This window comes from Ambystoma mexicanum, chromosome 2q (genome assembly GCF_040938575.1).
Source record: "Ambystoma mexicanum isolate Mex_15411 chromosome 2q, UKY_AmexF1_1, whole genome shotgun sequence".
In the NCBI taxonomy this organism is placed as follows: domain Eukaryota; kingdom Metazoa; phylum Chordata; class Amphibia; order Caudata; family Ambystomatidae; genus Ambystoma; species Ambystoma mexicanum.
This window is the reverse complement of record NC_090924.1, coordinates 449,047,310-449,191,488: the sequence shown is the minus strand read 5'-3', so window position 1 is coordinate 449,191,488 and position 144,179 is coordinate 449,047,310. Positions and strand designations below refer to the sequence as shown.

General features: G+C 44.6%; 1 pseudogene; it reads right to left on the bottom strand.

Annotated features, from left to right (window-relative positions):
• Positions 1–67,773: 67,773 nt before the first annotated feature.
• Positions 67,774–138,592, bottom strand: LOC138569499 (myosin-1B-like; annotated as a pseudogene).
• Positions 138,593–144,179: the final 5,587 nt, after the last annotated feature.

Sequence of the window (144,179 nt, the reverse complement as noted above, 5' to 3'; positions counted from 1 at the left end):
GCGCACGGGTTTTGTGCATTGACCCTACGATACCAATGGAAAATGTCTCAGATGAGGAGTTGTTTGAGAACCGAGAAAAGGAGGGAGAAATAATATCGGAAGTGTGTGTTCCCTGTGAAATTGTGATACAATACAGACATCTGGTGTGTCCCATGCTGCTAGTAGGGACTGCTCCTTCATTTACCTCAGCAGATTTGGCCAAAGTTCCAAACGAATTGTGGCTGAACCATACATATGATGATGGACTTCTAAAAAGTGTGACGCCGATACGTATCAACTTAAACCCTGGCGCTATGTTGCCACGAGTAAAATAGCATCCATTATCAAAGGCAGTAGAGGAGTGGTTTTATGATACAATTATGGCCCTTCTACATCACAGCGCTATAGTACCCTCAAACTCACCCTGTAACACAACTATTTATCCGGTGTAGAAATCAAAAGGTGCTAGTTGGAGAATGATTCAGGATTTACTTCTTCGTAATGACGTTGTACAGGCAGAGTTCCCAGTAGTCTCTAATCCTGCTATGATATTGTGCAATATACCTGTGGAGGCCACCCATTTTACTATAGTGGATTATAAGAATCCTTTTTTCTCAGTGCCCTTGCATCCTGACTCGCAGTATCTTACCGTGTTTAAATTTGCCGGGAGCCAATTTGAACATACTAGGCTTCCTCAAGGGTATTCTGAGTCCCAGAGTATTTTTAATAGAGTGTTCCACAAAGATTTAGGCAACATCTCCATTCCTAGCATAACAATCCAGTATGTGGATGATTTGCTGGTGTGCAGCAGCATGGAATATCAATTCAGGGAACTCTCTATAGCGTTGCTGCAATTATTGGCTGACAAATGGTATACGGTGGATCGAGCAAAATTGCAATATTGTCAGCAGGAAGTGTTGTACTTGGGACAGGTTATTTCTGTAAATGGCAAAAGAGTAACCCCAAAGAGAGCAGCAGCAGTGGGTGCAACACCCCGGCCAGTGACAGTTAAGGACATGCAAATATTTTAGGCCTCTGTAATTATTGGAGAGCATGGAATTTCAATTGCATATGATACACTAAATCATTGCTGCAGGCCCTCAAGGAGTTGTACAAAAAACATGATTATTTGGATTGATAAGATGGTCACTAAGTTTCAGGAGCTTAAAGATGTTATTTCTACTGCCTCATTATTGACTACCCCTAATTATATGCAAGAGTTTTATCTTTTTTCACACTCTGATGGTCAAATTATGGCTACGATAGTAACACAACACTGTACAATGGGACGCAAACCTTTGGTCTACTACAGTGGCATGTTAGATTCTGTAATGCAAGGACAGTTTCCATGCGAACAAGCATTGACTGCTGCTGCCTTTGTCATTGAGATGTCTGCAACAATTGTGATGGGTTGTTTGCTAACACTGTATGTTGGACATGCAATTTTTGCGATACTAGAAAGATCCAAATCCACTTTGACCACACTAAGGGCATCTGCATATGAAATAATATTGTCTAGTCCGTCCATTCATATTGTCCATTGTAAAACAGTGATCCCAGCTACCCTTTACTGAGCCCATTACTGATGATGACCAGGTACAATACTGTGTAAGCTATAAAGGTCCAGAAGATGGTGTTCCCAAGGCACGCGACTATGCCCTTGATGAAGGAGAAGTGTATTTTGTTGACGGGTCATCAACTATTGACCAGGACACAGGTCAGAGACATACTGGAGTGGCACTGGTGAGTCTGGTGGAGGGAGAGGTTGTGTTACGCTCACCTGGTATCCACGGGGACGCCACCCAGCCCTAGTTGGATGTTTTGCACTATCGAACCCTCCTCCGGTCCCTTGGTAAGGCCTCTGGTTAAAGATGTGTCTGCAATATAGGAGAACTGGATTCAATACCAGATTGTCTTTATGTTTTCCCACCTCCCTTGGCCTCAACTCCTTCCACCTCCTTGGGCCCTCTCCTCATCTTAATATTGTAGAAGGTGGATTATTCGTCCTGCTCCTCGTGGCAGGGGCACGTAAATATGGGGCGCGAGCAGTGACCAAGTTACTTCACTGGTGCAAGCCCCCCTGTGGGAATCCAGGCCTACTGCGACTCCGTAGGTTTGCTGCTTTACAGTCTTTATATGCAGTTCTATGTTCCTCTTAGTACGAATAATAATGTCTTGCTTCTTTCCTTTTAGGTATGGAAAGGTATTTGGGAGTTGTCATGCAGTTTGAAGATGAGCATGGGCCGGTAGGCGAAAGCGCGGTGTGCGCGATGCTGTCCGGTGAGTAATGCGCGATGCCCAGCGCTGTTTCGCCTTTTAAATTGCTAACCTGTGTCTTTTCTCTCCTTGCAGGTTGCTATGTTCCTCGCCGAGCGCTGTAATGTTCCAGCAATAATACTGACCAGGAGATGACTACCCAGGTAAGAATTGTGTGGCTTTCTTCATTCGGAAGGAAACGTGAGTAAGCGCTTACTAATGCTGTCTTTCTTTCTCCTCTTTCCAGGTTATGGTATTCCAGGATGCATGCAGTGCCGGATGATGGAGTTCGTACCTTCAGGTGAGTGGAACTGAAGTCGGCGATGGATTGAAGACAGGATACTGTTCCAGGTAAGTTTCGTAGTGTTCTTTCTCTCTCTGCAGGTCCTTGGTTTCAGGTAAGCTGGCATCAAAGAACTGGACACGGTGAGCGTTACGCTGCCCACAGCAGAATAACGCAAAGCATTTTCTGCTGTTTGGGTGTGGTTTAAATAGTCTCAGGTAAAGTAGTCCAGGTAAAATAGTCCCAGGCCTGCCACACCCAAAGTAGTCCAGGTAAAGTAGTAGCAGGCGTGCCACACCCAAAAGACTAGACCGCATAGCTCAGTTCCTTGTAACTGAGCTATGTGTGTGCCTCCATGTGAGCTGAACCCCCCCCCCAAGTTAAATAGTCCCAAGTAAATAGTCCCATTCTAATGTTGGTCTTCATGATGGTTATGAGCCTGGCGCCAAAGGCGCCAGGACTGAGTCCAAGAGAGTCTTGGATGAGGTTTTAAGGCCTTTGACCTGGCTCTAACTGGAAGGCTGACTTGCCAGTGAGGGCCTTGCTCCAAGGGTCATGACAGGTTGAGGTTGGTTTGCCGCAGAGGCTGCCAGGTCATTATTCAGCACAAGCAGCAGAACTGATCGCTCTCATTGAAACACTTGAGGTAGCGCATGGATGCCGAGTAATGATATATTCAGACTCAGCGTGTGTCACAACATCTGTGCACTCAGGATTGTCGAGATGGATGAGGAGATGGTTACGCAGAGCGGAAGGGTCTCCCGTACAGCATGCAGTATTGTTAGACAGATTGATTGCCGCACTTGCACAATACACACTTGCTGCAATGGTGAAGTGTGCCACCCACACAAGCAGTATCGATTTTGTCTCCCCCGGGAACGAGGCGGCAGAAACTGTGGTAAAACAGGCTGCTTACTTGCCAGTCCCAGAAATACCTGAACATCCAGCATTTGTGAATATGTAGCTCCAGTTGCAAGAGCCTTATACAGCCCTCCCCGGTACAGAAATTATTGAGATGCAAGGCCAGGCTTCACAAAGTAAAAAGTTAGTGTGGTAGAAGAGTGTGTGCGCAATCCCCAACAGGCCTAGTGTGAAGACGATTGAGTACAGGGAAGGTTGTGATGCCTCAAGCTTTGGCGTTGGTGGCCTTTGACCTGTTCCACTATCCCTCCCACGTATCTAAACAACATATTGCAGTAGATATTCATTAAGATTGGTATATGCCTAATATCCAGGAATTGTTATCCTTATTTACATCCAACTGTGTGTTGTGTCAGACATATAGCACAGGACAAACTTTGAAAAAATCTAAAAGGCACGTTGCCATGCCCTGTAGGTCCATTCCTGGATTTACACATAGATGCCGCTGATATGGGAGGGATGTAACTGTTTTCGGTACTTGATAGTGGTTGTTTGTCCTTTCTCCCATTGGATTGAGGCTGGTCCATGTGCACATTCTGATGCCCAATCGTCCGCCAGGTTTTTGGTGAGAGAAGTGTTTCCCCGATGGGGAGTGTGCGATACTCTCAGAAGCGACAATGGCACCCACTTCTTCAATGAGCTGTTTAAGGAGATTGCAGCTCTTTTAGGAATAAAGCACAAGATGTGTTCCATCTATCACCTGCCAGTCAACTGGGTTTTGGAGAGGATAAACTGCTGAAAACAAAGGGCCTCATTACACGGTAGGCGGTAAGGGTTTACCGGTACCAGTATTTTACCGGTACCGGTAAACCCTTACCGCCTTACTACGAGGTCCCTTTGCGGGTTGGAGAATTTAACACCTGCTTTTTTGCAGGCGTTAAAAACCAACCCGCAAAGGGACCAGGGAGCTAATCACGGTACTGCAATTTGCGGTGCCGTAATTAGCACCTTCCCCATTCCCATTATGCCCTATGGGGCAAAAATGGGAATGGGGAAGGGCAATGGAGGAAGGGGGAATTACCGCCCCACCAACCTTGGAATAGGGCGGTAATTCCCCTTTCCACCAAGGCGCTGCCGGTATTTTACCGGCATGGACCAAGGTGCTAGTAGCACCTTGGTCCACCGCCGTCCGTGTAATGAGGCCGAAAGTTATCTAAATTGTGTGCAACACTAAAGAGGAATTGGGTGCACTGTCTCCCTTTAGCCTTGTTCAGTTTAAGGACTCAGCCCTGCAAGGATCATTACATCTCTCCTCATGAGATTGTGACGGGGAGACGTATGAACACACCGCCATTAACTCCTATGCAGTGTGCTTCAGATGCTCACAGGGCTGCGTCGATCCTGGGGGATGAGTTTCATTCATATTTGACTCAGTTAACGAAGTGTATTATATACCTTTCTCAACAGATTGCTCAATGCAAGGCAGAAGATATCGATAGCAGCTCTGCACCGGAATAAGCGAGCTCGCCACCTTTACAATTGTTTCCTATAAAAAAGTTTGTGTGAAGGTGGAGTGAGCCCTGTAATAATGGCCCACACACTGTAGTTTATGCCACTCCGCTGGCTGATAAAGTAAAGTAATTGCATTATTGGGTACATTTGTCTGATGTTCACAAAGCACCACAGATTGAGACCCCACCTGTTACTATCTTGGCCAAATGTTTCTAAATTACTGTGGATATATGAAAAATGAGTTTTTTCTTCACAGCAGTTTCCACTACATTGTTTGTATTCTCGCTTCATTTTTGTATTTTTTTTTTAACTTGCTAAGGTAACCTTTTATAAGGATAGTTTTTGTTTTTTGGTTTAACAGAACACTTTAGGCCATTTTTCTATACTATGATTAGTAACATGTCTAGATTGTAGTATACGATTAAAAATATGTTTTTTTATAGTACTTGCAGTGCTATGCTCGATACAATTATGTGTGGGGTTGCCTTTGGATTATTTATATACATATTTAGTGTTGTTATATGGGTAGGTCATATAAAAAGGGGGTGGGAATGTAGTAGTAACACCGCAAAGGAATGTACATATGTTCATGCTTTGGATACATTTTTTGAAGCTACAACAACAAATGATGAACATTTCACCACAGTGCTACATTTTAAGTGCATAAAGATATGGAATACCTTAGTATGGGATTTAAATGTACAACTAAAAAGAGGTTTATAGGAATAAAAAGAATATGTACAGTACAAGGGGATAATGTTTGATACATTGTCCAATGTGCACATCCCGGAGTTTAATAATAGTTGGTATAGGTATATGAACTCGATGGGAAAAAAGAGGTACAACGGGAGTTGTTATGTCTGCTCCCTCATCCCCCACGTGTCGGGAGCACCTAAAATGTTAGTAACCCAAAAAATATCACCCATAGAGGCACAGTGTTTGGTACATATAGAGCTGTGTCGGGTCTGAAGTTTGTTCCAGTGGCACAAAGTACAAGTTGTACTAATGGACAAACATGAACAGAAGTGTCCAAAAGATGATAGTGCCCCTCAATGTAAGCCTCGGCCTATGCTGACAGACATTGGATGGAGTATTGTTTATATTGAACCGATGGGAGAAGGCAGTGGTAAGCTTTGCAGTCGGAGGGTTGGCCGGGTTTGCAGAAGAAGTTTTATGGAATGTCAATAAGAACTGTTTCAAGATATGGGGCCTCATTAGGACCCAGGCGGTAAGGGGTTTACGGCGGCGTAAACAGCGCCGACCCTTACCGCCTGATTCCGAGGTCCCTTAGCGCCATGGAGGTTTTAACACCTGCTTTTAGCAGGTGTTAAAATCCATGGCGCTAAGGGACCTTGTTGTTAATTACGCCACCGTAATTTACGGTGGCGTAATTAACGCCTTCCCCACTCCCATTATGCCCTATGGGGCAAAAATGGGAATGGGGAAGGGTAAATGGGTTAATGGGGATTTACCGCCCCACTCACCTCGGAATGGGGCGGTAAGTCCGCCAACCACCATGGCGTAAACATAGTTTACGCCATGGTGGTAAAGGTACGACCCAGGCAGTAACTTACCGCCTGGGTCGTAATGAGGCCCATGGTCTGCACACATATCTAAACTGACATGGATTGAAGCACATCAAACACCAGTAAAAGTACAAATGAGTGGGACTGTTCCAGTAGGCACTAAAACTAAGTGCAATAAGACATTGTTCATTCAAGATCTTGTCAGAGGAACAGCAGCATTGATGGCTATTATAGCCAACAAGCATATCTGCACCTTCCAGCCTTTTGGTGAGCCACCTGTGCATTGACAACCCTACACTCAGCTATTTTAGTGGGGCCAGAAGCGCACTTGACGATAGCATCCAAACGAGAAGTGGTGCAGTCAATTTTACCGCCTATCCAACCTCCCCAGGTGAAGAGGACCAGGCAGTCGGTGAGGTTGAGAAAGAAGAGATCGAACTATCTGTCGGAAGAGTCGTCCAAACTGCTTAAGGCAATTCCAGACAAGTACCTGCTAGGTACTAAAACAGAAGTATTCTTCGCCTCCCTCCTGACTCCAGGTATCCAGACTGTAGCAAATGCCAAGTAGCTGCAGATTGTTCAGTGGGAAGTGATCCAGTTGAATGACACCGAACAAGGCCTCAATGCTATCAAAAGTGAACTGAGGGCGAGCCGGCTGATGGCGCTTCAGAATACATACGTCCTAGATCGCCTAACAGCGATGGAAGGGCCGTGTTTAAGAAGATCGGGTTGTCATGTTGCACATACATACCCCCAAACGATGCAGAGAATGGGTCCCTAACACATATCATAGGGGCCCTATATAAGCTGAAGACCGGAATGGAAAACGAAGCAGGAGTGCAGCCTGAAGATTGGTTCGACACATTGTTCTCAGGGGCGCCATCTTGGCAGGGGCACTGGTGAAGCTGCTGGTCCTGATTGTGGTGTTCCTGTTAGTGGTGTATTACACGTGCCAGATGATGCTTCAATACTGTGCCAAGAGTATCCCGAGCAGTGCAAAAATTATGGTTACTTTTGGGGCAAGAGTGACTCTATCAGGCATAAATGAGGAGCAGGTACAAACCGAGGATTTGAATAAACCATGTATGGTTAGGGTTGAAGAGTCCCTTACTCCTCCGTCCTGTTCCCTTTCCTCCATACTGTAGGGGTCATCCACTCGCAAGGGACAGAAACCAAAAAATGTTCACCAAAAAAACTTTTTTTACCCCCTTAAATGTAGTTGTGCATGGAGGTGTGGCCCCGGGACCATGTGCTCCCTTGACTCTGCCAACCAGCACAACACCCAAGTCTGATTTTCAACGGTGACCGGAGCAGACCTGCTTCACTTGCACTGTGGTTGAGCCCTAATATTTCCCTCCAAATTCCAGGTGTTTTCAAGTCTTCCCCTGGAACTTTGTCCCTTTGTTTCTTTGGGGGTTTTTGGTTTCATTTTTTTGTAATCTTCCAAAATCTAAAAAATGTTAAGTTACACCAGCCTCCGGTGCTTCTCCCCTCCCCGGGCACATGTTGGCCATGGCAGGCTTCAGCAGGTGTCCGTTGTTCGACTGATTCTTTCTGGCATCGAACCTGCACGCTCTCTGCCTCCGCTGCCTCAGCAAAGACCACGGCTGGGAGAGCTTTTTGGCGTGCAAAGCCCTTACTCCCTGGTCAGTCAAGAACCGGTTCACGAGGTGGAGGGAGCTGTTCTCCAGATCTCCACAAGAAGAAGTAAAGGAGTACGTGCATAGGAAAACGAAGGCCAAGGTAAGTGTTCTGTTCTCCAAAGTACCTTGCAAGGGTGATTCATTTCCCTGGAAGCAGTCAGGTGGGAGGGGCCACTCAAGCCATTTCACCAGCCAAGGTACAGAGGCTCACCGAGCTACCGACTTAATGGCTGAGGGATCCACGGATCCCGGTCGATGTGCTCAGGGGCCAGTCGGCTCCTGTACCGAGAAATCTCCTGAGGGGCTCCGCCCTAGTACCGTGCCTATGTCCGAGGGTGATCAACCTACCAGGTCCACTCCTTAGATGCAGGGAAGGTCCTAGTCTTTATGCACAAGGAAACAGGCAGAGGCCAGAACCAGCTCGACGACAGACACACTAACAAAGCGTGTCAGTCCAGGACAAAATGGTGGTGCAGATGGTCAAAATGGCGGCACTTGCCAACATGTGTCAACCCACCGAACCACAGAGGCTAGACTCCACTCCCAGGGTGGAATGACTCCCATGATCATTCCACATGCAACATGGTGTACGTCCTACCCGGTACCTCTGGGCAGTACAAATTACTCTCAAGGCTGGCACGGCAAGAGCACAGACCTTCATGACGGTCATGCAGTCGGTGCCTCTGCAAAAGCAAACATCTCCAGCATGCGAGGAATGATTTTCTGAAAAGTTCCTCACTCTAATGAAGTCTCCTCAAATGGGTGGCATCCTGAGGGGAATTATAAAAGACTTGCTGACACCTACCCCTATAAAACCTTCGGCTCCAGTCCAGCTGCAGTCATCTCCAATTGTCTCAGTGGCCTCACAGTCCACACAGACACTGGATCCCATGCAGCCTACGGTCACAGCCCTGTCCCCTCCTCCTGCAACCCCTCAGGACATGCCGGCTCCAGCCACACCACCCTCGGATCCTGTGAACCACCAGGACGCCGCTGATCAGGATGACACATAGGAAGAGGAAGATCCGGACACTTCACCCTCAGCTAGGGCCTTCCACGACCGGATTGGCTGAGTACCTGGGCATCCCTCAACCTCAGAAGGAACAGCCAGAAGCAGGGGTTCTAGCGAAAGTCCTAACAATCAGGTCGGCCACCAGGTCCGGCATCCCACTCCTAAAGGACATTGACACCCAGGCAAAAAAGGGCCGGTTCAAGCCACATTCCACACAGCCCACAAACAAATGGCTTGACGCTAAATACAGGCAGACAGAAGGGGATACGCTGCTCTTATCAGTTTACCCTCAGCCTCATTCATTAGTAATAGCGGCGGCTTCCATGTACGCCAAACCGCAGTCATCAACATCCTCATCTACCTATGCCGTATTAGTCAAGGAAGAGTAAGTTCTGGAGGCCCACGGGGAAAAGGTATATTCCAACGCCTGCCTCCACCTGGGGCAGTGTAACGATGATGCGATGTTGGTTGCGAGAAACCACAGGCTATGGAGGGAAATTGCAGAGTTCCTTCCCGATCTCCCAGTGCACAGGCAAGCAGCCTTCAAAGCGGGACTGGCTGAAGCCAAACTATGGGACAGGACCTAATGGAGTCCTCTGTTGCGCATATTGACACAGCCGGCAGGGCCATTTGCGTGGCCAAAGATATGAGGCAGATGACGTGGTTAAAAGCCATCAGGTTTAACCTGGATGTGCAAGACCGCATCCTGGATCTTCCCTTTGAAGGGGGGGATTTGTTCCATTTGTCCATGGACGATGAGTTGGACAAGAAAAAGAACATTTCCCAGACAGCCAAGTCCCTGGCGATACTGGCAAAACCCACATCCAAGCCGTTCTGCCAGGGTCAAGCCTGATCAGACAGAGGAAGATCATTTGGAGGATTCAGGGACTTCCAGGACAGGAAAGCTAGGCAGCCTGACAGGACTGCCAGCCACCACAGTCGCAAGTAACAAAAGACCTCACACAAAGGCTTCTTCCAGTTCCTCTCCCATGCACCAGCCTCAGTGGGAAAGAAACAAGGACAAACTCATCAAGGTCCACAATTCTCCAGTGGGGGGCAGGCATGCTCCTCACATTCAGTCCATTGAGTCCTGACGGACTCTCTTCGCGGATCCATGGATCCTATCGGTGGTCTGCCATGGCTTCCACCTTCCCCTCCCTCCTATCCCCCTGTTCTCTTCGCCACTCTTTCAGAATGGGACACCAGCTCTCCTTCCGGATATCCGCTCACTGGTTGTGAGTGGGGTGGTAGAAGTAGTCCCCCTCTCGCAGAGAGGCTTGGGGTTCTACTTTGGGTTCTACTCGTGGATTTCTGCAATACAGAAGAAGAACCAGGCAGTCCTGTGAGTGGTTCTTGATCTATCCTTCTTAAATCCCTATCCCTCCAAAGGTTCAAGATGATTATGCCAGCTCTGATAGCGAAGTCTCTGTGTGGGGGAAACTGGACATGCTCCCTGGACCTGAAGAATGCATACCTACCTGTTCCAATATGGCAGCCTCACTGATCGTTCCTCCGGTTCAGAGTCATGGGCTCAAACATCCAATAGAAGGTCCTTCCATTCGGGCTCAATGCAGCCCCATGAGTTTTCACCAGGCTCATGAATGCAGTGGTGGTGCTGCTCAGGTCAGAGGGCCACCACGTATACCCATAACTCGACGACTGGTTGCTCCGGGCCGAATCCCCGGTGAGGGTTCAGTATACGGCCTCCAGAGTAATGGATATACATTTTGAATTGGGGTTCTCCATCAACCATGGAAAGTCTTAGCTTCAGCCTACACAAACCTTGGTCTTCCTGGGCCTCGTGAGACACCAGTGGGCAATTAATGTTCCTGTCAGTTAAAATACAGCCACAGAATGTCCAAAAAAGAGAGGCCAGGCCATACGAGGAGAGCAAAGCTGGCTTGTGCAACACCCATTGGAATATGCAGGCCAGTCCAAAGCACTTCTTTTTCAACATGAGGCCTAGTGAATGAGCGAGAATGGGCCTCCCTCCATTTTGTTAGAATGTACAGGAACTCAGCTGAAGAAGATTGCAACTCAGAACTGTAATATTACTAACATTGTCCAATGGGATTCAAAAAGACATGTGGCATTTCAGATGCTGACTTTGTGTAAAGGCGCATGTGACAGACATTTTAAACACTGGGCATTTGGAAGCTAAAAAGGAGGAATGATGCCTTACATTTAAAAAATAAAGTCTAATGACAGACTGCGTTTTCAGGAATAAAGAGACTTAATTTCAGCATATAAAATGATAACATTTATAGGGAAAGGCCTATTTAGATTTGTGTAACAGTGAACACTTATTTTAATGAAACTATGGCCTATCTGTGTGACTAATATCCAGAGGGAACTTATTTCTGTTCAAACATGATATCAAGAAATAGTTTATTTCTTGCCAGCAAGCCCAGATGCAATACATGTGTCCCCACATTGTCCATTTAAAATGTTATTGTTTCAGAATTGTGAACTGCAACTTATTTTTCTCTCTGAGCTGAAACTTCGACCCCAACACCTTTAGGGCTGGGCCCACTAAAGGAAACAGGTCTGATTTTCAGTACAAATGTTAAAAATACAGAGAGAGAGATTGGAACTACGGTGATACAGACAACATGACCAACAGAAAGGACCCTTATGGTCAGGTCGCCCATTATGTGTGCATTAACTCTGAGTCAAGACGCTTTGAAGCTCTGGAGAAGAGGGTGAATAAACATTGGCCCGAGCATATGTCCAGATCACATGTTTAGGGAGAAATGGAAAAGGTGGGGGCCAGAAATGAAACTACCTCTAATATAATCCATTGCCATATGTTTAACATTGAACACATTTTACTAAATAAAAAGAGCATTGTGTGTCCCAGTGAGCCCAGCCCAGTTTCAGTTATGAAGGGTATAAAGAGCCAGCCAGGACCATGTAAAAATATAATATCTGCGATGTGCATAACTTAAGTTAATATCAAAATTATGATTCTGTCATTTTCATACATCTGATGAACTGGAAATATTGATAGAGTGATGGACGGGGAAATTAATGTTGGAAGTATGTAGTGTCAGAGTTGTAACTATTATGCGCAGGCACAAAGCACAAAAAACTATGGCTCTGCCCATGTAGGGCATGCCGAAATAAAATTCGTATTGAATAAAATATAGAATCCAAAAATAAATAGATTCATGTAGTTATCTGCAAAATTAGCATAGCAGCCATGTTGTTAGATTTTCAGAACTCAAAAAGGTAAAATCCACCTGTCATTTTGAGGTGACAAATCTTTCCCCTCCCTCAGCCTACATCATACATAACTCCCAACTCCTAACAGCAGCCAGTGGGCGTCTTGGTGGGAGGTGAAGGGAGAGTGCTAGCCAATCCTTACCGTGGGAATTATGATGATGTAGGAGTGTCATCAGCCCTATAAGAGGTCAATTTTGCATCACAACAGGGTTTTTCCACGTTATTCCTAGAGGTAGTCTACTGCCGGACACTTGAGAGGAACAACTAGCAGAGAGGCCTCAATCCTTGCACTGGAGACAGTGACCGGGAAATCTAGAAGCTAGGTGGGACTCCATCAGAGGAGCGAGAGGAAGTCTGGGTGCAGGAGAAAATCCTTGACTCAAGCCCTTGTCCAGATCTGTGCTGTCCTCAGAGGAGCCCTGCTGTTTCCCTCATTGCCCCATAATCAAGGCCTCCCATGTAAGTAGATTAATCCAAAAGTCATCAATTGTGTGGGGAGCTACCTGACTTTATCCCTTTCCATTAGTGGGTATGGGGAGGGGAGGTGAAACTGGGTATGCCCTTGACACATTGAATCAAATCCAAATTAATTCCACTATAGAAAATCACCCCTATCCATTTAAATTGAATTTGTGCTGGGAACTGCATGCCTTAGTCCTTTCCATTAAATGTGGGGAGGGAGGGGGGAAGCTGTGTAGATCCTTAGCACATTGAATTGAAGTTAAATCAATGAATTCCCATATAGAAAATCACGGGATGAGTGTTGTTAGAGTTTGAAACTAACAAAGTTCATGCCCAGTGTGTTAGAGCCGATATAGACAATAAAGACTTGGGTGACTGTCCTTCTGAAACCCCTGACTTCTGTCCAGAAGGTGGGGTCCTGAATCCCCAAAGAAGTAATCCTAAAATGCTACCTTTCAAGCAAATGGTCAGGGGGTAAAACAACATTTCCCATTGATTCCCTTGGAACCAAACCCAGAATCTTCAAACCCTGCATTTCCTTGGAGAACAAATTGTGCAAAACGAAATTTCCCATCATTTATTCCCAGTCAGTACCAAACCAGAATTTCAAAGCACTGCATGTCCTTTGAATGTGTGTTAAAAAACGATATTCCCATTAAGTTTATTTCTCAAACATTGGGACTCATTACGAGTTTGGAGGTAGCCATGCCCTTAATAAGGGCATGGCAATCCCCAAACCTGGGTCCGGGTTCCCTGAATGGGGAAATACCAGGCCATTCCGACCTTGGAGAGCCCGGTATTTTCCCATTCAGGGAAACCGGACCCAGTCCATCTCCTTTCCCATTTGAGCCCCCATAGGGCTCAATAGGAATGGGGAGCATGCTAACAACGGGCCCGTTAGTGACGGGCCCGTTGTTAGCATGCTGGGCTGCTCGCGGGACCCGCTAAGGACATCTGGTAAAACCAGGCGTCCTGAGCGGTCCCACGAGCAGACCTCCTATGGGGCTGTAAGGGGTTAACGGCTCGGCTCCTTTACCGGTGCCTTTAGCTCCTTACCGCCTGCCTCGTAATGAGGCCCATTGTCTTTCTCAAAATAAAGCCAAAAAGATTTTTCTATTGTATTGTGAATGTTTTCCATTGGTTAATTTGCAATTAAATCTGATGTAAATTGTGACTGCATATTTCAGAATGGTATCTGTGTGTTGTAATCTCTGTCAGTTCATTCGAAATATAAGTAGTCAATTGGTGCAAGAAATCTGAATTTGTGATATTGTGTAGTGCCAGAGCATTGGTGGTTGATGTTGGCTGCTAGTCTTCTTTGTCAAACCTTAAATAAATATATATGTTTTTACTATTCAACGGCCTAGTACCTAGTCCACTGGTGCCATAGAGGATATTTGTCAGGGTGGTGCGAGACGGGTTGAAGGCCTCACTAAAGTTGAATCTGTATAAGCGATTTGGGTGCGCGCCACCTTGCTTCGGGGGGAAAGGAACTCCCTGAGTTGAGTGTGACCACCTAATATGACGTGACATTCCACACCAGGGAAAAGGTGGCAGCTCTAAAGGCGGGTACTCAGCATTTTCTCAGCAGGTCGGAAACTTCGGCCTGGTGGTACCAACACCTGTTGGGGATTATGGGAGCATGCCTCCTAGCAGTTCCAGATATAAGGCTCAAAATGAGGAGGGTGCAGTTACACTTTGCAGCCTCCTGGAACCAATAAACTGGCTCTTAAGCAGCCTCAGTGACCATCCCGGCGCAACTCCACCAGAATTTGAGTTGGTGGAGGCAAGACAGAAATCTTATGGTGGGCAGACCATTCAGACAGCCCCTGCCGACTTATACCATCACGACAGACTCCTCCCCGTAGGAGGTGCCACGCTGGGTGACCACAATATACATGGTCTGTGGACAAAGGAAGACCAGATGAGACACATCAACTGGCTCGAACTGGCAGCCATACAGCTGGCCCTCAAAGCCTTCCTACCGGTCATCAAAAGCGGGACAGCTCCACTTGCATGTACTACCTCAACAAACAGGGGGGCACCAGATTGCCCTTCCTGTGCAGGCTCACCATCGAGATATGGGGATCGGTTATAGCCCTCAATATATGGCTTTCTGCAATCCGCCTTCCGGAAGAGTGCAACCTGGAGGCGGACAGGCTTAGCAGACTGGGTGTAGACAACTACGAGTGGCAGTTGAGTCAAACATGTCCTGCTGGAGATATTCAAAAGGTGGGGCCAGCCCCAAATAGATCTATTCGCCACAGAGCAGAGGCAGTGATGCCAGCAGTTTGCCTCTTGGCTGGGGCAGGGCAGAGGCTAGCTGGGGATGCATTGCAAATTCAATGGAGCGGGATGTCAGTGTACGCATTCCCTGCGACACCACTCATCCACAAAGTCACACGCAAGATCAGAGAAGCTCATTGCTTACAATACAAGAGCAAATGGGCCAGATTTTGCTTCTGGTCCTAGGGAAAAGGTATAGACCCCTTGACCTGCCCACTTGATCAGGTGCTATCGTTCTTGCCACATCTGCCAGAGTCAGGGGTACAGGTCGACACATGCTGCACCTACCTGGCACCCATAGGTGCTTACAAAAATTAAGACAGCAATTAATTCTCCACTTCCAACCCTGTGGTCAAGAGACATCTAACGGGGCTGATGAGGCTCTACCCCCCCTATCAAATGTCTGCACCCGATCTGGGGCCTCAACATAGTTCTGGGCGCCATGGCTCATAAACCATTCGAGCCTATGGCATCCATAGACATCAGTTTGGTCACAATGAAGACAGAAATGCCGGTGGGCCTTACTTCTGCTCGGAGGATCAGTGAGATTCAAGCCTTCGTGGCCTCAGAACCCTGTACCACAGTCCATCGTGATAAGGTGGTGCTACACACCCACCCTTTGTTTCTCCCAAAGGTGGTGTCATCATTTCATCTAAACTAAGAGATAGTTCTGTCAACTTTCTTTCCTAACCCATAGGATGACGCAGAAAAGGTATTACACTGTCTTGATATCAGGAGAACCCGGAAGTTCTATCTGGACAGGACACAAGGCGTCCGCAAGTCAGATACATTGTACATCACCTTCCGTAGGCCAAAGCCAGGTTATCAGGCCTCAAAGGGCTCTATAGCTAGGTGGATGGTCAAGGCAATCCACGAGGCATACAAACGTCAGCATAAGGAAGTTCCAGCAAATCTTCACGCTCATGCATTCAGGGCCAAAGAAATGGCAGTCGCCTTCCAGAGGCATGTGACATGGCAAACAATCATCAGGGCGTCTACTTGGGCTACCCCCTCAGCATTCTGCAAGCATGATTGTCTAGATGGCGGCGCATGGCCAGACGCAGTCTTCGGCCAAGCGGCCCTCAGGAACCTGTTCTCTTAGGGTCTTTAATGTCTCACCTCCCTGGGGTTTCAATCAGTGGTAATCACCAATGTAGTATGGAGGAAGGGGGACGGGACGTTGGAGTAATTATAAGTTACTCACTGTAGTGACTAGCTTACTCCTAGTCCATAGTCCCCTTTCATTCATACATCCCACCATCCTTCCCCCCTTAAAATAAATAACATAGTTAGGCAGTTTAATCTAGCCGGGGCGTCAAAGGGGACTAAGGTGTGGTGCTGGTGGGCGGAATGAAGGGAGCCCATGCTCCCGGGGCCATGCCCCCACGTGCAACTACATTTAAAGGGGTAAAGAAATGTTTTCTGGTGAAAAAAGGTTCTGTTCCTGTCCCTAGTGAGGGACTCCCCATGCAGTACGGAGGAAAGGGGACAATGGACTAGGAGTACATTAGTCACTACAGTGAATAATTTATAATGTACCCCTGTGAGCACTAACATCGCCACCACCAGACCATGAGAATTACACTGAACATTGGGTAGATTTAGTGGGTGATGGGGGCGGTATATATCTGACATGTACCCCAGAAAAATAAGTGCAGGATGGGGGTAGTTTGAGTCATCTGTGTATGGCATGGGTTCCCAAGGATGAAGCAGATCAACAAAGAGAAAGAGATAGATTAGGTAATGAAGGATTAACTAAAGTGGGGAATGTTGGGAAGCATGTCCAGACCACTGCCCCTCCTAAACGTTTCAGATTGCAGAAAATGTATTGAACTACGTAAATAAACACGGGATGGTGTAGGGGGGACAGTTGTGTGTTATGGGTAAGGTTAAGTGGTGGGAGTAGAAATACATGAAGGGGAAGTCAATCAGCAAATGTTGCAGTTTACTCATGTAGGATACAGTACGCTCATATACACGACAGTCAAAGCATGAAATAACATCGTAGTTATGAGTAGGTCTGAATCCTCTCAAGCCTTGTACTCCCAAATAATACAGAACACCATGGTCTTCCTTTTCATCTTATTAGTGTTTCCTGATTCCCAGACCTGGTCAAAGAACACACATATGCCCTCACATTAGATATATCTTTGAACTAAATAGGTAGGAATGTGTGTAGCCGAAGACATGAAGGGCTGCTGCCTAGCACCAGGGTTGTATTCTTGGGAGCGAAGGCAGAGCTCTCGAGATGCCAAAACATGAATTAAGATTTAGGGCACTAATGCTCCCCAGAATGATGGCCATTCCATTTGAACTACCAGACGTGCAGAGAAATAGGGTCTACATCCTTTGTGAACTGGATTAATTAGTGGGACACTAAGTTTACTCTTGGGGAGGGGGAACTGATAAAAGGGAAAACAGAGAATGACATGATCTACGTTTTGTGCCAGGAAGAGCTAAGAATGATGCCCATGCAGTGGGGAGGGCATGATGGGGGCGCCAGCGTGTCTGACATGAGAAAATGGCTGCTTTGTCCACAAGGACCAGGCTGACTTTGAAGAGTCCCACCGAGTTCATGTTGATAACCAAGTTTACGTCACGTGGCTAGGATAAAACGTAAGGTGGTGCCAATTGATGTTAACCAATTGCCTTAAAGTATTCCATGATGGACGAGGACGATACACATGTGTGGTGAAGATGAGCGAAAAGACAACGGGACCAATGGGCTTGGGGATGTAAATAGGCGGCAGCCAATGAGGGTGGGGGATCAACACCGATATTGATGGCATCATGAGAGATGATTTGTCTTTTTAAAACTTGAAAAGCGCGTGATCCCGTACACGAGAACAGAGCTCATTTCACTTCAATAGGGCACCTTCATCAACCACGACAGCTCACGTGAGCCTGTGAAAGACTCCCCCAAGCCGGCATGGCAAGAGGGCTAGTGTGGTGCCCCAGGGGACTGTCCAGTCGCCCGGCACTGGACACGACTCTGTGCCTGCTGGCTTTTCAGAGGCACTAGCATGTCCTTGCAGTGTTCGGAAGAGATTTGCTGGTGCTCTGCATGGGAGGCTGAGGGGAGAGGATGGAGGAGTGGAAATGATCTCTACTTTTTGACCTATGGTGCTTCTCCTACCGCTGCAGTGATAATGATGTGCAGGCTCATGTAATGCTGGTGCAGTGACTCTTGTCTTCTATAATGGGAATACCTGAAAGACATGTGGACATGTTGGATTGGGGTTAAGAAAGTCAAGGACCAATACAATGACTCCGCATGATCCTAAAATAGTGGCAACATATTCACAAAATGTTTATTGTGCTTTTCCAAAGATATACTGGATCATAAGCACTGCTGCCAAAAGTATCACTTAAGACTATCTTCTTCTTGGCACACGGCAAAATGCACCATTTGTAAAAAATAAAACAAATAAACAAAAAGAAAATACCTCTGGCTCTTCTTCCTGATCCACCAGCTTCTTTCGCCCCTCCAAACCTTCTCCAACTCCAATTTTGAAATGTTTCAGGGTGCTTTTTAAATAGCACTTCAGTTTTCATAGGTGATTCAGTGTCATATGCCCTTCCATACGTACCAGCTGTGTTCAGCTTAGGAAGACAAAAGAAGACCTCAAACCATTGGAAACAGAGCTCAGTCTCAGATAGTTACCAAAGTGAGAGAAATAATTCACGAGAAACTCTGTATTCTTGGTGACATAGCACAATCCCAGAAAGTTGGGAGACAAAGCACAATCCCAAAGAGTTGCCAGAGCCAGAGAATAAATCCCGAGAAACGCTGCACTGTGGGAGACAGAGTACACCCCAACACGTGACCAAAACAGAGATTTGCATCAAGTGAGAGGCTTTGAATGGAGAAGTGGGAAATTGTCCCAAAACTGAATATGATATGATACATGATATGATATGATATGACATTCATAATGCAACAAGTGTTTCTAGGCGCGACAAGACAAGGGAGGGAAGACAGAGGGAGGACAAGACAAAACAATCTTACTAGGCCTTGTGTCATTCAGATCATGCAAGTGTGAGAGCAAGAAGTGCAAGGGGATAGGGAGGGAGGAAGTGCAAAGGCGAGGGAAGGAGAAAACAGGGCAGCAATGCTAAGAGTAAGTGCAGCCAGGGCAGCGCGGCTCTGGGTGGTGCAAGGAGAGAGGGAATATAGGGTTACAGTTACAGCCCTTAAGTGCGTGGTACGCCCGGAGGAAGCACGAGGGTGACTGTTCAAGAAGAGCCTGGTACCCATTGAGACTCTGAGGGTAGCCAAGCAGCCAGTTGAAACAGCAGTCAGGTCGGTGAGGTAGGCCAGCAGGGTCGGGAGAGAGAGAATGCAGAGGAGAAGAGGAAAGCTTTGAGCTGCTTCCGGAACTTCAGGTGGTCTGGCTGAAGTTTGAGAGGGGCAGGGAGGCATTCCAGAGGGAGGCACCTTCAGAGGAGAGAGATCTACCCCCCGCTCTCTGCCTGGAGAAGCGTCTGACCCTTAGAGAATTGGAGGTAGCTGAGCGAAGGGCTTGAGAAGGAAGGTATTTTGGAAGAGAGCGTCGGATGTAGTGCGGGCCAAGGCACCAGAAAGCCTTGTGGACAATGCAAAGGGTCTTGAACCTGATCCTTGCAGCCATTGGGAGCCAGTGGAGAGATTTCAGGGCTAAGAGATACGGTTCCTGAGTTTGAGGCAAAGGATAAGTCTTGCAGTGCCGTTCTGGATTAGTTGCAGAGGAGAGAAAGGGAGAGTGAAGTCGAAGATGACACCAAGGATGGAACATTTCAGAGACCCCAGCCCCATCCTGGAAACTTTCCATTTTCCTTTAACAAACCTTTCAAACTTAATTATGTTGGGATACCTCACCACATAATATTTTAAGCAAACAGCGCTTTTAAAATTGTCATTTGTGCCCAGACTCTAGATGCCCCTTACCTTCCTGTTCCAGTTTCCAATTCCAACCTCCTTCCCGCAAATTTGCCATACCTTTTTCACTCGTATGTCCCTTTCCGTGCCCTCCCAAATTTCCGATATCCATACAGTCACCATCCCAATTATCCATGCTTTGTACCTTCCCTGCAATGTACCATGCCCACTCCACCCATCCCCAGGTTTCTATAGTAAACAACCTCTCTTCCTCATATTTCCATAAGTGCTAACTTTTCACAGTGGTCTCGAGGGTCAATTATGCATTGGTCACATTCTCATTGCCCACACTGCAAAAATGTGCACAGCCCTACCCACCTCTGTGAAAGTACAAAATGCGCTGTGAACCCTCAACATTGATGACAGTAACATTACAATTGGAAACATGCATAGTTTCCTTTTATATACCTTTGTGTTATAGTATTTAATAGAATATATAATTGTATTTGCCACAATAGCAGTGACGGTTGTGATTCTTGATTAGTTTGGAAGACAAGCACTTAAATCTTATTTGCATCACGCAGCTAAAGTGTGCTCTGTGTTGTACATTTGAGTTACCCATCCCCAGGTTTCTATAGTAAACAACCTCTCTTCCTCATATTTCCATAAGTGCTAACTTTTCACAGTGGTCTCGAGGGTCAATTATGCATTGGTCACATTCTCATTGCCCACACTGCAAAAATGTGCACAGCCCTACCCACCTCTGTGAAAGTACAAAATGCGCTGTGAACCCTCAACATTGATGACAGTAACATTACAATTGGAAACATGCATAGTTTCCTTTTATATACCTTTGTGTTATAGTATTTAATAGAATATATAATTGTATTTGCCACAATAGCAGTGACGGTTGTGATTCTTGATTAGTTTGGAAGACAAGCACTTACATCTTATTTGCATCACGCAGCTAAAGTGTGCTCTGTGTTGTACATTTGAGTTACCCTTTAGTAGATAGTATAGTGATGGAATTGCACTGGAGTGTGTGTTCTGAGAACATGTGTTCACTGGCAGTGACTTTCTTGACCAAGTGAAATATCAGTAATTAATATATGTAGTGATGGGGCAAACACAATTATCTGGACTTAAAATGAACCCATTTGTAAACACTTGTCTAGCAGTCCATGATTCATTTTTAGAAATCAGTAATAAATATGATGTTTCAAGACAGCCCCCCCCCCAATAACTTGTATGTCTGATCCAAAGCATGTTATCTAAAAACAGGTTGTCACACGAGCTCAAAGTTCTTCCTGGTTAGAACGGAGATAAAAGACTTGCTTTGCATGTAAAAAGGTCATCATTTAAGTAAGTGATGACATTTATTTTTCAGCCTGCTCTGCTCAAGGGTTTCTTGACACTGTTGGCTGCTTCAAGGGTTTGTTGTTTTTTTGCAGGTCAAACTGCGAGTCGCAGGCCAGTAGACAGCTCTGTATTTCTGCGCCTGTGCTCACACTGCCTTTGACTTTCTGCTCCCCTTGTTAGGGAGAATTCTCAAAATGTGCTAATTTCCCTTACCTTTTGAGACCCCCAGCAACTTTGCTGGATTTCTAGGATTTGATTTTTTACCTGGAAAGAGTGTGAGCCTTTTTTCCCCCACTCTTTCATGTATTTTGATGTGTTTTACTTTTGTGTTCTTTGGTTATGGAGTTTTAACTCAACTCCATAGGCATCATCTTTTTCTGTGTGTCACACAGCACCTTCAGGGCAGTGGCACAGGGTTGTCTTTCAGACTTCCCAAGGTTTAAATACCTTCTCTGGGACTGACTACCGTCTCCCAGAGCAAGTAAAGTTAAATTGACTTTACTAGTCTCTTTAAATTTGCTGACCCAGCACACACTATCTTCCTATAGAGTGCTGGAGGGGTTGCCTAGCTTCCCCTGAGTCAAAACAGTCATGTAACAGTAAAATGTTACCCTTTCCTACTTTAAATGGCTGGTGGCAGAGGTTTTAGATCAAACTACCATGATTTTTCCCGGCCGCTAACAACGGTAGCTAAAAATCGGGTGAGCCATGTTTTTCAATATGGTGCCCCCAGCCCTATCTGTAAAAACAGACACTGGTCATCTTTTTTCGCTATTTCTTTTAGGAAAGGTCCTTCTTGTGTTTTTCTCTGCGCGCCAAACCAGGTTTGGTCCTTTTGTTCGTAGGCCTTTGGCGGGCTTCAGTGCTGAAGCCCTCCTCTGGCGCCTGAGTGTCTGGGGTGGACAGGATGTGAGTGAGGTGCCCAAAACTCCCTGTGCTTAGTCTCCTAGGAGACCAGAATGCACTCTGGCGTGATTGGCCAGATGGCTGTCTGGCAAGGACAGCCACCCTGCTGTCTGAGTGACGGCGAGGCTGGAATGAATGGGGGAAAACTGTTTAAAAGCAGGTCTCTGGGACTTGGAAAGCAGAGACGACCACTGGAACGAAAGAACCGAAGAGGAGAGGAAGGAAGAGGACTGCTGCAACTCCTGGACGACCAGTGAAGCCCTGCTGCAGGTCCGAATTGCCTGAAACTCTGATGACAGAAAAGCCCTTCAAGGTTAACTTCTTCCCTTGAGTTTGGTGGGAACAACCAACTCGCAAGCCACCTGGACACCGTCCCCATCTGGTCGAATTTTCATCAGAGTGCTGTTGAAAACTGGATAGCCAGAGGTAAGGAAACCAGCTTGTGGACTTTAAGGCACTCACACCTTAAACCGACATCTTGCTACAGCTTTTGGCCTCTTCCCTGGGCGGTGCAGGAACCTCCCGACGTCCTCCTTCTTGTCCCCACAACTGAAGCTCAGGAACAGCGAGATCTGCTCGAACTGCCAGGAACAACTGCCTCAGCTGCAGCTTGCTTCATTGACAAGGTACTGTGCAAACGCGGTCCGTAAATGTTTTCAGCCATCAAGAAAGTGCGTGAAACTTTTCTCAACGACGAAGGCTTGACTTAATATTCGTCAAACATTTCGCCTAGCCAAATCCTTTAAAAATCTGTGTCAAAGACTTAACCGTTATATACCAGAACTGTGCTATCCTATACAAAAGACTCTGAACCATTGACTTTGGCCCAGGCCTATTGAGAAGAATTGCTGGTTGTATTTAACTGAAACCCTTTGGCCTGCCTATGAATGTATTTGGGCTGTATATTCTTATAACCTTGTCTTTTCCCTCCTTTAGTATCTGAAGTGCCATTTTGCTCACAATTAATTTTGGAGCAAACTTGTTCGTTTACTTACCGGTTGGATTTTTGTGGTGTATTAGTGTGTGATATTGAGCTGTTTATGCTAGTGTAATGTGTTCTAACTGACTGAGTAAATAAATGTATATTCTTTTACCAAGAAACCTTGAATCAGTGTCTGTTTGAATCACTGTAATTGTTGGTCCTTTGTGTAACTTGTTCTACTGCTCACTTTAAACTCTTGAGATAAGTCTGGCTGCTCAGCCATCGCTAACACTTTACTGTGTATTACAGGCTTGTACCAAAGGTGAAATTGTGCTTACAATTGTCGTCCTAATTACCTGTAGTGTTCCCAAAGGGTACTGCAGGTGATTTTGCCTAACATCCCTCCATTCTCGCGCTCGCTATAATAGGTGCAATTTTATTTGCATGACGACTGGTTTGGAAAGTGATAGACAATGCTTTTGTGCAACAAATTATTTGGAAAATAAAAATCTTTGGAAATAAATTATTCGGTTAGATATCACTGTTGAAGGTGTTCCAGTGAACTTTCACCTGCGGTTTACTGCAGATGATATACCAAAGAAATATCTGTTTACAGTTTGTCCAACATCTGCTGAGTAAAAGAGCAATTTCTTGATAATTAACATGCACATAAACCATTAAGTTAAATGTTTACACTGTTTGCATTATGTTCGATGATTCTATCAGAATCTAGAAGAGACAGGCACATTAAAGGAAGGCAGTTTAAAAGTGATAGAAGTGCTACAATAATCATAGCAAGTGATGCTTGAACAAATGTTCAATTTCAGACATAACAACGAGGACATAAATAACAGAGGCCACTAGATGTGTTTGTGGAGATTATAGGCTGCAGGTTTACATACATTTTTACAACAGTGTAAAAATTGAGAGAACATTTCATTTACATTTGACTACAAGCGACCAGAGAATTGAAGTTTCACTGACTCTTTGTTGCTCCAGTTGCTCTGACTCCCCCTTTTCCATGATTGTCCTTATTAGGCTTCAACCTCCAAAACATTTTTGTTTGGCGAAGTGACCCTGCACGACTACAGAGGCGGGGGCCCCTGGCTTGTGCTGCAAAAATCTGCCCTTCCGCTTTATCATGGAGGGATGTATAATTTCTTATCTGTAATGTACTCCTGCCATTCGGGATAAAGAGGGTAACTTAAGGGGGGGGGGTTGTACATCCCACTACTTAATTACTTCATGCTTCTTACGCCCCGATCTTGGTAGCATGTGTGACCGCTGTTTGTGTGACAGAAGAAAAGACAGTAAATTTATCATACATTCATCTTGCATATTGTGATGCTGGAAATGTTTTTGGAGGGACGGGGGCTCCTCGTCCTTGCCCTACCACTTCTCTGTTGGTGTTTTCAGTGTGTTTTTCTGCACAGGAGTCCAGTTTGGATCCCTGGAAGCGCAGCTCTTCATTTTTACCTTTTGGGGAGCAGTACCCATGGCACACCCTTAGGGCACCCATGGGTAGGGTTACACCCTTGTACCCCTAGTGTATGTTTTTGGGCACCTGTGTGTTGCCCACAGAGCAGGGTGTGGGCTGATGGCAGCTACATGCTGACTTGACAGCAGCTCTGGGTATCCAGTGGCCGCTGCTGAACTTTTAAACTGGGGTGATGCCAATGTATGTTTCATGTTGGCACTAGTGAGCGTCTGAGCGCAGCGAGCGAGTCTGACTTAGCAAAGCGTGTTCCGGTGGGGGTTCTCCCCCCTCAGGAAATGTTTGGGAAATGAGGAGCGGAAATGGTGCATTTCCCAGCACAATTCTTAAGAAAAGTTGTAGAAAAAGACCTAAGATACAAGTAGTTCTCAGAGGAGACCTAGACAATATTCTACTACCAGAGATATCAAATTGCCGACATTACACAGGGCCGTGAACTATGTCTTGGTGAAAGCAAGGACATCCAGGTCAAGTTCTTCGAGGAGGTGGCATATGTCATAGGAGTGTTTGACAGCAGAGCAGAGTTTAGGATAGAGATGTGGAGCAGGTTGCCACATTTGAAAGACTTCAATGGTGGGGTACAAGCTAGAGGTAAGCCCTGCGAAAGTGGTAGAGGGGCCAGAGAATGGGCAGAGGTGGTAGAAGGAGGTGGCATAGTAGCCAGAGAGGAGGAGGAGGGTGCCAGAGAGGGGGTGGAAGGAGGTGGTGGAGTAGGATTAGCAGAAGAGGGAAGGAAGTTGATAAGATGTGGGAGACGCCTATCGAAAAGCAGGAGATTGGGCTGAGGGCCCGGGACCAAGATGGTGCCATTCAGATAGACATTAATTATGGTCTTGGAGGAGTGGAAGGAGGCCAAGAGGACCTCCCACCGGGTGCCACCATTAATGAGAGAGGAGGAGAAAGAAGAGAGAACAGAGAACATATGAGGGGTCGATAGGTCATTAGAGGGAACGACAAAGAGGATGTTGTGAGAGTCTGTCTGGAGGAAGCACTGACTTAGGTATCAGCAATAGGGAGGCCTGTGTTGGAGACCAGGATGTCCCTCTTGAACTTCTTCCTTTCCGACTCAGTGAGAGGGATAGGATAGGAGATAGAGTAGCCGTCAGAGAAGATGGGGGAGATGGAAAGCACCATAGAGGGTGCAAGGCTGAAGTAGGAGGAGGTAGCGAAGAGAGAGGCGGGATGCACAGCCGAGCGCCCACAGCACAGGATGCGCAGGGGGGGGGGGGCAATCACACAATTGGGCAGACAGGTACACTAAACAGTACAAGGTACTCCAAGCAGGGTGGGGATCTAGAGTGTGAGAGAGAGCCTAATGAGACACAATTAACAGAACCACAGTTACCACAGTGCAAAACACCCAGATTCAATTTTAATAAAAGAGGGAAAAAAGGCCTTGTTTTTAACACACCACCAATGGAAAACACCCAGATGCAACATTCATAAAAGAGGGGAAAGGGCCTAGTTTTTAAACACAGCATAAATGCAAAACACCCAGATTCAACTTTCCTAATAAGAGGGAAAAGGCCTCGTTTTTTACCAAGTTGCAATGCAAAACAACCAGCTTCAGCTTTCCTAAAAAAAGGTAAAAAGGCCTCGTTTTCAACACACTAGCAATGCAAAACGCTCAGGTTCAATGTTCCTAAAAAGAGGGAAACAGGCCTAATTTTTAATACAGCGGCAATGCAAAACACCCAGATTCAACTTTCCTAAAAATTGGGAAAAAAGCCTAGTTTTTAATAAAGAAGCAAAGCAAAACAACCAGGTTCAACTTTCGTAAAAATAGGGAAACAGGCCTTGTTTTTAACACAGAAGCAATGCAAAACACCCAGGTTTAACTTTCCTAAGAAGAGGGAAACAGGCCTAGTTTTTAATACAGCAGCAATGCAAAACACCCAGATTCAACTTTCCTACAAGAGGGAAAACGCTTAGTTTTTAACACAGCAGTGATAAATATTGTTACTTGTTTATTATTTATTGTTTTCATTTGTCCGCTGTTTAAGAGTACTTTCAGGGCGCATATAGTTAGTTATCCGTGAGTTTATAATTTCTTGTTTCAATGAAATACAAACACGCAAAGTTGCATTTTTTACCTTTATAGGGCTATATATCCTCAAAACAAAGGGTCATGTTAGTATGTACAACACACAATACAAATACCCTGAGCTTGTGGAGACATACCTATACTACACAAAGAACAAATCTCTGCTTATCAATGAATCCCCATCCCTCATGCCAACAGCTTGTTCAAAAGCTCTGTTCAGCTGAAAATGGCTTCCCTCTCCTCACCTCCCTGATTGAGCATTGAGTGTCGAGGCCTACAGTAGTTTTAGGTTCATAAGTGGGACTTGGCGCTGCAGCCAGAATGTGACTTAGTGCGCTGAAGGTGAACATCTGCTTTAGCATGGCAGTACTTCAAAAAAGAAAAAAATAAGTCATTTACATGACATATCTTTTGATGGTGTAAAAATGGTCTGTGCGACTCTCAAAAATGAGGTAGAGGTCATCAAGGACTCCTTGCTTCTGATAATTTCTGAACACAGTATTTGCCAAGACCTAGATAGATCGGATGGCACCGATCTCTAAATGTTTAGCAACATGGCGCACCATGTAGCTCAAAGAAATGCTTTCACCAATAACCAAATTTTGGGATGTTTGAAGCCTACCATTACATGGAATACACCCCAGAAGTTGAAGTAGACTGTGACGCCAAATTGCACAGAAAATCAGAGTGCCTAACGTGAATAACAAGGTCCTATTCGTCAAAACGTGTAAGCCGCTGCTGTTTGTAAATGTAAACTACTGTATTACTTTTCTCTTTCTTATTGCCATTGGGTTTGAAACTGCATGGTGGTAAAGTACTGTAATTCCCCCATTACAGCCCGTTCTATTACAAGTGCATCATTCACTCTCTTTTTGCATCTAACGGGCATAATACTATGAAGGCATTTAGTGCTCTTGGCTGTGTTCTTCCCATTAATGGCAGAGCTCTTTTTCACTACAATGGCCTCATTCATTATCTTATGTCATTGGAAGGATGATACTCTACTGTTGTATTCTTCACATTTGTGAGAGCCCACGATATTAAAATGTTGTATGTTAGTTTCTTTACTGCCAACACCTCTGTCAGTGCTGGACATCATCTTTGATGAACTATTGCCTCTGAACAAACCATTCTGCGGGAGAAAAGTCAGGGGCCTGACAACCATGCAAATGACACTGTGGAGTGGGAGAAGGAGCAGGGATCAGAACTTAAGTTTGGGGTGGAGGTGCAAAGAGTGGATAGTGATGATGTAGCTGGTGGACATTTGAGTGCCCGCAAAAGGACAAAAACAGCACCTCCAAGGCAACCCATCCCCCCTCTTCTCCTGGATGAAGACCAGATACTCAAACGTAGACACAGAAGCAGAATTTGATTCTAAGTAACAATGTGTACCTGCTAATAGGGAAAGTGCAAAAGGAGCATATTTCAATGATAGACTTACACTACATCTTCAAGGAATAGGCACAACCTAAAAATCCCACACACTTGACTTTGGCATTTTAACACTCACAATTCAGCACGCTCTAGCAGCACTGCCAGCCATCGTGGTACTGCCACACTCTCCTCTCCTTTACCAATCACCACAGTACCCGATCTCTAATCAACACCCTGCCCACACAAGCTGATTGTTGCTCATCGCCAACCTCGCAACTCCTACCCAATTGGAATTATCATCATGATAGCTGCACTGACACCATGACAAACTTAACTACTAAAGGTTAGCACCATAGCATCCCCCATTCCTCCTTAAAACCCCTTGCCTTGGTTGACCCTTTTGGTAGCAGAGATCTCCGACCCCCACCAAATGGTTAAAAGGATGAGCAGCACTAATGCCCCCTTTCCTTATTACCCATCGCGAGCCATTAAACCGGAGGTTGAGCAGGCCATTGTTAGCATGTGCAGGTATTTCTCTTGTGAAATATTATGGATAGTGTTCAAACACCTGGCGTTGGTTGAACAGTATCAAGAATGATATAAGAAAGTCAACTTTGATTGCTTGGACAAGAGTTGTTCTGAGGAACAAAATACTGAACTGCATGCATGGATCATTCACAGGGGATCACACCCTGAAAGTAAATGACAAGGTTAACAGATTCTTGCAAATCATCTGCTTACATCCCTGGTAACATTTGCACCCACCCCCTTACTCCTACATTCACCTGTATCCCTCCTTGCCTCTTTTGTTAGGAAAGTGTCTCTCACATCCACCTCAGGCCAACACACACCGACTCTCCAAGATACTCCAAAATCACCTGCCCAGTCAGAACTCCCCTCCCCGGACCCCTCCTCTCTGCCAAATGAGGGCGTATTATGTCAGCATATGCCTTTTTTTTATTTATATAGACTATATTAATGAAACAATATCTGCAAATATAGAACTCAAAAACAAACTCTTCATTTCTGTCTATGCATGTTGATTAACTGTAGTGTGAGATATTTCGACCCATGCCAATGCACCCTACTACACCCCTTTGCCAATGCCAATGGGGGAAAGAAAACTGCCAAAATGGATGCACTAACCCCTGTGTGCGCCAAATCTGCAAACCTGTGCATGGTTCATAAAAAACAAAAGAGCCGCACACCGTGCCAAACACAGGCAAAGTTGATGTCAAAACAAGATCTCCCTGCAGGATGATGCCAATTGGTGCTGTTACCTGTCACATGATGTCAAAGGCCACAAAAGTGGGCTAAAATCCCAAAATGCCTTTAAATACAGCTTCCCAAACAATGGCAACCTTCAAAATGCTGTTGCGGCGCTAAATTCAGTCGTTTTCCCAGTGAATTATTCAAAGGAAAAGTGTGCGGAAATCATAGATTCTGCAGTGCAGTCAGAGGAATCCAGGCCTCAATGACTGACAGCTGCATAAAATTAGCTGTCAAACCCAGTTTAAAAATGTTTCTTTTTCCTGAAGAAATTGCAAAATGCACCTATTTAAAGCATGTTTATGAAGAGCTTAATTCTTTTAAATGTCCAAATCCCTTATAAACCGTGCATATTTTTATATGTGTTAAAGAAAATACTTTATTGTGAATTTTAAAAGCAACACAGTATTGGAGTTAAGTAACTGCTTAATTCTGATTGGGCAGTGACCAGTCTGGGAAAGTTTGACATCTCAGTTTGACACTCCCTTGCTAAAGGAAGCCTAATGGTTCCCGCATATTGCCAACAAAGAGCACAATGAGACCTCATTAGACATTCGTCTTTTGGCTGAGCCAACAACAAAGGACAGGCTGAGCACTGACCTCTGCTGAGGATGGGCAGGATGCTTCCCTTTACACCCCACCCTGATCAAAGGGATCTGACAGCTGTTCTTTGTTGAAAGGAGAGAAGAAAAAAACTGCTGGAACCTTTTGATGTTTAAACCTTAATTTGTGACTAAATGTGAATCTCTTTAACTGTGCAACCGAAAGAAGGATAAGTCTGAAAATTGGTAGATGTTAACCTACTTTTAGGCTTTTGCTTTGAAGACATTGTTGAAACCTGTATCACTTAGGAACCAAAGTTATGAAAAAAACCTCTCATTGCAGCAGAACTATTAATGTTGCAAGTCTAAGATTGTATGTACATGATCCACTGATAAGTGTCCAGAGATGTACCGAATTAGAAATTATTAATCCAAACTGTTATGATTAAAATTGAGAAAATTCTATAGAATGAGAAAGACAACTCGCACAGAGATGGGGATTGAATGAGAATATAACCCATCAAATATGAAATGTATATGTCCGATTTTATTAGGGAACATAATTTTAGTCCAAAATTGACCAGAACCGCTCCGCTGATCCAATCCCGCCACAAGTGCCCTGCTGCCGGTAGACCTGACCCGTTCCATGACCACAACCTTGACGGTCCATTTTAATCACAAGGAACTGTAAGTATTAATAGGAAGAACAGTGATCCATATTATATTTGCACTGTCTTATCCCAATCTCAACCTATCCCATCTCTATCTTCAGACCCCTAGTATTGTCAAAACCATTCTTGCGCTAATTTTTCTCATTTGTTTTTCAAAAACATAAGTCATTAGTGATTTTGAGTAACTTAAGTAAATCCCAGAAAAGAAATGAGCATCCACCATGTGAACGGTTACGCTGGCAACGTAACTGTGAAGATTCCTGAGTGGCATCCTCTTTTTCATATTCATTAATATAGTGAAATAAACCAATCTGTCATTTTTAAAACCGAATTTCAGTTTTCATTTTCACACCTAGTTTGCAAAAACGCCTCTTACTGAAACCTCTATAACTTCTTCAATTTTAAAGATAGAAACAAAATATACCTTGCATCGCAGAACAGTGTATTTGAACCGTTTTTATCCAAAATCGCGTAGTGAAATTTCGCCGCGAATATGCAGTTTTCAAAAGGTTACGCGTGTCTTTTTCCCATTTAAAGTGTTACTTAAACTCCCATCCTGATCTAAAGTATATACTGTTGTTTATCTTGTAGCTCATGTGTGTTAGGACCTGTTTAGTGTTGCTTTCCTCAGAATCTTTCTCCATTTAAGCAATTTTGCATCCTTTTGCTCTGTTTTACAAAGCCGTTTTTCACCTGTCTATTTCCAAAAACGTTTTTCTCTCTTATTTGGGGAGGGAAGATTGCATTTAAACTCTAGACATTGGGCCTCATTGCACGGTAGGCGCTAAGGGATTACCGGCACCGGTAAGGGCATCGGTGCCGGTAATCCCTTACCACCCTATTCCGAGGTCCCTTAGCGGGTCCCTTCCTCAACGCCTGGTTTTACCAGGCGTTATGGACGGGACCCATTAAGGGACTTCAGAGCTAATAACGGGCCCGCTAATAGCGGGCCAGTTATTGGCTCCATCCCCATTCCCATTGACCCCTATGGGGGCTCGAATGGGAATGGGGAATGGTTCCCAGAATGGGGACTTACCGGGTCCTCCAAGGTCGGAATGACCCGGTAAGTCCCTATTCCGGGAACACGGACCAGGAATGCCGTAAGGGGGTAGCCATGGCGCTAATAGCGCCATGGTTACCTCCTACCGCGTAATGAGGCCCATTGTCTTTCATTCCTGAATACCTGCTGATTACTGACATCTGTGTAGGATTGCTCATTGGTACCTTCAGTACTTTGCAGCGGGATCTATTAACCTAAACGCTCTCTGTTCACAAACCAAAACTGTTATTTTTCCTGTGTTTTCTATTCTACGTTAATATAAGTGAATTCAATTGCTTTACTTATTTTTGAATTGTATTGTCACCACCTGGTGATTGCTGCCCCATATATATATATGTATGTGTGATTTGAATATTAAATCAATAAATAAATAAATAAATAAATACCTTTACAAACTAGCCTGATTTCTGGTCCACTGTGACCTGGGGGGTATTTTGAGAAGGATGTGATATGAGTGGTATATCATTCAGAATATTGAACTTATAGACACAAATAAAATAAGTATTTCATTGCGTACTACATGCTAGGCGAGACCTGGGTGTGTGCCTGATTGAAATCCTTAACAGCTTGGGGGCTTGTGCCACGATTCTGAATTTGAGATACCACCCGTGATAGTCTAACACAGCATACTAGCCTGCAGGGTACAGCCACCTTGCTGGGTTGGGGTACTGTGCTACACTGTACAAGTACCTCTCAAAATAAATAAATCGGGCCTGTTTGTAAAAGTAAATTAACCCTAAAATAAGTCATAGGGAAATTGATATTTCCAAAATGGTGATCCCAGTAGAAATTAATATTGCTAGGGAACACTGCCTGCAGAAACTGTTTTTCAGGGGTCCAGACAGGATGAATAGGTATGGCTGCAGGAAATAAAAGAACAGGTCACTGCCATAGACCTAGATAAATGGCAGGACAAGGGCCCACACCAAGCGCTTAGTGAACTGTATATGTGTAACGCTCACCTGATTCCCGCAGAGGCGCCGGTCTTGACTGGGTGAATGCCGTATCTTCAAAGGTGATGTGTAACACACGGTTGGCTCTTTGGGCTGGACCTCTGTGCACTGTATGTCTGACTTGAAGAGTAAGATGTCTTAGGTAAGTGAACGCCGAGCTCTCCATCTGCCTCGGGGCAGGGTGCCGTAACCAGTTTCTTCACTGGATAAGGGTGCAGGCCTCTTGACCTCAGAGGACTGCTGTCCGTCGTTAACTGCACGAACGGTAAGTTCTGGGCACTTCAAATGTCTTAAAAGTCTTTTGTAATGATATCTCTTGTTTTGCAGGGTTCCGGCGATGGCGGATGGCGGGCTGATGAGAGTTGAGGATCGAACCCGCGTGAGGAATAGAAGCGCCTGGAAGCACGTAAGTAAGCGCTTGTAGCCTGCTTCACGATGCGCACTAACTGTCCCTTTTATCTTGCAGGTACAAGTTCGGAGCTTTAGAGAAGCTGAAGGGTGCTGGAATACCCACTGGATTCGGCGTGGGAAGGAGTAATGGCACGTGAGTGATAAAGTTGCCCAATGTCTTTAAACGCACCTTCTTTTGTCTTTCAGATGCGGGATGCAGCGCCGAAGGCCTCCGGAGCGTGCGAAGAGTAGGTAAGCCTTTGTCTTTCAGATGCCGGAATGCAGCGCGAGGCGTTGGTGACAGCCGATGGACCAGGTAAGAGATGCGCTGCCACTGAAGACTGTAGTGCTAACCTGTTCTTTCTTTGTCTTTACAGGTGCTGCTGAAGACTGGATTCCAGGATGGTAAGCCTTTGTTCCCTTAGGCCCAGGATCAGAAGCAGAAGACACGATGAGCGTTCTGCTGCAGAGAATGCAGAATAACACAAAGCAAGATTCATCCATCGGGTGTGGTTTAAATAGCCTCCTGTAGTGCTTAGGTGTCTCCTTCCACAGCCACGCCTAGGTGAGAAAAGAGTTCCTGCTTTCCAGAAGAGTTCCAGTGTTCTGAACCTAGGGAGTGGCTCCTGCCCCACCCAACAGAAAAAGTAGTCCCAAACAGAAGAGGATCAGGGGTTCAACTGGCAGGTAAGTACGCAGCATGGTCTGCTGCAGGTAAGTCCACCCAAGCATTATGTTCCCGGCGCTTCCAGCGCTGGGACTGGGCATCTTTATGAGCCTGGTGCCACTGGCGCCAGGACAGGGTCCAAAAGGTCCCAATTGGGACTGGCTGGCACTCGGAACCGGGGTTATGGGTCTACTTCCAAGGGAGTCGGGCAAGTCCTGATCTTTTGGAAGCAGAGATCATGACAATATGGCCCCAAAAATAAAAGAGGAGCCGTGTAAAATTGCCAAAATAGCAGCCTACCTGTACCTCCACATAGGAGTAATACAGGAAAAGCATGCAGAAAACATAGTTCTGGCAAAGAAGCAAGCGGAAACACTACAGACAATCCTAACTAATCTGGACTCTGCAGAGCAAAGGCTCCAGAAGAACCAAGAATCAGAGACAGAAGCTAGGCAGTACTTGACAAAATGAAAGGAAGATCTGACTCTCTTACAGCAAGAGAGGGCCGAGCAAGATACCCAAGTACAGACACTGCAAAAGGTCAACAAAAGCTGGCGCAACAATTAACTTTTAGTAGAGTCTGTGCAGAACAGATGGTCGTCTTACAAGACCAGATAGACCAATTAAAAGAGGAAAACAATAAATTAATTATTAAAGACGTAGAACAGGGGTGCACAACTAGTTTTGCCGGAGGGCCGAATGTACCTTACAAGCTGTCTACAGGGGGCCAGATTGCCAGGCGGGGCATGTGGTGAATTTACGACCCCCCTGGGACATTTTTAGTAAGCATGTGGGGGAAAGAACAGGCATTTTGAGGTGTCTTTACATTATTACCAAGCCAGAAGAAAAACTGATTTTCCCCTGGGCTTCAACATGTTATCAATAGTGGGAGAACAAAATCATCCCTGCACCCCAGCAGCAATAACCTAATAGAACTAGCTGTCCTACAGGTGAAAAAGAGCTGTGCAGATGTGGCTGATGAGTGATCTGTCCACATTACTGACTACATGAGGAAGCTTTGCCTCTGGATCTTAATAGAGATTGCAGCCTCCACTGTTTGCACTTTACAAAATTGCAGTATGGGCAGACTGGGAGGCCACCAGCATCACAGAACGCCATTACATTTAAAGAAAAACCTTTACATTTTCATCCTCCACACGCCACCACAAAACACTTTTGCATTCAGAAGTAGTGCCACAAAAGACTCCAATGCCCACTGTCAACATTGCTTTGTCACCAGGGGAATTAATGAATGTCCTCTTTCCAATACTTTGCTCTGATGCATCATACAAAGGTGGTGTGTACAGGCCATGGAAAGAAAATATAACCAATATAGTTAGTTTTCTAAACTGCTTATAACCATGCTTTACAACACTGGTGTTGGTAAAATTGTGTACTAAATTGGAGGAGCATAAATATTTGCCCCAAATATGCCAGTGTGATGGAGCGTAGCAAGGGAGCCCGAACAAATCAAGAGGTGTTGGGGGGGGGGCTTCCTGCCCACCTCCCTGAGTACATTTTTAAAACGCAAGCATACACACCGACAGACACATATTTAAATTAAAGTACCTTCTGCCCTGGTCCTGGGGTTTCCTCCCAGTGCTACAGCTCCCGCGTAGCATGAATAGGAAGCAAAGAGCTTTTACTGGTTCATGCACATGCGTGCAAGAGCTGGATCGTTGATAGCGAAGAGCCCCACTCTGTTTGTATGTGGGAGGAGGCGCAGGAGCCCCTCCCTCGCACATACAAACATGCAGTTCCTCAGCCAGAATCCCCAATGGGCCAGGCAAGGTTATGGAAGCAAAATGCCCCCGGTTTTGCATGGCTCATTGGATATGGAAGGCTGAGGGACAGAACTGTCAAACGGAAACAGCGTTTCCCTTTGACAGTTCAAGCCAGCCGAGGACCGCGGCCTCAGCCGAGGAGCGCGGCCTCAGCCGCATAAAGCAGCTGAGTGAGTGCTCAGTGTTTACAATGGGCTGGTTCCTCCATTATGGGCGAGGGTGCCCGTTGGTCAGCGCAACCTTGCCCATTATGGAGAAGCGCCACTGGAACACCATCAAAGAATGTATGCACAGGGCTGGAGATGAAATACTGTTGACTTTGAAGTCATGTACACAAACTGCACTGTTGGTAATACATTGATTTTGAGCACATGAATGGGCTCATAGACATGCCTCCATGGGCTTGCACGGATGGTTCGGTGTGACAGCAAATTACACAAGGGCATTGGACTTTCGTCATATCAGTGGCTGTTTTCTCCATGGCATGTCTGCAATCAATTTTGGTGAGTACATTTTTTAACAGTGCATTTATTGAAGTTGATTGTGATGTTTTTTCATTTCTTGCCTGTATACATGCTTGATGCACTTCATGCTGTAGACGGTAGCTTGCACCCTTTAGCTGTCAAAGCCACACTGATTGTGGGAGGGGGCCGGGTGGTGACAATGTCAAGTTGGTACGTGTTAGGTTCAGCCCCTGGTAATTGTGGCAAAGGTGGAAGCATTAGGAATGTGACCCAAGAACCACAACTCACGGTCCAGTCCTCACCTGAGATGTCCGCCTAGACTACTTCTACGCTCCCTTCCATTTGGATGGTACGTTGTATCTGTCTTCCCTCTTGGACTTCGCTGCAACATGACGGTGCAGTTTTCCTACTGGACTACAGCTCTTTTACTCGTTTTTCACACTCTGGTGCCTTTGGTCCCTGTTTTTCTTCCTGCTACTGTCCTTGTTGCAGATCTGTCTGCCCGTCTCTCGGGCAGTTAATTCCACGTACTCGGACGCTGCCTCTGTTTGCCTTAGTACACTTCTGTACCACAGCATCTCTCTCTCTCGCTCTCTCTCTCGCCCCTCCTATCTTTCATCTATTCCATCCATACCTTTATGTTGACTTTGGGCTTTTACCAAAGCTATTCAACTGTTCTGGCTCTTGACTTGCTATCAGCTGTTTTGGGCAATCTCACATTCACTCTGCCTTCCCAGAATTGTGCTGTCTATGCCTTTCTCCATTCACGATATCAAGGATTGATTGGGTTTCAGCTCAACCCTCCAGTTGTGCCAGCCTCCTTGGTTATTTTCTACTCAAGTTTCAGCTCTACCCATCAGTTGTGGCATCCTCATTGATTATTGTCTACTCAAATTCCTACCCATCCTGTTGAACCATTCTACAACTGTACAACCTTGGAATTTATTCTATCATTCAGATTGGACATGTACTTGGCCATATTCTACAACTTCAAGTCATCTACTGGAGACTCTTCCAGGATTTTTTGGCGTCTTGAGGCTTTTTCCCTGGTTTGGGGGTTTGGCTCCTTGGAGTTCTCTGCAATTTGGTATTTTTACCGGTCAAGATGGCCTCTGAGGGGGCTAGACCCTATTTACATGAAAAGAAGAACAAGAAAACCAAGGAGAAGGGGGAACCTGAAGCCAGGTAGACTAGAAGAAAGAAGCTGACGGACCCAAGAGACAGTTCTTCTGGAGGTCAAGGTGATGAGGAAATGAGGGAGGGGCTTTCGTTGTCGGACAGTACGCTTGGGCTACAGTGATTGGCCACTGTCTGACATTGTCAATGTGGGGTACTATGTACATGATGTGTTCTGCTGGTCAATGGATGTTCCTGTGTTGGGTTTACTTTTCAGGTGTCAGGGGATTGGTGTGGTTTAACACTCTGGTGTGTCCACATGGGCAATGTTCACATGTGATGTGTACAGGAAACTGAGGGTCACTTCATTTCACATGCATGTATTGAGTCAGTGCATGTCCCTACTGACACACACACTTACACAATGCACCACCACACATACAACCACCCATCCATGCCCACACGTGCATACAGATTGCATTCTCTGCCATGCTGTGTCCCTGCAGCGCATGATCACTTAGAATTTTCGAATCGTGTACATGCGTCACTGGGTAATTTTAGTTGCTTGTCCTTTTTCATATGATGCTCAAGGTTTACCCCCAACACAATGGCCGCTCACTGTGCTGTGTGCTGAGCGGTGTGTTGCAAGGGACACACACAGCACACGGTTTTGGGATTTGTGGATTTGGATTGGCCAATGTGCATGCCAACAGGCATTCTGTCTTTTGTTGATGGTACCACTGGTGGCATGCATTTGTGTATGACTTTGTATGTGTGGGAGGTTGTTGGTCAGTCATTTCATCTGATTCCATGTCAGGTGTGATTGTCTCAGGCCTGTTTCCATTTGTCACGTGGCACTTCTTGACTAATTTGTCATGTGTTGTGCATTTGGTTTGCTCTTTTGCTGTTGCATGCCATGTGATGGTGTGGCCAACGAGGGTAATGGGGTTTGGGAGGGTTTGGGTGACATACCAGTGATTTTCATGGCCTGTTTTTCAGGGGAGGGGGGGTGTGATATGCACCTTGCATGTGTTCCTTTTGGCCACACCGGATTGGTTATGTTTAAGCAGCTAGGGATGCACACAATGTGGCACTTCCGTGGTAACATTCTCAAGGTGGTAAGGTTGTGACAGTTGACTGTTTCTTTGTCATCATCGATTGTCACCTGGTATGTGCTAGGCCTGTGTGCACTCCGCAGGGGTGGGAGTTTAGGTGAAAAATGTGGCCACAGGCTGGGTCCAAGCTGCCTCGCCATGTGCCCTTTCCCCTCCCATGAGCAGTGCCTATGCGTGTGGTTGGGGATCTGGGGGCACCACCATGTCCACCGGTACGCCCCACTGTGTTGCAACATTGTGCAGGACACATGCTGCCACAATGATCCTGCACACTACTGGCGGTGCATATAGTAGCTGCCCGCCAGAGCGGTCAAGGGAGCGGAAGCGTGACTTGAGCACTCCGAATGTGCGCTCCACTATGCCCCTGGTTGCAATATGGGCTGCATTGTATCTTACCAGGGGTGGTGTGGTGGGGTTCCGTATTGGCGTCATCATGTGGGTGCTCAGAAGGTAGGCACTGTCCCCTGGGGAGGTGAGGATGGTTGACATTAGTTGAGTTTGCGTATTTGTCTGTGTGTGACATGCATGCATGTGCACAGACATTTGTACTCCCAGTGAGCCATGTGTCGCCATGCTTCCCAGCTTCCAGGTCCCGGCTCAGGGCAGACATTCTGTATATGAAACGGTCATGGGTAGACCCAGGATAGTTTGCATAGACAGAGGTGATGATTCCCTTGACATCACATACAACCTGTATGTTCATGGAATGCCAGTGCTTCTGGTTGCGATAGATGTGCTCAGTGGCCCTAGGTGGACGTAGGGCCACGTGGGTGCAATCTATGGCACGAGCACTTTGGGGAAATGTGCCACCCGGTAAACGTCCAGGACCACGGCCTGCCTTTCTGCGACTGTTCTGGGCATGTATATGTGCCTGCGGGCTGAGGGGCGCGCAGTCAGGATTGCCATCACCTGGTGTAGGCAGCGTGACTGTGTGGGCTGTGAGACACCCCCAACTATGGCAGTTGTCCGCTGAAATGACCCAGTAGCCAAAAAATGCAGGACATTGAGCACCTTTTCCAAGGGGCTCAGTGCTTGGGAGCACAGGGTGGGCGATGTGAGGTCATCTTCCCACTCCCTGACCAGGTCTACGATGATATGAGGTGGAAACCTATACCTGCCATAGACTCATCATCAGGCATTCCAAAAAGGCTGGTCCTTGGGCAATAAAATGCAGGCCTGGCTATTCTCCTCCTCTTGCGGTGTCCCACGATCACTGCTGCGAGAAATGGGACATTCATCGTAGCTGTATATGTATGTTTGTTGTTTGCGCGCACTTTTATACTGCACGGGCCGCTTCCGCCTCCCTTCGTGTTGTGGACGTGTTTACGCCTGTGCGTGTCTTTTGGTGTGCGTGGATTTCCCCTATTTGATTCCATGAATACGTGTTGTTCACGCGCGTGTGGGAGTTCCATGTATTTCCCAGCAGTACTTCCCCAGTTCCGCCCTCATTTTCAAGCGCTGTTCCCCATTTCGCGTGTTCTGCCCCCTTTTTGGTGTGTGCGTTACACATTGTGCGCTTTCGCTGTGAATGTCGCGCACGGCGTAAGGGATGTCGCAGTGACGTATGCGCCATGTGCGGTTTCGACGCAGCTCCCAGGTAAAACACGCGCACAGAGTTCCATGAATCGCTTGCGTGTGATTCGCATATGTGCACTACATTTTTCTTGCTTGCGCCACCGATTTTGGCACACAATTATTCCATGAATCGGCCCCCTTATCTTGGTGGACCCATTACAGAGCTTATGTTATTTTCGGTTCGGCATCTGGTCCATTTGAAACTTTCAATTACTTTTCTTCCCTTCAGCCAGTGCAATGCAATAATGGAACGCTGATGCTTAAAGCAATACTTTACTCTATGCTCATTACCTACAAACACGAAATACAATTAGGTTTCAAAGAGTTGTGTTTAAGGAAGGAGTGGTCGCAAAGATATGTTTATATGCGGGACAATGTCAATTTAAATTTATCAAATGTTATAAAGCAAAAACATAATGAAGCTAACACATGCAGCCTACATAAAGGAACATAAACACGATCTCCTACTGCACTGAAACCCTTGAATCCAATGCCCGCCCTGCCACCTTGTGCATGAAAAAAGCGGCCTCGTCAGCAAACCTGCCATACCTCGTAAGGAGTACAGAATGTACAGGCTGATTAGCTGAATGAAACTTAACACTTAACATTTCTCTTTTAAAAATAACGGGCACAATCTCCAACATGTTTTCTCGTGGAACCTATTTCATATCCAGTTGCAGAGATAGCTGGAAGCTGCAACTCTGGATTTTAGCTTACCCCACACAAATAGAACGTAATTTACGTTTTTTAAACGTGTGGCCTGATTTACAAGACCGTTTTTCAATGGGGAAAACCCATTGAAAAACGCTTTGTAAATCAGGCCGAGGTCTTTTCTTGCTAGCTCTAGATTTACTTTCTTTTAACTGAACGCTTTTTGCCTCTTTGGAGTTTTGTTGATGTTTTCCGTTTTCTCGGGCGGGATAGTTTCTCCCCAACCTGCTTCCATATATGATGGTATACATATTAAGCTATTCATTTTTGGTGTGGGCGCATCGCCACCAACATTTTGCCAACACCATTGCTACAGATAAGAGAGAGAGTGAAGGGGTGCCAAAAATCTGACTTTGTGGTTGGCATGACAATTGAAAATGCTGTGGCATAATCAGCTGACGCACTAGGGGCCTCATCAGGATCTGGCGGTATCCCGGCAATAATACCACCAGAAATACCAGCAGCACAAATAGCATTACTGCTACTCAGACTGGTGATATTAGCGCTGGATCACGAGTAGCGGTTGGGTGGTTATTGCCCATTCCCCATTGGATACATAGGACCCAATGGGGGTTGAGGGTGCTATTACTATCGGCGGTGATTGCGCCGGCGGTAATAGCACCGAAAACAGCTGAAAACAGGCAGTAAGTGAAAATGTTTACCTCCAGCTTTTTGCTGGACGTAAAACTCCAACTTACCGCCCAACTCAAGATTGGGCCAACCCTTAAATGCAGCTGTAATAGCGTTACTGCCGCAATTAAGGGCTGAGGCCCACTCGTGATAAAGCTGTAAATGTTATTTCTAGTTCGATTACTCTAATGAAATCCAATGGTGGCTTGTTTAACTAATGTTCTCCCATTCAGGGGTTCTGTGCCATGTCATATGACTGTCTCACTTTCAAAGCTGGGATGGGTAGTCTGGTGGAAAAAAGGCCACTCACTATTCCTCTCACTAGTAGTGTTATCAGGGAGAACAGTATTTCGTAATGCATTTCGTCATGGTGAATATACCCCTTAAAGATTCACACTCGCTCCGAGGCACGGAAGAATGTTTGCAATGTGATCCTACTGCTGCTTTTCCTGGGTAAACGTTAGTCAAAAACATGCTTTCATATGTCAAAAAGCAAACACTGTAGGAGCGAGAGAAATGAAAGTGAGCATTCCTGCACATAAGGCGAATGGCCTTCATTGCAAAGACTTGCACAGTAAAATCTAAAGTCTCGCCTCGCACCAGCAGGACACCGTTTCTTAAACATGGCAGTTTGCAGTATCTACTCAATAACATGATGCAGTAATGTAAAAGGGGAGTACATAACATTTTCAATTCCCAATCTTTCCCCCACAGTATTGATCTTTCTTTTCAGAGCCAGATGGAGTTGGGCTACGCTTGGGCTACTTCCCTGGCCATGTTGGGCTACATGTAGATTTCCCGTTCTTGATACTCTTACTATACATGCGATTATTTTTTGGAGAGGTGCAGAACCACTGAAAACATAAAGATGCCCTGATAAGAAATCTCAGTATGTGGTTGGTGCCACTGTACTTCTAAAGTCTCAATGTGATTTCTTATGAGGACATCTGTGACATCTGTATGTTGTCAGTGGCACTGCAGCTCTCCAATAAAATAGGTTGTGAGGACATCGGTAAGTTGTAGTTCATTGGAGAGGTGCAGTACCACTGACCACATACAGGTACCCTTGTGAGAAATAACCTTGAGATCAAAACTACAATATGGGACGACTACGACCAAAGGCTGCAATTATACATACAGCCAACAGATATTATTCCCCATTTGTGCTGTGGCTTCTTTCCCCCTTGTTCTGTCCCTATTCCCCCTTGTGCTGCCCCTCTTCCCCCTTGTGCTTTCCCTCCTCCCCTTGTGCTGTTCCTCTCCCCGTTGTGGTGTCCCTCCTCCCTCCCTTAATTGTACCTCCTCCCGACCCCTTGCTCTGTCGCTCCTTCCCCCTTGCGCGGTCACTCCTTCCCTCCTTGTGCTATTGTTCCTCACCCCTTGCACTGGCCCTCCTCCCCCTTACGCTTTCCCTCCCCCTTGCACTCTCCCTCCTTCTCCCCTTGTGCTGTCCCTCCTTCTCCCCTTGCGCTGTCCCTCCTTCCCCTCTTGTGCTGTCCCTCCTTCCCCTCCTGCGCTGGCCCTCCTTCCCCTCTTGCACTGTCGCACCAACCCCTTGCGCTGTCACGCCTCTCCTTGCGCTGTTGCTTACCTTTGTGGAGATTTCAGTACTTCTAATCCTTGCTCCCCTTACTTCGCAATGTCCTCCCAGCCATCACCATCTATGCATGTGCTATGTTACAACCTCCATGGTGCAAAGGTGGGGCAGGACCAGGTACGTGCACGGGATATACACACATCCCAATCCCCAATTTAAAAATTTTAAAACCAAAACATTCTCTTTTGGAGAATCTTTTTCCATGAAGGTAATTTTTTTGGATTGGTCCATTTATCTTCATCTTTGTTCTTAAACTCAATGGCCCTCATTACGACCCCGGCGGTAAGAAATGGACATTACCGGCATGGCGCAACTAATGTGTCCGTGCTGGTCTGGAACCATTAAAAGCGGTAAATTACGACCTCTCAGGCACGAGCATTGCGCCATGCCGGTAATGTAATCTGCGCCATGCCGGTAACGTCCCAAAAACGTCAGCTACCGGCATCGTACGCCGTGCAAGCTGCACCACTGCCACCCTACCCAACGATATTAGCGAGCACCGCAAATAGCGGTGACCGTAAAGAAGCGGATCCGGAACTTACGCCATCGCACCGGAACGGGAAAGAGCACGGCGGCCATCTTTAAAAACACAATCCATTGCAATCCTCCACAATCAGTGCACATCTGACCCCGAGACCTGGCACAAAACTTCACCCACATCCACGCATCCCCACAATGCTGTAAAAAAATCTTGCGATCGGCAGCGGCAGGAGCGCTTCAGTAGGGAAGAGCTAACAATGTTGGCGGAAACGCTCCAGGAAAACGCGGACATCGTATTCTCCACTGAAATGACCAGACCGGCAATATGACGGAAAAAGGCCATATGGGAACTAGTCGCACAACGGGTCAGTGAAGTAGGAACAACACCCCGCACCACCAAACAGTGCCGTAAAAGGTGGGACGACCTCCGGCTCCCTGTAAGGAGCATACTATCGGCCAACCGAAACATGGGCATGGCAACTGGCGGAGGAGCACACTCACCAATTAAAATGGAGCCGTGGGAGGAGATATGTGCCACAACGATTGGCATCGAGAGCATCGAGGGGGTCGGTGGAATGGAGAGAGGAGCCCCGACATCAGGTGACACAGGTAGGTGCCTCAAATTAAGCCATGCTAAACTCCCTGAAGTCCACTTACATGGGAATCACAATGTTGCCCAATAGGGTTAACGCAACACATCAGCAGGCATCATTGACCTACACCCTGTACACATGCAATATGCACACTCCACTGTAGGCACCCACATTCCTGCATGCTTAACCCACCCAAAAGGGAGACAAACTGTATGTCACTGCCTCCAAAGTGCACCATCTATTCATCAAATTCATGGCAGTCATCACAATGCCTGCTCAATGTCCGCAGACCCATCGATAACACTTTCCCTCCTTTGCTCCACCACAGGCTCCCATTCGGACCCCGGCGAGGCCGAGACTGGCACCACACCTGCCAAGAAGGCCAGGCCAGAGCAACACCACACCAACCCTCCACCTCTGCTGGACCCAAAAAAAAAACACAGCAGCCAAAATTGACTGCCACAACACAGCCCAGGGCAGCGATGATCCCCAAGGCAAGCAGCATGGTACCACCAGCAACAGACATGCAACAACTGGTGGCCACTGAAGGGAATGTGTCTGCAGGAAGCAGTACAATTGGGGAGACTGCTGCCATTGCAGCTTGCTCTGATAGTGATGTGGGGAATGATGAGGATGTCATAGAATGTCCCCCCACTGCCCACCTTCATTCCCCCTACCTGTCCCCATGTAACCTGCACGCTGATAACACACAGGGTCTATCCCCTGATAACTCCCGGCCAGCCACTCCATGCCCAGTGGGAGGTGTGGAGGAGGGGAGTAGCCCAATGACCTCGGCAATTGCATCATTCAATGCCCCAAAATACCAACAGTCGCTGGACCAAATATTGACAAGGCAACACCAACTGTCCTCATTCCTCACGCAGCATGTGGCCGATTGTGAAGGTGCCAGATTGCTGAAATGCAAAGATGTGCCGAGACTGTGAAGGCAGCCATCCAATCCTCCAGCAAGGACATCTGTGCCGAACTTGCCGCGGTGCGGCACGTGCTCTCTGAGCTTGTACAGACAATGAGGGACATGCGTCCTAGCGAGCAGCCGAGTACCTCCTCTGCTGCCAGTTCTGCCCCAAGCAGCCCCGTCCGCAGGTCGGCCAGGAACCTGTGGAGTACAGGCAGGGGTGCCACGGGGGCCGGCAGAGGGGGCTGCCAGTAGAGGCCACCCAGTGGATCAATTCCACATTAGGTACTTTGACACAGGGATCCAAGCACTTTTGCGGGGACTTGAGGGGGTAGGGGGGAGTGGGTGTGTTGGGGAGTTGAGGGGGGAGGGCGGGGGTGGGTGTGTTAGGGAGTTGAGGGAGGAGGGGGGAGTGGGTGTGTTGGGGAGTTGAGGGGGGAGGGGGGAGTGGATGTGTTGGGGAGTTGAGGGGGGAGGGGGAGTGGGTGTGTTAATTGAATTCACATTTACAATACAATTTATTCTTGATCACAAATCACATGTGTGGACATTGCTCATTGCGTATGTGTGATTTATTGGTGAACAGTCCACAGTGTCCATATCCCAGACACACACAGTGCCCCAATTGCCATCTCCATGTGACACCCCCATCCGTGTGTGCTAGAAACATTGGTTGATCAGAGTCCGATGCATGTCACGCCCCTCCTGTGCATTGCTGCCTCCCTGAGGTGCTGGCCCATACCCACCCTCCTCATCCTCATCGTCAGGTGGTTGCAGTTCTGCGTCAGGGGGCAGGGGCACATTTCGTCTGATGCACATATTGTGTAGCATGACACATGCCATGACGATCTTTGCCACCTTCTCATGGCAGTACAGGAGTGCCCCACCAGACCTGGTGAGGCAGCGAAACCATGCCTTCAGTAGGCCGAATGCCTGCTCAATCACCACACGGGTACGTGTATGTGCACGGTTGAAGTCCTCCTCGTGCTGGTTCTGTGGGTTCCGGACTGGTGTAAGGAGCCACCTCTTCAGGGGATAGCCTGCATCACCTGTATGTGGGCAACAATGTATGTGTCAGTCATGACATCAAATTCCGAACATGACGTGCCACCATGGCATGCATTCAACTGTTACTTTGTACCACTTTTACATGCACAAATGGATTCACACTATGTGACCCGTATATGTGTATTCCTCTCATGGACTGTTTTGCATGCCATCAACCAATGTATGCAGGGGGGGTCAAGTGCCTTGTGAGTGCCCATCCACTGTGTTCGTTCATGGCATTTGTTTTGGTGACCTGGCAGGTGTCCTGTGATATCAACGCTCTCATCATGGCAACATTGCTGTCAGCCTCATGATGACCCCACTGAGCACTACTAATGTTGATAGGGACATTTTTGGGGCCTCGGTGTCTGTGTAGTGGTGTATTGATGTTTTTGTCCATCATGTGCCTCCTTTGTGCGCAGTTATGGGGGACTGGCCTTTCAGTTGATGGTGTTTGGTGCCGTGTATTGGCTAAAGTCATTGCATGTAGGTGCATTTCGTTGGAGTCAATGTGGTCCGAATCGGTACAATGCACTTGCAGATGGTTGTGTCATGGTTGGTACACACCTTCATTCACACGGTAGGGCTGCTTACATCGGGCATTATGTGTACAGGTGTCAGTTGACTTTTGTGCTGCTTCAGGGTATGAGCTGGCTCCATTGCCTCTGCTACTCGCAGCTAGGTATAGTATGCATCACCCCCCCCACCTTTCAGCCAGGTAAAGTATGTATCATTCCCCCCCCTTTCAGCCAGGTAAAGTATGCATCATCCCCCCCCCTTTCAGCCAGATAAAGTATGGATCATCCCCCCCCTTTCAGCCAGGTAAAGTATGCATCATTCCCCCCCCTTTCAGCCAGTAAAGTATGCATTGGTACGTCAATCACCTACCCACTTCACATTTCCATGGCCATGACATGAGACTCACCGAGTAGCCAGGATCTTGGCCCTGCATGTCGCTCCATGTAGCGTGGTATTGTGGAGTCCCGCAGGACCATTGAATCATGGGTTGATCCGGGGAATCGGGCACAACAGTGTGTGATGATCCTGTTGGAGTCACAGACCATTTGCACGTTGTTTTAGTGAAATAGTTTACGGTTGCAGTTCGCTACCTCCATGGCATGTGGGACCACCAATTCCACATGGGTGCAGTCGATGGTACCAATGCAACCAGGTATGCCGGCTAGTGCATGGAAACCCACTTTGGTGTTTGCAATCTCCTGGGCAGAGCCTGGTAAGGAAATGTGGTCATCTGTGTGCTTGAGGAGGGCATCGAGCACTTGGATCAGTGTACGTGAGAATAATGGTTGTGACATGACATGCAAGTGCCCCACTGTGTGCTGGTAGGTGCCTGTGGCCAGGAAGTGGAGCACGGACACTACCTTCAGTAGAGGGTGGGTGTTTCTATAATGCTGACGATGTTGTTGTGTATCATGTCAACGATGGTGGTGATGGTGTCCCGGTCCAAACGGTACAAGGTATGGATCTGAGGTTGAATGGACCGGCTCGGATGCGTAGGATTGGGGGCTGCCTGCGTGGTGGCACTGGCTTTGCTGGTGGGGCTTGCTGGCCCTGCCTTGCCCTCCTTCTCCTCCTGCGTCTCCTCTGTGCTGCCTGTTGTTGTTGTTGTTGTTGTTGTTGTTGTTGTTGTTGTTGTAGTTGTAGCACTTGCATTGCAATCAGGTCCTCCAGCCCCAACATTGTTAGTCGTATTGGAATCATTGTGGATTGTGACTTGGTGTGGGAAGGGGTGGGTGTGCTCTATTTGTACTTGGTGAGTCTGTATTGCCTCCACCTGTGCTGGTTCTGTGCACCTGTGGCAGCTGGGAACACTGCACATGGCCATTTACGGTTGGTTCGCGATGGCGGAATTAGCACCATGGCGGTAAGGTACTTAACGGCCTTTGCGATGGCGTTAAGAGCATGTCCGCTTGGTTCGTGATTTGCCTACCTTTGCACGATGCCGGTACTTACGGCATGGAAGGTCGCGTGCGCGCGATCTTGGTGCTGTTAGCGGCACCGTTAACTACGATGCCGCTAATAGCACTTTCACGGGTCATGATCGGACCTAGCGGTAAACAATGCCGGTAATCATTTACCGGCATCGTTTTTCGCTTACCGCCGGGGTCGTAATGAGGGCCAATGTAATTGAATCGGCGCATTGTTGTATGTCTTACCCTGCCTGTACAAGCTACCTGCAAGTGTATCCCCTATCTGTTATTCCTCCTGTACATTTGTGGGCATGAAACCACAGAGGTGGGAGGATTCTAAAGGACTGAGGGACATGCATTATAAGGTGGACAGTTGGAGAAGGGATCAGAAGTGCATGTGCGCCTCTCCTGTGGGTCTTTCCTGCCAACCCATGCCTGTACTCTCGTCCCACAACATAAGCAACAGCAGTCCCTTGCTGTTGTGAGCACATTCTTCCATTGTGTTGGCATTTCCTCTTAATACTGGCGGTGAGTGACTGAACGTTAGCCCCCAGGAAGGGTGGCATTAAGTTGTGAAAGGGGGAGAGAAGGGGGACCGCCTCTGTCAAACACCACTGTCAAACTTGGGAGGTTACCACCTTTCATGAACCTCCATTCTGCTATTGGACTGTTGAATATAAGGACGTTGTCTGCTTGTATTGAGCAGAAGTCACCACCGAAGCGAGACACAGACCCTCCACACGCCTGCCAGTCTCGCCATCTACTCTCTGCAGGTTCTTCTCTGTAAAGGACAATGCTCACGCCTGCCAGTCTCGCCATCTACTCTCTCCAGGTTCTTCTCTGTAAAGGACAATGCCCAGTAGGTTGCCGGATAGCAGGCGCACAGGAGAGAAGCCTGTGAGCGGGATATTGGCCTACAATGGGAAAGCAGTGAAGGGAATAAAAACGACGTTCCGCTGGCTTCGATGGTAGGGGAATTGAAAGGAAGAAAGGACTGATATGTCTCCCAGGTATAAGGGTACCAACTGGGACAACAGCCCATGCGATTCCTCGACAGCCATCTTGGAAGGGGCAACCTTGGCCGGAAAGGAACCCATCGGACCAGGCTCAATTTTACCACGCCTGGTGTTGTGTTAGTTTTGTATTTTACTCGGTAGTTAGTTCACTGTTCGCTCTGTTTGTTATGAAGGGTGCTCTTCGAGGAAGTGCTGGAATTCCCAAGTGTTTGTCTATGTTACACACACACACACAAAAAACGAGCAGCCTCCCACCTCAGTTCTTACCCTCTCCTGGGTAGCCCGCAATTGATTGAGACACATGGAAGGAAGATTTGCAAGACTATTGGGTCATTCCGAGTTTGGCAGTAATTTGGTGGTAAATCTTCAGAATTAGCACCAAAATCAGTTACTGTTACAGGCACTTGGTCTCTCAGGTTTACCATGGGATTACAAGTGATGATAGGGTGATGTCAGTCCCCATTTTTAGAGTCCATACGACTCTTTGGGGACTTTGGTGTAATTACCATGAGCATTAAATCTGCTGCAGTTATCCAATGTTTGGCGCTAAGAGGGAGGATTTACCTCCAGCATGATGCCAAACTTCAATACCAAACTCGGTATTTGGCAGAGTGGTAAAAACAGCTGTCATTTCGTTACTGCCCAAAAAAGCAGAGGGAACGGAATTCCCGCCACTTTTTTACCACTCTGCCAAACTCAGGAAAAGAAAACACAAGGGGGGTGGTCCTGGCTGAAACAGTCAAAGCTGATTGCAAGTTATTAAAATGCAAATAAAATTTGTTATATATCTAATCCTTTGTTATGGTACTTATTCGTATAAATCCAAAGGAAAGATGGAGAGGTACCAGGGAGAAAGAGTGTATACCACAAAACACTTAATTGATCTACGACTGAGAGTCTTTATTATTTTTTTCCTCCTCAGTCAAATGTTCATTATTAAACAAACAAAGGTTGCATAGACCTGTAAATGATACAACCATTGCATTAAATTGCATTATACAAAATATTCATTATTTCACATATTCAGACATGTAAACAGCAAAAACACATTGATGCATAGATCAATAGAGCATTTTTTGTTGCTCTAACACAAAACCTTGGATAGGTCTAACAAAAGCCAGGCTGGAGGGTGACCAAAGTAGATCAGGCAACCTCGGTGGTTGTTGCTGGTTGCCACGGTTGCTGGATCTATCATTAGAGTTAGCTAGGTCATCGTCAGATGAACCCGAGCTAGATGTATTCCAGAAGGAAACTGTTTTGCGTCTTCTCCTTGGCAGGCCTGCTTGATTATGTAATCTTTCTTTTTCCTTTTTCTCCTTATAATCAACTGATAGGTATGGGTATACAAGTTCAAGTTGGAAGTTTTTGATATCTTTAGCTAGTTTTTTGTGTTTTTTGTCTAACGTACTGCTCATAAATGTATCCAGTGTTTTATTTATTTCTTTCAATTTGTCACGGGCGTTATCCAGACTTTCGTCATTCAAGAATTTAGTCTCTTGTTCTTTTAGTTCTTTGGAAATGTCTAGGTGTATTCTCCTGGCTGTAGTTATCGTAAGGACCATGAGGTCCCTGCTACACTTGGTTGCGATTTTGCTAAAGCCAAGCATATAGTCTTTGTCCTCTAGAAATAGAGCTGGTTCATTCCGTACCTGCAATCCCATGGGTACTAGGTTCGCTCTAAGGTATTCTCTTAAGAAATGACCATGTACTTCCGTTCTGAAGCAACGTTTTTTAAGGTTGAGTAGGTCTTCGCCTGATGCTGTGGACGCTAGAGTTTGTTGGGCGCTCTCAATATTAAAGAGGGTGGGTCCTTGAATGATCTCTAGAATTTGTTCTTCTGTAAAGCTAAGAGTTTGATCCATGATGGATAACTGGATCCAGTGGAGGTAAAAGGGCAGAAATAACCAACAATAATGGGTGAGGAGACCAGAGGGAGTCCTAAGCTAAAAAGGCATGAGTAAATGTGGAAGAGAAAATACAAGTTACAGGTCCCTATTATAGCAGGCAGCTATATCTAAAGAGAATATACGGGAGGGAAAGCCCAAACTACGCACAGGACTAAGGGCTGTCATTAGCAAGAAAACTAATGATAGATCCAGCAACCGTGGCAACCAGCAACAACCACCGAGGTTGCCTGATCTACTTTGGTCACCCTCCAGCCTGGCTTTTGTTAGACCTATCCAAGGTTTTGTGTTAGAGCAACAAAAAATGCTCTATTGATCTATGCATCAATGTGTTTTTGCTGTTTACATGTCTGAATATGTGAAATAATGAATATTTTGTATAATGCAATTTAATGCAATGGTTGTATCATTTACAGGTCTATGCGACCTTTGTTTGTTTAATAATGAACATTTGACTGAGGAGGAAAAAAATAATAAAGACTCTCAGTCGTAGATCAATTAAGTGTTTTGTGGTATACACTCTTTCTCCCTGGTACCTCTCCATCTTTCCTTTGGATTTATACGAATAAGTACCATAACAAAGGATTAGATATATAACAAATTTTATTTGCATTTTAATAACTTGCAATCAGCTTTGACTGTTTCAGCCAGGACCACCCCCCTTGTGTTTTCTTGCTAATGACAGCCCTTAGTCCTGTGCGTAGTTTGGGCTTTCCCTCCCGTATATTCTCTTTAGATATAGCTGCCTGCTATAATAGGGACCTGTAACTTGTATTTTCTCTTCCACATTTACTCATGCCTTTTTAGCTTAGGACTCCCTCTGGTCTCCTCACCCATTATTGTTGGTTATTTCTGCCCTTTTACCTCCACTGGATCCAGTTATCCATCATGGATCAAACTCTTAGCTTTACAGAAGAACAAATTCTAGAGATCATTCAAGGACCCACCCTCTTTAATATTGAGGGCGCCCAACAAACTCTAGCGTCCACAGCATCAGGCGAAGACCTACTCAACCTTAAAAAACGTTGCTTCAGAACGGAAGTACATGGTCATTTCTTAAGAGAATACCTTAGAGCGAACCTAGTACCCATGGGATTGCAGGTACGGAATGAACCAGCTCTATTTCTAGAGGACAAAGACTATATGCTTGGCTTTAGCAAAATCGCAACCAAGTGTAGCAGGGACCTCATGGTCCTTACGATAACTACAGCCAGGAGAATACACCTAGACATTTCCAAAGAACTAAAAGAACAAGAGACTAAATTCTTGAATGACGAAAGTCTGGATAACGCCCGTGACAAATTGAAAGAAATAAATAAAACACTGGATACATTTATGAGCAGTACGTTAGACAAAAAACACAAAAAACTAGCTAAGGATATCAAAAACTTCCAACTTGAACTTGTATACCCATACCTATCAGTTGATTATAAGGAGAAAAAGGAAAAAGAAAGATTACATAATCAAGCAGGCCTGCCAAGGAGAAGACGCAAAACAGTTTCCTTCTGGAATACATCTAGCTCGGGTTCATCTGACGATGACCTAGCTAACTCTAATGATAGATCCAGCAACCGTGGCAACCAGCAACAACCACCGAGGTTGCCTGATCTACTTTGGTCACCCTCCAGCCTGGCTTTTGTTAGACCTATCCAAGGTTTTGTGTTAGAGCAACAAAAAATGCTCTATTGATCTATGCATCAATGTGTTTTTGCTGTTTACATGTCTGAATATGTGAAATAATGAATATTTTGTATAATGCAATTTAATGCAATGGTTGTATCATTTACAGGTCTATGCGACCTTTGTTTGTTTAATAATGAACATTTGACTGAGGAGGAAAAAAATAATAAAGACTCTCAGTCGTAGATCAATTAAGTGTTTTGTGGTATACACTCTTTCTCCCTGGTACCTCTCCATCTTTCCTTTGGATTTATACGAATAAGTACCATAACAAAGGATTAGATATATAACAAATTTTATTTGCATTTTAATAACTTGCAATCAGCTTTGACTGTTTCAGCCAGGACCACCCCCCTTGTGTTTTCTTGCTAATGACAGCCCTTAGTCCTGTGCGTAGTTTGGGCTTTCCCTCCCGTATATAAACTCAGGAAAAGGGCAAGGGCCCTACTGATGCACTGCTTAGGGTCTGAGTGAAGATGTATCCTCAAGAGTTTGCCAGAACTTAGAACAAGTGTCGGTGGTGAGGGAGAGTAAGGCGGTGGAGGTGAGGCTTTTAATGCCTACAAGACGGTCTTGTGGAAAATATATCTGTACTATAAAAAGAAAGAAAACACGATTCTGGAACGCTACTATTTTGGGATGCGAGGACAGGGTTATCGAAAGTCAATAATAGACTTTGTGACCATGCTGAGGGAACTGGCCAACAAGGGTCATTTTGTGGATTCCTACATGCAAAGCATGCAGGTCCTTTCCTCTGTGCCGCCTCTTCGCTGCGGATGGAGTGGCAGGTGCTGCCGCTTGCACTGCCGGGCTCCAGCGTATGGCCCTGGAGCTACCACTGTGGCCTGCTGGACTTGTCTGGTGGTGCTGCCTGGGGTCGGCTTTTTGGCGGTGCGGGAGCCGCAGGCTGTCTGGTGTGCCCCTAGTGCTGAGGCAGGCGTGGGTGAGGCCCAGAACCACACTGCATCTCTGCTGCCTACAGTCAACATTGAACGCAGAGCGGGAGGCGCCCTGAAGGGACGTGGCGTTCCACTTGGGCTGCCCAGATACTGGGCCTGCAAACAGTGTTTTCGGTGGACCTTGCGCTTGGTGGCGGCAGGGGCTTTGGACGCTGTTCGGTCCCATGTGGACGTAGTTGTTGGCCAGTGGTCTGTTGGGTTCTGCCTGGTTACCCTGGTCGGTGCATACACTTTGTGGGCTGTTATCATCCTAATGCATGGTTTCACTGTATTCTTTCATCGGATTGAACACGGAACCTCCCAGTTGGTGCCCAGTCTGAGGGCCATCTATTACGGGCAATCTATGTTTGTCACTCTTGCCAGCCGGAGGGGGCTTATGTGAGGTTCTACATCGAGCCCTCATTTTATTTTATGATTTTGGACTATTTTTGGGCTTAGCTCCAATGTGACTTTGGTAGAGGGTGGCCTGTTTGTCTGGCAACTATTTTTTCTCGTTATGTTGCCTCATTCTTTACAGTTTTTTTCTGATCCACCTATTCAATTTCTCGTTTTCGTTTGGTGCTCTTTGTTCTTGTCCTTTGCTTCTTTTCTAAATTCTGTCATTTACTTTTCATATTTACATGTATTGTACCAATTCATTCATTTTGTAAAGGTCCTTGGCCTAAGGAGCTCCAGAAATCAATAAACAAACGATAGGCATGAGCCAGACCAAATTATATTGAGGGGAACCAAAGATTATAGAGGAGATAGGGTCCAATGGAGACCCCAGCCTCGAGGAATTGATAGAGATTGTCAAAAAATGGAACACGTGATGTGATGCATCAAAGGGCTATTTAAGAAAGGCAGAGTGGAGGAGCGGAAAGGTTTTGTCTGTTTGTAGAGAGACATGGTGAAGTGGTAGAGAAAAGGGTGGTTGAAGGAAGTGTGAATGCTAGCCTACCCAGGGGTATTGGGGGTGATAGTGCGGTGAACCCCATGGTGAGCTATCTGCGTGGTAAACGCAAAGGATACAGGGTTTGCTTTTACCGTGATAGCAACCTCCATCTGGCCAGTTCATCCCCCTGTCCTGGGCTAGGCGCAGAGTGCAGGCAGTGGGGGAGAATGTGTCACTTTGCCCACTGATGCGCAAAGTCCCCAAGGATAATAGGTAGATATCAGGGACTGGTGGATACAAGAGTGCGGACGAATGCAGTGAGGTGGGTCTCAACGCTAAGAGGAGGGTAAAGCCACATGCTATAGTCAATGCCAAGGCCATCCCAGTGTTGACTGACTTTGGGGCGGATTACACCATAATTGACTGTGATGAACATTTTAATGCTGCCAAGTTTAAATTGGACCTGTCTGACATTTGCACCAATGCCTATGGGGGGGGATGCACATACAGATAGTTGGTGGGATTTGGGTAACTTTGGAGTGTAAGGGGCGCACTGGCGTAACAGGGACCGCCACAGCCCCTGCGGTGTGGGGGGCCCCATGACCACATGTGCTGGGAGGGGGCCCCACTTGGAGTAAAACAAAAAACAAACAAAAAATTTAGATTTTTTTAAAATTTCTTTTTGAATTCACTCTGCATTTATAAAGAAATTATTTCCTTAAAGAAATTATTTCTGTAGCAGAAATAATTTCTTTATGAAGACAGAGGGAATACAAAAAGAAACTTTCTTTTTGATTCCGGGGGCTACCCCTGCCCAATGACATGAAAACCCTAGGCTGGAGGCCTCCATGTCATGGGGTGAGGTAAGTCCTATGACTTCAAAATTAAATAGTTTATTTTTGAAGTCACTCTGCCTTCATAAAGAAATTATTTCCGTTATGTTTCAGTCCTTAACGGAAATTATTTCTTTATGAAGTCAGAGTGACTTCAAAAAGAAACAATTTATTTTGAAGTATTATGACTCCCCTCAACCCCATGTCGTGTGCGTGTGTTAGTGTATGGTGAAAGTGTGCACACAAATGTATGGGTGGCTGGGTGTGCCTGTACGGTGAAAGGATGCACACTTAAATATATGGGTAGCTGCCTGGATGTGCCTTTATGGTGAAAGGCTGCACACTTAAATGTATAGGTGACTGTCTTTGTGAGTGTATGGTGAAAGGGTGCACACTTAAATGTGTAGGTGGCTACCTGTGAGAGAATATGGTGAAAGGGTGCACACAAATGTATGGGTGGCTGGGTGTGCATGTACAGTGAAAGGATGCACACTTAAATGTACGGGTGGCTGCATGGGTGTGCCTGTATGGTGAAAGGATGCACACTTAAATGTATGGGTGGGTGCCTGGGGGTGTGTGCCTGTATGGTGAAAGGTTGCACACTTAAATGTATGGATGCCTGGGTGTGCTTGTGTAGATATGGTGAATGGTGTGTGTGCTTTTGTTCAGGGGGGCTAACCCTTCAAATGTTCGGAGAGGCGCTAACTTCACGTGTGGTGGTGAGGAGCAAACCTATTTGTGTGGGGGCATCTAACTTCTTTATGCATTTTAATGAGACTATTCTAGTGCAGCTTCAATGTTACAAGCAGTTAACTCTCTCCTTGAAGTCTAAAAGCACCCACTTATGGACTGCAGTGAGAATGAGGGTCTCTGGTTCCGTCCCTACCCTTCCAATCACTCCCCTGGCATGCAAGTACTAAATCCACATCACAATTTCAATTGCTTAAAAAATGTGTCATTTGTACATCTGGCAGAACAAAACCCTGAGACTATCAAACCAAGCACTCACGGCGCAAAAGTCAGAAGAAGGCATGGCACTCTCTCATTTCCGGAAGTATTACGAGGCAGCCCAGATGTGGGTTCTGAAGAAATAGATCCCAAACACATCAGAAAAAATGTGGGAGGCACAGGACAGAGCGGTAGCAAGATCAAACATGCGCCACCTACTATGGATCAGACCCGAGCACAGGCATCAGAATGTCCAAATAAGGGAGATCATGAGCACAACCTTAGAAATTTGGGATAGAGCAACCAAGAAAGAAACGCTGACAAAAGATCCAGCCCCCTTCATACCAATACTCGAGAACCTGGAATTTCTCCCAGGCACCGAGAAAGGAGCATTCCAGAAATGGCTGGAAGCAGACTGCATGAAAGTGGGAGACATGTATGATGGTCTCCAGATCAGAACCTACACAGAATGCCAGGACCTTCTGGGCCTCACGGAAAAGGACAGATAACAATATGAACAACTCATTCACTGGCTCACTACCCCGAGAATAACACAAGCAATAACAAGGGACCTGACTCCATTCGAAACATATATCATGACAGAGACAGGGGAAAATAAATTGTCTCCACTTTATATAAATTCATAAACACCCAGACAGAGGAAATAAAATGGCAATATATGAAGAAATGGGAAACTATGTTAAGGAAAGAAATCGCGAGGCAACAATGGGCATACATCTGGCAAATAATCCCCAAATGGACACGGGCGATCCAAACAAGAGAAGCGTGGACAAAAATGATGATACAATGGCACTATACCCCGGAAAGACTCCACAGAATGTTCAACACATGACAAGATAAATGTTGGAGGGGATGTGACGCAGTGGGCAATTGGAGACACATATGTTGGGACTGCCCGGAATTACAAAACCTTCTGGACAGAGGTAAAGTCCCAAATGCAAGGAATATTTAAGGGTGCAGAAAGTCTACGAGAAGAGGTATGGATGTGTGACATGTGGAATCCCCGAGACAGGACATTGACAAAGACACAAAAGAGAAACTTCATGGGATTCCTCACAGTAGCATGGCTAGCAATAGCACAAAAATGGAAACAGAAGACACCCTCATCCAACCAGGAGTGGCTACAGAGAATATGGGCATTCGTGGCGATGGAGAGAATCACAAATAACATACAAGGGGCCAGACAAAAATTTGTATCAGACTAGGGAGATTATTTTGCTGATTACACTTAGAGTGCTGCTATTACCTTGAATTAACTAACCACAAGGCTAAACATCACTAAAAAGCAATATTAATCATATCTGATATGGAAAGCTACAGTCAGGAGACCCTCCTTAGTTACACTGTAGATTATCTATAAAATCTGTGTAGAGATAGGAATCTCTCTGTTAAAGGCAGCAAAAAGTCTGAATTGATTGAAAGGTTGTTAGAGAAACAAAGTCTGGAGGGTGGGTCTGAAATACCTAACCCCTCAGCAAATGTGGAAAATGATGAGGATGATAATGTGTTTATTATTGATGAATTAGATGAAACAGGTGTGTCCCACAATGTAGGCCCCACTGCTCCCTTACCTGCTCAACAACCTCAACCTTTGTCCACTGGGAGCCCTACAGGTCCTACACTCAGTCCTGAATTCATTGCTCTAGAAAAGATGAGGCTTGAATTTGAATTTAAATGTTTAAATGCTCAAACTGAACAAAAGCATCAAGAACTTAAGCTCAGAGAAATGGAGATGAACCATGCCTTAGAAATGAAAAAGCTGTCTATTGAGAATGCTTCTCTCCCAGAGTCGTCTAGGTCTTTCAGTCCTAAGAGACCCCACATGCCTAAAGAAATTGTGGGTATGTAAGAGGTTAAGCTTGATATTTTGGATTGGTTGGCAATATTTGAATATAACCATGGGAATCAAGACATTAAAGGGAATCATTTGCTTCCTTGGCTCTTCTCTAGGCTACCCACTGTTGCATCTGATGTTGTGATGGAGTTGGGGGAGGTGGATAGGATGGATTATGAGTGTGTGAAGCTAGCTTTAATTGCTAGATTAAGGACCCTCGAAAAGCATGATGGTACCCCTTGGGCTACCTGGATATGTGAATGTTTGAAAAACTTAGATGGTTGGGTTAAGGTGTTACAGAGTAAACACTTATGAAGGTATGAGAAATCATGTTATGTTGGAGTCAATTTATGATGCCTGCTCTCCTGAGCTCAGAGAGCACTTGGCTGATTCTGAGGAGATATATCCAAAGAAGATAGCTAAGGCTGCTGAATTGTGGGTTACCAACAGAGCTACTCAGAAGGATTCTGGGGCAACTCAGAAGAAGGATGATGGAAAGCAGCCAAAGAAAGATAACAAGGAGAATTCAAATACCTCCAATCCAAAAGAGGGCCCCAAACAGCAACATAAGGGTAAACCATAAGGGAAACCAAATCCAGCTAGTGTACCGTCTGGACCCACACCAGATGGAGGTCAGAACAAACCCCCATTCATCAAGACATTTGGCAAATGTTATGTGTGTGGGTCATCTGACCATGTGAAAGGGGATCTTGGATGTAAGGGTAAACCTTCAGGGGTCCACACTGTCTCCTTAGCCTTCTACCCAGAGGAAGAAGTACCTATGGCAAGTGGAAACTTTCACCTACTGGCTGATGAACCCATGAAAGTCTCAGATAGTGTTTCTTCAGTGCCCCTCGGCTTGTGGGAACAACATAATTTAGATATCTACAATTCCATCCCAGATAATACTAAAGAGTATTATAAAGATAGTGTTATTGTGAATGGCCAGGAGACTCCTGCCATCAGAGACACTGGAGTCAGCACAACTGTGGTTGATGAATCCTTTTTCAAGGTGGAGGATGTTGCTAAGGCACCCAAACGCCTAACCAAGTTAGCTGGAGGCCCTGTGCAAATGCTTCCCCAGTTACCAGCTCTCATCCAGTGTAATGATATGACTGTCAAAATGCCTGTTAGTGTGCAGAGTGAAGTACCTGGGAGAGTCCTGTTGGGTAATGACCTGAAAACTATTGAAGTTGTGTCTAGTACCCCCAGACCCCCCCAGTAAAAGGAAACAGGAGCTCACTAGGTCTGCAAGGGAGAGGACCTTGAGAGGCTCTCCAGAGGAGTTGATAGAGAAAGCTATCACTCCCACTCCACAGGAGTTGCTCACTGCTATTTCTGGAAAGAAAGATGCAAAAGGGAAACCCAAGACCTCCAAGAAAAAGACAGATAGCACCCCTGTGCTACCAACAAGGACATCCCCAAGATTGTCCAAAGTCACACCTGTGACTCCTCCACCTGCTGAGGCAGAGTGTGAGGTACAACCCTGCGTGGTTGATCGAGTTTCTGAAGAATCAGATCTGGAGGAAGACATTGTTTTAGTTGGAGATCTTGAACCTGTTGATCATCCTGAGCTGCAGTCTTTACTGGCAGAAGGTGGACCCAACAGGGCAGATTTCAGCAGAGGACAAAGAGAGTGTCCTACTCTTGAAGGTCCTCGACAACAGGTAGCTTCTCAACTTGATGGGCAAGAAGTTGGGAAACATAGGTTGATCTGGGAAGATGGCCTCTTCTACAGTTAACCGACTGAGTCTATCCCTGGGGACTGCAAAAGACTTGTAGTGCCCCTAGAAAACAGACCCCAGTTCCTACAGTTGGCCCATGAGATACCTTTGGCTGGTCATTTGAGTTTCAAAAAGACCAAGGAAAGGCTCTCCTTATACTTCTATTGGCCTAAAATGGGTTCAGAAGTTGACAAATTCTGTAGGAGCTGTAACACTTGCCAAACCTCTGGCAAGAGTGGAGCCAAGAATGTGGCACCCCTGATGCCTCTCCCAGTGGTGGGAGTTCCTTTTGATAGGGTGGGCATCGACATTGTTGGTCCCCTTGACCCTCCCACATCTTCAGGAAACAGGTTTATCCTGGTTGTAGTAGACCATGCTACAAGATATCCTGAAGCAATACCTATGAGGACTGTTATGGGTCAGGCTGTGGCTAAGGCACTAGTTTTACCAGAGTAGGGTTTCCTAAGGAGGTGATATCGGACAGGGGATCCCATTGTATGTCCCACCGCATGCAAGCCATGTGGAAAAACTGTGGTGTCACTTAAAAGTTCTCTACAGCCTACCATCCACAGACAAATGGACTGGTAGAGAGGTTTAATCATTCTATGAAGAGCATGATAGGTGCTTTAGAGGAACCCCTTAAAAGAAAGTGGGACCTTCTACTGCCATGCCTTCTCTTTGCTTGTAGAGAAGTCCCTCAGGAGGGAGTAGGTTACAGTCCCTTTGAACATCTCTATGGCCATCCAGTCAGAGGTCCCTTGACCCTGATTGGATATTGCTCATTCCCCCAAGCCAGTCAGAGTGACTGACTGTTGTGATAGGTCTCCGGAGAAGAATGTCACACATGATGGCAGAAGCAACTGATAACTTAAAAGCAGACCAGGCTCTGGTCAAATATTGCCATGACCAGAAAGCCAGCATGGTTGAGTTTACACAAGATCAGCTTGTATTAGTTATGGTGCCACCAAGGCAGAGGGCCTTGCAGGACAAATGGATAGGACCCTTCAAGGTTGTGGGCAAACTAGGAGAGGTAAACTATTTGGTGGATTTAGGCAGACCTAAGGAGGCTCCCAGAGTCTTTCACACCAACTGTTTGAAGGCATATGTCTCGAGACCAGAAGTGGGAGATTTGCTTCTAGCTTCAGCTCAAGAGGAGGATGAGAGTGAACCTCTACCTGACCTCTTCAGAGGCCAACCTTTAGATGGGAACATAGAAGGAGTCAATCTCCCTTCTCAACTGACATCTGAACAACACGAGGAGTGCAATGTTCTGTTAAATCAGTTTGCCTCCCTGTTTTCACTTTAACCAGGCTTGACCCCTTGGGGCCAGCATGATATTCTCACTGGTGACTGTTTACCTCTGAAAAGCAGAGGTTACAGAATGTCAGAACATGTGAGATCCCACATCAAAGGAGAGGTCAACAAGAGGCTTGATCTCGGGATTATAGAGCCCTCTACAAGTCCACGGTCTAGTCCAGTTGTTCTAGTACCAAAGGCAGGATCCAAGGAGTTGATATTCTGTCTGGATTATAGAGCTCTAAATGCAGTCACTAAGACTCATACCCATCCTTTGCCAAGGACAGATGAACTGGTGGATAAACTTGGTGCAGCCAAGTACCTCAGTACATTTGACCTAACGTCAGGCTATTGGCAAATAGCCCTGACAGACCATGCCAAGGAGAAAACTGCATTTTCAACCCTTTCAGGCCTCTACCAGTTTAAGTTTATGCCTTTTGGATTAAAGAATGCACCTGCTACATTCCAAAGGATGGTCAATTAAGTTCTGAATGGGATGGAGGACTTCTGCATGGCATACTTGGATGACATTGCAGTGCAGCCCTACTTGGAAAGAACATATTGATCACTTAGGATATGTTTTGCAGGCTCTTAAGCAGGCCCATCGGACCAAAAAGGCAAGCAAATGTCAAATTGGTCAGAGCAAAGTGGTCTACCTTGGTCATGAGCTAGGAGGAGGTGAAATAAGGCCATTGCCTAGCAAAGTACAAGCTGTGCAAAACTGGCCCACCCCTACTACTCAAACCCAAGTGAGAGCCTTCCTAGGTCTCACTGGGCACTACAGGAATTTCATAGAGAACTATGGGTCTCCTCTCCAAAATTCCCTAAAAAGGTTAGGTGGAATGAGGAGTGCACGCAAGCCTTTGAAAACCTGAAGAAAGCCCTTTGTCAATTCCAGTCCTAAGAGTTCCTGATTATCACCAACGTTTCATTGCGCAGACAGATGCATCCAATACAGGTATAGGTGCAGTCCTTAGTCAACTGGATGAAAAAGGTAGGGAGCACCCCATTTGCTTCATCAGTAGGAAACTGAAGGAACCAGAAACAAGGTGGGCAACCGTAGAGCATTACTTTTTTGCCATTGTATGGTCTTTGAAGAAGTTTAGACCATACTTGTATGGATCTACTTTTGTGATTCAAACCGACCACCAGCCCTTTAGATGGTTAATGCAAAATAAAAGGGGAAAACCCAAAACTTCCATGATGGTCAATCTGCCTGCAAGGGTTTGATTTTACTATTGAGCACAGAGCAGGATGTCACCACCAAAATGCTGATGGTGTCTCTAGGATGTTTATAACCGATTAGAGTGCAGAGATTCATCCAGGAGTGGATTAAATCCTCCTTTCCCTTAGTCTGGGGGCAGCGGGGGAGGGCATGTGTTAGGGAGAATTCTCCAGAATGGCTGATTTCCCTTACCTACTGAGTCCCTCAGCAGCTTTCCTGGATTTCTAGGATTTATTTTTTTCACCTGGTAAGAGTGTGAGCCTTTTTTCCCACTCTTACATGTGTTTTGCTGTGTGTGTTTAACATTTTTGTGTTCATAGACTGTGGAGCCTCACCTACTCCATAGGCATCATCTTCTTACTGTGTGTTAGACAGCACTTTCAGTGCAGTGACACAAGGTTGTCTTTTTAGACTACCCAACTCAGACTCCATTTTCCGGGACTGACTACTGTCTCCCAGAACATGTAAAGTTGCCATTTACTTTTTTAGTCTTTTTAAAACCACAGACCCAGTACAAACTATCTTACATAGAGTACTGGAAAGGGTTACTAGTTATCCCTTTTTGTCTGTCTCTCATGGAACATTGTTTCGTTCCCTTTTCCTTAAGATTTGGTTGGTGGCAGTGGTATCTACCCTATTTTTCCTACCGCAGTTATTTTAAATAGCCTTGGTATTGCTTTAGGCTCTCTTAGTAGCCTCGAACTTAAACCCGCTGGACCATATATGTTTTTATTTGGTTCCGGCTGGATTGATTCACCATTTCTTTTTGTAAAGGTCTTTCTTGTGTTTTACTCTGCGCGTCAACCCAGTTTTGGTCCTTTTGTTCACTGACCTTTGGCGGGCTTCTGCACAGAAGCCCTCCTTAGGCGCCTGAAAGTATGGGTAGGCAGGATGTGAGGGAGGGGTTTTAGAACCCCTGCCATGGGTTCCCTTGGTAACCCAAGTCGCACTCTGATTTGATTGGCTAGGTGACTGTCCCACCAGGACAGCGACCCTGCTGTGTGATTGACAGCCAGGCTGTGTGAATGGGGGAAAACTGCATAAAAAGCAAGTCTCTGGGACTGAGAAGGCAGAGTCGCCACTGGATCGAGAGAACCGAAGAGAAGCTGACAGAAGAGGACCTCTACCACGACTGAACCTCCCGGTGAAGCCCTGAAGCGAAGAATATTCACGAAATGCCGGTACCCTTAGCTCCTCATCCAAGCAGACAGGGGCTACATGTTTATTCCTATTAGATGGCTGGCTGATCCGAGCCCAACGGAGAAAAGGGCACATCAAGTAACAGTGATGACACAAGAGATTCTGGCATCACTAGAATTCCCAGAAAAATTGCAAAAATCATCCACATAGCCACCCACAGATGGATCTCCCAGCCCTGGAAACTGTACATCCACCCTGTGGTGGCCAGCGGACCCACCATCATCATTATCCTTTGACTCTGGGGTAACAATGTCCTCCTCCAGAGGCATGAGGACATTTCTCCACAAGCAGATTTTGTGTAGCATTGCGCGGATAGCAACAATCTTCCTAACCTTCTGAGAGCTTTAGATTAAGTACCCACATCTGGTTGAGGTACTAGAACAGTCCCTTTAGTAGTTCAAATGTGTGATGAATGCAAACCCTAGTCTGGAAGTGTGCCTAGATGTATTTTACCTCCTGTGGCTTCTCAGGGTTCCTGATGGGTGTGATGAGGATAGGCAGAATTCCCTGCACCACTAACTGAAGAATTGAGAAATATGTTGTTGGATGTGCAAGTTTTGATCTTTGTTTATAAATTGCTAGTGGACTTTTTTTGTTTGTCTTCATGTACAGGTGGATGCTAACACCCTCATACACTTTGGATGTTTGTCCCTTGGGATGGGAAATGGTCAATGGATGTGGGTTGGGTATGCATGCATGCCATGGGTGCTGTGCTGTTTCTGTGCCACCACCTGCAACCTTGCAGAATATTCAGATCTCTGGTAACGTTTCTACCAGCGACCCAGCATCTCAATACTATTAATATATCAACATAATTAAAGTTCTATTTATAATATCAAAATTATAATATTATAGAAACTTCCCAGGCACAGGTGGTTCACACAGCATTATCCTAACGGCATAAATTCACTATCAATTCTAATGCCAGTAGAGCTCCCGTCTTTCCAACCATACCTTCGGCAAGATCTAATATAATATAAAGGATCGCCGATTATGAGGCCTCTGATGTACATTCAGGTAATTGTTCTGTTGTGCAAAATGAATAAATAAATTACATTTCGCAGGATCCTCTGATATGTCATGGTCAGGGACGCTGAGAAAATACCTTTAGAAATGTAAACCTACTTTGCCAAGCTGGATTGAGGGGTGCAGACAGAGAGAGGCAGGGCACATCAGTGCAAACCAAAATGGCAACCCCACCTCTTACAGCCCCTGTAACAGTAATCCCAACCCGCATTGTGTCAGAGGAAGGAAGTGGGCACTTCCACCTATACCCAAATGTTAGCTTTACATTCTCACATACAGGCGCTGTGACATAACCATTTACCTCAAAACCAAAGGCATTCATTTGTGTTATTGAAATAATAAGCACTCTTGAGCTATATCTTTGAGTCAGTCTTGGTCTCTTGATCCAGTGGCCATCTTGACACCCAAGACGCTACCGAGTGCTGCAGAGACCAAGATAAATCCTCTTCTGAGGGCCCTTTCCTGCATGTAAGCAGTTGCACTGCCAGAGGACTCTTTATGGTAACTCGAGATGTTCCCAGAAAAGCTCCTGGTCCTTATCCCCAGATGAGATCACAGTCAGATGCATAATGTTGGTTGGGGGTGGGCAGCCATGGAGACATTGCTTATGGAGTTATTGGTTCCATGGGATAATGTCCCCGCAAAAATGGCGCCATTTCTTTGCAGCGACATTATCATATAGAACATGTTTTCTTTTTTTTTTTAATGGATCGGGGGACATCCCCTGCAACCACTGCTCCCATTTACCCTACATTTTGTCCCCATATATGTCACCTATGCCATTTCCCAGCGACTGTATGTATGGCGACATTATATATGGGGACAATATTACCTCCTACCAAGTTATCTCTATATATCAATTGCTTTGAGCTCCGGGAAGGCTTCTTCATCAAAATGACACTGTAAAAGACATTGTGGAGCATTGCATCCTATTCCAACTGGACAGCATGTCTCTGCGGCCAAGTGCATGATCAATTTAGGTGGTTCTAGGTCAAGAATGCCAATAGAACTAAGCAGGGACGTCTGCTACTTGTGCCCGGAGATGATCATATGAGTAATGGCAGAGTATTTGTCCGGTTGGGAGAATGTAGTGGCAGATTGAGATGCAAGGTATGTGAGAGATCTCAGTGTTTGGTGACAGGATCTGAGTGTTTTTACAGGAGAAATTAGGTCTGCATCATGCAGATCTTTTGGCATTCTACCTGAAAGCTCAACTGCTAAGGTTTTTAATTGGAAGCTGGACCCAGAATGGTCAACGGGTGTGGGTATGCATGCATGACATGGGTGGTGACAGATGTTTTTCTCCACTACTGAGGACACGAGAGAAATTATGATTTTCTTACCTTTAAGATGTTTGTCTGATTCTGAACAGGGACAGGGCGGACTAATAGAGCCTTATCCATGTGATGCCCTTTTAGAGGTCACACGCATGGTTTCCAGTTCTTCTGGTACCTTATATGGATCCGTTGATATTGCTGCGATGAGACCTGCTTCTTATTTGGTGTATAATCGGGGAGTTGGACCCCTTGATCAAGGATGGTTACTTCATACTGGTGGCTTGATGATTTGCAGTCATGTGAGTGAGTACCAGGTACAGGTCAGCCCTATCGGCATGGCACAAACGGTTGGATGGGTTCCAAGTGGGGGAACATTCACTGGTGTGTCATTTGTTAAAGGGTATCTGAATGGTAAACCCTCCAATGCATTGTTACTTGTCTCTTTGGGATAAGAGCAGTGTTCTTGCACTTCTGAAAGATTGGCCATACAGTGGTTCCATTAATCTGACAGCTCTATCAGTCAAGTTTACAATGCTATTGTGTCTTATTTCTTGCAAGGGAGGTCAGCACATCCATGGATGTATTATGCAGAATATTTCATCTGAAGGTGTCACATTTTATATTCATAGGGAGACTAAGATCACTACACATTCCGGACCAAATCCTGCTTTCCCTTCTAGTCCTAAACTTTGCCTGGTGAGGTATTTGAAAGAGTATGAGTCTTTGAATTAGGAGCCTAGAGACCTGGGAACATCTGTGTTCCGTATTTGGTTGTGCAGGACTTTAAAGGGATGCTTTATCGCCTACATTGTTGAAAGAGGTCAGATGGATTATGGAACAGGCAGAGGTGTATGTATCTGTGTTTGGTGTACATTTGACCAGGAGCACTTTGACCCCCCAGGCTTTTCACGCAGGGTCTCATCGAGCGGGCTTATAAAGAAGGCTGACAGTTTTAAGTGGCTGTTATTAAAGAGTTCTACTTTAAACCAGTCAAGGACCTTGCTTCAATGGTGGTGAGTAAGCCACCTCAGATCTTGCCATAGAATAGGAACGCCCCATGCTTATTCGGTACAGGGGAGTTGTTGTTACATTATTGACATGAGGTAAGTATTAACCCTTTCTTGACATAAATGTGTGTGTTAGCTTTGGTTATTTTGGGCAGCACAGAAGTGATGTGTGGTATTAGTGGACATTTGGACTATCAATCTGTTGCAATAGTCCATGATCTTATGGGGAATTGTGCGCCAGGGGGACATCTCCATCTCAAGTTGCTAAATTATCTGCTATCTTAGCCCATGTCTTCCTGAGTTTGCTGCAGTGGCCTGAGTCTGGTAGCCATTCAGCTTGATTGTGTGCTGAGTGTTTGGTCTTTAAGTTCATTCTTTGGCTCATTGGTCATTGGTTCATGTTGAGTGTTGGGACTGACGGGGTGTCAGCCAATTAAGTGGGATCTATGCAGCTCTCTTAAAAGAAAGATGAAAAGTTCTTGAAAGAAAAGTGACATAAGTGGGCATGACTATACTCATTGCTTTAAGAAAATCATATTAAACCACTAGATTTTCCCAAGTGTATAGGTTGTTTTTGTTTTTGAGAGTGCTCATAAGAGCTTCAGTATAGAAAGTGAAGCATCACACTTGCCCCACTGTATTTAATAGATGCAGAACTCCCCTATACTGAGCAGGTATGGGAAATCCATATTACACATGATTGGATGAAGTCCTACCATACAAACTCAACTGGAACTGGATTTATAAATGCAGATGATTGCAAGGTAGGTAGAGTCTCACATGTTTCAGACTACTGATAATCAGGTGGTCAGCAGCAGACATATTGGAAAATATCAATCAAGTCTTAAATCACTATCAATGATGAAAATGGAAGTAACAAGATCACATCACTGAAAAATTAGATTCCTAAAATATGTAGAATGCACAAATGGGAAACCCTGGTGTTGTTAAGATGTTTTCAGAAAGCATTGTGAACATGTTCATAAATCAGAAAGACACTCAACCTATGACAGTCATGCCCTGCTTGCATGCCACAATCACATGTAATTTGTTCATTGTCTATGTTGTTTCCTTTTCGCAAAGCGGTACAATTGATAAACTAAATGGCACACGCACTCTCAAATTTGTTCATTCCACATGTAGTCACTGCAACTTGTTCAGGGGTAATATTAGGCTATAGGCTATAGTACACTCTCATTTCACCATTAAGAGCAATTGCTGTTTTTTTAAAGTATTTTGGAATACATCAAAAGTGCATTAATGGATATTGAAATCAGTGTCTTCACTGTGAACTGAAAACATGTTCATGTTATTTTAATAATCATTGTTTCTTGATTTTATGGTCAGTTCAGTTTTGATCATACTTTTAGACAGTATCACTTGTTTATGTTCTGTCCCTATAAAAGTCCTTAGATGGAAAGAGACAAGATGAAACCTCTTGGAATTTAAAGCATTTATTATTACCTTTGTAGCTGGAAAAATATCAATTACACTTCTCATGAAGACAATAAATTTACATTTTGCAAATATTATTTTCCTCCATTACTGACAGATATATGTTCATTCTTCACTGTCTCCTTTCTGAAAACATCGAAAAACAAAATCACTGTTATGAAAATTCAGAAATAGTGGCACACATTTCATCAAGAGTGATTTCAAGTGGTTTTGTTCTACACACATTAACCACGCAAGAATGATAACATACATTTTAAAATATGTAATTTTAACTGAGCTCATTGATAATTGGTATTTAAATTGAAAACTTTTGTCCCCAATAGTTTCCCATGGCAATTGAGATGCTAGCTTGTATTATAAGTGAATACTTTATGGAAGTTGGAAATGGCAATATCCAGACATTGAGAGAACACTCATGAGATATGATTCCAGCATTTCCTGCAGAAAGTCAGACTGGCCGTTTAACCTGTCTCACAGGACATACTTGCATCCGGTTTAGATACATACAATTAATCTGGAACTGCTTGGAATCCTGTCCCAGGTGTTTTCCCTCAAGGTTTTGATATTGGTATTTGGTATAGGAAAGCCCTATTATTCAGGCATACTTGCGGGAAGTATCTGTGTCCATCAATACTTTTATCCGCAGGGTGCCAGCATGTTCCCTGAAAATCTGCCTTCTGTGGCTTATCTATGAGAGGAAAGGGGGAAACAAATTCCAAAGGTTCTTAGTTTATTACTGTTGCTATCTAGAAGACCTATGGCCATCAACTTGAAAAACCCAAAAGGGCTTCTTCTAGGTAACTGGATGAGGAATGTAGTAAATCCGGCCTCAGCGGAATTAGGCACACTAAGCCTAGAAAGGGTAAACTAATGGGACAAAGTAAACTATGACGGATTATGCATTTAAATAGATTGCTGTACACCCAAAGAGACATTCTCCTTATATAGGGTCCTAGAAGGCGATTGAATTGTTTGACATACTGACATACTGCAGATTGGATGGTAAGATGGTGAACGGTGCAACAACAACTTCAGTTGACCTGATCTGTTAACCAAAAAATATATGTTGTTGTAATTTGTAGAAGTTGTATTGGCTTGTGGGCACACAGCAATGTAAATGTTTACTTGGTATTTTGTGTCAATATGCAAAGTGCATGAACAGGTTGAAGATATCCACTGCATTGTCCCTAAGTTGGTGTGATTATGGCCATACAACAGAACCTCTCTGTATTCTTATTTATTGATTACGCTAACATGTTCATTACATGCACAAACATACCTAAATATTTAAGAATCAATAACGAGTTTTACTTCTTCACCCACACATGCCAAAATTGATGTAATTCTGGAATTATAAAACAGTAAGCTCAATTTAAATAAACTATCCCTGGTGTGTTCGTATAATGCTTTTGGGTTTCCAGATCAAGCGTTCATTTGGGTAGTGTAATTTAGACCATGTGACCCCTCTACACTTTTCCATTTGAATGAAGTCATTGGGTTCTGCCTTATTCATGATCATGACATTTGATAGACAATTGCAGATAACTCATCTGAAGGTAAACACATATGTTGTCAATGGACCTTTCTACAGACACATCTAATCCAATAATACCCTGCATACAAATATTGCATTCACTCCTCTATAAATGCAATGGCTTTATATTTCGGGGTTTACGATTTTGCAGTCTCCCTTTCTCTCTCTTTGCTCTTTCTTTGTGTCTCCATTTTGCTCTTTTTAGTTCTCCCTCTTGTAGCTCTCTGTAGAAAGCATGCATTTATCTTTATTGCAGGTATGGTGGTCATGGTAAAAAGAAGTAGTATTTTAAATACCCCCACTTAAGAAAATGGCACCTAATTACAGGTTGGGATCACATGGAATAGTTACATCAAGGGTTACATAGAAAGTGCTTCATGAGGTAAATAACCCATACTGACCCATACATTTCTGCAAAACAGCCCAAGACGCTAGCCCGTTGCATCCCTCTGTCACGGACATATCAGACTGTGTAATAGTCTGTTGAGCAGTTATTCAAGCTCATGCATGAGAATAATGGTTCCACACCATTGGCCAGTTTTCCCCAGTGCTGAGTTGATTGTTCCAATCCTTCACATTCTTTATCAAGGTCTGTCTTCACTCCCCATCTTTAGTGCTAACTCTCCAGATGAGCAATTGCTTATTTCCAAGCTAAGTTGGGTTGCTACTTGCGACAAGTAACTGCCTCTGTTCTGTACCACAAAATGTGAATTACTTTACTGCTCGCATATGCCGGATCCCTCCTTTTGATGAAAACTGAGGCATCCCACTGTCACTGCACTGCACCCTAGGCTACTGGCTTCCTTTGCTCCACTTTTTTCCCTGCTGGCTACCTCCACCCATACCCCACGTCCATGCCCACCCATAGAATTGTTCTACTTTCTTTGGGAGACCTCGCACCACTCCCTCTAGACACCATTACCCTAGTGACTTTTCTGCCTGATTCACACTAGCCCAGTCATTTATCCCATGGCCTCCGCCTTAACACAGAGACCTCTGCCGGCTGAATTGCTAGGTCTTTGTCCGATCGCCACTGCACAGCTTACGGGCACTGCACTTACAATCAATAATCATCATGTACTTATCATGTGTATGGTATATGCAAAGGTTCTCCTACGGTTCTACCCTAGGATGGACCCAGGCACAATTCATAAGGCCTACCCCATCTGTACGACTACTGTTATGATTAATCTGATGTTTGTATTTATAACCTATTTGCTACCCAGTGATAAACACCTTTTCATTTTCAGAAAACGATCTATTTTTTCTAGCTTCCCATGTACAATGGCTTTGATGCCTGTTGGGGACCTGTTGAGGATATACAGTAATTGTAGCTACTGTTCTTGCACGAATGACAGTTGTGCCAAACCCAATATTTCACAGCAATGAAGGTTTTCCTATTCATTATTTTAATAATTCACAGGAATTACATATTTGAACCATTGGGAAGCATAGAAAACATATGTATACAATATTTATACAGATGATATATATTTATATGAATGTTTGCTACGTCATGCTTGTTTCCCAGCTATCCCTACATCAACGACTAGAATGGGTGCATGGTCTTGAAGGATGTAGATATCTGAATTCAGTTGCCCAGTAATACACTAAACACATTTGAAAACCAACTATTTTACATTAGATATGTGACCCTAGTTAATTGCAGAAATTATATCACACGTTTTTTCTAGTATGCTAAAGTGGACAGAACCATGCCAGAAATACTCGAATCGGAAATGCAATGGCAAGTCAAGATGTTTTTTAATATTTAAATCAAGGGGAGTAAAGTGGGGATAGGTTTAATGTATCTCTCACCTTGCTTGCTACATCACGGCTTTTGACCCTAAGTTTGTTGGCTTGTGATTCTGCAATGTCAGCTCGTTCCTGGGCTTCCTCGAGCTCATGCTGCACTTTTCTGTATCGGGACAGGCTCGTGTTGGCTTGTTCCTCCTTGAAGCAAAAAAAAAGACACAAAGTGCATTTGTTGGACCATCAATGATGTAACTTAAATCTGCATATAGCGACTGGGCAGCTATGGCATATTTGCACGTGCTTCATCTCTCTCCAGATGAAAAGATGTACATATTTATCCATTTATCACAAATAGTGTTTTCAAAACCTTTCGTTTTTTTGCAGATGAATACTCCCTTTTTTGCATCAACATGTAGAGTGCATCGGACCAATTTTGCTATTAGATGCCAAGCGCTTAATATGGCTGTAACCTTTGGAGGTAGACCTGGGACATATATTTCAAAACAAAGCAGAATTGGTAGAACTGATGGAGGCTCTGCTTTTGTGCTCTGCATGTATAACCACAGAGGAAGGGGGCGAGCTGTGGTGGTAATGGCCTCTAGCTTGAATCTTGGTAGGCCCAAGTTAAGACCACCAAAGATCGCCCCAGACCAAAGTGGTTAAGGCTATTCTTTAATTACAGCTTTATTTCGTCAGGATGTCAAAAAAACAAATACACACACACACACACACACACACACACACACACACTAGCATATAAATAAACTCAATTCATTATTTAAAACATCGCCCTACAGATAATACAGATCTCTAGGCCATACTATAATACAATCAGCACGTTTACACTCAGCCTACTACCACTGTATTTCAGGCTTACTATGGTATACACATTTTGATATCATTAGAGATCTAGGGCCTCATTAGGACCCTGGCGCTCCCGTAATGAACGATGCCCGTACGGGACCGGCACCGTTCATTACGGGATGCCCTATTACGAGGCCTGCTAGCGGGTCCCGCTTTTCACATCTGGTCTGACCAGACGTGAAAAGCGGGACCCACTAACAGGCCAGGGTGCTAACAATGGGCCTGTCATTAACGGGACCGTTGTTAGCATCTTCCCCATTCCCATTGAGCCCTATGGGTCTCAAATGGGAATGGAGATTGATTTTTAACGGGTCCAAGAAAAGGGCAATTATCGGGTCCACCAAGGTTGGCATAACCCGGTTATTGCCCTTTTCTTGGACCCGGTAAAAAATCCTTACTGGCGGCAGCCGTGCCCTTAATAAGGGCACAGCTACCGCCAAGGCCATAATGAGGCACATACACTTGTCAAGTTATCATACAAAGTTGTCATGCAGCAACATCACTTGTGTTCTGCCCCCACCTGAATACGTGAAGTCAGTTAGCCACTTATACTAATTCCAGTGCAGTCAGTGACATTTTACATCTTTCTGTACAGGACCATGCTTTGGCCATGTAAGCCGAAATCACGAGGCTAACACCCTGGACCTCTACTGATTTGCAAAATTGCAAGACTACATGCCTGGACCTATTTCCATAGCGATTAAAGCAGATTCATCAAGTGGATCTTCTAATAGCCTTAAAGTGGCGGCTGAGTAGCAGGAAATATTGGAGTAATTGTACAATACCAACACAAAAGGGGCAAGCATTGCTATTATCCGCACCCCAGGTTTTGAAGAATTCCAGTCCATAATTTAGCATATAATCTATGCTCTTTTGCGAAGTGGCGACAACAGCATGACTTTATAATTTTTCATTATATCTACACTTCCTGTGTATGTGCACAGTGTATGGCTCTTTCACTTCCTATTTGGCAGCCTTGCTGATTACCACTGGGGTTTTCCACATGTTCTCTTGCCCTATATCCTTACATATTTGTTTTACTTGGGTGCTCCATGGCAAATTCAAACCACCCGTGTGCAAAAACGTCCAAAAAGGAATTCCTATACACCTCCAGGTTTGGATTAGACGAAAGGTGTATCCATTCTGATTCTAATTTTAATGCAGCCACATGCACTATGTTTATCAAGTTAAGTTCCAGTCACAACAGTGTGGTGGGTGTACTATTCGGCATACCTCATAATTGTTTGAAGCCTTAGCCTTGGAATGATCGCAGATTTGCTTGCCGTACAATGACCTTGCACCTTAATAACTTCCATCGCTGGACAAATTACATTATTGCCACAGTTATAAGCACATTTCTCCACTATGTGGCAATTGCAAAATTAATACTAGGGCACTGTTTTCTACTTACTGTGAGCCACCAAAGGGTGTCTCACCTGCTAGTTCCCGGGATCTCTCTCTCAGATGGCCAGGGCACGGCCATCACCTTTGGATCCAGACCCTGGGGGAGGACCAGTGTGGGAGGATCACCTGGGTGAGGGGTCTTCGGGGAGTAGAGGTGGGACAGCCGATGGTGAGACGTGGTATTCCTCCCTTTCCCTTACCCATGATAGCTCCTATTATATAGGATTCTCTGATGTCCCAACACTCCCACCTCCGTTTTTACACGAACACTGGGCAGAGGAAGAGGGCAACTGAGAGTAACAATTCTAACTCTTACACATCGCATTGGACTTGTCTCGCTAATTGGGTCAGGCAAAGTCAGACACTTGACTCTAAGTGCATACTTCTTATGTCAATTAGCTCTGCTCACGCGGATAAAATGCGGAACATAGAGACACACTCTGGGCAAGGTGGAATGCGAGTAAGAGCAGAACTTCAGGGGCAAAGGCAACCCTGCTGGAGCAGAGCAATGGACAGAGGGATGAGAACCACGGGTGGAGTACCCCAGGAGTTCTGTGCAGAAGGTTGTTGCATCCAAAAGTCCACGAAAGACACATGGAGAAGGCCAAATCCCAAACAAGAAGGCTTCATTGTGGTTCAAAGACACCAGTGACCCTCCCGGATGAATGGCAGAGTTGGGGAGGCGAGATCAAGCGTGTGATACTAATCTTGACTCGTAAACTGGAAGACAGTAGAGACAAGAAAGAAACGCAAACTGCCAGTGATTTGGCAAGCAACATGAGAGACAGGTGTGTGCTAAAGAAAATTGAAGTGGCAACATTATATCTGACAATTGAAGGCTGCACACGTCTGGGTGATACGCGAAGAAAGGCGGACCTGCACATGAACTTTGAAGTAATGATAGCTGTAAAGTCAGCGATACAGAGTAACGTAGTGGTCCAATGAAAGGAAGTAGCCCACTCGAAAGTCTCTGTGAAAGGTGAAAAGTTTGTAGAATGAACCGTAAAAGCGAGGTGATCAAAATTAACCCTGAGAGAAGGGGAAAGTAAAAAGGTGAATTTGAACTTTTATGCATAAGACAGTGAACTACCCAGACCAGGAAGCACTGGGGCAAATAACATAAGAGTGTGAATTCAAAGCTAGAAAGATGAAGTGGTCCTGCGGAGGTCTGTAGAAAAAGCTACGTACATTCGAGAGTCTCCGACATCAGCAAACAGTCTGAGCTCGACTGAGGGAGACCCAAAGTGTAATACGTTAGGGGAAGGGAACTCCTAAGGAGGTGAATTAAACTTGGGGAAGGGAACCCCTGCACATGTTTTGGTTTGCTGTGAAAGGTCTGAGCCCGACCAAGGGAGACCGATGTGAACTTTTGCTTTAAGAGGTCTGAGCCCGACAGAGGGAACTGACGCGTACTTTATGGTGAACTGTGTTTTGGAAATTGGAAAGCAAGACTTTAACGTGGAAGGCCAGGTGGGCCTCGATCCACGTTTTGAACTGCCTTTGTATTAAGAATCTGAGTGAGAGTGTATCATTGCTGTCCAACGTGGAGAGGAGAGCTGACGCAGCTACATTTATTCTTCATATTCGAACACTGACTTTCCTTTGCATACATATTCTCCTTTTCACACTTTTTGTACTAGCTATAGGGCAGGCATTAGGTTATGTTAGTATAGGCCATTTTGATTTCACCGACTGAACTAGGACTGTTTTATTTATTATGTGATGGTTGAGACTACTCCCATCCTAGCTATAGGGCAAAGTAGGAGTTTCTCCAACCCAATTGAAACTTCAACAAACACCAATAAAGGTCTTACAAATTATACCTTTTGTGTCAGTATCATACTTGTGATACCATGCCTCCCTTACATTAACTAGACCACAATCCATTTTTAGTTTGGACTATTTAGTGCCACCTATAAGCCAAAACCATTGCGTTAGAGTGCAGATAGGGAGAAATGGCATATGAATAGGAACACAAAGCTTGTGGGTGTTGTTTGCTTATTTGCCCACCAATTGACTGCCCATGGCAATGCTAATCCCCATGGCCATTCCCATCCAGTTGCTGGCCCTCCTTGCACAAAACTCCTCCTTGTGGGAACTCTTGGAGTTTGCTTCATTCAAGCCTTACCATCACACTGTGCACTCAAAGTGCCTGTCAGTGTTTTCTCAAAGCAGTCTTCTGAGAGTAATGACTTAATTGGAGTTTTAAGCGTGTTACTGGTATAATAAAAATGTCTTAACAAGGTCTGCCTTCAGCCACTCGATTTATAAGCACTATCTGTGTCCTTGACTGAAGTCCTGTTAAAAAGCATTGGCAAAGCCAACAATTTTGGCTTGTGTATAAGTATTGGGCGTGTGCCAGACACTGCTATTAGATGCCCAGGTACTTGCACCATTTTGCACCTGCTAGACAGTTAATACCACCCTTGCAGTACCTGGCAAATGCCTTTCCTGTGCCCACAGAAAAGCTCAAACTCTTGCCATTGCCAACGCTTGTTATTGAAGGTTGGCAGCATCAATGGATGGATTTAATTTCTTTGATCAACCTGCTCTTTGCTCACAGACCATTACATTGGTCTTGTTTATTTCGAATCCTTTTGTCTTTGCAAATGATTAAAAACCTGCAAATTGTTTCTTTATGCCACTTAGGGTTTCTGAAGTGAGGGCTGCGTCATCCGCATAAAGTAAAATGCTAATCCTCTCACTGTTTAGTGAGGGAGCATCATTTGGGAAGGAGATTAACAAAACATGTCGCATTGAAGAAGCCAACCCAAGACAAGCCCTCTCACGGGGGCCGATGGACAATGGGCTGAGGAGAAACATTGCCTCAATAAGTTTCAGAAAGTTTTCAGGAAGGGTTATTGCATGATTAATAATCTTTGTGCCTTACATTATTTGTTTAATGAAACCCTTAGACAACCGAATGGGAAGCTATACATGTGTTTTATAGACTTCTCTAAAGCATTTGATTCAGTCTCTCGACCAGGGTTGTGGTATAAATTCAGGTCCTGGGGTTTGGTCTATTACTGCTCTTTCTTCATATTCTAAACTGAACTATTTATCTATTAATGAAACCAAAACTAAAATATTGATTTTGGGCAATAAACTAAAGGTGTGATGCAAATTTGTATGGTACTTAAATCAGCATTCATTAGAGGTGGTCGATAGTTATCTCTATTTAGGCTTCCTAATAAAATCCAACCCAGCCAATCCTTTTTATGAAGACTAAATTCTCCCTAAAATGTGGAAAAAGTGGATAGTACTTAAAAGTTGTATTGCATTGAAAGGAGGTAACAATGTGGAGCGGAAGCTATCTATATATTGTCCCAGCATTGTGCCCGGTTTATTGTATGCCTGGAATTACTGCCTGAGAGATTTGTTGAAAGGCTTGAAGGCGCTAGAGTTAAAATCCTGTGATCTGTCCTTGGAGTTCCACAATCCATGCCTGTCGAGGCAGCCAGAGGGGAGCTGGGTGTTATGTCAATTAGATCACGCTGGTTAATACAACAGTGTAATTTATACTGCCTGCTCTCTGCTTGTTTGGCTGCAGACTGTACTTTAATGGGACTCCTTGCCACTCGTATGGGGATTTATGATCTGAATGGAATTCTTGATGCACTGAGAAAAGATGCCCTGTCTCATTTGGATAAGATTATATTTTCCAGATGTTGTCTGTACCTAATGCTGGACTTATATTGAAAAAAAAGAATTTGAATTGGGATAGTGTTGAGACTACAAATAGCCTCCAGAAGAGGAACGCTATGGCGATTAAATTCTTCAGAGTCATGAACTTGGAACTCTGCATTCTTACCTTACTAAACTCTGTGACGGGAGGTTTAGAAGGTTCATTATCTACCTACGACTGAACATCCTATACTTGGGAGTATACTGGTAGTTGGCTGAATACACCACTGACTGAGAACAACTGTAGACTTTGCAACACTAAAGTGGAAACATCTCGCCATGTTTTAACTGGGTGTCCTGTACTGTGGGATGTCTGAACCCACTAATCCAAGCCCTGCAACATTACTGTGCATTGCTGGCAGCAGAAACCTCAGAAATCGCCGCCGGAAAGCATGATGCTCGCTAGAAATCATCAGAAAGCGCACAGTAAAAAGCTGAAAAATAGGCCGCTATCCACTTTTGCCTATGACCACTGCCAAAACCCATGATTTGGCAGCCCACAGAGCAAAATCATTGCAAAAGAAGCAGAGCTGTTTCAAAAATCCGTTTTTATTTGGTGTTAAATTTGCAAAAATCATGGCTCACAAACCACCCAAAAAGATCCAACTTCCTTGTTGGGTGGTCAACATCATTCTACTGCAAGAATCTACATAAATATAAGGTCCACAGAAGTATGTGTTATCTGAACAAAGTCCACTTTTGAGGATTGCTTGCTGGAAGAAATCTGTCAAAAATTGGTGTAATACCATTACTCACCTCTATCAAAAGCCGGCGATTTAAAACCATTGTGTGTAAAGTTGTACATTGAGTTCAAACTATGCAAAAGAAAGACTTGCTATCAGAAGCCTAAGAGGTGGAGACAATTCAAAACTATATTCTGAAAAGGCTTGAAGTAAGAAATTAGTTAATGTAGGTGTTAAAAATGTGAGTTATATTATAAGACAAGACCATTTTTAGACATTAGGTTTAGGAGTTAAAGTTTCCCACACTGTGCTTCAAACTAATTCCACACCTTCCCCCTGAACAAAGGAAACCCCCCCCCCCTGCCCTTGGCTAAGAAATTGACAGGCTGTTATGAAAAGGACCTAGGAGGGGCACCCTGGCCTGTTGCTCCCAGTGCAGACAAAGGAATCCTTGGGCTGAATAGGAATGCTAATTCGGGTGTGACTGACAACAAACTGCTGGCAGGAAGAAGGACATGTGACCCTCTGAGTCAGCCCAGCTCTGGAGGCGGACCAGACTGAAATGTGGATTTAACATTGGATTAAATGTATGTTTTAGAAAAATGCTTATGACAAATTGCACTGAACTGACAAAAATGTGAAACTTTGAGATTGTTAAAATGAAAAATTCGCTCACAGTTTAAGACTAAGCTGGACTCCGTGCGATGTTCTGAGACTAAATCCTAGAATTTAATAATATTGTAGCTATTGTGTTTATGCTAGGCACATGAAAAATTACAGAAATGTGCCCAGATGGGGTGTGCATGCATGGATAAAAATTGGTGCAGAACTAATTTTGAGAAACCCACCAAAAGCGCGAAAAAGTTGTCATTTCTGAACCAAAGCTCTTAGGAAAATGAGAGTTGAACAGAAATGTACCTAAGGCAATCTGTCATGTAACTTTTGTCGTATTAACAATTTGTGCCTATTGTAAATATGTTTTTTATGAAAAATAAGATATACTGTACAGAGACAAAGGGGAGGGTTTTTCTCCTAGGCCATAAACATGACACATGATGACACAGGATGACGCACTGCTCCTTTCTCCAATGAGGGGACAGGAAATCCCTGACCTATCAGATCCTTACAGGGTTGGGCATAGATGATTAGCCTCCCCAACCACTTTGGAAATACATAAATAGGGACTGCTGAGGACAGGCAAGACACACACTTCCACTCCTCAACTGATTTCTTGGCAAAGCACCCTGCAGGAAGATCCAGGCTCTGGGAAGATCCAGACATAGATCCAGAAACCAGACTCCAGAACCAAGCTCTAGAAGCAAACTCTAGAACCTTGAAGCAGAGAGGCCTAACCCAAAAGCTGAACGCTTCTCAGCAGGCCTTCAGAATCTTTTGTAACCTGATTCTAACCCCTAAACTTCCACTAGGCCTAACCAAACCATTCAACAGCCTGGCTGAGCTGTTTTGCTATTCTAGCTAAGAACCCTGTGCTAGAACCCAGATCCAGACCCAGAGAGCAGAGCTGTATCCAGAACCCGTCAGATCCAGACCAGAGTGCTGTGCGGAGAGCAGAACCAGTGCCTGAGACCTGTCCGGTGGCGAGTGAATCCCAGCCAAATCCTTGACCAGATCTTTGATGGGGCCCACTCCATCCCAAAGCCATAGGAGTGAGTATCCAGTCTAGAACTGTACATAACCAATCTCTTAGTTTAAAGTAATCTTATTCCCTCCATTTCAACCTATCCAGAACTGAATTATAGAATCTTGTGTCCATCCTGAATCCTTTTCATTGTATAGTCTGTGATAATTGTAGCGATAATCATCTTTGCGCTGATATTTTTCTGAAGAGGGACAATTGTTTTGATGGACAGAAGTCAGAGCGGAGGCGCCGCTGTTCTGGTGGCTGCCCGTTGAGTGCCTTGCTTCTTCATAGCCCCTTAGAATAAGCCTATCATTGCTGGTAAATCTTTAACGCGCAATCTTTCATTTACAAATCTTGATTCTGTTTCTGAAAAATCTACCTTCACAAAAACCTTTGTAACTTTTGAACCGCACGTCCTAGAACTGAAATTTCTAACGAACCTAAATATATAGTTTAGCTGTAATCGCGTTTCACCCACGCAGAAAAGTTGCCGCAAATTGCACTTTAGCTCAATTTCACCACTTGTCAAAATAGCTGTTTCTTGTTTTCAACTGCAGAATTTCGTTTTCAATCTGATAATCATTTATGAATCATTGCTAGTGTTTACCTGATGATGTAGGATCATCTAATTACCTCTGGATTCCCCTGGAGCAGAAACATACCTTAGTTTTCTATGATTGGGCAGAAGCACAGACAGTCTTCTATCCCTCCCTGTGAATTGCCTTCTAAAAAACATGTAGAGGAGGCAAGTTGACTGCTGTGGGGTATGAATTGGGGGAGGGCCGATTGTGTGTGCTCAATGACTGGTTGGTTGCAAATGAGTTAGGGGAGAATGGAGAAGGTTGCTGTTCTGGAGTTTTAGTAGTGGTTAGATTGTAGTGACTGGGTGCTTGGTGATGCTGAAACCTGGAGTGTGCAGTTAGGGATTCTTTCCTGGTGTGTGCACATGGTAGTTCCAGCCAGGGACTGAGGATAGGCAGAACAAGCATAATTACCACATTACAAGCAAGAGCAAAGCATCTCTCCCATCCCTCCCTACAAGGTACCATTTAAAGTCCATAGGGAGAGGGTAAAGAGAATGGGGAAGGGGTATAGCTAGCAAGAGGGTTTGGGGGGAGGTTGTCATTATAGAGTGCTTGAGAAAATGGAAAAGACCACTTTAAAAATGAAATGTGTACATGTAGAATAGAACAGAATCAGCAATGTAGAGAAGTACTGTGATGTGTACTTTCAAATTGTCAAGCAGAATAGAGATTTTTAGAAGCAGCACCTACTGGAATATTCAGCGGAACAAGGCATCTGGGTCTTCTGTTGTTAAACTGCTCTACACACTGAGAACGATCTTAGGATCCTTTCATATTAGCAATATATTGCGGACCCCTTCGTAGAAGGGATTAATGCTATTGATAGTGGATTGTAGCAGGTGAATATTTTAATTTGATGTATTGTTTTTATTGACTTTTATGAAGTTAGCTTTGATAAGAAATGGGTTATATTAGTAATTTACACTTATGCAGTACATCGGGTTTAAGCTTTAAAGTGCTGAAATGGTAGGTTTTACTGTTCTCAAACACCCTGATGCTACGTTTGTTCAGCTTGGATAGACTGAAGACCTGAGCTAGCCTTCCAAGTTTCAAGCCTGTAGAATGTGGTTCATCCACTTATACATGGCAAAAAAAACAGCCACAATGCATCACCCAGGGTTGCAGTCTTCACGTGATATGGTTTGCATAGTACTTTGGTGGCCACGTCTTGCACGAGCCAGTGGTTAAACAGATTTCAACTGCAAATTAACCTGCTAACCGATAACTTCTTATAACAGCAGAGTATTGCCTGGAGGGCATTATAAGAGTTCTCACTTTCTTAGGTTGCTTTGTTGTCATGCTATATTGGGTTGGGAGATGTTAGAGGTGTATGATAGCAAAATAGACAGTTTTAGAACAGGAAATTAAGCCAATTAATCTACAACTCCTTACAGTGGGACTTGTTTTGCTCCATTCATCCCTCCAGAAAAGACAAATATTCTAAAGGGTGTTTGGACAGGTCACTGAGCCCCCATGGTTTTTCTTTTGCCTTGAACTCCTGCTCGAATCCCAAGCTGAAGTAAGAGACTTGCATTCACTTTGAGTAGGTAAGGGCAGTTAGAATGATCCATTGAACGTCTGAGAAAAACTTAAGGACATCTTCAGCCTTATTTCAAGTACTTTACATTGACCTAATGTTCTAACACAAACAATAATGTGTCCCGCTGCCTGTCAATGTGGCTTTCTCTTCTCTCACCCACAAATTGTGTTTTTCTGTGTGGTGATATGTTTAGAAAAAAACGCATGTCACTTTCAGAATCGAGGCACTGATTTTCTGCTCAGTAAAATACGAGATATCACTGCGATTTTCTGTTCTCTTTTCTGTGCGATTTTGTATTCTCTTAGGAAAAAAACATTATCCTTCTAAGATTATTTTGCTTTCTTAACAAACAAATCTTGTGTCCCTATGTGTTCTGTAAATTAAAATACCAGTACCGTACTGAGATTTTATGTTCCTTTAGGAACCAAAAACATTGTTTCTCTGTGAATTTGTGGTGTCTAAAGTAAAAAGAAAAACCCAATCTAAATCTAATACTAATCTCCCCCTATTGTAAAATATTTATTTCCCTATACTAGTGCTAAACACTAATTTCAGTCGCCTGTCTCACGAAATGCAATCCCCAAGTTGATGTTTATCCACAAAGTGTGAGTGTTGTATATTTGCTAGGTCAAACTCCCTTGCACCTCATTTACCCAAAGCTCAGAACAGTTTGAGAAGTTCAATTTATCTGAACTTCTGGAAATCTAGTAGATTAAGATTTCGAGCCAACTGTTTCAAGCATGTTTAATCTGCACCTTCTACTTTACAGATGAACGTAGAATTTACAGTTGCAGTCGCCAGAACTAGTTGATATGTTATGTTATATGATATTTGTGTAGCGCCTTGTGTCATTGGTATGGCCTCGACACGCTGCAGGATTGAACGCCCTTGGGAAAACCATAGTCAGAGGACTGAGAAGTGATGCAGGAGTTGTACAATGCAAGTGTGCATTTATAGCCATTATGAATGTAGCTTGTTTGGGAGTGGCTAGAACCCTATCAGCAGACCGTGATTTTTAGTATGGGACCGGAAGCTATGGAAAGTATTGAAGGAGTCAGAAGAGTCATAAGAGTAAAGCTTTGTGACCAGTTGTCCTAAATTTTACGTGGAACTCAGCTGTATTCTATTGAAAGTGCCACTCGGGCCGAGGGTGATGTATGTTTAGAGTGGGTGTAGTCTGGCAGTGTGTATTGCAGTTGTATATGGCTGTGCTGGTCGAACATCCGGAGAGACACAGCTGTATTCTCTGGGATGCAGTACATCAAGGTCTGGTGGAGAAAGACCAAAACCTAGTTAGATTTAGTCATGAGGAGCATACCATATAAGCCTTGTTAGGAAGTGCTTTGTGCACCTATATGCTTCTCCTGTGTGCCCAGTTTCCCCAAGGGTTTAGGGCAAATAGTCCGTGCCCGAGTGTGATCCAGGCTCAGCCTGTTAGGATGCTGATGGGAAGAGCCAGGTTTTGAGAGCTTCCTGAAGGTGAGGTGGTCCTCTATGCAGCGGATAGTTAATGGGAGAGAGTTCCAGATGGTGAGTGCTTAGACTGAGAAGGAGCCCCCCATATGGGTTGGATTTGTTGATGAAATGACGAGAAGAAGTGCTGCGCCTGATCTGAGGTTTCTGTTGGGCTTGTAGCGTCTGAATTCATGCTGCAGGTATTCTGGTCCTTTGTGCTAAAGAGCTCTATGGGTGATGCACATCGCCTTGAAGGTGGATCGACAGTAGGACATGGAGGGCGGGGGGATTGGTTCTCTGGGATTTAGGGCGAGGAGGTGTCTTGCAGCTGTGTTTTGAACACGTTGGAGTTTTCTTATCTGCGATGCAAAGGCACCTAAGTATAGGGCGTTAGCAGTCTAAGCGAGTAAGGATGATAGCATTGATCGCTGAGACTCTGTGTGCGAAGGTCAGGTAAGGAAAAAGTCGGCAGATGGTGCAAATGTGTAAGTAACAGCATTTTATCACGCAGTTGATTTGAGGCAATAGGGTCAGGTCAGCGTCCATAATGCATCTGAGATTTTGTACTGTGTGGGAGATAGTAGTAGGTGGCCTTGGGAGGGTGGTCATAGGGTGGGTTGAGGGAAGAGGGCGTTCTTGCCACAGAGCATAATCTCGGTTTTGCCAGGATTTAGTAGGAGGTGGTTGTCTGTCATCCATTGTTCGATTTCTAACTGCTAAATCGGAAGAGGTAGAAGTGGGGATCGGATGAGTGCGCGAAGGGGGCTCAGGTAGACGTTAAAGAGGAGTGGGGAGAGATAGGCACCTTGCAGCACTCCATGGGCGACTGAATGGGGAGCAGAGGACAAAGGGGGCATGTGTACTATTTGGGATCTGTTGGAGAGAAAGGAGGTTATCCAGTTCAGGGCCGAGTCCCTGATGCCGAGTGTGTGAAGTCTGTCAGTGAGAATGGAGTGGTCAATGGTGTTGAATGCTGCTGACAGGTCAAGTAGGATTAGGACGGCAAAGCATTCCGAGTCAGTGTGTCTTTTAAGATAATCCCAATGGAGACGTTGCAGGGTTCTGTTCCTCGTGCGGGTCTAAAGCCAGGTTGAGCGGAGTCAAGGATCTGGTTGGTTTCACAGAAAAGTCATAGTTGTGAGTATGCCACCCGGTCCATTAATTTAGCTATGTTGTTTGGGATCAGTCTGTAATTGGTCGGGACAAGAGGGTTGAAGGAGGTGTTTTAAGCAGGGGCTTGATGTAGGAGGTTTTGAATTCTGCAGGGAAAGTGCCGGAAAAGAGTGAAATGTTGACTAAGGATCTTGCAAATTGGCCGGCGCAGGTAGTTATAGGATTTCTTTTAGTAAAGCAGGATGCAGGGGTCTGCGCGTGATCCTGTGGTGAGGCTGAGTAACATTAAGTTGAGGAAGTCTAGGTGGGAGAGTGGTGAGAAGCTAGAGAAGAGTGGAAGAATGCATGGCGGTTCTGATGTTATGGGTGAGGTGGGGCAGGGTGGGGTATGTGATGTGATTTTAGAGAGGATGGACTTGTGTCTCTCTTGGGCTATGTTGTGGAAGTGGTCTGTGAGGGAGTCACATAGGTTTTTGGGTGTGGGTGGGAGTATTGGTGGTTTAGGTGGGGGCATTGAAATTGGCGATGAGCTTGAAGAGTTCCATTGAAGGGTGAAGAGCATTGGTGATTCTGTTCCAGCAGCAAGATTTTTTGGTTTTGCCTATCTCTGCCCGGTAAGCTTTGAGGTGGGCGGTATAGGCCAATCTGCTGGATGATGATGGGTCTGCCTGGGATCTGTACTCTAGGATGTGGTTCTGTGATTTTAGTTTTTTGAAGGCTGAGGTGAACCATCTGGGAGAGGTGCCTTGCCTGTTAGAAAAGTATCTGATGGGTGTCAGTGCCCTGAGATCTTCGGAAAGCCAGTGATCAAAGTTGTGGATGTGCTACGCTCACCTGACTCCCACGGAGGCGCTGGCCTGGTTCGCGCTGCTGTGACCTCTTCTAAGGTGATGCGCAGGGTTCGGAAGACGGACTGGACCGGGCCCCCAAATCTGGCTTGTCTGGCTCGCAGAAGTATCCTTAGGGTCTGGAAGGACGAGCTCTCCATCCTGCTTCTGATGCAGGGGCGCATTGGTATCCAGTTACTTCACTGGATTTTCGGATTGGTGAGAACTAAAATTGCTTGGCTTCCAGGTAAGTTTTTTGATAAGAGGTTCCCCTTGTGTCCATGCATTAATGTACTAATGCTAGTGTCTTTTTCCCCATAAGGGCCGGGGTACGGAATGCCGGGGAACAGGCACCGACCCGAGATGAGAGGTGAAATCCTTGTAGAAATCAGGTAAGTCTTTAATGAGCGTTTTGTGGTAATGTCTTTTCATTCGCTCATTAACGCTGATGTCTCTTTTTCCCCTTAGGGACCGGGGTCCGGAAATGCCAGGATGCGGCGCGGACCCGAAATGAAGAGGGAATGAATCAACAGGTAAGTCTTAACATGGAGATTCAGCTTTCCTTATCCCCTTCTCTCTCTCACCTTTTGTTCTGGTGTTTTTCTCCCTAGGCGCTGGGGCGTGACTGCGAATCCGGATGATCGCTGCTGAACATGGAGGCGCCCTGTAAAGGTGAGTGGAATGCGGCGCTGCAGCGATCGATGCGATGAGATTTTAAATTAAGGTCTTCCTTTTCAGGATTGTCGGCGAGATGTCTCTGGGATGCGGATTTAGCAGGTAAGGACTTTTCCTTCTTCTGTTCTCTTCTTCTCTTCCTTTGCAGGTGATCCAGGATGCTGGCAGGCGTGGCAGAAGTCAGGATGCAGGGGCAGACACGGTGAGCGTCCAGCTGCTATATGCAGAACAAAGCGAAGCACGTGTGGCTGTTCGGGTGGGGTTTAAATAGCCTTGGAAGAAGTTCCAGGTATGTATCCTTCCTCCAATCAGGTATGTATCCTTCCCTGACCACGCCCGGATGGTAAATTAGTCCCACAGGTAAAGTAGTTCCTTTCAGGCCTCAAGGAGGCCGGGATCCTGCAGCATGGTCTGCATCAGGTAAGTGCACCCAAGCATTCCCATAATGAGCCTGGCGCCTATGGCGCCAGGACTGATGTCTTTTATGAGCCTGGCGCCATAGGCGCCAGGGCACTGTCCAAAGGGCCCCTATATGGGGTTGCTGGGTCCTTCCTTGGGGACTGGATGTCCGCTTTCGGGAACGCCGGGCTTGAACCGGCTCCCCGGGAGCGGGCATCATGACAGCACTCCCCCCCCAAGGCCCCTCCCAAGGTTGTTCCCTCCGGGGGTTTTGGTTTGTCTGGGAAGAGTCGGTGGAATTTCCTGACTAATCGAGGTGCATGCACATGGTCGCTGGGTTCCCACGACCTCTCCTGAGGTCCGTACCCCTTCCAATCAATTAGGTAGAACAGTTTTGACCTAAACATGTTTGAGTCTAAAATGTTCTTCACTTCGAATTCGGGCTCTCCATCTATTAGAATAGGTTCTGGAGGTTTGAGTAGTCGGGTTCCGGGTACCACTGGTTTCAGAAGTGACACATGAAAAACAGGGTGAATTCGCATACTAGCTGGTAAATCAAGTTTAACAGCCACTAGGTTAATTATTGCCGTAATAGAATAAGGTCCCAGATATTTTGGGTTAAAAGTTCGAGGCCCTTTGAGTGGTAAATGTCTAGTAGCTAACCACACTTGATCCCCAATCTGATACGGAGGTGCTTCACTCCGATGTAGATCAGCATTCTCCTTGTATTTTCTCTTGGCTTGTTGTAAATGCGTAGTTGCCTCTTTGAAGGCTTGGGTAATTGTAGAATGCAGATGTTCTACTGCAGACATTCCGAGGTTCTGAGGGGAGTCAAGGTTTGAGATTCGAGGGTGATGCCCAAACAAAGTATAAAAAGGACTGTGGCCAGTTCCAGAGTGTACCGAATTATTATATGCGTATTCGGCTATCCAAAGAATGTCTTTCCAGTTGCTTTCAGATTGCTGTAACATACACCGTAAGTACTGTTCAAGGGTCTGATTTGTCCTCTCGGTCTGACCATCGGTCTGAGGGTGGTGACTGGTCGATAATCTTATGTCGATCTGCGCCATTTGACAACATTTGCGCCAGAAGTGGGAAATGAATTGGCTTCCCCGGTCAGAGATTAGTATAGATGGGAATCCATGTAGCCGAACAATATTTTCGAGGAATTCTTTGGCTAGGACAGACGCTGAAGGTAAACCTTTCAAAGGAATAAAGTGGGCCATTTTGGAAAACAAATCCACAATTACCAGAATAGTATTCTACCCCGAACAATGAGGCAGGTCCGTAATAAAATCCATTGATAGGGTGTGCCAGGGTGCTGGTGGTATGTCTAGAGGTTGAAGGATACCGGCTGGTCTTTTCTTTTGACTTTTATTTTGGGCGCAAACACCACAGGACATCACAAAAGATTTAACATCTTTTCGCCAAGACGGCCACCAAAATTGTCGTTTCACCTTTTCCTCTGTCTTGGCAATACCGGGGTGTCCCTCTATTAACGTATCATGATAACCGGAAATAACTAGTTTGTGTAATTCCTTATGTGGCAGGAATAAGCGTCCTTGGAAATAAGGTAAACCATTATCTATGGTAAAGTCTGATCCCTTTTGTATCCATTCCTGTAAGGTTGTAGGGTCCAGGAGTTGTTTCACTCTGGCTTGAATGTCTTCAAGCGTCTGTAACGAAGTCATGCCTAGAATCCTCTGTTCGGGAATTATTGGTACTGGTTCTGAGTTTGTATCAGATTCTCCCATTCCAATTCGGGATAAGGCGTCTGCTTTGCCATTCTTGCAGCCAGGTCGATAGGTAATCACGAAATCAAATTCAGCGTAAAACAAAGCCCATCGGAGCTGCCGTGATGACTGAGCCTTGGCGGTTTTCAAATACTGTAAATTCCGGTGATCAGTGATCACTGTGATGGTATGTCGAGCGCCAAGCAGATAATGCTGCCAGGCTTTAAAACCGGACTTAATGGCTAACAGTTCTTTGTCCGTGATTGCATAATTAACCTCGGGTGCCGAGAATTTTCTGGACCAAAATGCTACGGGATGCAGTTGGTTGGTTTCGGGATCTCTTTGGGACAGGACAGCTCCCATGGCTAGGCTGGATGCGTCAGTCTCGACGACATAAGGGATATCTGAACGCGGGTGTTTCAATATAGGTGCGGAGGTAAACTTAGCTTTTAAATCCTGAAAGGCCTGCTCGGCTTCTTCAGACCATTCAAAACATTTATTTTTCCTCAAGAGTGCAGTAATGGGTTGTAGCACGCGTGAAAATTCCGGGATAAACCTGCGATAGAAATTGGCAAAGCCGAGCATGCTTTGAACCCCTTTTACAGAGCTAGGTGATGGCCATTTGAGGATGGCATCCACTTTTCTTGAGTCCATTCGGACTCCTTTGGGTGTCAGGATGAAACCTAGAAACTCGACTTCTGTGGTATGGAAAACACATTTCTCCAATTTAGCAAATAGTTTGTGTTGGCGCAGTTTTTCAAGTACTGCCCTGACGTGTTTTCTGTGATCAGATTCCGAAGAGGAGTACACCAGAATGTCATCGATATATACGACAACACAAACATCGATGAGTTCCCGAAGGACATCATTCATGAAGTATTGGAAGGCAGCCGGCGCGTTACACAATCCGAAAGGCATCACCTGGTACTCGAATAATCCAAATTTAGTACGGAAGGCAGTTTTCCATTAGTCGCCTTCTTTAACTCGTACCAGATGATAAGCCCCCCGGAGATCTAACTTGGTGTATATGCAAGCGTCCTTCACCTGATCAAGGAGTTCAGGGATCAGAGGCAGAGGATAACGGTTTTTAACCGTTATCTGGTTCAATGCGCGGTAATCGATACAAGTTCTAAGGTCGCCTTCTTTTTTGGGCACGAAGAACAAAGCCGAGGATGCCGGGGACTTTGACGGGCGAATAAAACCATTAGCTAGGTATTGATCCAAATATTGTCTCAAATGCAGATTCTCAGGTTCGGTAAGGGCATAAATCCTGCTACAAGGGGGTTGTGCACCGGGCACCAGATCGATTTGGCAATCGTACCATCTGTGAGGAGGTAACGTGTTGGCCTGTTCCTTTTGGAAGACGTCCTGAAAGTCTTGGTATTCCGGAGGTAGTTGCATGGAGGCAGAGGTTACAGATGCTAGATTAATCTTCAGGTTTTCTGGGTAGCAGGTTTGTGTATAATCCGGGAAGGTTATTCTCTTAGCTCGCCAATCAATTCGAGAATTATGTGTCTCTAACCAAGGGATTCCAAGAATAACCTGAAACTGTGGAGCCTTGATTACATCAAACACAACACCCTCCCGATGGCCGTCGGGACCAATAAGAGTCACCTCAGTAGTGGAATGTGTTACCGGTCCAGAGGCAATTTCAGTTCCATCGACTGTGGTGATGACATCTTTGCTGGTTTTAGGATGGAGAGGGAGGTTAATCCTAGAGACCAATTCACGATCCACATAGTTTCCATTAGCCCCACTATCGATGTATGCCTTTATTGCATGCAACCGCTTAGGATGTTCTGGATCTACGAGAACCATTGGCACAATGAAATGCGAGGTCTGAGAGTTAGTTTTCAAGCTCGGCAAGCGGACCCCTACATTTGTCGGGCGGAGTCGTTTCCCCAAACAGAGTCTTCATGGTTTTTATCAGCGGCTCCTACCGCCTTTCGGGGCGGTTTTGCCGGGCAATCTCGTAGAAAGTGTCCAAAATTCCCACAATAAAGACATAATTTTAACTGCCGCCTCCTTTCACGTTCCTTTTGAGTTAAGGGTCCTTTAACCCCTCCAATTTGCATAGGCTCAGAGACATCAACTCCCTTGGGATTAGCATGGGTCTTGACCAACACCCGAGTCTCAAACCTAGACCGATCTGCTTTTCTGTTTTGAAGTCTGTGATCCAATTGGACCACTAAGTCTATATACTCTGTGGATTCTTGGGGCGGATTTACAACTTGGGCCAAGACATCTTTAAGTTCTCCGCGAAGGCCTCGATAAAACAACATGACTCTTTTATCCTCTGGCCATCCCGTTTCCACAATTAGTCTATTAAAGGTTGCAATATAGGATAGGTGGTCCTGATTGCCCTGTCGCAGGGATAGAAGTTCGTCATCCAGAGCCTGCCCCTGAAAGTGTCGAGCAAATAACCTTTCCATGCTTGCTTGAAACCTTTGAAAATCACGGAGAATCGGGTCATCTTGAGTAACCAGTGGAACTGACCAATCGGCAGCGCAGCCGCTGAGATATGACAATACAAAGGCTACCTTGGTCTGATCATTAGGGAAGGCCCCAGGTCTGCATAGAAAGTGCAAACGACACTGATTCATGAATACGGCGAATCGTTTGGGGTCCCCAGCAAAGCGTTCGGGTGGGGCCAGCGGCATGTTTCCAGGTAGATTAATCTGCACAGGGTTACTGGAAACCACAGGAGCGGGGTTCCCTCCGGAACCGGGTAGAGGAGTTTGCCCAGCTTGACCTTGCAAAAGCTGTCTGGCCAGGTCATCAGTTCTTTCCTTTGATATTATTAATTCCCTCCTGAGGGCATTAGTCTCTTGACGAGCGGCATGTACTTCGGCCTGTAATTCCCCCAGTAATTGGGCCAACTGATCAGTCTCAGAACTTTCCATAGCGCCTGGGTGGGAATTTGTAGGAAGGCTTTGCGTTCTGTTACGCTCACCTGACTCCCACGGAGGCGCTGGCCTGGTTCGCGCTGCTGTGACCTCTTCTAAGGTGATGCGCAGGGTTCGGAAGACGGACTGGACCGGGCCCTTAAATCTGGCTTGTCTGGCTCGCAGAAGTATCCTTAGGGTCTGGAAGGACGAGCTCTCCATCCTGCTTCTGATGCAGGGGCGCGTTGGTATCCAGTTACTTCACTGGATTTTCGGATTGGTGAGAACCAAAATTGCTTGGCTTCCAGGTAAGTTTTTTGATAAGAGGTTCCCCTTGTGTCCATGCATTAATGTACTAATGCTAATGTCTTTTTCCCCATAAGGGCCGGGGTACGGAATGCCGGGGAACAGGCACCGACCCGAGATGAGAGGTGAAATCCTTGTAGAAATCAGGTAAGTCTTTAATGAGCGTTTTTTGGTAATGTCTTTTCATTCGCTCATTAACGCTGATGTCTCTTTTTCCCCTTAGGGGCCGGGGTCCGGAAATGCCAGGATGCGGCGCGGACCCGAAATGAAGAGGGAATGAATCAACAGGTAAGTCTTAACATGGAAATTTAGCTTTCCTTATTCCCTTCTCTCTCTCACCTTTTGTTCTGGTGTTTTTCTCCCTAGGCGCTGGGGCGTGACTGCGAATCTGGATGATCGCTGCTGAACATGGAGGCGCCCTGTAAAGGTGAGTGGAATGCGGCGCTGCAGTGATCGACGCGATGAGCTTTTAAATTAAGGTCTTCCTTTTCAGGATTGTCGGTGAGATGTCTCCGGGATGCGGATTTAGCAGGTAAGGTCTTTTCCTTCTTCTGTTCTCTTCTTCTCTTCCTTTGCAGGTGATCCAGGATGCTGGCAGGCGTGGCAGAAGTCAGGATGCAGGAGCAGACACGGTGAGCGTCCAGCTGCTAGATGCAGAACAACGCGAAGCACGTGTGGCTGTTCGGGTGGGGTTTAAATAGCCTTGGAAGAAGTTCCAGGTATGTATCCTTCCTCCAATCAGGTATGTATCCTTCCCCGACCACGCCCGGATGGCAAATTAGTCCCACAGGTAAAGTAGTTCCTTTCAGGCCTCAAGGAGGCCGGGATCCTGCAGCATGGTCTGCATCAGGTAAGTGCACCCAAGCATTCCCATAATGAGCCTGGCGCCTATGGCACCAGGACTGATGTCTTTTATGAGCCTGGTGCCATAGGCGCCAGGACACTGTCCAAAGGGCCCCTATATGGGGTTGCTGGGTCCTTCCTTGGGGACTGGATGTCCGCTTTCGGGGACGCCGGGCTTGAACCGGCTCCCCGGGAGCGGGCATCATGACAGGATGGTGATCTGACCAGAATACAGGGGTCTGAGGTCAGGGAGGTAGATAGGGAATCTGCCAGGTCAGGAGATACTTTGACTTTCTTCCAGAGGCAGGAGTGGGATTGTAGCCCCGCCGGAGGGATGGGTGGGTGCGCAGAGGAGAGGGTGAAGAGGATAGCAGAGTGATCAGTCCAGGCAAGTCGGCATGGTGGCAGTGTGGTGATTATGTCTGGTGAGCCGAAGATTGTTTCTATGGTGTGACCAGCAGACTGGGTCAGACCTGAAAGTAGTTGTGTAAAATGCAAGGTTTCCATGTTGTCTTTTAGAGTTTGGGTCATAGGGTTGTGCGTGATGTCGAGCCAGATATTTAAATCCCCTAGTGCTGTGAGGAGGGTCTGGGAGACCCTGAAGCCTGCTAGTGAATTACTTAGGGATCCCCCAAAGCTTCTGTTGTATCCGGTGGGTCGGTACATGACCAGGAAGCTGTCAGTGTGCATGGGGCTGCGGGCTATTTTGGGTCTGTATGCTAGATAGGGGGAGTTCTGCTCTATGGAGATGGCGCGGAGGTGCCATGTCTGTTCTTTAGGTTCTTGATGGATCATGGGACGTATGGGTTAGGGTTGGAGGGGTGGCTGAGTTTGGGGCGGATGCCAGGATTGCTTGTAAATTGTGTGACTATGAGAACCATTGTTATCACAATTTTGGAGCTAAATACACACAAAATTTAGAAATGTTGTTTCTTTATGAAAATAAAGTACAATTAAAGCAAAATTTCGGTTGTTCAATCCAAAATAAAGACTGAATAAGGGCACAATTGTGTGTGATCCATAAAGATGTCAGATTGAACTCTTGGCAAGTGTATTTTTAAGCTAATCTGCAAATGTATGCTAAATGCCTATGAATCTCTTGAGCATGTGAGAAATCTCACTAAATTTACACATGCCAATAAAGTCTTTTTACTCTCCAAAACCCCTATTAAGGTCATGTCAGCAAAATCTGAAGAAAATGTACTTTACTCATATCCCTATAATGTTTGGCTACATTTGTCAAATAATGTAAAAGTTATAGGGAAGTGAAAAACCTATAACCCTACACGCACCTGGGAGAGGCTTTATTACTAGTTAATAACACATTGGTTTCAAGCTCTAGGACATCCACTGTGGAGCTCAGGTCAACTCTAAAATACATTTCCTCAAGGGAGAAATCTTCTCGAGAAATGTCTCCCACCTCCAACCATGTATGGGTGAGTCTGTATCTATACAACACACACTCACGTGCCCACATGCAAATTAATTAACTGAATGGAATTGAACATACAGTGTCCTCAGCTTGTCTCTTGTATGCCTTAACCTTCAGTTGCAATTTGTCTGCCAGATCCTGGAGTCTTGCCACATTCTTCTTATCTTCCTCAGACTGCAAAAAAGTAGATTTCAATTGTGAAACGTTTTGTGAGGTTTCTATATCTATACATCATAGGTAAGTGTTATTAGAAGACTGAAATGATTACATTTATTTTTTTGACATAACTCATTGTTATAATAATATACACATATTAGTATGACTTGATATGAAATATTTTAAATTACATATTTCATGGATGTTCTTATGTTTTACATGTAACCAAAGGTTGTAGGAATTCAAATACTGGTCCCTGTGTGGTATGAATGACAGAAAAATCTTAAATATTCACCTGGAAGGTTATTTCCTTCAGCTTTCTCTCATACTTGCGAACACCCTTAACGGCCTCAACTCCACGTTTCTGTTCAGCTTCTAACTCATTCTCCAGCTCATGCACCTGGGAGATGATTTGGAAATAGTGTTAATTTGCTGATGTACAGACTTTCAAACCCTGAAGGTGTAAATCTCCAGAGCATAACTCACTCTGCTCTCCAGTTTCTGGAGCTGCTTCTTGCCTCCCTTCAATGCGAGCTGCTCAGCCTCATCCAGGCGATGCTGCAGGTCCTTCACGGTCTGTTCCAGGTTCTTCTTCATCCTCTCTAGATGGGAACTTGTGTCCTGCTCCTTCTTCAGCTCTTCAGCCATCATGGCAGCCTTAATGAAAGCAAAGTAACATAGTGGGTTTATTGAAGAACTGGATGTGTTTTGGAAATGTATAGTATAGTACATCATTCCAGGTACAGCGTTCTATTGCTTCCTGGCTAGGTTTGTGGTTCATAAATGCCATACATACAAAGATACATACATGCCATACTAGCTATATGATCCCTCAAAATATTAGAAACAACACTGTCATCCAAATTATATAACTGGTAATTACCGGTTCATATGTATTGGATTATTTTGTAAAATGTATCACACAATGTCTAGGCATGGGTGAGATCTATTCTAACTTGTTAATATATTTACAAACATTTCCCAGATTCATTCAGTCCCGTCAATTACATTTCATCGACACTTTTGCCCAAGACAATAGTTTGCTGAGAGTGATGTTGAGCAGCGGATGAAATGAAGGAAAGGGACATACTTTATAAAAATGTTATTAACAAAGAAAAGTGGCAGTTGTAGACCCTAGAATAGTGAATTATAGATCAGAATTCCAACGAGATTGAATAGAATCTCTCTCTCTCTTTCCTATTTTCCCATCCCATAATACATATATGTCTGAAGTCAAATGGTCTGCAGTAACTGGTACTAAGCATTTACTAGAGCCATCCTGAGACTGTCCAAAGTCCCAGTTTACTCCATCTGGCTCTGCAATTCTTATCAGTGCTATACGATGTGTTGAGAATTGGTAAAATGTCATGCTAATTCCACCTGGATGTTATGATGTAGTTATGTGTGCTCTTCAACCACTACAACAAATAAAACCTACGTCAGTAATGCCCTTCTTTGCTTTTTCCTCAGCATTCCTGGCTTCTTGGATGGCTTCCTCCACTTCACTCTGAAGCTGGGAGACGTCACTTTCAAGCTTCTTCTTGGTGTTGATGAGACTTGTGTTCTTAAAATGAAAGGTGACATGCATTCAATATTCTATGTAAGATAAAGATAATTTTTGTTGTGTATGTGAGACACACAAAAGGACTGCCGCACCTGAGAATGCAGAAGTTGCAAACGTTGGCTTGCATCAAGAAGTTCCTGTTCAGCAACTTTGTGTGTCCTTTCGGTCTGTTCAAGGGCCACCCTTAACTCTTCAATTTCCACCTGCTGCAGGTTATTTCTGCGTTCAGTGAGAGCCAGCTGTTCCTTAAGGTCTTCTTGGCTCCTAATAGCATCATCAAGATGCAGCACGGCATCCTGTAACAACATAAACCATTTTCTGCATTAACAGTCATTAAGGTCAAGGCTGCACATTCGCACATGCAAAAGAGAGCACATGAGTCTGGAATAAAGTACCTTGTATTGAGATTGTACATTCCTAAGCTGCTTCTGAGATTCAGCGGCTTGTCGGTTGGAATGGCTAAGTTGGATCTCTATTTCATTCAGATCTCCCTCCATTTTCTTTTTCAGCCTAAGGGCATCATTCCTGCTCCTGATCTCAGAATCTAATGTGCTCTGCAGGGAATCCACAGCTCTCTGGCTGTTCCTTTTTAGCTGTTCAATTTCCTCATCTTTTTCTGCAATCTTTCTGTCTATGTCAGACTTGACCTGGTTCAGTTCAAGCTGAATGCGAAGGATCTTGGCCTCTTCATGTTCCAGTGATGCCTTTAATGAAACCATAGTTAAGTTAAAGTGAATTAACAAAGATAATGATCTGTGCAACATTAAATTCAACGCTCTGACCATTGTAACCTTTCTTCCTTCACATACAGTACCTCAGCTTCTTCCAAAGCAGTCTGAAATTCCCCTTTTTCTTGCTCAAGCTGCTTCTTTGCTTTTTCCAATTCATGGATGGATTTTCCAGTTTCACTGATTTGTTCAGTCAGGTCTGAGATCTCCTCTAAAAGGGAACATTTTAGGGTATTTTAGACAATGGTCTGGAATGTAAATATTTCTTGAGTGGACCAGATGCAGTCTGTGATTTCACATAAAATTCATAAAATGTTCCTTATGTACAATGCACAGTACTAGGCTTCATACACAGCATAATAAGTTCCATAAATGACATATTACTGGTGTTTGAAAAAGTAAATAAGCTTACATCTAAGTTATGTCTTTTAATTTGTATTTGAATTTAATTGGATTTCTATAGCGCCTTACAACAAAGCGCAGAGCAAAGAAACCAAAAACAGTGCAAGATATTATAAATGCATGAATTGGTCAGGACAACTCAATCAAGAGCAAAGAAAATGTTCCTTAAGGTGATTTTTAAACTGAGGAAAAGTAGAAATCGATTACAGTGAAAGGGGGAGAGCATTCCAATATTTTGGGGCAAGTAGGGAGAAAGAACCAAAATGGTAGGGCATACAAGAAGGGTGAGGAACAGACATGGGAAATTGAGACCAAGGCTGATGGAACGAGTAGGAGTGTCTAAAGAAACAAGAGAATAGAGATAAGGAGGAGCAAGAACCTTAAGACATTCAAAGACTATACATAGGAAGTTGTGCAGTAGATGGGAGTCAAAGTAAAGCCAGCGAATTGAGAGCAAGGCAGGACTGATAGAATCAAGATGAGAAAGAGGAGGCAAAGCATGGAGGAATTGTAGATTGAGCAGAGGGGAGTGAGTCTATATGCTGGAAGACCAAGGAGAATAGAAGAACAAAAGAAAAGTCGAGAAAAGAGCAAAGATATAGCAAAGTCTTAGCAGCATGAGTTCTGCCGAATGGGCGAGACTTACAAATATAATACAATTGATAGTGACAGGAATGGGAAATAGTAGAGATGTATGAAGAGAAAGGTACAGAGGAGTCAAATGTTACACCCAAGTTACGGCCAGTAGAGGAAGAGTAATAGGAAAAGAGGGAAAGAAATAGAAGGGGGATGAAGTGGGGTGATGAAGTGTTTTAGAGTTGGGAAAGAAGATAGTTAGATGCCATCCAGGATTGGATGGCAAGGAGACAAGGAGAGCGAGTCGAGTGCAATTCAGTGGAAAAAGAGAAGGAAAGAAAGCCATCTGAGAGTTATCCAAATAAAGATGATGGGAGAGTTCAAAGGAAGAAATTACAGAGTTCAAAGGACTAGTATATAGGGAGAAGTGTAGAGGGCCTAGAACAGAACCCTGGAGAACCACGTAGGTAAGAGTAAAAATAGCGGAGGATTGGTTAAGCCAAGGGACAGAAAAGGTGCGGACTGAGAGATAAGAATCAAACCACTTTATTTATTTTATATATTGAGCATTTATAAGGTGCCTGTACAGCAAATGGTGTTTCATGGCGCCACAAGACAACAAAGGGATGGGGGTGGGCAAAGGAAGAAAAATACAATAACGGGCCTACTAGGCCTTGTGTCATTCGGAACGTGCAAGTACTGTACCAAGAAGTGTAGGAGGAGGGGGAGTGTGGAGGGAGGAGTGCCGGTCAGGGCGTAAGGGATAATGCTAGGGTGCGAAGGGAAGTGCAGGCAGAGAGGAGGCATACACGTGCAAGAGGGTTGAGGGGAGGGGAGCAAGGCCCCTGGGGCTAGGTGACTGCTAAGGGGAGGCCAGGTAGGCAAGTGCCACAGGATGCAGGGAGTGAGGTCCACATACTAAGTAGAAAGATGGGGTGGACCAGACTAGGTAGGGGTGCACATCCCACCAGGCTAGTCAGGGAAAGGAGGTTGGAAGGGCAAGTGCAGATTTAGGGGGGTCAGGCAGACCGGGGTGCTGGGCTAGACTGGGTGAGGAAGGCCTGGTGCACTGTAGGACTCAGAGGGGACCAGACAGTCAGTCCATATGGCAGAGGGGGGCATTACCAGTGGAGGGGGAGAGGGAAGAAAGAAGAGAAAAGGAGGCTCTTGAGAAGCTTCCAGAACTTAAGGAGATCCGGCTCAACCCTGAGAGGGTCAGGGAGGCCATTCCAGAGGGTGGCTCCTGCGGAGAAGAGCGATCTACGCACCACTCTCTGCTTGGAGAAGTGTCTGATCTGCAGAGAGTTGGAGCTAGAAGACCGAAGGACTCTAACAGGGAGGTATTTATGGAGAGATAGTTGGATTTAGAGGGGTCCCAGGCCCCAGGAGGCCTTGTGGATGATGCAGAGGGTCTTGAATTTGATCCTCGCAGCCACTGGGAGGCAGTGGAGAGATTTTAGGGCTGCAGGGATGCTGTCCCTGGGCTTGAGGCCAAGGATAAGTCTCACAGTCCTATTCTGTATTATTTGAAGTGGTGAAGGGAGGATAAAGGCAGCCTGAGGAAGAAGCTGTTGCAGTAGCCCAGCCTAGAGAGCACCCGAGCTCTGGAGACATTGAGTTTCTGGGGGAAGGTGAGGACAGGGAGAATGCCTCTGAGAAGGTGTAGCTGAAGGTGTGCCTTCTTTGCAAGGTCCACGATGTGAGGAGAGATGGAGAGAGAGGGTGAGAGGACCCAAGGAAGGTGGCCAGAGAGTAGGAGGGAAGGAGGGAGCAGGGGTGCCAATGTGAAGGATCTCTGTCTTACTGGCATTAAGGCAGAGATCGTTAGCAGCGCATCATGCCTGAATCGAGACAGGTAGGAATGAGAGAGTAAGAAGCGGAGGCAGTGGTGGGAAGCTTGAAGGAGAGGTGCGTGTCGTCTGCATAACACTGGAAGTGAGGAGAGAAGGTGGAGGACAAGTGAACTAAAGGGCCAAGGTAGATGCTGAAGAGCCACAGCAAGAGGATAGAGCCCTGGGGACGACAGAGTAGGAAAGTGTGGTAGAGGAGAGAAAAGGACCCAGTTGAACCTGGGACGGTCAGTCAGAGAGGAAGGAGGTCAACTAGTTCAGTGCCAGGTCAGTGATGCCAAGGATATCACAGAGCCGATTTATAAGGGTGGCATGTTGGACTGTGTCAAAGGCACCGGAAAGATCAAGAAGGATGAGGACGGGAGGAGAGTTAGAATCGAGATTTGATAGCAAGTCTTCATGGGTGTTCAGGAGAGCAGTTTTTATGCCTCTGGCTGCTCTGAAGAAAGGCTGGTGGTTGTGGAGACAACCAACAGATTCAGTGTGGTAGATCAGTTGGGAGATGACCAGCTTCTCCAAGAGATTTCCCAGGAAGTGTGTAAGGGAGATAGGGTGATAGTTAGCCGGGCAGGATGGGTCGGCAGAAGGCTTTTTGATGAGAGAGTGCACAAGGGAGTGCCTGAGGGAAGAATGAAGGAGCCAGTGGCACAGGAGTGATTGCAGAAATCAGCCAGGGCTGGAGCAAGGGAGGAAATGTTGTCCTTGATAGTTCTGGAGGAGCAGCGGAGTGCTTGTTTGGATGAGATTTACATAGAGAGGACTTGTTTCGAGTCCTCATCCAGTGCTAAGGGTGAGAAGGAGGAGAGTAAGAGGGAAGAGGAGAGGGGGACCAAGGGAGGCCTGAGAGCAGGTGAGGGAGAAGGGAGGCGAGTAGAGGAGAGTGAGGACAGGATGTCCTGAGTTTTGGTTGTGAAGTGGGAGGCCAGTGCAGTGCAGAGGACCCGAGATGGCAGAGGAGAAGTGGAGACTGCAGTGGGACTGGCGAGTTCCTTGCATATTTTGAACAGTTCAGCTGTGTTGCTGATGTCCCCAGAGATGCAGGCTTAGATATGGGTCCTCTTCTTCATGCGGATGAGGAGTCTGTATTGACTTTGGAGTAGGCGGCAGGCCAGTCTGTCAATGGATGTGCTAGAAGCCTGCCACTTCCATTCAGCAACTATGCATTTGTGTTTCTGAGAGGCTAAATCAGGTGTTGCGCTTGGAGGCAGGCTTCATGCAGATCATCATGACAGGGGCAAGGATGTTCAGGGTGTTGGAGATGGAGAGGTGAAGGTTAGCAAGGGTTGTGTCAATGTGAGAGTCAGTGACTGGAGTGGGAGGGTGAATGAAAGTGGCTGCAAAAGCAGCAACTGACACTAACTTCATCGGTCGAATGTTGGAGAAGGAGACAGGCAGTGCGTGGAGCGGCTTAATCGGGGGACCCAAGAGATCCATGTAAGCTGAGATGAGACTATCCAAGGTGTCCAAGGTGTGTCTGGCTGTGTGCGTGGGACCAGAGGGAAGAATAATGAGACAGTACCCCGAAAGCCAAGATGGAGGCAGAAACATTAAATATATATACCGACACCCACCTTGTGTGCACTTACTTTTAGACACTAGGAAAGTGGTTTAGAGAGGATAGGGTCAGGATCTCGACATCCCTTTGTAGTCGGCACACCAGCACTAACTAGGGCCGGTAACAAATGGATACAAGATTTCTCACATATAGGGCTAATTAACTTTTGCAAGGGACTCAGCGTTAGGAATAACTTTTTTTAATAAATTAGCCTTCTGTCACTAATGTGTTATGAATCGTAACAAAGTCAAGTTTTATTTTCTTTTTTTTTAGGAGTATTGTTTATTATATTATGTCTTAATACTGCACGACACTGCAAAGCATTTTTGATTAGCGACTGTATACTTGGAGCCTCATTAGCGTTATAGTGGTCACCCTAAAACAGTTGGTATTATGCAATGCCTTTTCTACCAACCACCTCTGTAATGGGGCAATACTTACGTTGAAGGTTCTTATTTTCACGTTTCAGGGTTTGTAATGTTCCAGTGACTCTTCATAAGCATTCTTCATCTTGAAGATCTCAGTGCTCAAAGAACGGGTTTCCTTCAGAGCTGCTTCAAGTTCAGCTTGAGCTTCCTCATACTTTTGTTTCCAGTCTGCCAGTATCTGAGTAGAAACAGTTTTAACAAAGTGTTAATATGGCAGTTAAAGGCGAATACAGTGCAAAGGCTGTTCACTAATTTTACCTTATCGAAGCTCTTCTGTTTCTTATCAAGAGCTGCAGCAGCACTGTTGGCTCGCTCAACATCGACCATGAGGTCCTCCACTTCAGACTGCAGTCTCTGCTTAGTCTTTTCCAGTGAAGCACACTTGGAATTCACAGCCTCAACCTGTTCCTCGGCTTCCTGAAGTCTCTGGGCAAGCTTCTTCCTGTAGTATTTCAAGAAACAGTGAATCTTTATTTTCACAAATTCCACCAAACAGCAGTGTCCATTTTAGTCTTTGAGCATGACATACTTGGCCTCTTCCAGTTCCTCAGTGCGCTGAATGGCATCAGTTTCGTACTTGGTCCTCCATTGAGCAACTTCCCCATTAGCTTTGGACAGAGCACGCTGCAGCTCGGCCTTGGCTTCTTGCTCCTCCTCATATTGCTCACGGAGCAAATCACAGTCATGACGAGCTGATTGCAAGGCATGTGCCAGGGCATTCTTAGCCTGTAAAGAGAATGTTTTATAGATCGCTGAGCTATTCACATTATGTATGACATTATCGCGCTTAGGTTTTGAAGGTCTCTTTTTTAAACAGAGATGGTGGACCTCATTACGAGTTGAATTCGTTTCAACATTCTGCGTCCTGATATCCTAGTGCCACCCGGACTTTACAGTCCCGGCCCCGGGATATCAGGCAGCAGAAGTGTAAGTCCCCATTCCCGTGGAGTCCAATAGGACTCCACGGGAATGGGGACACGGAAGCACTGGCACTGTTGCTAATGGTACCAGTGCTTCTGTAAAAACCATGCATTCAGAGGCCGGTGCCCCCTGCAGGTCAGACATTCCGGGAGCAATGACCCCTGCAGGCATAGTTGTGGTCTGGCGGTCCAAAAAGGGTGCCAGTACATTGCAACCAGCATCCTTATTTCCAGACCGCTAGACTTAGAATGAGGACAAATGTCATGTACTTAAATTGAACAAGCTGACCCACTTCTTGTAGTCTTATCCACAATGACTTGAACATTTTTCTAAACGTTGCATTTGATGAATTACCACATTTCTTTAATGCAGCAATCGCAGAGAATATTTGAAGCAAATAAATCACTGAAGTGACTTGTAGTTGGAGGTTGCATCCTTTTAGTGTGCCGTGAGAATAAACAAATATGGGTGCTTTTTCTAAGAAATTCAAAACCACCTCTCAAGCGTGCATTGCTAAGGCATCAAACGTTATGCAGTATTTGGTCAATCAACCTGCTCTAAGAGAAATCCTCAGTTAAAGATAGTCCCCACGGTACGTGCCTGGGAAACCTCTTCTAGCGTTCCCATGTGGGGTTAAAAGGGAGAAAGATCTGCAAAGTGGCGTTGCTTACAAAGTCATGGGTAATATTGCTGCATTTGTTGTTTGTAAAAGTGTTTATAGCAGGTATATTGCATCATGAATGGTGCTCCGAAAGGAGAACAATAAGTAGCATATCTTTTACCTTTGTCTCCTCTTCCAGGTGTCTCTTCAGTTCTTCTGTCTGCTGAGTGAAGGCTTGTTTGCCTCTGCTAAGTTGGGAAATCAAAGTTTCTTTTTCTTCCAGCTGACGAGTAAGCTCACCTTTTATGCAATAAAATGATATAAGTTTTATATATAACTATGCAAATTTTGTGGAATCTTAATGCTCAAATTTCTTTTTTTTATGAATATATCTCCAAACATACCAAAGTTTGATTTTTTTATTACTAGCCTCTGCTTGAGTGGAAAGTTTTTTGAATTATTTACTGTTACACGCATTTGTCTAAAGGTAAGTCCTCGGTCTTCTGCATTGGTTTATAATGGAGATCGCCCAACAAAGCTAGTTTCTGTTAAATGGTCTATGCTTTAAAGCAAACGACAGCCTCTCAACTTAGAGAGAGTTGCCATATTGAATGTAGCTTTTGCCTGCAGTCTTGGGAGGATAGCTCAGCGGCAAGACGATACGGAGCAACACAGGTTCGATCCCCAGGTCCGTGCTTAGAAACTTCTGGGTATTAAGCGCGTTATAAATAACCTATCATATCATATATCATATAATTTCATTCACATTTCTTGCCAATTGTAGTGTACCAATAATGTGTATATAGAGCCCTGCCTATCTCAATCCGTAATTTCCTTCTGCAATACACTTCACTTTTTCAGTAGGTCTTCGAAGTCTCTGTTGGTGATTCCTTGCCCTTTCTTGTACTGTCCCCCTTTTAGCTTCACTGACCTGGAGCCATCTTCCATCTTCTCTCTCCCTTTCAACCAAACTTTTCCAAGCAAGAGTAGAACTCCTCGCTTTTTTGAGAATTGTATTTTGCCTGTTTATTTTTGCATTCCTGGCCTTCACATTTTTTTAAAGTCTGGACTTAGTAGTGTTTTCACTGTTGTTATTGAACTATTACTGCCACCATTAATAGGTAGGTGACTTGGTGAAAGACTATATACACCCATTCACAAATCCAAGAAATAGTTGTGTTGGTGAAAAATAATAGCATGCATTGATAGCATCAAGAAGGTTAGTTTATTACCAATACTGCTTCAAACTTTTGATCACTTATGGATGATGTTACGCAATCAATCTTTAAAATAAAATTACATTTCTGACAGAAGCTAGTAAAAGACAAACATTTACCATTTTCAGTCTGAAAGCGGGCCTTTTGCGTGCTGAGGTCTGTAATAAGACGTCTATGTTCATCATCCTTTGATTTAACTTCACTTAGCTGATCCTCCAGCAGCCGACTCACTTTTTCTAGGTTAGCCTTTGAAACATAACCAACAGATTAACCATTGCTACAAGTTGCTGAATTCAGATACATGAATAAGATATTGCTTCATAGCTGCTTACCTTGGACTTGGAAACATTCTCCATGTTGCTGGCCAGATCATCTATTTCCATCTTGAATTCGCTCTTCTCTTTTTCCAGTTTCTGTTTGACCCGCTGCAGGTTATCAATCTGTTCCCCAAGTTCTGCGACACTGTCGGCATGCTTCTTACGCAGGGCGGCAGCGGTAGCTTCATGCTGGAGAGTGGACTCTTCCAGGTCTCGCCTAATTTTCTGGAACTCTGCTTCACGCTTCTTGTTCATTTCAATCTGAGATGAAGTGGCTCCACCAGCTTCTTCCAGTCTTTCACTTATTTCTTCCAGTTCCCTGGAGAGATCAGACCTCTGCTTCTCAACCTTTGCTCGAGCTGCACGCTCAGCTTCAATTTCCTCCTCCAGTTCTTCAATGCGAGCCTGAAAGTTTACATAATCACAATTTTGAGTTGAAGATCCAATTATCACTCACATTTTATTTATGATTCCACATGGTCTGCATGTGTTGACTTGGATGTTACAACCAATACCTGAAGCTCTTTGATTTTCTTCTGCAGCTGGGCTCCCAAAACTTGCTCATCCTCAATCTTGCTCTGAACTTGACTTAGTTCAAAGTCTTTCCTGTGTTGAAAGGAAATGCAGTGGTTAGATTTGCTCATGTTGTGGTACGTAACAAGTTATGCAAATGTTTTGTTAAGCATGATTTTCACCAGACCCTGGCCTCTCAGCGCTGTGTGTTGTGGTCAAAGATGTATATGTGGGGCTTGACAGATTTACATGGAGAACAAAGACGGCTTTTGGCACCTGCTAAAGTTTATAAGATAAGAGGTCATCTGGTGGAACAGTTGCAGCACCTTACAGAGCAGGGGCATATGATTAGTGGGTGGTATCATCAGTTGGCAAGCCGGGCCAGAATGTTAATGTTTTAAAGGATATTAGCAATATCCAGTCTGATCTTTTTATTTACATAATTAAATTGTCCTGATAAAAACTGTAGGGTGTTCTAATAAATAAAACACATTATGGCATAGTGATCTGTTAGTGCCCGTGGAATGGAGAAATGTCATTATGTTTGGAAGCACAGATTTTTTAATTGCAAGTTGTCTTTCTCCCCCACTTCACTACTGTGAGATATACACCCTCATTCATGTTTGTCGGTATCCCACCGGCAATTCTTGCGGTATACCAGCAAATGGACCTACTGTTACCGGCACCTGGTATCCCGAAATTTCTGTGATATTACAGGTGCCGGCAACAGCTGTAATTCCCCATTCCATGAAGTCCTATAGGACTCCATGGGGGGAATTGCTGGTATTACCAGCACCAGTAACAGCGGTGCTGGGAATACTGGCTGTTTTTTGCGAGTGGGGCCTGATTTATGTCGGGCTCTTATCTGGAGGTAAATCAGTCAGCCTCCACAGCAAACGTATAGTTTGGCGATGCAGGGGAAAGTGGCGTTAATGCAATTACCGGCACTTTTTCCTGCAGCGCCAAACTTGTAATGACGCCCATAGTGTTGACCCAATTAAAGATTGCAATGTATGTTATGAATGGTATGTGTATATTTGATGATGTTTGATTAAAGATAGATTTATTTTAATTGACAAATTAATATTTATAACAAATGTTGAACGTTTTTATGCCCAACTCATGATGTAAGTAAAAGGGAGCGGACAGTGGAGCTCCAGGAATAGCAAAGAAGGAGAGCTCGGAGTATGATCCTCCACTTGTCTCGCTACTGTCTTCTATTCACGCTCTATTGAAAACCAACTGTTGGCAGTGAGAGTGAACCTTCAGCATTGAAATTTCGACTTTGGATTTCGATGAGGCAACTGCTGAAGAGGTCAGATATATTTTTTTATTTCTAAAACTTTCATTCAAGTGTTTCTTTTTCCCTTAATTTTACTATACCCATATCCAAAACACAGTCCAAAGTATGCAATAAAGACATTTGTTTATTTGCACATTTTTGGCAGTTTTCCCTTTGTTACCCTCTGTTATTGCTAATTGTAACATTTTATCAGCATATTTTCATAGTGTTGTCCATGTTTTCATGAAAGTAGCAAAACATATATTTGGTTTCAAAGACAAAAGAAAGCATCTGCCTGGAGTTAATTAAGTGATGGTGCAAAATTTGTGCAGTAGAGGCGACATGATTCAATTGAAGGGCAATGAAATTGGTGTGTTAGACTTTTAAGCACATGTACTAACTTCTTAAGTTTCTCATCGATTTGCTGTTTATCATTTTCAAGATCCATTACACTTTCTTGGGACAGCTTCAGGTCACCTTCAAGCTTCCTCTTGGATCTCTCAAGGTCCATCCGAAGTTTTTTCTCCTGTTCTAAAGAGCCTTCAAGCTGCAAATGTATATTCACTCAGTATTTTAAGTTGCATGCAGCAGTTGTAACACATATGAAGTTCCACTTTCCCTCCCCAAGACAACCTACATATCTGAGTGACATCTTTCATGAAAGTAATGACTCTTTCTATATAGTGTTTCACTGCATCTTATGGTTGATTCTGTGTGACAATATTGGGGTTCTTTATTCTATGTTATGTCACCTAAAATGTGTGTACTTAATGTCCTTGTTAAGTTCTATTGTTTGAAGTAATGGTTTACAATGCACTCAAAAATAGAAAATACATACTTCCAATGTTTGTTTTCTGGTCTTGCCTGAATCAAATTGGGACAAGCAATGATGAGATCAAAATATCATAAACTGGTATCATATCATCATCCCCTGGAAATGTAATGGTTTGTGTGAGTCTTACAATTCCTGAGAAATCTACTTTTGGGTGTCTCTCCATTAAATGTCAAACTCCTAGGGAATCACTCAATTTTGAAAGTACTCAAATTTAAAAGTTTTTAAGCCATCATTGGGACTTGTCAGATGTGCTGTTGGATGAATACAATACTCACATCATCCACTTGCTGTTCCAGCTTAGTTTTGGCTTTAGTCAGAGTGCTGACTTTATCTTCCTCTGCCTGCAAGTCATCCAAGGTCTGCTGGTGCACCTCTTGGAGCGCTTTCTTCTCCTTAGAAACCTTTGCAATGCTTTCATCAAGAACTGCCATTTCCTCTGTAAGGTTCTTAATCTGAAACCATGTAACACTTGCAATTAATTGGCCATTACACTTTCTTTTAGTCATCATTAGGTGATTTGGGATTGTTATTGCATGTTGTTTTTGGAAGTAAGTTGAAGATCTTATATGCAAGAGGAATGTGCCAAAATATGTTTAAGTAAAAGCAACCAAAACTGTGTATTGCAGATTACAAATTGTAATCTGTTCATTTCTCAATATTCTACATAATTTCTATTGCTTATTGTCGGTCTTGTATGCCATTTTATGTTCCAAACTTTACATTTTCCTTTCTTAATGCCTTAAGTTTTACCTTTCATCATACTTTTTATTTTTCTACAAGCCCTTTTGAGAATGTACATGGAACTTGTGTATACATATTTGAATGCTTTTTTACATACTATGAACATCATTTCTAAGACAAAATTGAGCTGAACTATCTTAAGTATCATTTGTAATATTGGTAAACTAAAAGCAGCACACATAAAATGTGTACTATATTTCGATTATGAACTTCATTTTTGTTTTGTCAATTTGAAGACTTGAGCTTACCTTAAAGGACTTCTCTAATATGACATTTTCATCATATAGAAGAGAAGATGCTTGACCTCAGCCTACACCTATTTTAAAAATACAAATAATCTCCCTGTTTTTAAATCGTGTGTTCATCAAAATCACACTTTGTTTGAAAAAGAAGCCTGATGGCACATATTTCCATGTGCACTCTGTACCCCCTTTTCTAATGTTACCAATAGCCATACATTCTTCATTCTTTTCATTGCATGCACAACTACCAGGCTGCCGAAGAGGCTGGAATTCCGGATTTAGAAACTATTTGATAAGGTTCTTCCAAAAATATTCTTCTAAAACTGAAAAATGTAAATTAACCCCAGTGACAGGCATTACAATAGAAATTAATTAAGAAGGCTGAAGAGGGCTGGGCCTACTTGTGACATCAGAAAAGGGGTGGAAGTGAAGTGCCCAGGTTGCGTTTCCAGGCAATATTTTCACCACTAAGCTGATGGGATTTTAGGTAACTACACTGGCTCGTCACATGCAATCTGAGGACATACATTTCTCTGCTCTCACACCACTGCTTTCATGCCACTGCTCTCATACCACTCAAACCAATGCATCAGGCCACACACAGACTAAACCCTGGCATCCGAAAAGTCAACCACATTTCCCACACTCTGAAGGTGATACATTTGCTAGCAACACCTGGATCTTCTCTAAAACGGCTTGTATCCCTTTAACAACTGAATTAACGTAAGTGCCACCTTACCCAGATGGAACACTGGTGAACACCAGAGACAAATGCATTTTCTAGAAGAGGCAAGATAATGTGACAAGGAATAAAAAAAATACCTGACAAACAAAAACTAGGTGACAGTTTTTTTTTGCTTGTTATGCACAGGCACTACAGAGCACCATACCACCATAAATACACAGATCTACACCTCTGTTATAGTTCAGAAAAGGAAGGAAGGCCTTGATATTAAAATAATTTCTTAAATAACACGCCTATTAACATGGCTAAAATTCGAGGTTATCAAAGAGATTACCTTCTTATTCAGGTTTGTGCATTTCAAAGATAAAATATCTCCTCACCTTATTTTCTGTGGCATGCTTTTCCTTCTCTACTTTGGCTAGAGTGAGTTCAAGGTCATCAATATCCTTCTTCAACTCAGAGCACTCATCCTCCAGTTTCCTCTTCTTGGCCGTCAGCTCAGCGTTACTCTCCTCCTCATCTTCAAGCCTTTCTGTCAACTCTTTAACTTTAGATTCCAGCTGGATCTTATTTTTGATGAGACCTTCACATCTTTCCTCTGCATCTGCGATGTTTTCACTTTCCTAATTAACCATAACATTTAAATTGTATCAGTTTCATATTCAGTATATGTTGCAAGGTTTTGTGCATAATTTATTTGAGTTGGTATTCTTTTACCGATTGAACTTGCAGTGCGAGATCATTCTTCTCCTGTAGAAGAGACACCATTTTCTCCTCCAGTTCCTTCTTTCTTGCTTCAGATTTTGCCAGAGCTTCCTTTGTCTTTTCAAACTCATCCTTCATGTTTGCCATCTCCTTTTCTGTCTCTGCACTCTGCAGAAGAGGCTTAATCTTAAAGTAAAGCTTCATCCATGGCCAGGTTTTGACATTCATGAAGGACCTGACATTGTACTGGATAGAAAATACAGCTTCTCTGTTCAGGGACAAATCACAAATAGGTTAACATAAAGCACAGGGCATATTAGTTATGTGAGAGTCACTAAGGTATATTAGTTAATACCTTCTTTCCATCATCTTCTTGAATTCTACTCTCATGAGGAACCCTCTGCAAGCAGCCTGAGTGCGGGTGATGAGCTCTGCCAGCTTTTCATCTCTCATCTCCTCTAAGGTACCCAGAAGGCCAGCCTTGAAGAACACCTTTAGGAAAGTATTGACAAATGTATATCTTTCTTTTTCTGGAATATCGATATTTCATGTTTCATTATGAGCTTACAATTTCATACCTTGGTGTGTCCGAGTTTATACTGAGTATGATCGATATCAATAGAACCCAACAGTTTCTCACATGCCTTCTTGCTGTCAATAAAATGGCCTTCAGGAATAGCACTTGCATTGAGAACCTTGTACCTTAAGCACAAATAATAGAGGTATGTTAATTTCTATGAACATTAAAGTTTAGAGCTTACTATGTGTGTAGGAAAGTGGAACATCTGTCAAGATGTTCATTGTAGTCCTAGTTGCATTAATGTATCAATGTAATTGGAATTATTGTGTTAAGTACATCTTTGCACAACTCTGATCTTTATGAATAGAATAACACAGCTGTTTTGGAATGACAACTTAAAATGAATTCCTATTGCAAACATGAAATCATGAACTCTATTTAGGTATCAAGAGCCTGTTGTTTATCCATTAAACTCGTACCAGAGACAAACTCAGGGTAACTTTCTAGAAAATGTGAATGGCATAGAGGGTAGCACCAATTTTAGAACTTTCAATTGGGTCCCTGCCTGAAATAATTAACTTTTACAAAGTGTAGTGCTAAAGTGAAGACTATAAACAGGTGAAATTCCCCTTTTACTTCGCTTTCATGCTTAAATTTGTAAAATAAAATGTTATGCAATTAGAAAATTATGCTTGGTAGACAGCATTCATTACGGATTGCTATATAATCTTTCTGCTTTTCGAAGGCGCTAAATGCAGGTGGATTCTATGGGAATCCATTAGTTTAATAGCAACACCGCCTTCAAAGAGAAGGAACATCTCCCAGAGTGGAAAAGAAAGACGTCAACCACTGTACCCCCGGGTTACTGCTCTGGGGACTATCTGAGGCTAGGCCTTGTCGTGCAACAAGGAAAAAAGTATGATTTGTGAAAACTTCCATGATGTGCATAAGAAACTTCTGAAGTTTTTATATGTTCACTGAAAGTGCCTTACATTGACTTGGACTCTTCTTTATTGGTCGAACCTGCAGCATTAAGTTGATGATTCTTGAGTCAGTTCCACTAGTGAGAGAGGCCCAAACAGTTGTACACAAACACAATCGGCAGAGATTGATTGCTTAGGTACTTGGTCTGATTCTATAAAATAATTGTTGTGCAAACAACTTCTACAACCTTCTGCTTTGAAGTGGAGGAGTGTTTTGTATGTACACTATTTACCTTTGTTTGAAATCACCATAGAGGATCCTGCTCGGAAACCCCTTTCTGCAAATTCTAATGCCTTCTAATACACCATTACATCTCAGCTGGTGAATCAGTAAATGATTGTCCATCACACCTACAATTAAAGGACACAGGGTGTTGGAATACATTCTTTTTTAAGCAACCCAGAGGCTATTCTGTATGGTTGTTTAAGCATTTCAGATACTCTACCTGGAGTTTTTGTCTCATTGGGGATAAGACAGCGGACAAAGTGGGGGTGAGTACTCCTCAGGTTAGTCATCAGTTTGCCCAGATTCTCCTTTAAATGCAAAAACATTACATGTTTTAAAAGTCACGTGCACACAAAAATCGCAGTTGTTGCGTATTAGTCGCTAATATTACAAAACATATTAATGAAGTATTGTTTTTTAAAATGTGAAAGCCATTCAGTAGAATCCTAAACATGTACATCTTTCTGAGTGACTTACTCGGAACAAAGCAGACACCGTCTGGAAAGACCCACCCTTCTTTTTCTTGCCACCCTTTCCCGCAGAAGCAGCAGCAGCCTCTGTAAGAAGAATCAGACAAACTGTCACTCAGGGAACTCTGTGCATACTTTATTAGTTTGAGTCATTGGGTAACACCTATAAACTGATAAAATTGCATTAGAGTACAGATAGGGAGGAATGGCATATGAGTAGGCCCACACAGCCTGCAGGTGTAGTTTGGTTGTTTACCCACCCATTGACTGCCCATGGCCATGCTAATCCATATGGCGATTTCCACCCAGTACTCAGCTACCGCACCCAAAACACATTCTCATGGGAACTCTTGAGGTCACTTTAATCAAGCTACCATCAAACTTTGCACTCAAAGTGCCTGCCAGTGCTTTTTCAAAGCAGTGTTCTCAGAGTTAATGATTTAATTGGAGTTGTAAGCCCGCAACTGGTGCAATAAAAATGTAGCCCTGCCTTCGCCACTCGATTTATAAGCACTCTGTGTGTCCCCCAGTGAAGTCTGTTAAAAATAATCATTGGAAAAAGCCACCAGTTTTGTCTTGTGTATAAGCATTAGGCATTTGTCCAGGTACTGCTATTAGATGCCCAGGTACTAGCACAATTTGCACCTGCTACCATCAATGGGCAGTTAATATCACTACGGCTGTGCCTGGCAAGTGACTTTCCCATGCCTGCACAAAAGCCCAAATGGTTGGCATTGCCAATGCTTGTTAGTTTAAGTTAGTTTAAGTGGCTGTGACTCTAATACTTACCAATTTCAGCAGCAGTAGCACTGTAGAGCATAGACAGGAGTTTGACAGAGGATTTCTGATACAGCTGAATAACAGAGTCATTCAATGGGTCCTTGTTCTTCTCCAGCCAGCCAGAGATGTTGTAATCCACAGTGCCGGCGTAGTGCACCAGGGAGAAATGAGCTTCAGCCTTTCCTTTGCCTGGCTTGGGTTTCTCAAAGCACTTGCACTTGCCCAGATGCTGGTCGTACAGCTTGTTCTTGAAGGACGTGTCTGTAGACTTGGGGAACATGCACTCCTCTTCAAGGATGGAGAAAATTCCCATGGGCTAAAATGTACAATGTAAATGCTTGAGTCTTTAGTACATTCATGAATGATATTTAAAACAGTAGCTGTTCTTCAGGATGGGACCCACCTTCTCAATAAGCTCAATGCAAGCAGCCAGATCCATACCGAAGTCAATGAACTCCCACTCAATGCCTTCCTTCTTGTATTCCTCTTGTTCCAGGACGAACATGTGGTGGTTGAAGAACTGTTGCAGTTTCTCATTGGTGAAGTTGATGCACAGCTGCTCCAAGCTATTGAACTAAACACATAGTGCTTGTTTGATTAGATTTGTTTCGTTTTTATTATTTACTAATTCTGGAAGCGTACCTTCAGTAATACCAGATACTTACATCAAAAATCTCAAAGCCGGCAATATCCAGGACACCAATGTAGTACTGCCTGGCTTGTTTGGTGTCCAGTTGTTGATTGATACGAATCACCATCCACAAGAAGAGCTTCTCATAAATAGACTTGGCAAGTGCACCAATAGAGTTATACACCTGTGGTGAAAGGGTTACAAGTTTGAGGACACTGTTTAGATTGTCTTTCATTTTTCAATCCTATAATAAATAATAATAATAATTTGGAATTTATATAGTGCTACGAACCCTCAAGTATCTGAGCGCTGCTTATTATTACCCACAGTGTGTGGTGCTCATGTATCGACCTAGGAAGGATGAAAGGCTGAGTTTGGCCCCGCCGGGATTCGAACCTGCATTAGCAGGCTCTGCACGGATGTCAAAGCAAGCGCTCTACTTGCTGTGCCACTTGACCAGCTACATATTTCTAATCATAAAGCACATTTTCAGTTCCTTCATCCCGATTCTCTTTTATAATGTACACATTAGAACATATCCAGGCTGTGAAATTCCTCCAGTGAATTCCACTGTGAATTTGCCCACTGCTCTGTACTCTCTACAATGCACTCCACTCATCTAATCTAACAATATAATGAAAGGCCAGATGTATGTTTGTCCCTGTATGTTTGTCCGATGCAGTAGCTTTGCCTATTGTCACCGCTAGAGGCAGCTGTTGCTTTAGGATAGATTATACAGTTGTCCAATTCGCATAGCTTTGCCTGTTGTCACGACCAGAGGAAGCTGTTGCCTTACGCATACAATAATAACACTTCAAGTACATCTTCCAGGTGAACAAAATGTGCTTCGTATGTTAACACTCTGAACATTTCTATCTTTAGGGACTTTAGCCTGTGTGCACAGGCTTTCACACTATTCATGGACATATTTTGTGTGTGTCTTCTTTCTGTTTTTTCCTTGGCCATTGTCCTACCTAATCTTACATTTCAAGAGGACTTTCCCAAACTTTCAACCCCCACTGTCCCGAAATAAACATGTTTTTAATTAAATGGATGTGCTCTTATTGATGTTGCCAATTTATTCAACACATGTTTACCTGCTGAACAGTCTGTCCCTTGGTAACATATTCATTGCCGACCTTCACTCTTGGGAAGCACAGCGCTTTCAGCAGGTCAGCTGAGTTCAGTCCCATCAGGTAGGAAATTTTGTCGGCAACTGGAAGTAAAAATGAGGTGATGCCAAAGTTGACAAAGATACCTTAAATGTTTGCCACTCAAGTTCCTAATGCCTTTCTTGATGGTTTTTGTTTACCATGTTGCACTACTTCTGAGACACTTCCATAGTTCGTAGGCATCTCTTTCTGTCTGTTTACCAATATTGCTTTCATTTTCTGTTCATAGTTAAAATTATACTCTGTTCATCTACCTACTTTACACCGAAAATAAAACATAACTTTCCGGAACCTTTATTCTCTAAATTTGTTTCCATTACTTGCTTCTTGGTAAATGTTCCTGGGCTGCCCTCATGGTTAGACTGACCCACATAGATGTCTGGAGATTTACCAGTTAGCCAGTCACCATGGGCATCTTTTGTGAGGGTATTCTGCATATTTTACTTTGCCACATAGCACATAATGATGATGTGAAAAAGCAGAACTATCCTAAAGCGACTGGGGTGTTCACACTTATGCTTGTTTTTAAACAAAAGGGGAGATGGTCAGCTCTCAAGATCCCTTCCAAAGTGCAAGTTCAGTCAATGGCATGAGATGTATCCTGCAAAGTCAGGCAGAAAGAGGTGTCTGACAGCCACGGACTGAACCTCTATTAGAAACAGTGACTGCAATGTGAAGTGTAATGAATTTTCATCAACGAAGAAGGGTTTTAAAATGTGTGAATTTTGATAAAGGACGTAAAGTATACACTAATTGGTCGTGGAGGGGAATGTGTTATGTTATAAAAAGCCTGTATGCAGGCTGTATTATAATTAAAAAAGAAACCTCTTATATGTGCAGACCTGCAAGGAAGGGATATATCTTGTGATGAGTCCTGACCTGCTATAGCAGGCAACCTCTGTTTCAGTTGCCCTGTGCGAGATGGATAGTTAAGAGACAAGCTAGTGAAGTGCCCGGGTGGAGGTTTTTGTGTGGTGGGACAGCAGAATGTCATGATTTATATTACTAGAGAATTCAGAGGAATCAAATGGGAATTGCAATACAAAGGTATATTAACATATGATATTCGGTATTCCTTGTTTTAAAATACTTTGTTTTGAAAGTTTACTATTTGGTCGTGCACTTTTGGTTGAATCGGCCAAATACATATGCATATACATGTATAGATATATGTGTATGTGGTGGTTGGGGATGAGCTGGTAGTGGCATAGGTTGATCAAACGGGCACAACCAAACTGCAGACTTTCAAAGGTAAGTTTTTCAAAACCCATAGAACCATGGCATCCACCCATACAATTCACATTTAGCTATGCCAGAGAACAAGTACATTGTAAACTAATGTGTAACGCCAGACAGGGTTGATTCAGTGGAAACAGTACATTGTAGTATAGCATTAGCTCAGTATCTGCTCTGGGGCGTAAAGCACATTAGTGTGACACAGATGAACCCCTGTATTGGAGCACTTTCAGGGAGCTGCTGACTTCCGGGTCACTGTTCTAGAAGGGACTGGGTGCAGCATTTGCAGAGTCCAATGAAAATAAACATGCAATGATACACTAAAGACCAATGAGTTATCCATAGGTCATTCCCTTTCTTACAGGGAGGAAAAGCACTACCTGTATAAGCTTAGAGCCACAGATATCAACACTGTATGCTGCTGCATCCTGCTGTAGGCCTTCTGCTGTAGGATGGGATATTTCTAGACACAGGTGGAGAGGTCCTTAGGTACTTTGCTCTGCATTTGACTTGGTAAAAGCCAAGGATTGCCCTCACCTAGCTGATCCATGGTTATGGGTGCCCCCCCACACCCCCCCGATACTATTTGAATGTGCTCTGTTCCTTCACATTCGCAAATTTAGTATATCAAACAGACAGTGCTTGTCCTGAAACATACGGCTTAACCGTCAGTCATCATTCCCTTTCTCTCAGGCATTGACTATGTCACTTATTTCATAGCATCTTTCTCTGTTGTGAGTTATTAAAACTTTGAGCAGAGTTTACAGCAAACATGGTCTCTTTGAGGTCACTTTCAAGGTTAGATCCAGGACTAGAAGACACCTTGTATCTGCCTTCCACTACCTTCAACAAGTAACCCCTGTGAATGCTCTATCTGCATAGATTAATCATAAATGCTCCAACTCCCTGTGCTTTCTCTTCATCTTTAGTAATTTGAAGGCACCTGTGGGCAGTCTTAAGAGCTACATCAGCAAAGTACTTTTGATGCTGTCTGCTTCTCTGCTCCTCGTATCCTGTTCCCTAGTTACCCGTCCATTCCTTCCCACTCTCATCATCCCCACAGCCACTTGGAATAAAGTTCTTGTTATGCAGCTTTCAATTTGTTTTTCCTTACTCTTAACACATCTAGTTACATGTTTGTTTTTTCTTATGTTCTACTACCTTTTAATACCTGTGTATGGACAAATCTCCTTTTATTTGTACCCTGTTCTGAACCCAGTATTTCCAAATGTTCTTGTGGGTAGAAACTGCAAATCCTCCCTTAGGGGTTGGGCTCCTTCACTCAGTTCGCTTGCACTGCCTGGTATGGGGCCCACTTACACACAAAAGGTCCAGGGCCTATTTTGGTTCCCAGTCCACCCCAGGCTATCGTAGCAAGAGATGTAGTATTTACCCATAACTTCCATTTTGCTACTCAGCTGTAACACAAATGTATGTTTTCTTATTAACATGAGAGAGGAACATACAGATGTACAAACATGGATATAAACTAAAAGGTGGCTACATCCTGTTTACTCAATTCCTGAATTGTTCAGCATGATCCTTGGACTAAGGGTATAGGCTTCAGATGAGAATGTTTCCAACATGCTGGCACCCCTCTTCCCTTGTGAGGGTGCCCATTGTTAATGCTCTCCTTAAAATACAAATATTATATTACATGTGACCGCTAAATATCATGTTATTTGAATGGTTAGCACAGGACAGTTGGCTTTTTTATCTCCTGGCTGCTCCATTCTTCTGGAATCCCTGTAGCAGCTGTGCAACAATGTGGATTTCTTAGTTTGAAATAAATGTATCTCTCTTGGCCGTTCATGTGGGTATGTGGACACCTCTTTTGTCCCAAGCACCAATCTTTCAATCAGCCCTGACTTGGTGGGAATCGCAGCTCACCTAACATAAGTAGCAGATATTAGCAGTCAATCCTTTATTTCTACGTGCAGTGACATCGCTACTGAAAAAGGATAACCTACCTCACTCTGTCAGCTTAAATGCAATGGCCTCCAGAACTGATGCCATTTTTGGTATGTTATCCACTTTGGTGCATGACCAACAAGCCATGAAATCGACACCAGCCCGAGTAGTCGATATCATCTTGTCAAATAGTGCTCCTAATTTTAACTTAAACGAAATTGACGGTGACGCAGCTGAGACTATCTGAACATCTGCCTTTTGTGAGGTGGAGACGACTCAAAGTATGGCCAGAATGCCATCTATTCCATCTTCTACAGCCCATGAGAAAATGAAAAGATCAAAATGTCAAAATAGATGACCTAAAAGAAAATAAAGAAATTTGAAAAATGTAATAAGCATGATCTTGCAAAGCAGGGATGTAGAAAAAATGCAGAGGCCCCAGCAGACCAGAGAAATGTGAGCATAGTATATATCGAATCCCAAATGGACTATACACCCAGAGACAAAATCTACCACCACAAAGGTCTTGCGAATTAGGGGCAATGGTTGCCCACTAGACGGAACCTTGGACAAATGGCTCCAATTCCCAGAACCTGAGTGCCAAAATATGAATACAATTCAGTTTCAAGTCCCCTGCGGGAAAGGATTAAACACTGAAACTCAAACCCCTATTTCGGGGCTACCCGTGACAGCGGCTGTCATCAATGTGTGGCAGCCCCAGGGGTGTTGCTAGGTCTGGAAACGAACTGGAGCTACACTAATGTCGGGACTGTCGGGACTCGGGCTAGCTGGCCTTTTGGTTGTAGCCCCTGAGCTTCTTTCCGGGGCTAAAACCAAAAGACTTGATACTATATGCCCCCTTAGACGCCCTAGCAATGCCTCTGGTGACCCTTTACTGAGCGGATACCTGTTGGCCTGACCCAGAATGGAGTATTCCAGGTGCCCCCCCTAAACGGCTCACAACCTTGGTTCTGATACAAAACATTTCGGAAATACATCTGCCTTTGGGATGTACCCAAACTATATTAGTAATTCGAAACTCCTGCATCCAACCGGGAAACCGGATTGGAAAACAAGTCCGATTTTGGGAAAGAAACACAAGTGTAGGCAGTCCGTTTTTAAATTGTGCTCGGATAATCCACTTGTTACATCAGATTCCCGAACTGACTATAATATCTTCCAATTATATGCCTTTAAAATCTCAGGGTAGGTGCCAATGTGAAGATGGATTGGACCAACAGCATCCCATTGATTGAGTCTCATCCCCAAAATTGAAAGACAGAAACTAATAGCCACCTGCATTTCATGTCATGGGATACTCGTTGGCACCATTCCTTCTAGGGCCCCCACAAGGGAATTAATGTACTTATGTCCTCCTCTATTTTCTTTTTACAAGACACGCGGCTTAAGAAAGATTTGACTATTGACGGTTTTGTATTGTTAACACAGAAAGCACAAAGTGGTGGTATTAGCCGCCCTAAAGGAGGACTCTGCTTAGGAGCCAAAACGGATTTGAATCTCAAACCATACCCCTTAGCTGGCAATGCTGATCCCAATCTTCTGTGTGCTATGTCAGACTGTCTCTCTCAGATATATACTAAAACCTTATTGATCACGCTATACGATCTGCCAGAAGGTTTTTATACTTCCACTTTGCTTAACAAAATCAATAACATAATACAAGACTGGTGTACGACCCAATTGAAGGGTTCTATTCTCTTTGCTGTGATCTAAATGCACACTGCCTGAGCCCGGGGGACGAGGATTGTCTCTTGGAGGAACAAGCACCTGGCTTAAAGACCATTAACACCCGAGAGAAATATCAGCAAGGGTTATCAACCAAGGGGAACGCATGGACAAATATGATGCTAGAGCTTGGTCTTTTACCTTTAATCCAGAGTGGAAAAGATTTTTTTTATATGATGTGGTGACATGGTGTAATGGGAACTCTGCCTCCAACTTAGACTGTATTTTTGCAACTTATGACCTAATTGCACTATTGGAGGAATATATTACAGGGATGAGTGACGACGCACCTTTAAAGGTCCTTTTCTCTTATCAGCAAAGTCGACCCAGTGGTGGGAAATTTATGGTGATTACATGTAATGCACAAGGGAACCGAATGTTATGGTCTCAGAATAATGTTTCTAAGGTGAACAGGTTCCTTGCTAATGCTAGTATTCCACCAGAGCTTTTTGCTATTAAATAATGGTTGGGACATGGGGCCTCATTACGAGGTAGGAGGTCAGGGATTACCGGCACCGGTAAGGGTGTCGGTGCCGGTAATCCCTTACATCCATATTCCGAGGTCCCTTAGCGGGTCCCACTATGGGCGCCTGGTTTTACCAGGTGCCCTTAGCGGGAGCCGCTAAGGGACCAGGGAGCTAATAACTGGCCCGCTATTAGCGGGCCAGTTATTACCTCCATCCCCATTCCCATTGAGCCCTACGGGGGCTCGAATGGGAATGGGGAATGGTTCTCAGAATGGGGACTTACCGGGTCCGACAAGGTTGGAATGACCCCGTAAATCCCTATTTCGAGAACCCGGACCCGGAATGCGGTAAGGGGGTAGCCATGGTGCTAATAGCACCATGACTACCTCCTACCTCGTAATGAGGCCCATGGTGTTGAGTCTGCAGAATATCATTAAAGAACTTCCTTATAACTGCATGTTTATTGTGACATGCCCACACACGGGTCTCCGTATGACAACAACATTCATGGCAAAAAGAAATTTCTACAAAACATTTGTTGTCGTATCAAAAGGACAAATCACTCACTCCCTCTGAGATACAATTGCACACCAGTACTCTTCGTTGTAAATACAAAAATTAACTAAGGCATTATAAAAACACACTACACACTGCCAATTGGAAAACAATATACATCATTTGAATGGTCCACGACTCAAAAAAATGTATCTGGTTTCTATAGCGAAAATATCTCGCTGACCAGAAGCCTAAAGAAGTCTGTGGTATAGCCGAAGAGGTGTGGTATGCGTTTATTACTAACCATGCCTGAACTGCTGCTTTGCCTGAACAGGTAACCATCCCAGGTAAAACAGATACCATCCATGATGCCCCTATTTCTGATGCAGAAGAGATACTGGGAATGATCTGAAAATTAAAATAATCTAGGGCCCCAGGGCCCGATGGTTTGGCGAATGTTGTACATAACGAGAATCCAGAGGTGTGGGCTGAATTCCTAAGAATCCAGTTTCAGAGAATCACAAGCATTGCTGAAACCCCGGATAGCTTGCACACTTCTATTTTAATACCTATTGACAAAAAAGAAACTATGCTAAACCGACTCATTTTCGATTACTCGCCATTTTAGACATAAGGAGTAAGATTTTGCTTCATTACTGTACCAGCGTTTGACCACATGGGCTGAATCTTTGGGCCAAATAAAGTGGCAATAGATTGTGTTCTATAGATGATTTAGCACACTTTTAGGACTGTGGGCAATGCACCTACTTACAGAAGATGCACATCTGGCTTCTAGAACACCTTTATATATCTGCTATATAGACAACACTGCAGCATTTGATCGGGTAAACAGGACCAGACTATGGTGTAAACTAAAAAAGTGGGGGATAAATCCAACACTACTTACTATACTATCGAGAAATTGCTGTATACTAGTACGACGGTTCAAGTTAGAACCTCCTTAAATGGCACTCTAACTCAACCGATACCCATAAACATTGGCCTCAAACAAGGCTGTGTGCTTGCCCCTCTCCTCTACAACCTCTACGTGTCTGATCTCAAGGAACACCTGCTAAAATGTAACATCTTTCCTCCTAGATTAGCTGGAGTGCCGATGTCCTGGATCTGCTATGCCGATGATACCATTCTTATGGATTTAACACCAATAGGCCTTGAGCAATCTATTAATGCTGTGCAGGAATATACCCTCATGAATGGCCTAAAGTTAAACGAAAACAAAACAAAGATCATCATGGTTAGTAAAGAAAAGACCAAAGTGAGCTCTTACTCATCGCATATCGAAGAGGGAAAGCTAGAGATAGGTGATACTTATGTCTACTTGGGGCTGCCAATTAATCCTCACCCTATGATGAATTATTACTGGGAGTATTTCTTTGCTAGAGTGATCCCCAAATGGAAATTAATAAACAAATATATCAATCATAGGTGTGGCAGTTCTATAGAAGGCAAACTTGAAGCTTACAACAAGGGCCTTGTGGCAATTATTATGTACGGCCTGGAAATTCTCCCTGCTAGACATATAGTATAGTGGGGACAACTGCAAGGAAAGATTCTCTGTTCCTTGCTTGGCCTTCCGAAATCAGTCCCAGTAGAGACTCTTTGCTTTGAACTTGGTATATATACTCTGTCATCCCTATGGAAGATTGTCTGCTGTAAGCTGTATTTCAAGATCAAATTTGAGGAAGATATGGCCAATATTATGCTAGCCCTGTTTGCTAAACATGCCCAGTTGAGACACAGAAATGCTGCCCACATAGACCTACTCCACACTGTGGAATCTCACCTACATGAAACTGAACTAGCTACCCCAACAGAGTCAAATCTAGGCATTTTCTATAAAGATCTAAAGCGAAAAACAAAAACTTGTGATCAAATAAACTCTATAGTGAAATTGTCAGCACTAAAGAGATACACAGTATACTCAACACAGCCTCATCAAATAGATCAACCACAAAGCTACCTGTTAACATTGTGTAACCCTCCATTCATTAAAACGCTTTGCCTTATACTTACGTATAAATATTCACCCTGTTTTTGAACATACTGGTGCGTGGCAGAAAATACCTCTTGAAGAATGAAAGTGTTGTCTTTGCAAAACTGATGTTGAAACAGCCAGACATAAATTGACTGGCTGCTCCAGTCTTATGCCTGAGTATCAACAAGGATATACCTCCTTTTGCCACAGACTGAAACGTGAAATCAGACCGGTTTTGGTAAACGATTTATTCTGTACACCCCCTAGTCATTACAGGAGCAGCATTTTTTGTCTGGAAAGCGGCCCTGTTGAAACTGTAGACAATATAAACATGTCATATGAAGTAGTGGGGGGTGTGTAGATCATTAATTGTGATTTTTCTCTTTTGTGATGAAATGATATATTGAAATTAGTAGTATGAATTTGTATTTTATTTTGTGTAAAATCTAGAAATGATTTGTATGAAAATGTTGTAAACTGATTTCATTTTATGGGTAGCATAAAAGACTAGAAATTAGCCAGATTTTTATGAAAATATGTGTAATTCTGGCGATTTAACTATTTATGGCTTTTTATTAGGTATTTTATGGTGTAAAAGTTACTTTGTAACTGAACAACTTGTAACTAATAAAAACATTTTTAAAACCTCTTTCTATTCCTGAGAGCTGCTTCTTACTTTCTTCCAGGAGATCTGAACTTGCTTTCCATTTGTCATGAATAAAGCAAGTTGGTTCATTTGCACTGAAGGTACGTATTATAGCCCACATTTAGTACCGATTTATAGCAGGATTTGTGTCATATCTCACCTTCTGTGCCATCGGGTTCGGCCTGCTCCTCACGCTGTTTCTGCTTGAATTTCATGTTTCCGTGGTGCATCACGGCACCAGTCATCTTGTAGATGCCGATCTTTTCGTCTGCATTGAACCCCAGAATATCAATGGCACCCTGTGAAGAGCAAACAGTCAATCATGTTTGGCATGTACAGAGTTTGTTGATAGCTTAAAATAGTGTTTTGTTTCTTAGAATGTTTCATAGAATGTTTTGTTACTTTTATCTAACTTACATCAGTAGCCAGCAGCTCCTCTACATCATCAATGCTCTTCACCACAATCTCCCCCTGGCTGATGCTTGGGTAGTCATAGGGGTTGGTGGTAATAAGAAGCATTTCTGCAAAACGGAAACAATTGACTGAGTGTGTTTCTAGAGGGAGCTGCTGGTAAATTTGCATTAGGTGAAAAACTAAAATAGTGGCTGTCTTTGGCTAATTGCTGTATTTTATGTTTTATTAATCTTTTGAAACAGTGACAGAAGCAGTGGTTCTATTTAGTTTTGTATAGAGTGATTTCCTTTCTCCCCACAGCCAGGCCACACTTAGAAGCAAAGGAAAGACAAGATAGAATGAGTACACCTTATGGACCTGTAACATTCAATGCCAAACACCCTTGACTACAACCTCAAATTGTGTAATATATATGCACAAACCCGACTGGGTCCCCACATAAACTCACCCTTCCTACCAAACATACCGAAATCATGGTACACACAGTCTGGGGTTCATCGGATTTTACATCCCAAACAAACTTAGAAACGCAACTGCAAACAGAGGACATTTTCTTCCAAACCTCATGCAGCAGCCTTGCTCCCATTCCTCTCTTCCTACTAGCTGCCAACCCAACCAACTTCAAACCATCTACTGTAGCTCCTAAAGCACTACGAGACCAAATACATGGCAGATGTTGTGTAATATAAGACCTCATAACTTAACATTGCATAACATTAAGGAAACACTTTGTTATTCAATTTGTACATGTGCAGCAAAATTCTTGCAACCATCTACTTATGTAATAATTGAAACAAACTGGTAACCATTCTGTGTTAATTAAAATATCTTTTAGGTGTGTTTTAATCAATGTGTTCCTATTGTACAATACAAACATTTCAAAGAGACCAAACTACACACATGGAAGAAAATATTGTACAATTGGATAACTAGCATTCATTGTTAGTGGACTTCTTTGGCCTTACAACATGACTGGTAGTCAAAATGCAATTACACACAACCTCAATTTCCTGTTTGTGATCATCAGGTCTGCATAACCAGTGGATGGGTTAGTTTGTAACTCCAGGGCCCCAACAAAGAAGGAATCAGTAGTCAATTATTCATGTCACAAATGTTTGACCAGAGATCTTGAGGATTTTATTAAAGGGCAGGCACTTAAATTACTCAAAGAATACTTCAAAGGAGCAGGACTGAAATAACAAAGACAATGCAAAAAAGCTCTGCCTGACAATATGTAAAGTCTACACGTGGAGCTGAGACGCAGGTTCTCATGCTTAGCATCAAGATGTTGCTGCACGTGTCAAAACTATTGGATGTCAATATCTCCCTACGAGGCACAGTAGAGTGAGAATACTGCCTTCTGTACATGTATTATGTAGGTAAATATTTGGGTCAGAGGGCTGAATGCATTGAAAATAAAGGATCCTTTTTTTGATGTAGAAGCCAGTGGAAGGAAGAAGGTTGCATCAAACTCTAAAGGAAGTGTGAAATGGCAGTGTGAAATAGCCACAGGGCGGAGACACTTCCATGGAAACGAATGCTGTTGCTAATTGTTCTTTACATGAGTGTCTGCCACTTTAATGTCATTTTATTGGCACCGCCAAATGCGTAGAAAGGCCCCTGATATTTTTTATTATCATTATGATCCCTCACACCTCCACTCTACACCCCTTAATTGCTGGTCTGTAAGGGATAGTGCAGGGGTTGGAAAATATATGCAGGGGGACATATACAACCTAAAATTGTAGATGGGTAGCTTTCAACTGCAGGGTGCATTTCATCTCTGGTTCCGGGTGACATCAATGATGACATAAGCGTCACTGTTGCTTTCTACAAGATGTCACTCGGAACCGGTCAATGGAGTATATCCCTATAGTTGAGCGCTACCGAACTATAATTCTATGTGTAGCAGTGCACAATTCACTAACCCACATAACAGTTATGCAAAAAGATGTCTGAACAAAGGGAGAAATTATAATGAGCTGTTTTTTTATTTTGGTTGCATCTGATAAAAATACATAAAACCTATGCATAGTGCGAAGGAGTGGGTTCATTCAATATGGCAAAGTAGTGAACATATATCCCTAAGTATCAGTGATTGTGAGAGTGCTAAGAGACTGGATACTGCACTGTAAGTAATTCAAAGGTGCGGCGCTTTCGGAAATGTTCACTATCCCTAGTGACCATGTTTTTGTATTTACTAATGTGGAGACAGAGAGTACTACAATGATTACTATAAAGCTGACACAGAAGTGCCATAAAAAATAAAAGGAGTTCTGGAGGACCAGGAGGGACCTCAAACTTAAAAACAAAACAGAGGGGTTAGAGAGGTTGCTATTAACTTTTTTTAAGCACTAAGATAGCTCGTTCAGTTTAGTTCTTGCTTCTTGATTTGCATGTAACCTGCATGTCACTGGTTCATAGTTCAGTATATTCAGTACCATTTAGCTAGGCAATTGATTCACAGCTCTTTGAAAATGTTTCAAGCGCTACACAGTAAATATTTTACTGTTTGTATTCATTAATATTATTCATAATAAATAGTAATGATAATATTAACATCACTATTTTTATTGATTGGCCAGAAAACATTTATGTTACTGTTCCTGGTAAGGTCCAATTGTCTTCCAGAGGATATGGAACAGAACCAATTGGTTATGAGTGTCCAAGTCGGCAGGTGTCTTCAGAAGTACCAACAAGCTAGAATTTGTCAAAGCTAAATACAACAGCAGGTTGTGTGGTCAGACTGTGAGAGTTAATTTAATTCCTTGGCAGAGAAGAATCCTAGTTGGTGTGGATGCAGGTGTTGATCTCACTGCAAGTAAACCCTATTGAGTAATCTGCTATTTTCAATCACAAATTTATTTGAGATTCTCCAAAAACTAACTATCAGTATTGAGGGATTGGGTTTTGTCTTGTCTATCGTAAAACCCACTTTCAGTTCTGCTACACTGTCACGTGATGTCATTGAACTGTGTTGGTACCCAGTGAAAAGAAAAAGTGAATTCAAGGTTGAGTCCGGCAACAGTCTGGGTGGACAGCTTAAGCACAACGTGCTCACCTTGGGAACAAGGCATTGCTGTGCAACATGGGTAAGATATCGCATTCAGGCTGAATTACCCTCACAAGTCGATAGATTGAGCAGCACAAATGGGTAATAACAGAGACTCTGAGTGCCACAACACTACGAAACTGGAAGAATCTGTTATGAAGTGCTATGTAAATCACCAAATTATTATCATCATCATTAATAGTAGTATAAGGTGCTTTACACTACCTTTTTTGTGGTTATTCGCCTGCCTTTACTAATGACAGCAGAACAAGGCATACCAGTCCACAAGTCAGCATCTAGCTGTTTCAAGCCAATTTGTGTATCTAAGATAGCAGAAGTTAAAGCAGGCAGCAGATCCTTTAGATGTTCCAAACCGTGAACGTGCAATGAGCATTCTCCTGCGATTCATACACTGGGGAGCCTGATAGCATTCACCTGTTTAGTACTTAATAAATGCTGATTTCTATAGCAATAGAAATAGATGTTAGGGGTTTAAGCAGTAAAAGTGCTAATGAGAGTTAGTAGAATGGCAAATCTGTTAACCCAGTTTGTAGGGCAGAATTGCTGCCTCAAACATTGATGTGTTTGATGATCTTTAAAAATACCCATTGAACCACAGCTCTCTGTAATGAAAATTAAGAAAGAGTCATCATGGATCTGAATGTTAAGCTTATAACTATAAAATGATAGTGTCCTACATGAGAGGACATCAGTGAGACAAAACCAGAAGAATGTTTTCTGGATCACAGACCTCTCTTGCAAACATGGAATACTCAGCTATATCAATACAGGCTGGATAGATATAAAAGACATTCAACAAAGAGTTGGCCTATCTGATCTTCCATGTAAAACATTGCTACTCGATCCTTAGGAGATTGTTGTTTTCATCAGAATCTCCCCATTTGTTATCGGTATTATGAAAGTCCCTTATCAAACCAGCAGGATTATAATGCTGAATCCTCACCTATTTGGAGTACCTGACTGTGGGATGACAATCTACAGATAGCTATTGAATAGTTGCTAAGAAACCTGTGAATCACTGAAACAAAGTCTAATTGTTCCTATTGTATCTCTAACTGAGAAACCGATATATTATACAAATATATATATGTTTTTGCAAAAGTAAGGCTTTGCAGATGTTCGCAGACTTAACACATTTAAAAAGATTTTTTTCAATCCCCTTCCATGTTATGCATGGTTTATCATCAGTGCGGAAGAGTCAGCTATTTGACGTTTGGCCTGTGCTTTATAAAATGTTAGACCTTTCAGAGGCAATGGTCTAATATGGCTGCATTGAAGTAGTGTTCCGCATTAATTCTATTTTTTAAAGTTAGCTTGACTGAACACACTTTGGTGCAGTTAGGTATGAAACTAAACTGAATGCATTGTGTGTAGCAAACCAAAATAAAATACTTTCTTTGTATAGGAATCCTACCAAATGTTCAAATGTTTGTCTAAAGTTAACATCTGCAACACTTTTTCTTCATCCATTCTAGAATTGAAACACCCTCTTGTTTGGAAATTGTCTAGTGCTGCTGAAGAGAACAATGCTGATTCAGTCAAGAAATGTACATTCTAACATTCTTACAGCTAATTCCACCATTATTGTATAGAGGGTTTCGAAATACTAAACAAGCATGAAACTTACCAACAAGCTCTGGCTTTTTGTTGGTCATTATTTGATAGAATATGTGGTAGCTCCTCTCAGCTGAAAGCTGGAATGTTACTCTGGATTTTTCCAGCAGGTCTGTAAAATAAAAGGTGTGTGATACATGTGATACTGTGTGTTTGTATTTGGTTAACTGTGTAATAATATTTGAGAAATGTCAAGACTTTCTTACAAGTTTCAATATCTGCAGAAGCCAGTTTTCCAGTGGTTCCAAAATGAATTCTGATAAATTTACCCTAGAGATTAAGACAAGGCTCAGGATACATTGTTTTCCATTTGGGCAAAGTCAACTATTATTGTTTGATTTTGTTTCTCTCACATATATCCATCACTAACAATCAATCCCTCAGACATTATACTTCAAATGCCTTGGATATAAAAATCCTAAAATCGATAATTGATTACCAATGGCATCTAACCAAATCCCAATGTCATCACAAATTATAATATTGCAATAGGACTGTAAATGTGTTTCTTGTGAATGTGATAGGAACACATATACTCAAAAGACTTACAAAACGAGAGGAGTTGTCATTCCTCACAGTCTTGGCATTACCGAAGGCTTCAAGCAGCGGGTTAGCCTGGATGATTTGATCCTCCAGAGTCCCCTAATAGAGGAAATGTTCATGATGAATTAACTAGCCGATCACAAAATTCTTTAGGAGCAGCAAGTATAGCAATGCACGGTGCAACTGTCAGAATGTACAAACCTGCAGCTTGTTGGACATGGCTGCGCTATCCTTTTTCTTATCACCAGCCACTGCAATTGTTGCAAAGTACTGGATGACACGCTTGGTGTTCACAGTCTTTCCAGCACCGGATTCTCCACTAAGTAGAGCGAGAACAATTAACATATAATAGTCATCAAAATCCTGTTATACATAATTCTAGTGATAAGGAATAAACACATCTCAGCAGTGTAATGCTGATGTTCTACTCACGTAATCAGGACAGACTGGTTTTCACGATCTGTGACAAGAAAAAGTATTATTGCAATAGATAATTACAAAATGCTTTTCAGTGTAATGAGCAGTTATAAGAGGGGAACATTACCTGTAAGCATGAACTGATAGGCATTATCAGAGATGGAGAAGATGTGAGGTGGGGCTTCCTGACGTTTCTTGCCTCTGTAGGCATTGACCACCTCAGGATTGTACACTGGCAGCCACTTGTAGGGGTTTACAGTGGCACAGAAAAGGCCAGAGTAGGTCTGAAATGAAAGATGGCTTGTTAATAAATTGTATGTTTTTGTTAGCTAATGTTGGTATATGAACTCATTCTTAGCTAAACTTGACAATAGTGTTCATAAGGCTGAGAAAAAGCTGTCTCTTTTAATCACTGACTACATTTTCTGATTCGTTAGCTTTATTTATTTGGCATCCTTTGTGAGCAAGAGAACCGTTTTGAATTGTACAAAAAGTCACTGTATGATGAATGTGCAGGTACATCACTCCCAAGGCTCATCTTGTGCTGCCTGCTCTGAAAGAATGATAGTATGTCCCTGTATCTGACCTGTGTTTCTTACATTGGTGTTTGTTTTTCTTGCCCACTGCCTGCCCTGTAACAACTGTATTGAGCTGCTACTTGACCCTAATCCTGATTCTGGTTATAGCTTATTTGTAAACCCTGCAGGAGATTGTTGATTTCCTACAACTACTGTTTGAAATGTGCTGTATCCTGGCTGTGCAAACCCTCCAATCTACTTCTGTTTTACAACATGCTCATGCAAAGGCCCCCTCTTCTGCCGACCCATCCTGTCTCCATCCTTCAGTTGGGATCTGCACGTATTCCCAATCCCATTCCTTCCAACTGCTTCACGATGACACACTGGTTGCTACACACAATGCATTCAAACCTCATCTCTGCCTCTCATTTACGATCAGGGGAAACTCCTCTTCCCTCGATCTTGTCCAGCTCCACCACTTAACTCACTCTGAGACTATGGAGTGACCAACCTTTTTCTGCTACAAATTTTCATTTTGTAATGACCACTCCAACTCCACCATTATCTATCTGTGATGTTTTTCACTGACATACGGATCCACCATATGACACGGATACTCTTGTAGGCTTGTACCTTCGGCTACTCCCCTCACCCTTTTGAGAATGGTGACAGGGATGACCTTATGAGCAGATAAATTAGCACAGCCTCCCCGTGGCCCCATGACCTCTTCCAACACATTGCCCTTAAACTTCATGCACCAAACCTTCTTACTATCATTCGAATCTAGTACCCCCCCTTGGGCATCCCCAGCCCCAACCTCTTTTTCTCCATGACCTTCATCTATCACTAGATCTCTTTCCACTACTGTACTCATGGGGGACATCAATATCACCCAGAAAGCAGGGCCCACCCACTCTTCATATAAACTCCACTCTCTCTATGACCATTGTCAGGTTGTCCACCATAACCTACGGACACACATTTGCGGCCACTTACGTTATCAAATCTTCCTCTCCTTGCGTATCTCGACTCACCCTTTTGATGACCGAATTTTCATCTGGCCACTCTTGTCTGCACTCCACTAGATTTCACTATATCTTTTCCATCTCAATTCTTCCTCCAACTACAGTAACAAATGTCAATTTAAATCGAGCTATGAGCACCCCTACCTTGATCAAGTCAGGCCTTCCATTTAATAATGCTCACCACCCCTTGCTGGATCCATTGGCCTGGCATTTCTTGAATTTGTGTCAGCTTTGACATCTCCCTTCAAACACCACTACTTTGGCATTCTGCACCTTCTCGCCCACACCCTGTACCATGGATCGCCCCAGCCATCTGCTCCACTGGTGAAAGACCCATCCCCTTCTCGACTCATATCCTATGTGGGTTCCCTCATTGCACTTAATCCCTGCTTTGCTCTCCAACGTGTCCAACCACAATAACAACTAACACCTTGCTCTCTTTACTCCAATCTTGTTCTTGCAAGCTATCCATGATCCTCTGGCCCACACTTTAACCCCTTCATCTCTGTTTATTCTCCTCTTCACTCTCACCTACTGGCTTTGAGAACTACTTCTTCAAAATCTCCATTAAACAAGACACCCATGACTGCCCTCTATCTCTCCCTCCTATGATGCTCCGCAAACTCCCACTCTTCCCATATCCTCGCTGTTGTAGTTCAAATGCATCTGCATGGCTGAACTGGCACATAACTTACTGTTCGTCAAGCCCTCTTGTGCTTGCACTAATCCTGTCCCAACCCAAATAATCAAGGAACCTAATAATGAAGAAGTCCCTGGTTCATATACGGGTGCCCCCTTTGATATTAAGCATTTCGTCCTGGCTCACCTATGAGCTTGGACTCCCCAGCACTTACGCCCTCTGCCTTCTTCCTTGCTGCACTTGCACGTTCTGAATACTCACAAGGCATAGTAGGTCTGTCCTTTCTTCCTTTTCCCTCCACTGCTCCTATCAAATATTGTGTTGTAATGTATTTCAATCCTGCATTCCCTCCCCTTGCCCTGTGGGCGCTTTGAAACAGTATTGTACTTGGTGTATAAGCGCCTAACAAGCAAACAATAAATAAACAAATAAACCTGCCAATCTGACTTGCTCCTACTACTCTCTTTTCCCTTTATCCTTTCATATCCCACACTTATCTGCCCAGCCTGCTTATAGGTTGCAAGTGTCAGATTCTGTTTAAAGAAAGCAACTGTAGATCCCAAAAACAAGCCAACTATTAGCCTGCCTCCTTTCCCACTATTCCAAAGTTCTTGAACGTGTGGTTTTCAACCTCATGAAAACTTATCTGGAGGCTAATGCACTTAGCATCCCCCTCCAATCTATGTCCTGCAGCAAACACTCCACTGAGACAGTGATAACCCAAGTCTATCTCACCACCGCTCATCACCACCACCTGTCGTCTATGCTGACTCTACATGATCTCTCTTCTGCCTTTGACACAGTTGATCATCACCACCACCCCTTCTCTTGACTCTGTCACATCTTGGCTTCAGGAACACTGCCCTCGACAGGGAATACTCCATGCAGGTAGATTGCTCTATTTTAATCCTTGAAACAAGGTGAACCTCTCCACTACCCCCACAAGTCGGAGTCCCACAGCAGTTTCTAAATGTTATCATTGCCTCTGAAGAGCTCAGGTGGACAACAAGAATGGACATATTAGTCTGTTGCGTGTGCCATGCAGGTTATCATTTTCACATAAGCCTTATACCTCAGAGAAAATAATCTGTAGCTCAGTGTGTTATGCAGCCTTGTTTCACATTTGCATTCTTGGTAATCAAATTTCTTGATTGCTTTTGATTATGTATTTGCCACTTGTGTCTCCAATTAGTTCCCTATATTAATACAAGATGGAAAGAGAGATATCTGATTTTGCGCAAACCAATATATGTTCCTGTTCTCTCGCCATCCTGTCTGGTTTGGTACTGTGAAGCTGAAAAGGACAGCATTTCCCAGTTTGCAATGTCAACCTTTGTTCTGCTGCCTATTTTCAAACGGTGGGATGAATTTTCTACTGTATGCTGCATGAATCATTTGTAACGGTCATGTTAATTTGATTTGGTGATTCTTTATTGGCTCTTATTTCATCGTGATAAATACACCATGCTGATTAAAATAAGATAATTTAAAAGGGCTTTGAATCTACTCAATTACAAAAACGCTATGTAAGGATGGAGTATATATACTCTTGCATTCCAGCTACTTGTGTCCGGGGACTTCTTTCTGGTTTATCATGTTAGTATGTGGTTTGCTTTTTTAAGACTCTTTCACTATATGTAAAGCTGGGCCTCCTCCTTTATGTTTCTTTTCCCATATCATGCTAGTTGCTTAGCCATCTGAACCTTAGGACCTTTATGTTGCATACTGTTGTGTTAGAATCCTTGATTCGTCATAGCCATTATTGTGCAACTTCTTATATCAGAGGTCACTTGTACTGTTCATTAACCAAATCCATAGTTTGAACCCGGTCCTAGACAGGATTATTCATAGTTGCTCATTCTAATGTCCTGCTCATTCCTCTGCCTCCAGAGTTTAGAATCATGAAGACGACTGATAGATATTCAAGGAAGGGTATCCGTATACCGCCCTTCGAGTCCCTTACCCACTTATCTAGCTACATTGCTGAAGTCACCACCAGAATATGCTTTGGAAACGTAATGAAAGTTGGGACTCCTTAAAGTCGCACCTATCAATGCCCTGCTGTCGATGCGCAAGTCATTCATTTTCTGTTTCAGATCTTTGCCTGTGTAATTAATCAGTAACTTTGGTTGATAGTGACCGCATTTACCCTTGTGAAAGATTAACTATCCATGTTTCAAAATGCATTGCTTAGAACAAATGTCTATTTGTGTTATTATAGGTACATCTTCAAGGTGCTTTCTTCAACAGTCTTTTCGAGCTTAATGTTTCAAATTATTTCAAAACAAGATAATATGTCTGCACTTTTAATTTTTCTAATTCTGTGTCCTACTTCATAGATATATAACACTGACAAAAACATCATTATAACACACATTAGGACACACCTCCTTAGGTATAGGCACAGTTGTTTTGTTATATGTAAAACTCAGACTTTAGCCCCCCTCACAAGCTCCCATAGGCATGCACTGTTATTCTTTGTAATCTGTTATCAGTGGTGTGTGATGTCACCAGAAATTAGCATATCAAGGTGACATATGCAAAGTTCTTTCAATTGGCTTCCATAACCTTACAAATTGCACACGATGAATGATATTCGCCTTTCCTAAAATCAACACCCACCAAAAATGAAGAGAGGATATTTTCTTCTAACAGTGTTTGAAAATGTTAAACGGTGTGTATGTTTTAAACTCCACGAATCAATATCAGGTTTGCCCTGGAATATGCAGTCCCAAACATGTAATTTCAACTTAAGTTGTAGTGTCTTTTTCATCAGGTTACATGGTGCAGTGGTGAAGTGTCTGGCCTGGGAACCAGGCGACTGCCGTTCGAATCCCCACGTCTGCATTAATTCAAAGAAGACAGTCAAATGTTCTCATTTTATGCACAATCTCTAAAATACCCTAGGGGACTTTGTCCACACTGTGAAAAAAGTGGGTGGACTCTGTTCACCTGCGTGTCCCCTCAATTTGAGCCCTGATTAATACCTAAGGTGATAGTGTGTTCTTCATAGTGCCAGAGTGCTGCTGGAGGAGCAGAAAGGTATGCAGTACTTACATAGATCATCCAGGCTGCGTATCGCTCAGCGAGGTTATACAGCACAGAGGGCTCATTCAGATGGGTCATTATGACCATATCTTCAATCTTGTCGTACTTGGGAGGATTCTGAGGGTAGACCTGAGTGTCTTTGACTGTTACAGTCTGTGAAAAAAACAAAGAGAAGAAATGAGTCTGGTGAGTGAATGATATTACATTTCATAATATTTGTTATTGTTCATGTAATATGTGTCTTACCCTGCCATCATCGGTCTTGACGGTGACTTTGCCACCCTCTCGAGCCGTGATCATTCCCTTTACAAAGAGTTCTTTTTCATCATCCACGTAACAGCTGTTCTTAGCATCAAAGGGCTTGTTCTGGGCTTCTATACGCTCCTTGTCAGACTTACGCAGGTACTGCGCCGCCTCCCCAAAGACCGCCATTTCTGAGTCCCCCATGGCTGCAGAGTACCACTAGGAGGACAGAAAAGAAATGAGTGGTCTCAACGTACTTCAAATGTGAATATCGTTGTCAAGGGTCACATAAATGTAAGAAAGTGAATGATCACAGCACACTCTAAATGGTATCTGCTGCATGGTATTGTGGTGTATTTCAACATATTAACAGTAGCAGACTTCTTACGTTTTTGTCCGATTTCAAAAAGCATGTTTTCGCATTTTTAAATGTTTACAAAGTTAGAGGTATGCAGCAGAGTAATCCATGAAATAGGTAAATAACAATTCCTGTCAATACACTCCTCCCAGTGACATGATAGTTATGCTATGTATCAAAGGCAACATACTGGGCCTCATTACGACCCTGGCGGAGGACCATGGTGCAATTTGCACCATGGTCCATGGCGCAAAGCTGCCAACTCCGCCATGGGGGTTGGCGGACTTACCGCCCCATTCCGAGGTTGGCGGGGCGGTAAGTCCCCAATCCCCATTTACCCTTCCCCATTCCCATTTTTGCCCCATAGGGTATAATGGGAGTGGGGAAGGCGTTAATTACGCCACCGTAAATTACGGTGGCGTAATTAACAACAAGTCCCGTAGCGCCATGGATTTTTCCGCCTGCGAAAAGCAGGCGAAAAAATCACCATGGCGCTACGGGAACTCGTAGTCTGGCGGAAAGGTACGCCATGCTTTACGCCGGCGTAAAACCCTTTCCGCCAGGGTCGTAATGAGGGCCACTGTCATTTGCTATTCACGTCCACTTGGTTGCCATAGTTCTGGACATTTCTCAGAAAGACTTCCAAAGCCCATTCGGACCGATCCGCACTGTATTTTTTGAACAGTTATTGCCTGTGGCCAAACATATTACGCAAAGTTCACTGAGTGGACATTTGTGTCAGGCAGGGGGTATGTTGGTTCATCTCAGCCATAGTGTCACTCTGTACTGATTCCTGTTCAGTTACCCATGAGAAAAACCTTTACTCAATCTGGAGCCCCTGTGCAGACTGTGCTAGTGTGTGTTTGGGCATCAGAGCATAGGCAAGCACGCAGTCAGACAATGACGTTGTCACCCACCAATCTCTTAGCGTGGATCTGAGGGCCACGTAGCCATTGCGTGTGGCACCTGATTCGCTGCTGCAAAAGCTGAGTACAAGGGAACGCTTTTGCAGACCCAGGCCGAGTGGTTATAAGTGCTTTAGCAGGGGGCAGACCCTCAGTAAAGAGGTGCCTACTGAGACTATTTTCCTCTGGAAGACCCTTCAGGGTTTCAGGGATACTCCTGGCATCTTGTAAAATATTCTTCCCCGGGGTAGGATATTACTTCAGTACCCCAAGGATGAGCAGTTCGGACCTGGTCAAGGGAGCCAGAGCTTGTGCTTTCACTTTACTCCGATTCCGTGATCTGTTCAGTTTTCTCCCTGCCAGTGCCCTTATTGCTAATTTGTAAGAAGCTGAACGGCCCCTGATGTTGGACCCTCTTGCTGACTCCCTCCAAACTCTTTATTCTACCTCTTGTAATAGTATGAACCTACAGGTTGTAAAACATCAATATTAACGAGTTTGCTGGCTGTAAACCAGAGAGAGGGATTTTTGCAAAAGTGGTTGTATTTGCTTTTCCAGTGTAGTATTGTATCACCTCTAGTGAAATGCAAAAGGACAACTTTTCCATTAAAGTTTTCAGCTTCTTAAATTACTTGGCTAGTGTTGTCATTTCCTTGCGTTTAAAGTTGTACTGTGGAGAAGTACATGTATTCGGTCTCAAGTCACATAGTTTTCTGAATTGCCTCACACTGATAAGCATCCTCTATTCTGCCCAGGCCTCCTTTCAGGGAGAATCCTAGGAACATGTTTCTATAAAGCTATATTTTGTTAAGTTAATTTGCTGCGTGGGTTTGGAGTTTTTATGTTTTTATGCTTTGTGGGCCAGCATTATTGGACTGTGCACTCAAGCCACGTGCAATGACTAGGCAAACTAGGCTGCTGCTTTGGGTACCGGCCAGCAGGGGCGCCAAGCAGTGTTTTTTTTTTGTTATGCTGTTCTGAATTACAAAGGGTTGGGTTGTGCTAGAAGCCCTCTGGCAAATAGGTGGCACCCTCCTGAAAACTATAATGCTCACAGGTGTTGGAGACCTCCTATTCCACTCCACACAAGAATTAAAGCAAACCAACTTCCTTTTGGTGCCTGTTATGAGTTGCTGTATCATAGTGTCCAGCTGGGAGGTGAAAACACAAGATATAATCCGGCAGGAACATTTTTTGACATAACAAGAACGTCCGTGCCTTGTCATTCCAGAGGCGCAATTGCTTCCTCAGGGCCTGCAGTTTCTGGCGCCAAGCCATGAACCAATCGAAGCAGACAATTCGCAGTAGAAGCAGGAGAGGGATGGAGAGGGGGCAAATCCAGTGAGGGGCCTGGAGATGGGGGAGGAGAGTGACCTCGTGCAGAAATGTCGAGATGGCGCCAACAATAGCCTTTGACACTCACTTTCAAAACGTTAGCATTTAATGAACATGACTATTTAAACAATGCTGGACATGACCGCCTCTGAGTTACTGATGCTTTCATTGATTTGTTCATTATGTGATCTCAGGGTGGAGCATATTTATTCCAACAATTTTAGAACTACATCATAAATAAATAGACTTTATTTTGGGCACTCACACTACTTGCATGTTGCAAATTAATATGTAGCTGAATTCACGGGTACATTTCCTCTTTGGCCTGGCAGTTCTTAGAAAATTGCTCATGAAAAGCTGTCCAATTAAATAGAGTGGTATCTGCAAAATAACTGCAATGCCTTCCAAGAAATGGCGAGCATCGCTGCTCTAAGCTGTGAAAGCTCGTTCTGAGGATCATTGTAGGCAAGTGATCATTTGAAGAATCTAAAGAGGGTCCTACCCTCCAAATGAGGGTCACTTCAGAGCCAGACTTAGCAAGCACCAGGCGGGTGCTCTACCCATCTTGCATTTGGTCCCTGGTAAAAGCTGTATGGAGGAGAGTGGCATTAGGGAGTGGATCAGAGTGCACATGTGGAAGCTGGAAGTCTGCATGGGAGCCTGCACCTTTGCTGCAACCGTTCCCTGGAATTGAAACTTGCATTGTCTGTCCATGCTGTGTCACTTGTTTTAATGAGGGGGGTTTAGAGTAGCTGTGTTCATACTGTCTGTATGTTTCCCCCTGTGTGAGGTCAGTTTGCAATGAGTGTCCCTGCCCATTATCTGCTTAACAATAAAAGCAGAGTCATATAAAAGACTTAAGGGACAAGTAAAATGAAAGGAAAAACTATGACTCTCCATCAAAGAGCTGGGAAAAGGCATTCATTATTTTAGGTACCTGGTAACAGGAGAGGGTGATGATAAGGAGACATGTTCAGAGCCTTTGTGAGAATGTTTAGGGAGGCTTTGCAAATGCTGAGTTGAAGAACACAGAGCCTTGGTATGTGGTGGCTCAGCCAGGATGGGCATAGTATGTAAGGAACTGCAATGCCACAGCGTGTGACTGTCAAGTGTGGGCATAAAGAGGAGGAGAGCATTTCACATTTAATTTTGATGGCCTTGTTATGAACACTTAGTGGGTGAGGCCAGGGAGAGAGGATTGGTCTTGTAGTCCGAGAGTGTCTGGTCCATTTGGGAAAAAGACTATATGCATCAACCGGAGGTGGGGTAAATTGCTAGCGACCTTATTCGTCAAGGTCACAAGTAGGCAGAGGGAGTGAATACCAGATTGCAGTATTATTATACAATTGCTAGTGAAGAGGGCTGAAAGTACATTAAGCTGTGACGTAAGGCGTAGTGTGCTTCTCAATAATGCATGGCATGGGTGAGAGCTAAAATACCTCCATGAAGCAGGAAATCATTTTGTTTGGGAGACATTATAGCTGTCGGGCTCCTAAAGGAAGAGAATAACATAGCCCGCTACCCTTGAACGGCCCTTTGGGGAAGTCAACAGAAAACAGAGACTCAAACATTTAGTGGAAGAGCTGACAGGGCTCATATGGTGACCAGATCGGTCCAAGTACCTGGGGCACCGGATTGATGCTCCTGGGTCTTCCCTATCAGATATCATTGCGGTCAGACGTGTTAGTGGAATTGGTTTATTTGCAACAAGGACTGCTGCTCCCAGAATGAATCGATTGCTTTAGCGAAAGATCAGGACTGAAAACGTGGCATTCCAAGAACAAAGGGTCATCTGATTTCACTTTGTGTGACTAAAGTGCTCATTGCTTTAGAAACGATTTGAAGGCATTTTACTTTTATCACACTTATCCCATTAGTGCCTGTTTTCAGCTATGAAGTGTTTTCTTTCATGAATATGTACACATTTAGAATGTGACTACTTTGTGCGTTTTATAATAGTCACATTTCTCCATGATTTAGAGCTCATGTTTTATGTTAAATACAATTGTGTGCTTTTGTATTGCACCATGCCTAGACGCATTAGAAGTCATGTTAATGGGAAATGGAAATTGAATGGAGGGGACCTGTGCATTTGCACTGACATGCAAACATGCCCCGTCCACGCAATGTTAGTCATTTGCAATGCAAAGAGCAAACAGAGGTCTACATGCACGCATAATCAATCACCTGTATACCTTTGCTTTTGCACTAACTAATGCACATTTAGTAAATGGTTCCTTCCATTTTGCATGGCAGGGGGTGTTTACAATGGACTCCTAGGGAATCTCCCTGCTTTTAGCCAGTGTAAAAAGAAGGCGGATTGCGTGAATAGGGATTGGGGGTGGCAGAAGCAGTGATTCCGCTCTGTGCCCCCTGTCCCCTATACAAATCACCACAAATATGTTGCCATATAAAAGTAATGCGTAAGAGTTCTACACGTGCGTTTCAGGTATACACTGTACACTAAGTTATAAAGAACATGGCCCGCAATGAAACTTTCTTGTTGGTTTTGGCATGGCATTGAAGCACTAAGGTTTAGCTTTCGTATATTCTGCGTTAGTAGCTGTCTAATAATCGTTATGCATCGTGCATCTGTATATGGCCGTGCTACCCCCTTAGGGTTGTGCCATTCCAGATATAGCGTTGTGTTCAAACAAATCTTACCTCCCAACACCACACAGATCCGATGGAAATAGTTCACCAAACGCCCGCCTAGAAAAACAAAAGTGAAATCATTTGAAACCATAAATATGCTGGGGCGCTGTGGCTGGCCACGATCAAGTGAGCTGGGGATGGCGGTGGAGATGCTGACTGCAGCTGCAGCCACTGTCAAGGCAGAGGTTGCAGGCAGAGATGCAGCATGAGGACACCTGCTAGTTAATGCAGCCTAGCGGATCTCAAGCATGTACTTGCATACTTATCAGGCGTAACTGCTTCTAGGCACTATGATCTCCTGGCAAAGGTCAAAAAACCTAAGCACGGATTTCTTTTAATTGGATGTCATTGAAATCGAAGCATGTGTTGACTAATGAAAGTGCATTTGCGTTTTGTGAATGCGGTGGGTTTTCTGCAAACATAAATGATCATTTTATGGAGCATCAAATTAAGTGTGCCAAACATTATAAAGTATCAGTTAAATAAACAAAGAACGCATTCAGCTTAACTTACTGTATGAAGGTACTTACCGAAAGCCTTGAACCAAATGTCCACCCTCCCAGCTTATATAGGAAAAACAGATGCCTAGTCAGCAATCCTGCCCTCCCTCTTAAGGAGTCCAGCCAGTCAAGGGCGAATAGCCAAATGAAACCTAACACATCTCGATTAAAAATAACCAGCACAATATTAAAAATGTTTGTCTCATGCCTGTCATATCATATCCAGACTGCAATCTGATTAGTGCACCCTCATGTAATTTTGGGAAGTCAACACCTCATTTAAGCTTCATGGAGTGCTGCCTCCCTGTATCTGAATTAACTCCTCTCTGCTGAGTGTGTTAAGTGGTGCAGCCCTTAAACCTCTCTTCCTCGTGCATGTGATTTTGTATCCACGTCATGTTTTTTTCTCAGTTTACACACCATTTTTCTAACTCACGCGCAGGACATGAATACAAACTGCCAATGCTGTTAGTGCCCTTGTGGTATCGATTCTCCGCTGGCAGAGCTACCTGTTTGTTTTTTGGCGAGATGACAGCAGTTATAAGGGGCAAGACGTCCTACGTTTTAGGTCTGCTTGAAGGGAACAATAGAACTCTGCAGGAGCCATAGCACATGAGAAGAGAAAGTACATCAATGGAGGCAGTGGTGGATTCAGGCTTCCTCCAGGGCCTCCGGCCGTTGGGCCCTTCTATTCAATGCTACCACTCATGTGAATGACTCCCAGCTGGACATTGGGAACGTCCACAGCAGAGCAGCTTCAAAGCCAGGGCATGTGCTATATGAGCAGCAGGGCCTGCGCAGGCCTGGCAGTCTGACACTTGCTGAGTCTTTGCTTGTTCTGATTACTTAATAATTAGCCAAAGCATGGGGGCACAGTCAGGCATAGCATGTTTGAGGCCTGTTTTGGTAAACAGGTGAGTTGGCACATTAGCATCCCAATGCCAAACCCCAGTAGGAACTTCCAAAAAACAAGCATTGGCAAAAACCAATAGTTTTGGCGTTTTCTGCCGTTTTTTGCATTTTTCATTATAGGCACCACGGTGCAATGTGGAGAGTGCAAAGTGTCAAAGGAGGATGTGATGAGGGGTGCCAGTGTGAAAGATAGTGAGAATGAAGGAGAATAGAGCAAGGTAGGAAATGATTGAGAGCGGGTGCCATTGATGATGATCAAGAGGAAATATGAGGGAGAAAGTTTGAGAGTGAGAAGGTAAGAAATAAAGCGAGTGTGAGAGGAAGGATGTGCGAGTATAGACAGTGGGGTGCGTGGTGGTAGGTGGGGAGGGGTGGAGAGGGAGTGGGGGTTGGGTCGGTGGGGGTAGAGAGAGTGGGGGAGGTAGAGATTCAGGGTAGGGGGCGTGGGGGTAGATAGAGTGGGGGCAGTGTGGGTGGAGGTAGAGAGAGTGGAGGTAGGGTGGGTGGGGGGAGGTTGGGTTGCTGGGTGGGGTAGGGAGAGTGGGGTATGGTGGGTCGGGGTAGTGAAAGGGGAGGTAGGGTGGGTATTTGAGGGTAGAGAGAGGGAAGGTAGGGTAGGCAGTTTTAGTAGAGAGAGGGGGTAGGGCGGGTGGTGGGGGTAGAGGATGGATGTAGAGGGGGTGGGGGCACAGAGAGTGGGAGTAGTGGCAGAGATAGTGGGGGTAGGGTGGGTGGGGAAAGAGGGGTAAGGTGTGTAGTGGCACAGAGAGTGAGGGCAGGGTGGACGCAAGGGGCAGAGAGAATGGGGGTAGGGTGGTTGAGTGGGAGCAGAGAGAGTCGGGGTTGGGTGGTTGGGGGTAGTGAGGGTGGGGGGAGATAGAGTGGGAGTAGGGCAGGTGGATGGGGGTAGAGAGTGGAGGTATGGTAGGTTGGCGGGGGAAGATGGTGGGGTTAGGGGGAGGGGATATAGTAGGGTAGGGTGGTGGTGTAGAGAGAGTGGGGGTAAGGTGGGTGCAGGCAGAGAGTGGGGGTAGAGTTGGTGGGTGTACAGACGGTAGGGTTAAAGAGAGTGGGGGTATGGTGGGTAAGTGAGTGTAGAGAGAGTGGGGTTAGGGTGAGTGGTGATAAAGTGAGTGGGGGTATGGTAGGTAGGCGGGGTATAGAGAGTGGGGTAGGGTGGGTGGGTGTACAGATGGTGGGGTTAGAGCGTGGGGGTATGGTGTATAGGTGGGGGTAGAGCAAGTGGGGTTAGGGCGAGTGGCAATAAAGAGAGTGGGGGTAGGTGGGGTAGAGTAAGTTGGGTTACAGTGGGTGGGTGTGGGTAGAAAGGCTGTGGGCAGTTTGGGTCAGTGGGGATACAGAGAGTGGCGATAGGGTGGGGGTGGAGAGAATGGGGGTAGGGTGGTTGGGGGTAGAGAGAATGGGGGTTGAGAGAATGGGGATAGCGTGGGTGGGGGTAGAGAGTGTGGGAGTAGGGTATCTGGATGGGGTAGAGAGAGTGGGGTAGGGTAGAGGAGTGGGATAGAGAGAGTGGTTGTAGAGAGGGTGGGGGTAGAGATGGTGGGAGTAGGGTGTGTGGGGGTAGAGAGGGTGGGGTAGGGTGGATGGGGTAGAGAGCGCAGGGGTAGGGTGGGTTGGTTTTAGAGAGAGTGGGATTGTAGATAGATGGGGGTTGGGTGGATGGGGTACAGAGAACAGTGGTAGGATGGGGTGGGGTTAGAGAGAGCAGGGTTAGGGTTGGTGAGGTAGAGAGATCGGGGGTAGGGTGGCTGGTAGTAGAGACTGGGAGTAGGGTGGGTGAGTGTAGAGAGAATGGGGGTAGGGTGGGTGGGGTAGAGAGAGTGGGGGTATGGGGCATGGGTTTAGAGAGAGTGGGTAGCTGGCTGGGTGGGTATGGGTAGAGAGAGTGGGGTAGGCTTAGTGGGCGCAGATAGAGAGATTGGGGTAGGGTGAGTGGCTGGGAATGGAGAGTGTAGGTATAGGTTGGGTGACTGGGGGTAGAGAAAGTGGGGGTAGGGTGGGTGGGTAGGGGTAGAAAGAATCGGGCTGGGCGAGTGGGGGCATGTAGGGAGGGTGGGTGGAGGTACAGAGGGTGTGGGTACAGAGGGTGTGGGTAGAGAGAGAATGGGGTAGGGTAGGTGGCTGGGATAGAGAAAGTGGTTTGGGGTATAGAAAGTTGGTTGGAGTAGAGAAAGTGGGGGTAGGGTGCGTGGGAGGAGAGAGTGGGGATAGGGTGGGCTGGTGGGGTTAGAGAGAGTGGGGTGGTGTGTGTTGTGTAGAGAGTGTGTGGATAGGGTGTTGGGTGGGTGAGGGTACAGTGGGTGGGGTAGAGAGAGTGGGGGGCAAGGTGGGTGGGTGTAGATGTAATGGGGATTGGATAGGTGGTGAGGTTAGATTGGGTAGGGGTAGAAAGTGTTTGGTAAAGAGAGTGGGTGTAGAGAGGGTGGGGGTTGGTGTAGAGAGATAAGGGGTAGATCCAGTGGGTGCAAGGGAGAGGGTGGCGGCAGAGAGAGTGAGGGTTGATAGAGAGACTGGGATGTGTGGGTGGGCATAGAGCAAGTGTGGATAAGGTCAGTGGGTGCTTTAGAGAGTGTCGGGGTTGGGTGGGTGTGGTCCAAGCAGTGGAGATGGGGTAGGTGGGTGGGGGTAGAGAGGATGGGGTAGAGAGGGTACGAGTAGGGTGGGTGAATGATGTAAAAAGAGAGGGGATGGGGTGGATGGAGGTAGAGAGAGTGGGGATAGGGTGGGTTTGTCGGGTAGAGAGAAGGGGTAGGTGGGTGGGTAGAGAGAGTGGCAATAGGGTGGGTGGGTGTAGAGAGAGTGGAGGCAAGATGGATGTGGATGGATGTTAGTAGAGAGGGCGTGGGTATAGAGAGTGGGGGTAGGGTGAGTGGGAATAGAGAGAGTGGGGGTAGGGTGGGTGGGGGTACAGAGAGTGGGTGTAGGGTAGGTGGGTGCAGATAGAGAGATTGGAGTAGGGTGAGTACGGTTAAGGTGGGTGGTTTGAGGTAGAGAGAGCACGGGTAGGGTGAGTGGGGGTAGACAGAGCAGTGGTAGGGTGAGTGGGTGGGGGTAGAGAGAGTGGGAGTAAGGTGAAGTGTGGGATAGAGAGAGTGGGGGTAGGGTGGGGGCTAGAGAGAGTGTGGTTTAGGTGCATGGGGGTAGATAGAGTGGATTCAGTGTGGGTGGCGGAATATAGTGATTTCTGGGGTTAAGAAGAGCAGGGGTAGGGTGGTTGGCTTGGGAGTAGAGTGAGTGGGTTTAGGGTAGGTGGGTGAGGGTAGAGAGCGTGGGGGTAGAGAGATGGGGGTAGGGTGGATTGGGTAGAGAAAGCAGGATTGTATCAAGAGCAGGGGTCAGGTGGCTGGGGGTAGAGAGAGTTGGGGTAGTGTGTGGGGTTAGAGAGAGTGGGGCTAGAGTTGGTGGGGGTAGAGCGAGAGGGGTAGGTTGGGTGAGTGGGGATAGATATGTCAGGGGTAGGGTGGTTGGGGATACAGAGTGAGAGTAGGGTGGCTGAGGGTAGAGAGAATGGGGGTAGGGTGGATGGGGTAGAGAGAGTGGGGGTAGGCTGGGTGGGTGGAGGAGAGGGTGTGGTAGGTTTGCTTGGTTGGGATAGGGAGAGTGGAGTAGGGTGTGTGGTGGGGGTAGAGAAAGTGGGGGTTGTGTGGGTAGGTGGGTGTAGAGATGGTGGGGGTAGGGTGGGTGTGTGGTGGAGAGGGGTTGGGGTAGAGAGAGTGGGGGAATTGGTAGATAGAGTGGGGGTACGGTGGGTGGGGGTAGACAGATTGGGGCTAGGGTCAGTGGGTGTGGGAGAGAGGGTAGGATAGAGAGATTGGGGTAGGGTGGGTGGGGGAGAGGGGTCAGTGTAGCGAGAGTGAGGGTAGGGTGGGTGTATGGTCAGTGGGTGGGCGAGATAGGAAGGGGGTAGAGAGAGTGGGCTTTGGGGCTAGGGAGATTGGGGTAGGATGGGTGGGTAGGGGTAGAGAGTGGGGTTTGTGTGGTTGGGGTAGAAAAAGTGGTATGGTGCATGACTGTAGAGAGAGTGGGGGTAGGCTGGGTGGGAGGGGGTTGAGAGAGTAGCATATGTTTGGTTGGTGGGGATAGAGAGAGTGGGGTAGGGTGTGTGACAGGGTAGGAAAGTGGGGGTAGGGTGGCTAGGTGGGGATAGAGAGAGTAGGGGCAAGATTGGTGTGGATTGGGTGGGTGGATGTAAAGAGGGTGGGGTTAGATAGAG